Source organism: Onychostruthus taczanowskii, unplaced genomic scaffold, assembly GCF_017590055.1.
Source record: "Onychostruthus taczanowskii isolate IOZ18803 unplaced genomic scaffold, ASM1759005v1 scaffold302, whole genome shotgun sequence".
Lineage (NCBI taxonomy): Eukaryota > Metazoa > Chordata > Aves > Passeriformes > Passeridae > Onychostruthus > Onychostruthus taczanowskii.
The window spans coordinates 1-122,824 of NW_024500373.1; the positions used below are offsets into that span (position 1 = coordinate 1).

At 41.6% G+C, this 122,824-nt stretch overlaps 2 protein-coding genes across 3 annotated transcripts; both read right to left on the reverse strand.

Annotated features, from left to right (window-relative positions):
• Nucleotides 1-51,616: 51,616 nt before the first annotated feature.
• Nucleotides 51,617-53,895, reverse strand: LOC121338543 (acrosin-like). The gene is made up of 5 exons (XM_041409635.1): nucleotides 53,834-53,895; nucleotides 53,341-53,553; nucleotides 52,759-53,024; nucleotides 52,343-52,479; nucleotides 51,617-51,949 (listed from the first exon to the last, which is right to left on the reverse strand). Exons 1-5 carry the CDS (start codon nucleotides 53,893-53,895, stop codon nucleotides 51,617-51,619), a joined length of 1,011 nt encoding a protein of 336 aa, XP_041265569.1.
• A 6,217-nt stretch (nucleotides 53,896-60,112) lies between these two features.
• On the reverse strand, nucleotides 60,113-112,774 carry LOC121338542 (leucyl and cystinyl aminopeptidase). Of its 2 annotated transcripts, XM_041409634.1 has the most exons (19): nucleotides 112,432-112,583; nucleotides 91,608-91,714; nucleotides 88,697-89,537; nucleotides 86,184-86,322; nucleotides 83,396-83,527; nucleotides 81,989-82,109; nucleotides 81,153-81,307; nucleotides 80,732-80,845; nucleotides 75,336-75,467; nucleotides 71,800-71,931; nucleotides 70,515-70,675; nucleotides 67,924-68,012; nucleotides 67,042-67,222; nucleotides 66,201-66,357; nucleotides 64,608-64,792; nucleotides 63,778-63,939; nucleotides 62,829-62,969; nucleotides 61,759-61,840; nucleotides 60,113-60,766 (listed from the first exon to the last, which is right to left on the reverse strand). In XM_041409634.1, exons 3-19 carry the CDS (start codon nucleotides 89,512-89,514, stop codon nucleotides 60,635-60,637), a joined length of 3,033 nt encoding a protein of 1,010 aa, XP_041265568.1. In that variant the 5' UTR covers nucleotides 89,515-89,537; nucleotides 91,608-91,714; nucleotides 112,432-112,583; the 3' UTR covers nucleotides 60,113-60,634. The 2 variants fall into 2 exon arrangements, with proteins under 2 accessions (XP_041265568.1, XP_041265566.1); XM_041409632.1 differs by lacking the exon at nucleotides 91,608-91,714 and having other exon boundaries at nucleotides 112,432-112,774.
• Nucleotides 112,775-122,824: the final 10,050 nt, after the last annotated feature.

The window sequence follows — 122,824 nt, forward strand, 5'->3', positions numbered from 1 at the left end:
CATGGACAGTGTGAGAAGGGCAACTCTACAGAACAGAGCGGGATTCAGGGCGTGGTCCTGTGTTCCTCTTTCTTCTTCATGTCTTCCATTTTGTGTGGTAATGTTGGCACTTGGAGATTGGTTCGTAGTGAAAGTGCACTTGTCTATAAGGATGAATAGTATTGGGAAATAAAGGTAAATATGTCACACGTAATTTTTACTATAAAAGACACAACCGCCCTGTGGGCGGGGGAGAGTGCACTCGACTGTCCTGCTGAGCGGACCTCGGCTGGGCAAAAAGAAAACTTTGTAGATAAGAGATAATAAACAGAACTGAAGACCGAAAATCTAAGAGTCCAGGCTCATCCTTCGCAATCGCGGCCGCCCAGAACCACCTTTCCCCGTGTCGGGGCAGAGACACATAACAGCGGACCCCGACATTACCAAGTACATGTTACACATGATGGAGTCCTGCTTTCCCGGGAATGGCTGGACACCTGCCTGCCCATAGGAAGCAGTAAGTAAATTCCTTGCTTTGTTTTCCTTCTGTGTCCAGCTTTTGCTTTACCTATTACTGTCTTTACATCAGCCCAGGAGTTTTGTAACTTTTACTCTTCCAGTTCTTTCTCCCTTGCCCCTGGTAGTGGAGTGAGTGCATGAGTTGGGTTAAACCACAATACCTTTCCATCCACTCGCATGTGCCCACAATGCCAGGTCCCTCTCTGCTTACCATGCCTGCCATGCTTCTGGAAGCTGGTGCTCCTGGCCAGCTGTTGTACTGGTGCTCCTCAAAAACACTGGCAATGGAACCTGCTCCCATAGACACAGGAAGGAGCTATAGTTGTCTCTCCAGAAGAAGGTAAAAGGCACAACCTTCTTTCTACTCCAGGAAGACCAAGATCCTGGCCTTAGTGGGATGTGCTGTCCCGTCAGTTGTTCTCTTCAGTGAGACAGAGGTGCAGAAGAGAGACAGGGAAGAGAAAGTGGAAAAGAGAGAGGGAGGGAGGGAGAGAGGAAGGGAGGAAGGAGAGAGAGGAAGGAAGGAAGGAAGGAAGGAAGGAAGGAAGGAAGGAAGGAAGGAAGGAAGGAAGGAAGGAAGGAAGGAAGGAGAGGAGAGAGGAGATAGGGAGGGAGAGAGGAAGTAAGGAAGGCAGGAAGAATCACTCCATCAGCCTGACACTTCCTGACTTTGAGGTTCAGCCAAGGGGCCAGCTAAGGAGTGTCTTCCTTGAAGCCCATTTCTTCATGCAAGTGTAGCTTTACAAGCAGCATCAAGGCCACTGTTTTCTTTTGACAGAGCCAATCTGTTCTGAGTGCGGCGATCAGTCACAGAACTCTGGTTATCCCTACAAAATGTTGTTTGGATTCAGAGAAGCTGCTCTGAAGCCCCAGTGCCCTGTATACCCTGGGAGGAACACCATCCTTTCAGTCACATAGCCTGTCATGAGCCATCCTGCCAGCCTGTTTGCCCAGAAGCCCCTCTGACCAAGGGACCACAGAGTCGTTCCTGTCCCCTTGGCCATAGAGAAAGGCGGTGCATGGAGCAGCATGTGGATTCCATCTGTGCAAAGGCACCATCGGCCTTTATTCGGCTCATTCTCCTACATAAATGCACTGCTCCCTTTTCACTCAGAACCTCTTCCACTGTCATGGCTGTAGCAGTATTTCCTGCAGGAGGAGGTACCACCAACAGGGCCCTGGAGCTTCATGGATCTTTGAACTATGGAGGGTCATGGGATCTGGGACAGGCCCCAGGTGAAGAGAGATAAAGCAGCACCCAGTGACTGTGTCAGGGAAATAACAATTTATTTCCTGTTTTTTGAATAAATATTTGCTGGAGCTTTGATTGTGCCACTGCTGGAGCAGCCTCTTGCAGGGCTGGGAGAGTTCTGGGGGCTGGGGGCCCTCCTCTTCCGGGGATGCCGGGACCCACCATGTGAGAAGCTCCTGCCTTGGATGGAAGAAGAGGGTCTGCATTTGCTGCCCTGGGCAGAAGCTCCCTCTTCCACCCTCAGCTCCTCCTGGGCCTGCACCTGCTCTGTGGACAAGGACATGGATGAGGGACAGTCAGTATCCCTGCAGAAGGCAGTTTGTGAGGTGCTGGCTTGGTCCTCCATATCAGAACCTTCAGGGCTGCTTGTAGGGTAGGCAGGATTTTGCTCCCAGGAGCTAGTGGAGCTGGCTGCAGGGTTGTAATCCTTCTCCCCAGCACTGTGGGCTTGCAGTAGCCTCTGGACCTCTGTGCTGCATCCATGCACAATGACATTAATAAGGCCATAGACCAGCGGTGCTGTATATCCCTCAAGATCAGGCTGCAGCATCTGGAACAATAACTTCCCATCCAGACCACAGAGGCATAGGGCCTGCAGGATGTGTCCCTCTGCATTCTTTGCCAGCCACCACTGGGACCCATATATTGCTTCCAGTCTTTGACACAGCCAGGGCAGCATGGGGTCTAGGAGATGCTTTTGACCTTGGAAAAGTTCTGCCCACGCCTCAGGCAGGAGGCCCCCCACAGCCCCTGACCTCATAGGCCCCTGCTCAGCTGAGGACAATGTTCCCTGTGGAGAAGATGGCAGGGATGGCACAGGGCAGTGGGGGCTGTTTTCAGCCAAGTGGCTGGGAGCTCTTCCTGCCTGGCTACGGATCTCTGACAACTCTCCAGAGGGTGTGACAAGACACTGTAGATAGTCATCTTCTTCACGCACAGAAAACTTGACAATCAAAATTGTTCTGCTGCAGACTGGGCACACTGGTTTCCTGTCTGTCCAATGCATGATGCATCCCAGGCAGAACTGGTGGCCACAGGGCATCGCATAAGCAGCATCCTCATGAGCATCATGGCAAATGGGGCAGTTCCACTCTCTCTCTGTGGACCTATCTGTACTCCATGGAGAGTCCTGGCATCTGGGGGCCCCCCTTTCTGTGGGGTGCCGGGGTGCCCTATGTGAGTGTTCCCAGCCCTGACAAGGCGCAATGGGACTGTGGCTGCTGCCCTGGGCAGAGAAACTCGTCACGACCACCTCCCCCTGCTGTTTCTGGGGCTGCACCTGCTCTGTACCAATCTGCACAGATGGCTGGAGCATGTGGAGGGCACAGAGGGCAGCTTCTGACGTGCTGGGTTGGTCCTCCATGTCAGAGCCTGCAGGGCTGCTGGCAGGGCTTGGATGCCAGGTAGGAGTCCCTCCCTGGGAGCTGGTGGAGCAGGAACTGGCCTCAGAGCTGTTGTCCTCCTTGCCAGCAGCATGGGAGCGCAGCAGCCTCTGGGCCTCCTCACTGCATTGGCCCACAATGAAATTGACAGTGGCAGCAACCAGCTGTTCTGTGTATTCCTCCAGGAGAGGCTGCAGCATCTGGACCATGACCTCTTCATCTGGACCACAGAGGCACAGGGCGTACAGGATGCTGTTCTCTGCTCTCACTGCCAGCCACCACTGGGACCCATATATTGCCTCCAGCCTCTGGCGCAGCCAGGGCAGCATAGGGTCAAGAACATGTTCTTCTTTCTGGAAAAGTTCTGCCCAGACCTTAGGCAGCAGGCTACCCACAGCCTCTGTCCCTGCAGACCCCTGCTGAGCTGGGGAGGGTGTTCCTCGCACAGGAACTGCTCCAGGACGCTGACAGCTGTTTCCATCCAGGAGGCCAAGAGATCTTTCTGCCTGGCTGCTGGTCTCTGGTGATTCTCCCTGGGGTGTGATGACACACTCTAGGTATTTTTGTTCCTGCAGAGAAAACCTGACAGACTCTATCAATCTTCTGCAGAGTGGGCACTCTGGTTTCTTCTCTGCCCAACGCAGGATGCAGCCCATGCAGAACTCATGGCCACAGGGTATCACATAAGCAACACCCTCTTGCTCATCATGGCAAATGGGGCAGCTCCACTCTGTCCCCATGCCTCTGTCTCTTCTCCATGGCAATTCAGGGAGTCCTGAGAAGCTGCTCCCCATTGCTGGCACTACCAAAGAATCTCACACACTGCAACAAAATGGAGAAACCTTGTCGCTTGCTGTACCTGTGCTCAATCCTCCAGACCTTGTGGACACACATGGCAGGAAATCAGACCTGAGTCAGCCTGAGTCAGGTCTCCCTCTGCCTGAATGAAAGTCCAAAGGGATGTGAGGTCACAGTCTTACCCTAGAGACATCACAGTTCACTGCCAGGTGACTATATGCGACATAACAATGGGATGTCCAGCTCATTGGGATGGGACACTAGAACCAACACAGCACATTGAAGGCCAACTTCTGTGTGTGTCCTGATTGGTACCTCAGCATGCTCCAAAACCAAGTGATACCAATCTATGTTTCACTCATTTTTACAATAACACATAGGTATTTTATCGCCACCCTGATTAAAGGAAGTGTAATTTGTCTTCTAATATCTCTAAGGTTGCATATTTCTTTTGGTTCCACATGAGCAAACAAACAAAACTGCTTTAAAATGTACGGCATTCCCTTCAGAAGGTGATTATTTTGATATATCTTCCAGCTGACAGGTGATCCTGATAGCAGTAGAGTGTATGCACGCAACTACTTAGACATGTAATTAATCCATTTAAAATACAAAGATTCTTGAAACTTTTTCAATTAAGTCTTTGCACAGTAGTAGGAGAATTCAGTGAAGTACCACAAATCTCTTTGGAGAGTTTTTCAAGCAATGGTCAACTATGTTTTCAAACAGGATTCAAAATGCATTTTGTGATACCCAGAAAAAAACTTCTACAACAAACTTGATATCACTGTCTACATTTTGAAAACAAGCTAATGAAAGACTTATAGTTGATTGTGTGCCCTGTGTGACAACACTGTCAAAAAGGCTGCCTGGCCCCATCAGGGCAGAGGGAAAACAGGTGATGGCTTTGGGATGGGCACCCAAAGCTGCCGACACTATCCCCCAATGCACCATCCAGCACCAGGAGAAGCCCTGCTTAATTGTTTCAGTATTTTATCCAATTAATCTTCATTTTTCTCCTTGCTACTTGCAGCTTCTGTACATAGTCCTCTCATTCCTTTGATGTTTCTACCTCTTCCTTTCTCTGCACTATTACCTCCCTGATTGCCAGCTCAGCTATTTACAGATGTCTTTTTTCACCCACCTGGTACCTGATGTGCCAACACCAAAATAATTCTCATTATTTTGCCCCTAACCACCTTCTCTTTGGGGCACTGTCACAGCTGGCAAAGCTTCGGTCTTTCACATGTGTTTTTTGGGCAGGAGGTGGGTAAGGGCTGACAAAGTGACTTCCTAAGGCCTACAGAGCAATGCCCTGCAAGCCAGACCTGTTCTCTTTCAGGCAAAGCTTCTTTGAAAGGACTTCAGAATTCCATTGTGGAAATGAAGCACTGTTGACAGGGCACTAGACTGTGAAAGGATTTGAAAGGGGATAGGAAGCTCAGCTTGCACATGACACACAAGAAGCTTTCTCCCCACCAGAATTTTGGCATCACAACAGCAGTGCTCCATGCTGCCCATCTCTTCCCAGGGTATCCCATTCCCCAGGTGGACGCCCCTCCTGCTGGCACTGGGCTCGCTTTGGCTGTCATGATGGGCAGAGAAGGGAACAGGCACCCAGAGCGGGATCATTTCACAGTGTTTCAGAAAATGACAGCAGAGCAACCTTCCTCAGCAAAGTCATCTGAAATTACTTAAGAGTCATAATAGTCTGGAATGTCTCAGGGATGGGGGGGTCAAAGATATAACAAAACTCAAGAGGCTCCAACCTCCTCAGCATATCATTTCAGTCAATGTACTGGGTTCAGGCCAAATACCATTTTTAACCTTTCCCAGCCCTTCAGTGGTTCTCAACCCCAAAATCTTTCTTCTTGTCTTTTGTCAGCTCAACCAGTTATGGCTCTTTCTCTACAGCTGGAGAGAGCTTTCCAGCTGTCATCTCTGCTCTTCTGTCAGCGCATTTTCTTCCTGCTTCCAGGGGCCACCAACAGTTCCACATGCCTTTCTTCTGCACAATCATGCTCTACACATCACCTACCATTACTACACATGCTTGCCTTGGGGGAGTGATATTGTGCTTTGCTCTGAGGAGATGGGAGGAGGTCTAAAAATTTGCCTAAGATCAATTTAGTGAGGAATCTTCCCAACCCACTGTGGTAACCAGAGACAAAATACAAACATTTTAAAATATTGCTTGCAACAAACTTACATAAAACATATCAACATGAATGTCTTAAAACTTAGCACAATAAAAACATGTAAACACGGGCTGCAGTGAGGAACAGCAATTCTGCAGTCGTGTCACCACTTCATCTTTCCTTGGAACACCTCTCAAAGAAGAAAACTGAGTCCCACTTGGACCTACTTGTTCTGGTTTGAAAGCAAAACCAGTGAGAGATTCCAAGTCAGAAATACAATTTATTAGGAAAAGGGAAAAGGGAAACCAAAACCACATGCCATAATACGAAAGAAAAACCATGGACAAAGTCAGAATGCAACCTGACGCCCTGTTGGTCAGGGTGTTGGTAGCCGTCCAGTTGGACTGGTTGCTGCAGTCCTCCAGGACTGGGAAATGTGGTTCTGTTGGAACAGTGATCCTCTAGAAAGGGTGTAGTCTTCCTCTAAAGATCCAGTGGAAAAGACGGCCAGTCTTCTGGGAATCCAGTGGAAAGATTGCTCGTTGTGTCCCATATCCCCGATTATATCCAGGTGGGTTTGCTCAGCTCCTCCCTCCTGGGTGGAGCATCTCACAATGGGCTGTTCTCCTTCTGTGAGTCATGTGCTGGGTCCATTAAACAGAAATGGCTCCTGGAGGGAGTTTCCTCTGAGTCATGGGGAAAGGCATTGATGGGCCCATTAACAGGAGGTACGGAAAAAACAATGCCCCTCCTGGTTTCAACAGCTCTTGAGGATGGGAGTAGAATATATCTTTATATTGTAACCTAGGACACTACTTCATACAGAGGAACTATCTACTTGGTATTTTCTGTGTTCTCTGCCATAGAAAGTTTGGTGATTCTTTAATCAAGCCAACAGTAAAAGTCTGTAACAAGAAATTTAGAAGACATCAAGAAAGCAACAATCATTAATAAACCGCATTTGGCAAAAGTTATCTTATTTCAATTATCCACTGCTGTGACAATACTGATGAGGATTCTTAGCACCATGTAGGCAAACTTAAGTTAGAGTAGCCAACCATCCTTTTGAGACCTTTTCACTTTTAGGTAACATGGGTTTTTTGTCAGATCTACACATTGACTAACAATCTATTGTGCAAATTTGGACTGAAGTCCAGAAACCAACATTTCTTTTCCAAGCGTGAGGTAGCATTTGTTCTATGTGTGTGATGTTAGCGTGGTCCTCAGGGAAAGGGACATGGCTCTCTTTTCTTTCTTGGTCTCTTACCCCTCTGGCACTCAAAGCCATATTTGCTATTGTAGTCATTAGGTACAAGGTCCTGCTAGGATGGTTGACTAATTCAGGAACAAACAGCCATGCTGCCATACCAGGGACATTGCTCTGGAAATGGGCAGAAGGAGAAACCATTTAATGTTTTTCACTTGAGAAATGTTCCATTGCAGCTTTATCTGCAGTGGAGTTATATTTACTGTAGGGTCCAAAACAACTCTATGTGTCAAGAGCTAATTTTAATCACATAATTTAGGAGTGTCCAGCTGTAAATCTCACAGCCATGGGATCAAAAGTCCTTTCCACTTCTGATTAGGTGGCTCTCCATTCCAGGCCTGGACATCCACCTGGTCTCCTGACTGCTGAGGATATACTTGAACATTCCGGCTTATTACGGAGACCAAAACAACAAACTTGTACAAAGACAAAAGCATTTTCTCCTAAGGGTTACAGATGCTCTGGCAGCAGCATTTTGGCCTGCAGCCTCTGGTGGCAGACAAGGCTCACTAGCCAGGGCTGCGTGAAGGAGGCAGGGCAGGAGCAGTTTGCAAAGCTTCTTTAAGAATCCAGGGAAGCTGAGTCTCCATTTATTCCCCATTTATTTCCCAGAGAGCAACTTGTGATATTTGTATTCAGCACCGTCTATCAACAACCATAACTTTTTGGAGGTGGTGCCAAGAAATTGTTTTCTCAGTCTTGATCCTTAAATGTTGAAATAACTTTCAATAACACAGAAGAAGGTCAACGGGCATCAGCTGTTTCTCAAGCATTGCTTGGGGGTTCTCCCCCCTGCAAGGGCTCCAAACTTTTCACACTACTAGTTGTTCCCTGGGCACAAGACCAGGGCTTTTCACCTTTTCACCAGTTGCATCATTCTCCAGTAGACTTATTTAATTCCCCCAAATCCAAATTCACAAAACATTCTCCACTTCACTTTCTTCGGCATCATTGCTAATTTTCGCATGTAGTTCAACCCCTTCTGTTGCAGAATGAGGTGTCACTGCCGGACACTGACTCCTGATAAGCTAATTCCTTCTTTATCAGTGGGCAGGGCTTGGGATGAGAAGGAGGGAAGAAGATTGGCTTTGCAGAGTCGAACCGCTCCTCCAGGGAGCAGAGGGAGGTGACATCATCTTTCGGGTGTCCTGCCTCTGTATTTTATAGGGGCGGGAAGAGTTTAGGGTGAGGGGCAGGCTTGGACTTTGAGGTATTAAATCCTCCCAAGGGCTGACCTTCCAGTCAGGGAGGCCTGGCTGTTCCTGGAGTCTGGAAAACGCTGCTTCCCGGCCTTCCCCAGCAGTGTTGAATTGCAGCTCTAAAGCTCTTTGGCTCAGGAGGAGCATGTTTCAATTGGTTTCTCATGTTTTGGGGGCTGGCTTCACCCCGGCATGCAATTCCTGCTCTGGCCTGAGGCCGGCTATTGTTTCAGGCTCTGAGGCAATTGGCAGCTGATGCAGCTCCTTTTCCAGCTGATGGGCACCATACAGCTCTGAGTCAAACCTCATGCATATGGATACCAGGCATGGTCCTCTCCTGGGACTTTAAAATTTTCTTCTACCAAAGTTCATGTTTTCTTCACAAGTAACTGTGGATGGTGTGAGTTTCTCTCTGTCCCGATTTCTCTTTAGCGATTGACAAGATTTTATATGAGCTTTTAGCAGGTGTGTCAGTGGAGAGCAGTCTAGATCAGTTTCTGCATGGTATTGGAGTATACCTATATTACAGACGGGACTGCCTTGGTCTGTCTGGCCTCGGCTGCTGACCAAATAGCAGCACCTGTGGTATTTTCGTCCCAGAGACGCTATTCAGTACCTGTGCTTGCAGCTGAGCACGTGGAGGCAAGTCCAGGCATGCCCCGAGCTCCAGTGCTTGCGGGTTGGAGCTTGCTTTGAGGGGGTCACTCCTCAGGCCTTCCTGAGCTGGAGGTTCCTTTAATGTGAGGTGAAGAAAGGAGTGGGTCCTGATGGAGAGTTTTTGATCCAGAGTTTTTATTAGGTGGTACAGTCTCTGAATCTTGCAATAACTCCAATGGACTCTCTAACAGAACTCTTCCACCAGAACCCCAACTACGTGGTCTCCTCGTCCTTTTACCTGGGCAGAGGGGCAGGGGAGGGGACCCAGGGAGCACCAACCAGGTACAGGGGGAGGGGGTCTCAGGTGAGAGTGGCACGTGGGTGAGCCATTGGCCCCCCAGGGGGTGGAGAGCATCCTTTGAACCTGCCAATTGCCCGATGCTCTCCTTGGAATTTCTGGGTTGATAGACAGTGCCCAGCAGTGGTCAAGGGTGGGGAAAGGAAGGGTGATTGACAACCCACCTGGGGAAGGAAATTTCAGAGAGAACCCAGGGGAAATTGAGGCAAATCATGACATCACACTGCAACAGCGTGGGATTCCATTAATTTCCTGCAGAAAATAGCAGCTTTGACTGATAATTTATTTCTCCTTTACGATGTCACGAGCATTTTCTGCTGTATAAAATGCCCAGGTCACCTCAAGAGTACCCTGCTTGTTGTGCCAATCAAAATGTAAGCCTTAAAAAACGTTGCTCTATGAGACACTTAAAATGGATTTATACTTGTTCATGTACTCTGAGTTAGAAAGTGGGAGAAATACTGACGATATGTTCTCTAGAGGTTGGAACAAGAAAAAAAACATTCACTGGCAACTTTTGAAAATCAGATAATTTTAAAGGCAAAAAATATTACACATAACATAAAATATTCTATAAAGCATTAACTTAGCCCTATCAACTTAAGAAAATGTGTTAATTTAGATAGATTTAGATTACTAAACCTGTTAGATTTTAAGTTATTCAAAAATCTGAGAGGAGGGAAAAGGGAGAATAAAGAGAAAGAGAGAATGACAGAAAAGAAGTAACATAGGTATCACTCCTGGTTCCAGTGGTGTTCAGAGGTGATAGAAATTCCAAAAGGAGGTTGGGTCAAGACACATGGTGGCCACATATCCCGAGGTAAATAGCCTTTGGCTTTCCTGGGGACTTCCCTCACAGGGGGCTCCCACTCACCTGGCCATTTAGAAGCTGGGTTAGGGGCTCCAGACACAGCTGTGGAGCTCTGCCTATGGTGTGCCAGGGATCATCAGCCACTGCTGGGCGGGGATACAGGCCTGGGGCTGTGGGGCGTGCAGATTGGGGAATTGCCCCACCAGAGCAAGGCTTGATCTGCCCCTTTGCCCACACATAAGCCCCTGAAATGTGTTGAGCCAGCAATCTCCTCTAGTCTCTCACAGCAAGGTACCCAGGTTCCTGTGCTTCTTGGATGACAAGACTCCAAAGATTTGTGACTGGATATTAAGAAATATGGACATTTATTCCTTCCAAAAGAAGCAGCATGAGGGTTGCGTAAGACCTTCCCTCCATTCTATATCCTCTTCTTGAGGCAGTCCTTGTAAAGCCTCTCCTCTCTCCCCTTCTCCATCACAGTGGAGGGGGACAATGGAAAAAACAATTGATGAGAGGCTAAAAATATTAGAGCTACAATGTAGCGCGGAAAAGAAAAATCAGTGCGCAACAACAAGAAGAAAATTGTGCAAAAGGGGTCATGGCTTAACCAACAAAGGTGAAGTGCCACATGGGGCCCCTGGAACAAAGACAGGATGGTGAGGGCTTACAGAATGGTTCTGATGGAAGATGGGGGCTGCTGGTGCTGCCTGGAGCAGCTCTGCACCTGCAGTGGCAGTTTCCTGATCCCTCTCTGCAGCAGTGATGGTGGCAGTGGCGATGGTCATGGGTGTCTCTCTGTGCCTGCTGAGCTCTTGTTGGCACTGTGACTGCCATCAGTCTGCCACGCTGGGCATGTGTGTGGGAATGGGATCTGCTGCTTCACTCCCTCTTCCTACTACCCTGCTGGGCTCCACTTGGCTTGGCTGGACTCCCTTTTGGCTTGGCTGAACTCACTTGGGATCAGTATCAACACTCTGGGTTGCCTTGTTCTGCTGGAGGAGAAAAACAGTCCCACAGGCCACCCTGGCCCTGATGGTTCCAGCTGTGTGTCAGAGCTGCCACTTTGTGCCACCCATCTCAGCCACATGTCCAAACAAATACTGTGGAAGGACAAAAGTGGGGGAAAAATCGGGGGAGGAGCTTTGGTCCCAAGGCCTCTCTGCTAGAGTGAGTCAGATAGAACAATCGTCCTGGCATTTTCTTTCATGGCGTTTCCCTGCTGAAATCACAGTCATGACTATGATGTAAAATATTTTGAAGAAATAGTGCTGAATGATCCATGACTTTGTCTCTGTACCTAGGAGAAACCTGTAAATGTAATTAAAGCAGTGCTTCTCCATGTTTCCTGCTTTCTAGAACAAAGGAAGATACAGCTGGAACAAGCCTTCTGGTTTTTGCTCAGCAGCAACAGTGGCCAAAGATCACTAATGTGGTTCCTCAAATCCTGCTCTCTTCACTGTGCTCAGCCTCTCCGTGTGGGCTCTAGGGGCTCAGTGTGTTTCTACTCTTAGATGCCTTGAGCAACAGGTTATGGACTAGGAGGACTTTTTGTGTTGATTTGTAACAGAACAGAACTTTGCAGGCTTTTTTTGGCATTAGGTGTAGAGAAAGTCAGGTTCTATGCATGAATTCACAATCCAGCCTAGGGTGGCCGCTATTGTGATGTCAGCGGCTGCATCCCGGTGTTGTCAAGGCAAAGTTGCTGTGCCGAGGCCCGGAGGGCTCAGTGTGCAGAGCAGCTCTGTGGCACGCTCACTGCGGCAGAACCTGCTGATCGACGAGGTCTCTGCCAGCAGGACTCGGAGTATTTTTGTTTATCCCCACAGGCGTTGTCTGTTGCAGACTTGAGCAGCGCTGCTCAAGCCATGGAGAGAGTGTGTGCTGCAGTTTGCGCGGCTTTTTCCGTGGCTTATTCTGGGTACTTTCTCACCCACCTGGCACGTAAGTAGACGTTTTGGTTCAGTGCAGCATATGGAAACCAAAATGCCACAAAGAGGCCTTTAGTTGGGTAAAGCCCCTGTCAACAGCTCCAGCTAAGAAGGGGGTGTCTCTGGCCAGAGGGGAGTGGGCAGCGTTTTTAATGTGGCCTGCACGGGTTCAGCTCCTCCCATGGCACAGCCTGTGGCAATGGAGTCTGGAGTCTCTTTAGTATACTTGCTCAAGCAAGACAACTTCCAAGATAAGAAGAGTGGGAGAGCTTGTCAGGAGTCCTTGTAAAAGCTGTGCGCTGCTCTCCAGGACTGAGGGAAAGTCCCTCCGTTCAAGTCTTCTTGTCTGCATGCCCTCATCCCAGCATGTGCCTGTGGAACTTGACACTTCCTCCACAGTAAAAGAGCCATTTGTTCTGTGATGAAATCACAGAATCACCTTGGAAAAGAAAGGCCTCTGAGACAGACATTTCAGAGGAGTTCTTGTATGCTCCCGAACCCAGGAGCTGTTCCCATGCTGTGTCACGATAAAACTGCCACCATGGCTAAGGGGCACTTGGGTGAAGCTTTTCTGGGGAAAGGTTTTCAGTAAGCTCATGGCAATTGCAGCATGCAACCTCTTGAGAAAATTCCAAAAGAGACAGCATAAGGGTTGTTTGTTCCTTCAAAGGCCTTCCCTTCTTTCTATGTCCTCTTCCTGAGGCAGTCCTTGTAAAGCCTCTCCTCTCTCCCCTTCTCCATCACAGTGGAGGGGGACAATGGAAAAAACAATTGATGAGAGGCTAAAAATATTAGAGCTACAATGTAGCGCGGAAAAGAAAAATCAGTGCGCAACAACAAGAAGAAAATTGTGCAAAAGGGGTCATGGCTTAACCAACAAAGGTGAAGTGCCACATGGGGCCCCTGGAACAAAGACAGGATGGTGAGGGCTTACAGAATGGTTCTGATGGAAGATGGGGGCTGCTGGTGCTGCCTGGAGCAGCTCTGCACCTGCAGTGGCAGTTTCCTGATCCCTCTCTGCAGCAGTGATGGTGGCAGTGGCGATGGTCATGGGTGTCTCTCTGTGCCTGCCATCAGAGCTCTTGTTGGCACTGTGACTGCCATCAGTCTGCCACGCTGGGATGATTCCCATGCGTGTGGGAATGGGATCTGCCGCTTCACTCCCTCTTCCTACCACCCTGCTGGGCTCCACTTGGCTTGGCTGGACTCACTTTTGGCTTGGCCGAACTCACTTGGGATCAGTGTCGCCATTCTGGGTTGCCTTGTTCTGCTGGAGGAGAAAAACAGTCCCACATGCCACCCTGGCCCTGATGGTTTCAGCTGTGTGTCAGAGCTGCCACTTTGTGCCACCCATCTCAGCCACGTGTCCAAACAAATACTGTGGAAGGACAAAAGTGGGGGAGAAAATGGTGGTGGTGCTTTGGTCCCAAGGCCTCTCTGCTAGAGTGAGTCAGATAGAACAAATCCTCCTTGCATTTTCTGTCATGGCATTTCCCTGCTGAAATCACAGTCATGACTATGATGTGAAATGTTTTGAATAAATAGTACTGAAAGATCCATGACCTTGACACTGTATGTTGGGTGAAAGCTCTAAATGTATTTAAAGTAGTGCTTCTCCTTGTTTGCTGCTTTCAAGAACAAAGGGAGGTCCAGCTGGAACAAGCCTTCTGGTTTTTGCTCAGCAGCAACAGTGGCCAAAGATCACTAATGTGGTTCCTCACATCCTGGTCCCTTCTCAGTGCTCAGCTTCTCCGTGTGGGCTCTAGGGGTTCAGTGTGTCTCTACTCTTAGATGCCCTGAGCTACAGGTTACGGATTAGGAGAGCTTTTTGTAGCAGAAGAGAACTTTGCAGGCCTTTTTTGTTATTAGGTGTAGGGAAGGTCTGGTTCTGTGCATGAATTCACAATCCAGCCTAGGGTGGCCGCTATTGTGATGTCAGCGGCTGCATCCCGGTGTTGTCAAGGCAAAGTTGCTGTGCCGAGGCCCGGAGGGCTCAGTGTGCAGAGCAGCTCTGTGGCACGCTCACTGCGGCAGAACCTGCTGATCGACGAGGTCTCTGCCAGCAGGACTCGGAGTATTTTTGTTTATCCCCACAGGCGTTGTCTGTTGCAGACTTGAGCAGCGCTGCTCAAGCCATGGAGAGAGTGTGTGCTGCAGTTTGCGCGGCTTTTTCTGTGGCTTATTCTGGGTACTTTCTCACCCACCTGGCACGTAAGTAGACGTTTTTGTTCCGTGCAGCATATGGAAACCAAAATGCCACAAAGAGGCCTTTAGTTGGGTAAAGCCCCTGTCAACAGCTCCAGCTAAGAAGGGGGTGTCTCTGGCCAGAGGGGAGTGGGCAGCGTTTTTAATGTGGCCTGCACGGGTTCAGCTCCTCCCATGGCACAGCCTGTGGCAATGGAGTCTGGAGTCTCTTTAGTATACTTGCTCAAGCAAGACAACTTCCAAGATAAGAAGAGTGGGAGAGCTTGTCAGGAGTCCTTGTAAAAGCTGTGCGCTGCTCTCCAGGACTGAGGGAAAGTCCCTCCGTTCAAGTCTTCTTGTCTGCATGCCCTCATCCCAGCATGTGCCTGTGGAACTTGACACTTCCTCCACAGTAAAAGAGCCATTTGTTCTGTGATGAAATCACAGAATCACCTTGGAAAAGAAAGGCCTCTGAGACAGACATTTCAGAGGAGTTCTTGTATGCTCCCGAACCCAGGAGCTGTTCCCATGCTGTGTCACGATAAAACTGCCACCATGGCTAAGGGGCACTTGGGTGAAGCTTTTCTGGGGAAAGGTTTTCAGTAAGCTCATGGCAATTGCAGCATGCAACCTCTTGAGAAAACTGAAGCACAGGAAAGGGAGGAGCTGTACTCCTGCTGGCTGGGGTGGGGCAGAAGCAATGACAGTTTCAGAACCACGGGGACTTTCTCAGTCTCAAGTTTCTATGAAAGGTTTTCAGTAAGCTCATGGCAATTGCAGCAGGAAATCTCTTAAGAAATCTGAAGCACAGGAAAGGGAGGAGCTGTAGCTCCTGCTGGGTGGCGTGAGGCAGAAGCAATGACTGTTTCAGAACCACGGGGACGTTCTCAGTCTAAACTTTCTATGGGTTGAGTGGCCAAAGAGGACAAAAGGTAGACACCAGGCAGTATTTTGTGCTGTTGACTTGCTTGCTGTGTGACACAGGGGTTGCAGCTGCAGTGATGTAGTGAAAGCAGAATGCTCTGTCTTTGGGTTGACTTTTTGGTGGGCTTGCCCAGCACAGGCAGTTTTCCTACAACATCTGGTTGTTTTTCCCTTGTGTGTTGCAGGTCACATCACCCATGCCTGGAGAGAATCCGGTCTTTGGGTGAGTGGGAAAGGAGCCTCTGGCCTTGGTAGCATTGACAATTGTGGAGCAAGCTGTGAGCTGGGCCTGTAGCAGTCTAGAGCCAGCCTGGATGGATGAATGAAACTACAGTCCAGGCTCTTTGCAGCACCAGCAGCAGCTGCAGAAGGAGCCCAGGTTGTTTTCTCCAGTTCCTTTTCAGAGCATTTAAACAGATGGAAGTGGAGTTGCTTGGTGCTTTAAGCCATGATGGAATTTCTCCTGCACAAGAGAGTGCAGTCCCATCTACCTGGCCCATTTTACTTGAGTTGGAAGAACGTAGAACCCCTTTTCTCTGCAGATGTTTTCTCCTTAGTGCATCTGGGTCTAGACCTGAATATAAAGAAGGTCTCGTGTCCCTCACGCTGCTGTCTGTCTGCAGAGCCTAAAACCAACCTCGGAGGATTCTCTGGCTGCGTGTCTTCCTGCAGATGAGGTCAGAGAGGAAGAAGATGCTCCCCAAACTGCACCGGCTGCCACTGCAGGGCCTGAGTATCCAGCATCAGTAAGTGGCAGCTCTGGGTAGTCAGGTGGCTGGGGCAAAACATAGCTGCAAGTTTCTGATCAGACATCACCTCCCATGCCTGACTGAAGATGCTGGGGGCTGGAAAGATTCCAGCCCTTCCCCCAGTCAGTGAGGCCTGGAAAAGGGGAGCGGAACTTGGATTGTTTAGGCATCACCTTCCAACATTTCTGAAAGGGGCTGTGAATTTGTCTTAGCAAGAGACAAGAGGTAGCATTAGGATGTCTTTGGATGCTCCTGGGGTACAAGTGAGGCCCTTGGTGGCCAGTGGCTGTGCAGGCTCCCTGTCCCCCATGAGGAGAGCAGTACAAAGATGCAGCTCCCAAGCCTGCAGGATATGAGGAGGCACTGTCCCCAGGAGGGACCTGGCCCTCCCCACAAAGCAGCTGTCAGAAAAGGGCCCAGTGTCCTGGAGAGTGGGGCTGCCTTTGTGATCTGCTGCAGGGTGGGATCTCTTTTGAAGTGAGCATCTTTCCTTGGGATTTTTACAGAGATGCTGGTGAGCGAGGGAGATCCTGAGGCTAAATACACAGAACTGGAAACTATTGGCAAAGGGTGAGTGCAGCCACAGTTCCTCCTTCAAAGGGAGGGGCTGTGCGATTTGCTGGCGTCACATCTCCCCAGAGTGACATCAAGCAAGCTCCCAAGCTGTTCAGACACTGCGTTAAGATGATGCCTGTCGATGTCTCAGTGCTGGTCAGCATTTATGGCTGTGGTCCAAAGGCACACCAGAGACTCCTGGATGCTGGCAATGTCTTTGGCTGTGGCAAAGAGCAGCACCTGGCAGATCTCCTGTCCCTCAAGTGTGTTTGCACCTGTTTGCTGCTTTTCGTAGGAGAAATAATTTTTGAATGTCTCAAAAGTCTACATAATACGTGGGAATGAAAGGAGGAAAAACTTCATTGCCTCAAAGGTCCAGTTAACAGCTGACAGCTGTCAGGGAACAGCTCTCAGTAATATTTCTTTCCAGTATTTTGCTGCAAACAAGATTCAGTGGTCAGGATGACCACCACCTAGTCTAGAAGCCAAAAGCAAAAGTGAAAGAACAGTTCTCTTTTGTAGCTGTGGTGGCAAAAGACAAAGCTACAGGGGAATGCCCAGTGCCAATGCACTCTAGAGGAAAAGGCATCGTCTGCCTGATGGCAGAGCCCTCGTGGATCCTGTGGGGTTTAGGCCTTTGCTGCAAAGAATCCACCAAGCTGTTCCCTTTGAAAGCCAGCTCTGCTGACTGTAGCTGGGATTGATTTGCAACATTTTATCTGTGTAAGGTGTCCTGGTTTAGGGCGAATTTGGGAGGAAACCTCCAGAAAGGACCTCTCCCTAAAGCTAACCCACATGGCCTGTGCCCCCAGACGGCTTGGGAACAATTTCCTCAGACAGAAGTGGAAAGAAATTGTTTACTTAACAGGGAAATCACTCCCCAGCAGACAAAATGAACAATACTGGATGACAAAACTCATTTGCTGCTCTGAAGAGTTGACAAGTTCAGAAAGTCTCTCCTGGGAGTTGTACTCTGTTATCTATCTCTCCAGTGCTGGGAAAGACTGCACAGTAGGCCCTGGTGGGCTACAAAGTGTGAGCTCTTGGCATTTTGTTTTGTCCCAGTCTGGAACAGGTTTGAATGGTTCCAAGAAAAGGGAAAGAAAAACAGTAAATGGAAAACTCAGACTGCCTTAGCTAGCTAAACACCTAACTAACTAAAAAGCAAAAGGAGTGAGGTGTTCTGCCCCATCTGTGCCCAGACAACAACACCGGAGTTCCGTGTTCCAGCAGATTGCGGGGGAGAGTACAGCTGACAATGAAACTCTGTGCTCCCTCTTCTCCCGGCCCCTACTTTCTGATCCAGTCTTGGAGGCACAGAATACAACATCCAGCAAAAACAGAACAGGTGACTGGGGACACAAGCATCATAACGTCACCCTAGAACAGAAGCCAAATGTACAAGAAGTCACCAGAACAGTAGAGTCCTTCTTGTGTCTGGTGCACCAAAGAGAAGCAGCTGCCAATGGCTCTGGACCCAGAACACAGCTGTCTAAGGATCCTGTGTTTTGAGGACTTCTCCATTTGTGTGTGCAGCAAGGGAATCCTTTGCCAGCTCTGGCTGTGGCTGGGACAGTATTTTCCTTGCAAGTTGGAGAAGGGATCTGTGTCTAGAGGCTTTCCTCCAATGGCTGTTACTTGGCATCAAGGCTTCTCAGAAGGCCTGAGTGGTGGTACTTGAGTTAGGCAGACAGACTCCAAGGAGAGGTGTGAGAAGGCCCAGCCAGCAAGTTCCTGGAAAAATCCCACACATGCACAGCTAGAGAAAGAGAAAGGGGAGAAAAGACCCAGACAAGAATCTGTCATGTTCCATTTAGTGTTTTCCCCAGGACTTTTTTCCTGTTGGGCTGCAGTGTTTTGCACTTGCAGGGACTAAAGGACTTCTTCTTTCTCTACTGCTGTTTTGTTTCTAGGGGTTTCGGCACTGTGTGCATGGCAGTGGAGACTGCCACAGGAGAAGAGGTAAGCGTCAAGCAGCGCCACAGCTTCTGCAGCTCTCAAGTGCCCTCCCCTCTGCTGTGAGCTGTGGCTGAGCTTTGGGCCACCACTAGAGCTTTGCTGCAAAGGCAAATGGAGTGCAGAGCAGTGTCTGCCTGCCAAGTACAGTGGGGACAGATTTTGTCCTTGTCAGCTGCCCCAGGGGATGCAAGGAGGCCAAGCGGTGTCTTTCAGAGGAGGACACGCTGCCTGGGTCTAAGTGCCCAGGTGGTGTCTCAGAGCATGGCACTGCTCTTTGGGGCTGCAGGGTTCCTGAATTCTCATTTCTGGCTGTTAGCCAATACACTGGAATGGTGCTGGCACTTCTGTAGCCACCTGCAGTGCTGCCCTTGGGATATGTGCTTAGAGAGAGAGAGGTCTGCAAGGAGTCTCTCAAGGGCCTAAGCCCTACTCAGAGCCCGGTGTATATCCCTAGAGGATCAAGGCATGGGTTATTTCTTTTTACAGTCTGGCCGTAATTGCAAATGTCAGTGGTGTGAAGTAAAGTATTTCAGTGGAGCAAAATGAAAATTCCTGAAGTGAGGAAGTGCTAGAATCCTGTCGATGTCTCAGTGCTGGTCAGCATTTATGGCTGTGGTCCAAAGGCACAGCAGAGACACCTGGATGCTGGCAATGTCTTTTCTCTGGCAAAGAGCAGCAACTGTTTGCCACTTTTCATAAGAGAAATAATTTTTGCATGTCTCGGAAGAATACAGAATACGTGGGAATAAAAGGAGGAGAAACTTCATTGCCTCAAAGATCATCTTAGCAGCTGACAGCTGTCAGGGGACAGCTCTCAGTAACATTTCTTTCCAGTATTTTGCTGAAAGCAAGATTCAGTGGTCAGGATGACCACCACCTAGTCTAGAAGCCAAAAGTGGACATGAAAGAACAGTTCTCTTTTGTGATTGAGGTGGCAAAAGACAAAGCTACAGGGGAATTCCCAGTGCCAATGCACTCTAGAGGAAAAGGCATCGTCTGCCTGATGGCAGAGGCCTCGTGGATCCTGTGGGGTTTAGGTCTTTGCTGCAAAGGATCCACCAAGCTGTTCCCTTTTGAAAGCCAGCTCTGCTGACTGTAGATGGGATTGATTTGCAACATTTTCTCTGTGAGAAGCCAAATGTTGAGGAAGTCACCGGAATAGCAGGGTCCTTCCAGTGTCTGGTGCACGGAAGAGAAGCAGTGGCCAATGGCTCTGGACCCAGAACATAGCTGTCTAAGGATCCTGTGTTTTGAGGACTTCTCCATTTTTTGAGGACTTCTCTATTTGGACATTCCAAAAGGAAGCCTTTGCCTGCTCTGGCTGTGGCTGGACTCTACCTTCCTTGCAAGGTGGAGAAGGGATCTGTGTCTAGAGGCATTCCTCCAATGGCTGCTACATGGCATCAGGCTTCTCAGAAGGCTTGAGTGGTGGTGCTTGAGTTTGGCAGACAGACTCCAAGGAGAGGTGTGAGAAGGCCCAGCCAGCAAGTTCCTGGAAAAATCCCACACATGCACAGCTAGAGAAAGAGAAAAGGGAGAAAAGACCCAGACCAGAATCTGTCATGTTCCGTTTAGTGTTTTCCCCAGGGCTTTTTTCCTGTTGGGCTGCAGTGTTTTGCACTTGCAGGGACTAAAGGACTTCTTCTTTCTCTACTGCTGTTTTGTTTCTAGGGGTTTCGGCACTGTGTGCATGGCAGTGGAGACTGCCACAGGAGAAGAGGTAAGCGTCAAGCAGCGCCACAGCTTCTGCAGCTCTCAAGTGCCCTCCCCTCTGCTGTGAGCTGTGGCTGAGCTTTGGGCCACCACTAGAGCTTTGCTGCAAAGGCAAATGGAGTGCAGAGCAGTGTCTGCCTGCCAAGTACAGTGGGGACAGATTTTGTCCCTCTCAGCTGCCCCAGGGGATGCAAGGAGGCCAAGCGGTGTCTTTCAGAGGAGGACACGCTGCCTGGGTCTAAGTGCCCAGGTGGTGTCTCAGAGCATGGCACTGCTCTTTGGGGCTGCAGGGTTCCTGAATTCTGATTTCTGGCTGTTAGCCAATACATGGGAATGGTGCTGGCAGTTCTGTAGCCACCTGCAGTGCTGCCCTTGGCATCTGTGCTTAGAGACAGAGAGGTCTGCAAGGAGTCTCTCAAGGGCCTAAGCCCTGCTCAGAGCCTGGTGTACATCCCTATAAGATCAAGGCATGGGTTATTTCTTTTTACAGTCAGGCCGTAATTGCAAATGTCAGTGGTGTGAAGTACAGTACTGTAGTGGAGGTAAATGAGGTTTTCATCATCACAGCATTTTTTCCATGAAATATGTAGGGTTGTATTTCTTATGGGGAATAACCCTCAGGATGTTTTTAGGACAGCATTTTATCTGTCATGTCTGTAAGAGTTTGCTTTGTTGTTGTGCAATGGAGAATGCCAGTGGTTGCTGGAGTAATGATCAAGCCCCCTAGAAGTGCCCAAGGTTTCCCAGCAGTTTTGCTCCATTTTTACTGGCACAAAATGGCTTCCTGCTTGCAAGAGGTGTGTCCATGACAATGGGGATGATAAAGTAAGGCCCTGGGGGAAGACTGTGGGCACAGTGAGTGTTGTTGGAGCTTTGAGGTGGAGAGCACAGCCACTGCAGCAGGGCTCCTTCAGTCTGTGTTTGCAGGGCACTGGCCAGAGGAACAATTGCCCTTTTTCTTTCAGAAGCAAACACAGCCTCACTTAGAAAGGCACTGCTGTCCTCGTGGTGGAGCAGCAGGCTCTTGCCCTTGCCAGCAGCCTGTCCTGCCATGGCTCACCATCTCCCAGGAAGCCAGTGTCGCAGATGTGCCACTTCCCTGCCTGTGGGATGAAATCCACTTAGGCTCGTGTTTCTTTTTCCTCTCTCAGTGCCTGCAAGGCCTGGATTTCCTTCACTCCAAGCAAGTGATCCACCGAGATATCAAAAGCCACAACATTCTCCTGGGCTTGGATGGATCTGTCAAGTTGGGTGGGTGTTGCTGGCCAGGCTCAGCCGTGGTGGGCTGCGGTGTGGGGCTGCCTTTGGGTGGCTGCCGGTTCCCTGCAGTGGTGCCTGTGGCAGTGCAGGCTGCCCTGCTGCAAGCACAGAGCACAGCCACAGGGTGCAGGGAGGCGTTGCTGGGAAGAACGGGTGAGGAGTGGTTTTGCGTTGCGTGTGTCTCTTCCCAAGGAAGGCAGTTACAGTGTAATAACTTCAGGGGACTAAAAGCCACTGCCTGAAACCGGGGGCTTTTGCTAAGTGGCCAATTCCATATTTCCTCGGCTGCAGGCCCAAGGAATGGCAGCATGGCCCCTTTACAGCTGGGTTCCACACTGCCTTCTTGGACATTGGTACAGTGGGGATTTCTTTTGTTTGCTTTCCTAATTCATGCTGGTGTGATCAGAGTGGTTTTTTCTCCTCAGCTGATTTTGGTCTTGCTGCTCAGCTCACGGCTGAGCAGAGCAAACGGAGATCAGCTGTTGGGACTACTTACTGGATGGCGCCAGAAATTTTCAGCAGGAAGCCCTATGGCCCCAAAGTGGACATCTGGTCCTTTGGCATTGTGGGGATCGAGATGGTGGAAGGAGCGCCTCCGTACCTGATGAAAACCTCCTGCACGGTACGCTGCCACTGCTCTCAGACACTGCTGTCACCCTAACAACATCTGCTCCCATTCTTCTGCCTGGGAAGCTTGCTAACAGCTGAAAATGATGGGTTCCAGGCTGCACAGTCTCTCGTGCTTCTTGGCCAGGTCATCCCCTTGCCATTTTCATGCATGGACATCACCAAAAAATAAGAATGCCTTTTGCTTGATGGAAGCTTTGCCTAAGGAAGCAGTGAGCAGTGCTGAGCTGTATTTTATGGAATAACCCTTGGACATAGTATTGTTAGATGCAATTTTCCAAAACGCCTGTAGAGCTGGTGTCAGTGCCCAGAGAAGCAAAGTGTGCTTTTGCTGATGGAGCTGCTGCTACTTCCATCAGCCAGTGAAATCAGGGGTCAAGGCAAGAGCCTTTGCATACTGGACTGGCTATGGCTGCCTCTGGCTTTGGGTTGTTAACCAGGCTGCTCCAGGTTGTGGATATAGTGCTTCATCCTCCTCTTCCTCTGCACTGACTACACATGGGGCTGGCCAACATATCCCCTAAACAGCCCCAGGCATACTGCTCTCCACCCATGTATTCCTCTTTCTCTTCCCAAGTTCTTCTCCATTACCATCATAATCTTGTCTCTAATATATACCTCACACCTTCCTCCTGAACCCAAATTTTGATGATTTTATTTCCTTGTTTATATTTATGGTTTAGCAATGATAATTCCTAACTTGTGAACCATCCCATTAGGCCAATATTCCCCTCTGATTATACACCTGAAATTTCTAATTCCTGCAATTTTCACATCATCATCTTGTTGGTGGAGCCACAGGTCTTACTCAAATGACTGCAAACACATTACTCCCCTCTTACTCTATGCAACACCTTATTATTCCTGATGTTACAAGAGAAAATAACTCTATACATTATATAATCCCATATAAGCAGGCACAGAATTGCTTCCAGAACTTGGAAAACACAGTTCTTTACAGTAGGTTTTCGAAAAATTAAGTGAAACCATCAGTTTTGAATTGGAACAGTATCAAAGAAACATGACGATACTCCTTGAAACTTTATGGGAAGTGGTATGTTTGTGAACTGGTCTGTTCCATGATATGTGAAACACAAATGAAGAGATGAGACCTGGTTTAGATAATTTAGACCAAGAAAATAATTTAGACCTTTAAGGCGGTTTGATCAGAGCACACTGTGTAAGATCAAACAGCCAACCAGTGGGAGAATTAGGAACAGATCACGGGACAACCAAATTTCTACAGAATTGTGTTTATCTAAACCATAACATCAATTTCTTTGCAGGATTAGGAATGTCAGTATCAAAATGCAAAGACCAGGAGTCAGCAGTTAACCACGTACCTTTGATATCATCCAGGACACTCCGTCTCTTTTGTGCTGTGTTTTCCGTGTTGTTCAGGGAATCATTTGCTTTAAGATCCAGGTCAGGTTCCTGGTTTCTCTGGTTTGCTGAAGGAGGTCCACCAAAAGGACCTGACATCTGGCCATAACTCAGTGGACCTTGACCAAACCCACCTGAACTACTTCCGTCAACAGATCTGTCATGGGATTTACTCCCTGCCTCTCCAAAGGCATAATTTGTGTCATAAAGGGAGTCCAACTGTCTGAAATCTCTGCCCTCTCCCCTGGCTCCTCCTGGACCTGACAGGGACCCTCTGTCACCAGCTGAACCTTTGTTCCCTGGCCCTCTGACATCACTGGCAGTGCCCTTTCCAGTTTCACCTCTCAAAGATCTGCCAAGATGTGCATCCAGCCCATATTCACCACCTGGTCCACCAGCAGTTTCCACACCTCCTTTACCACGGACTGAATCCCATTCGTCCCCTCCCAACCTCCCAACTCCACCTGCACCAGCTGTGGCTACAGCTGACCCTCTGTTCTCACCACAGGGAGACCCTGCACCCCACAGTGCAGAGCCTTCCCTGGAAAAACCCTCTCCTCCTGCTCCGCCTGCATATCCCGGAGTTCTGCTCAGTGTGGCATCTGTGCCACAGCCAGATCCCATTGCTTTCTCACCTCCAAGAGGAAAATGAGCAGCTCCTGCCACAGCCCCAGCTAGGAGACCATCCTTTCCATAGGGACCCCCAACTCCCCCTGCACCACTAACACCAGCACCTGCTCCAGCTGGGAGACCATCCTTCCCATAGGGAGCTCCAGGTCCCCCTGTATTAATACCACCAAAACCAGTTCCAACTGGCAGACCATCCTTTCCATAGGGACCCCCAATACCCCCTGCACCACTAACACCAGCTCCAGCTAGGAGACCATCCTTTCCATAGGGACTCTCAGCTCCCCCTGAACCCACTTCCCTGAACGCACTATCCCTGAGAAGGACAGGACAGGAGATGGAACCTGCTCAAGAGCACAGGCGAGCCAACAGCCACCTGCCATCTCCCCTCCTTTTCTGTCCCCTTGCCAGGACGGCACTGGCCATGCCACCCTGGAGTCTATCCTAAGCCACTTTCCGACAGCCCTCAACCCTGCACATACTTTCTCATTTCATTAGCCGTCCTCCATTTTTGTTGTAATTCATGTTTTAGAGATCAAACCTATAATAAAATTCATAACATAACAGCCAGAGGATCAACTCTGTTGCCCCCACAAGGAACAGGGCTGTTCCCAGCCCTGCCAGAATGTTCCCCACAGGCTAGTCCCCCATGAAATCTTTATTTTTAACTTGTGTGTTTCGAGTTTGTAACATCAGCCAAGCCGACTTCCACCCTGATGCCTCTGATCATGGCCACGCAGCAGTTCATGGCCGACAGGAGATTCTAGCCCTGGAAGAGGCCTTTGTTGTTGTTTGTAGTTTGTAGTTTGTAGTTTCTAGTTCGTAGTTTCTAGTTTGTTTAGAGTGATAGCCAGAATAAATACATTAATAAATAAACCCTTCACTGTGTTGGAAGCTTCCCTTTGTTCTCACCCTGTGAATGAGTTCTAAATTTGCTTCTGCATGGTCAGGTGTTTCTTCTATGTGGGAAGACCCATGGATGGGGTTTGTGGCATGGTTTGGAAGTGAGCAAAGGTCTTCTTCCTTCATCACCTCCAGGCCACAACCTCTTGTGGAGATAGAGGCTGGCAGCTGTGGCTAGAGGACAGAGCAGGGCAGAATGGAGCAGAGCAGTGGTGTCACTGCTGGGGATGCTGCTGTGCCTGTGGTTGTGTTGCAGCTCTTGGCAAAGGTTGGGAGTGTCTGTGTTGCTGTGGGCAGAGGGGGAGGGAGCTGGGTTTCTCCACAGGCTCAGGCACAGGTGAGTGTGCAGTGGGAAGGCAAGTTCTGCCACGGGAACTGAGGCCAACATGAGGGAGTGAAAACTTGTGCAGTTTGGATCTGTGTGAGCCAATGTGGAGGCCTGTGAAGACTGCTAGGGGACTTCCTGGGGCTATGCCCTGGAATAATGTGCCCTAGACTTTAACCTCTCCCATGGAGTCCCTTTTTTCATTTCAATATACATTTGATACTGTTATTCTTATAAATCATTTACTTTGCGATGTTTGGTGGTAACTGACAGTATATTTGATGACCATTTAAATTTATATTTAGTTGCACAATATTTAACAGACTTCCTTTCCCTGTTTTCCTGTTCCACCCCCCACTTCCCTGAACGCACTATCCCTGAGAAGGACAGGACAGGAGATGGAACCTGCTCAAGAGCACAGGTGAGCCAACAGCCACCTGCCATCTCCCCTCCTTTTCTGTCTCCTTGTCAGGACGGCACTGGCCATGCCACCCTGGAGTGTATCCTAACCCACTTTCCGACAGCCCTCAACCCTGCCCCCACTTTCCTATTTTATTAGCCATTTTCCATTTTTGTTGTAATTCATATTTCAGAGATTACTCATGTAGGCGACCCTCGGAAACCAGTCGACCTATTTATTTTATTTGTTTAGACAGAAGAGTCGGCACTCTCCATACAGCCAGAGGAACAACTCTGTTGCCTCCACAGGAGAGCTCTTCCTGGCCCTGCCAGAAGGTCCCCCACAGGCTAGTCCTCCATGAAAGCTTTTCTTTTGACTTATGTGCTAGGTGAAGGGCACTGGGGAAGGTGCCACCACATGTCCTTTTGATTTTGTTCTCTTTTGTTTTGTGAGTAAGTGAGGGGGAATGAAGTCGCAGGGAGCCACCCAGGACTCAGGCCCTCAGAAATGAGGGAGAATGAAAGTCATATTTTCTTATTGTTTAGTTGTGCTCTGCAATATGAACCCGTCTGTTAATTTAAGTTTTCTAGTTCAGTTAAAGTCTATTAAGTATTGCATTGTTTTTAGTTAATACAAGTTTATTATTTTAAGTATCATTGTTATACCTTTCATTTTAAATAAAACAAAAAAGGGGGAGTAATGGGAACTTGTCCTGGAGGGAATGCAGCACGACCTGGCCACACATCAGGCAATCAACGACCAATACCAAGCACCTGACGTGTCGTCTCTGTCTCACAACGTCCAGTGTTGCTGGGAGCGGCCCATTTGGGCCCACTGCTTCCTCATACCAGCACTTTGTGAGTTTTCCCAGTGTGTTGGAAGTTTCTTTTCTTTCTTTCTTTACATCCATAGGAGGCAGCTCCCTTTGATCCATGGATGTGCCCAGGGAAACTCCAAGAGGTACATTTCAGATGGGCAAGGCTCCTTGGAAATGCCACAGCAGTGCAGCAGCAGGATGATGTGTATGCAGTAGGTATGTTACTTGGCTTTCCATGCTTTCATTCATCCTACCCTTTCACCCTACCACATTCATCCTACCCTAGGCCTCTGTCCCACCTTGTTCTGTGGTGAACATTTGAGGAGCTCTATGAATGGGTTTCCTGAGACTGGGGATGCAGCAAGGTTGAGGTGGTGTTTTCAGTCCTAAGCTATATCACTTGCTTGCTGATGTTAGCTCTGAAGTAAATGGAGAAAATTACAGGCTTTCAAATCTAGGCAATAACACTGGATATTGAAGACAATTATTCTTCAATAGGATTTCAATATAGCACTGCAGATTCTCAGTGTTTGGATCAATTTTCCAATGCTACTCTCACTCATAGTGCATGCAAGAGTTCATCCAAGGCTTTAGCACTCCCACCCTCTTTTCCTGGTCTGTTATGTCACAACTGACCCAATAACGTGTGTGATGTTCATTATAAATTATTTTCAGGCTGAACAAAGACACCAGACCACATGTCAGGGAACTATTACTTGGAAATGGGGTGAACAAAGAGTGCAAGAGACAAAGAGAGAGGGGGGCGGGGGGTGGGACTGATCCACTTCCTTTTATAGGTTTTCTGATGCACACCTCTTATGTAAAACAGATTTTTGCCACTGTTTTGGGCATGTGCAGTCAGCCCTTTGGTGCTTTCCAGGAAGGGAGTCCGGAGTGGGAGTTCACACAGCAGCACTAAGCACAAGTCTCAAGGCAGAAAAATAAGTTGGCTCAGCTCAGTGCTTTCCCATCTCCACAACACCCTCTCTTCCAGTCACAGCTTTTCTGTTGCAACAGCCAGATTTTTTGAGATAAAACCTTCTTATGCCTCATACTCCACAACAGGTGACCATGTAAATAATTATCTTGTTATGCACAACAACTAATGGTTTACTATTCTAGTAAAAAAAAAGCTTGAAAGCATGGAGCTTTATAATGTCTCAGGAGATTTTGGAAGAGGAATGTAGCTGTCATGTTTCTTGAAGAACTGCTGGCTTGGAGGGTGAAACATGCAGTAAAATAGCATGAGTCACCAATATGAGGAAAGCTACTTGGTTTACCTGAAATAATGGAATCATAGAATGCTTTAAGATTTCAGGGATACTAAAGACCATCTAGTTGCAACCCCTGTGCCATGGACAGGGCCACCTTCCACTGGACCTGGTTGTCCAAGTCCTGTCCAACCTGGCCTTGAACACTCCTAGGGAGGGGACAGATGCAGCTTCTTTAGGCAGGCCATGCCAGTGCTTCAGCACCCCCACAATCAAGAATTTCTTCCTAACATCTTATCTAACCCTGTCTTCTCTCAGTTTGAAGCCATTTCCCCTTCTCCTATCACTACATGTCTTTGTAGTGTCCCTGTCCAGCTCTCTTATAGCCCCTTTAGGTACTGGAAAGGGCTGTAAGGTCTCCCAGAGCCTTATCTTCTCCAGTCTGAACAAACCCAGTTCTCTCATCTGTTCCTCACAGCATAGGTGTTCCATCCCTATGATCATCTTGGTGGCCTTCTTGGCACTTGCTCTAACAGGTGCATGTCCTTCCTGTGCTGGGGGACAAAGAGCTGGACATAGTGTTCTAGGTGGTGTCTCACCAGAGCAGAGTGAAGACACATCCCCACTGACCTGCTGCCCACATTGCTGGTGATGCAGCCCAGGACACAGTCAGCTTTCTGGGCTGTAATCCCAGCTTTGTTGAAGCTGATGAGGTTCCCATGGGCCTCTTGTTGAGCTTGTCCACGTCCCTCTGGATGGCATCTCACTCCTCAAGCATGTCACCTGCTCAGCATAGTGTCACCCCCAAATTTGCTGAGGGTACACTAGATCCCTATCTTATGTCTTTGGTGAAGATGGCACTAGTTCCCATATATGGGCCCCTGAGAAACACCACATTTCACTGATGCCCATAGGGACACTAAGCTGTTGACCACCACCATCTGGATATGCCAGTCCAACCAATTCCACTTCCACTGAATAGTCCCATCAAGCCCACCTCTCTCACTTTTATAGCAAAGGATGTTGTGGGGAATAGTGCCACAGTCCTTAGAGAACTCCAGAAGATGACGTCTGTAGCCTTTCCCTTATCCACGAGTGTAATCGCTCCATCATTGAAGACTTCCCCCGGATGAATGTCTGCTGGTTGGCCAGCTGGACACCCCTCCCTCCTCCTGAGAGAATGTTTTTGCCACCCAGGTTCTTGTGGGCTGAGTCATGCTCAGAAGGCATCTCATAAGATGTTTGTGAGGTACACAGCACACACTTGGTCTGGGAGCCAGCACAGGCTCCTGCCAGGAACATGCAGCAGGACAGCAACTGAGATTGCTGCTTGCTGCAAGGAAGTGGCAAATCTGCAACTTTCCCACTGTGTTCCATCAGCCAGCCTTTTCTGTGGTCAGAATGAACTGTCCTAGACACTGTATAAACATGAGAAACAAAAAGGCAATGTGCTAAGTGTTACTACTTCTCCTTCCTCCTTCAACTGTCTGTAGTAACTTCTTTCTGCTCTCCAACAAACAGATCACCCAAAATACAAACTTAATATGTCCAAAAAAAAGGTTTTAAAGAACAACACTTCTATTTTTTTGCTGGGTTTTGGGGTTTTTTTGGTTGATTGGTTCGTTTTGGTTTGTTGTTTAGTTTTCTGAAACATACCTGCAAAATGTGTAATTAACATCCTTATGAACAGTTGCAGCAGGATTTCCTGTGTGTGAGAGGAGGCACTGCTGAAATGGTCCTGGAGTCCTGGGGGCTCTTGGCTGATTGTGGAGTATGGGGTGCAGACAAAGGAGGGAGAAACAGAACAGGGAGAAAGCAGCACTCAGAGACTTTGTCAGGGAAAGGACAATTTATTTTTTTTCTTGACTGAAGAGTTCCTGGACATGTGCTAGTGCTGCTGGTGAGGTGGCCTCTTCTTGCGTCTGGGAGAATCCTGGAGGCCAGGAGTTCTCATCTTCCGGGCATGCCGGGGCTCTCCAGAAGAGTGGTCCCTGCCCTGGTCAGGAGCAGAGGGGCTGCAGCCCTGACCAGATGGACCTGCTGCTGCCACCATCTGCTCCTGCTCTTCCTGGGGCTGGTCCTGCTCTGAGCAGGTTGTCATAGATGGGGGGTGGCTGGGACTCTGTTGGAGACCAGTTTCTTGTGTACCAGCTTCCTCCTCTACCTCAGAGCCTGTGGGTCCACTGGCAAGGATCACCTCCTGGGAGCTAGTATAGCTGGAGCTACTGGAGTTGGTGCTGGCATGATGGAAGCACAGCAGCCTCTGGGCTTCGTCCCTGCACTGGCCTGCAATGACATTGATGATGCCATAGACCAGTGATGCTGTGTGCCCATTGAGGAGAGGCTCCAGCAGCTCGACCAAGGTCTCTGCATTCAGACCACAGACACAGAGGCCATGCAGGATAGAGCCCTCTGCAGCCTCTGCTCGCCACCACTGGTCCTGATAGACTGCTGCCAACCTCCACCGTAGCCAGGGAAGCACAGGGTCCAGCAGTTGCTGTTGCCTTTGGAAAAGTTCTGCCCAGACCTCAGGTGGGAGGCCACCCATGAACTCTGTCTCTGCAGCCCCCTGCTCATCTGGAGGTAGCATCCTTTGTGGAGAAGGTGGAGGGGATACCCCAGGGTGATGGAAGCTATTTTGGGTCATGTGGAACAGAGCACTCCCTGCCTGGCTTCTGTCCTCTGCCAACTCTTCTGAGGCTGTGATGGCAAACTGTAGATAGTCCCGTTCGCTCCGCTCAGAAAACCTGACAATCTCCATAGGTCTGCTGCAGAGTGGGCACGTTGGATTTGTCTTTGCCCACCTCAGGATGCAGCCCAGGCAGAACTGGTCATTACAGGGCAGAGCAGAAGCCACATCACTCCGAGTGTTGTGGCAGATGGGGCAGCTCCAGTCTGTCCCCGTAGCCATGTCTTCTTGCTTCAGCAGGCTAGGGAGAACTGAGGGCCAGAAGGAGCTCCCACTTGCAGGCACACTCAGTAGAAGTCCAGGCTTGAGGTAAACTGGTTCAGCCAGGCTCTGCAGGCACACATATAACCAGTGAGGGATGTGATATCATAGTCCATCTCCTGGTGATGTTGTTCTGCACCACCCAGTGATGTCACAGTCAAAGGATGTCTGGCCCCTAAATATAAGCAGTGGGGGATGTTAGGTAATAATCCATCTCCTGGTGATGCCATCCTCCCACCCAGTGATGTTACAACAGGACATCCATCCCTGCATTTCCTTGTGTCTCTACACATACATCCAGGGCTACTGCAGCTCCATGTTACCCTCTCTCTTCTCACCCGTGTCTTTGGCTCACCATCACAGTTAAATGCCAGTCACCAAGGCCTTGGCTATGTCTCCAGTTTTTAGTATCAGTTCATCACGGCATTTCTATGGACATTCCTGTGAATTTTTTTGGTGAAGTTTGATTCCTTATTTTGAGTAGAATTTATTCTTGTGGATCTGATCCACACTCAGTTTCATTTTTCCCTTTTCCTATCAAGAATTTCAGCACTCTTACAAGGCCACATTAGTTTCTGGAATGAAGTAGTTAAAAGATGTACAAGGTAGAAGCAATAGAGTCCTTTTGAGAGGAGAGACCAGGTAAAACCCCACAAAAATAATGACGTGAAAGAACAGATATTCAACTGGACAGTCAGATCCACAACCTGGCTCCATTCACAGAGGTCTTTGACAAACCATTCTAAACTAATTTCCAGATTATAAAGATGGGTCTTTGGATGTATCTCTTCCTTTGTTCTCCACTTTCATTTGAAGCAGAGAAATAGAACACGAAGAACAAATTTAAAATTTACCTTTTCTGATACAGGAAACCCCACAACAAATAGGTCTCTTGCTCTGCTTCAGTGTTCTCCCTTTTTAGGCCGCAGATATTTTTTTTCAGCTCACAATTCAGCTGGACCAGGTGGATAGTATAAATTAGTGCTCAACAGGTGTTTTTCAGTAAATGCATGCTTGGGTTTATATCTGAAAATTAGTGCAAAGGGAGATGATTACTACAAAAGCTGTTCTCAAACTTAGATAGAGTTGGGTGGAAAGGCAGGTGACTAGGTGGATAAGTAGGTAGCTAGATAGTTGGACAGATGGATGGACAGACATAAAAGGTGCTTTTTGTTAAGTTTCAAATTATGTTACATATAAATTTAATACAATTTTATATTAACCCTAGGATGCCTGGCCATTAGAAATGTAAAGAAAGAAATACATATGTTAGTTGTATATGCAATTGACAGGATCCAGTGGCTAGATCTAAAAGGAAAGAGCAAAAAATTGGACAATAACATCTCAGTTGCCCTTCATCATGAAGGAAAATCAGCAGTATTTAATCACACAAGCACTATTTCAGGAAGGGCCCAAAACCTTTCATATGGAACACCAAGAAAGAGAATTAATGTGCTATGCAGCTAAGAGTGCCAACTGAAGTAATGATAAATTGACTCCCTGTCAGAGACTCTGAAATGGATTTTTGTCTTCCCAGACTTGTGAAACAAGATTCGTCACTTGAAAGAACAGCAATGGTAGCACTAAAGTCAATAGCATGTGACAGAGGTGTATTGAAGCAATGATTTAGCAAGTTCAGTGTATAAAATGGATTATTAGGCTCAAAATGGGGTCAAAAATTCTTGCATTTCATGTCTCTGTAGGAATGTAAGAGGAATGGGAAAAAAAATCCTTGTTTCAAGTAAGTGATAGGGGATTGTTTTCTTGGAGTTTTTGTGCACGCACCCCCACATGCACAGGGATATTGTCCAAGCTGAAAATAACTGCAAATGATTCTGTGAAGGCAGAACTTTCTTAGCAGTCTTGCTAAGACCGCTTTCATGGTTTTTTGAATTGCAATAACCAAAACAGAAGTATAAAAATTTTTCATCTGACCTTTGGTGACTGTAAACAATCGGTCTCTGATAAAATAAGGCAGTCACTGGTCATGCTAACAAAGCATCAGCAGTTTGGCTTTGAGCCTTGTAGTATCTGTTTCTTCACACAATTGGACTTGCTGCTGTTGGCAATCAACATGTTAGAAGCAGTTAACACAAATAGATTGAGATACCACTCACCACCTGCCCCACCAGACTAGCAGGAGATACATAATCTATCCTCCAGGCTTTCATATCCTCAGTGTATATATCTGTATTTTGCCAAAAATTGCTGGAAGATCAAATTTAAACCCCATTTTCTTGTTTATTTAGTAGTGTAAGGAAGGAAAAGAAAGTCACAAAATATTAGGGAGAAAGTATCTGTAAGCCATTAAAAAAAAAAAATCTGACACAGCTCTGTCTAGGATTGCTAGATTTGCTTTCCTTGTTCACTAGAAGCAAACTGTAATCCAACATCATGCTCTGCAGAATGTCAGTAGGATGTTCCCTGAGAAAACTGATTGCAACTAGTTCATCTGTAGTAAGAAGTTAAAACGAACATTTTTCTCTATTACTAGTTTTACTTGCTGGTAGTATCCTTCTCTCTTATATATATATATAAGTGGTACAGAGTATTACAGAACAAAAAATTAAAATGAATATGTCTTGTGTCTTCTCCAGCGCTATTCTAGGCATGTCTAGAGAAATATTACTTTGCTTTTTTTAATTAGTGACTCCTAATTTTCTGTGTCAAGTGCAATTTCACATGTAACACAAGCTCTCTCAGCATGCCCTTTTTCTTACATATGAATATACCAACAGACATCAACTCAGTGTTGCCAGGTGTGGATATTCATCATAGTACAAACACAAGAAAGTCAGTTAAATCCAATGCCTATCTGCTAAGACATTTAGATACAAAGAGAGCTACCAAGCTGCAGCCTACAGCAGAAAAGTCAATGGAGCAAGCATTCAAATGTTTGCTGTCAAACAAATGCTAAAGCAATGTGCAGAACTGTGATTGCATTCAGTAGACTGACAAGGACTTGTGCATGCATGCTTTATAACATGGTACAAAGGCAAGAGCTGCTCATCACACTGAATGAAGCACTTGATATTCCTCACTCCAGGATATGGCAGTACTGAATTATTTGCATTGGGGAAGACCCTTACGATTAAGTCCAACTGTAAACCAGATACCTTGTTATAAGTCCAAATCCAGTTATTTAAACTTTAGAGTTTCCAGGGTGAGGAAAGGTATTGCTATCCCAGGTGCAGCAGAAATGCATACGCTAAGAATGATTCCTGACCACAAAACAATGAAGGAAATATCTAGCAACAAGTGCAATCCAGCAGGGGGTCTAATCTGGGATGTTTCCTGTTTAACTTGGGGGCAATGGGCAAAGCAAAAGAGAGCCATCCTGGCACTGGCAGATAATGATAAACTAGGGAAGAAGAGGAGGAGGAGGCTGTCAATATGTACAAGAGCAGGGCTACCATCCACAGGTATCAGAACTGGGGGGAGAAATGAGCTAAAAGGAATCCTATCAAATTTATCAAGAACAAAAGAGATTATCACTTCTGCTTGGCACATGTCAGACCACAAATGGATCCTGCATCCAGGTCCTGATCCACAAGTCAAGATGGAAATTGGCAAAATAGGACAAATTCAGGGAAGGCCACCATGAGAGCGGGGCTGAGGCGTTGACTGTGATAGACAGGTGAGGCCATGGGTCCAGGACTGGTTCACTCTGGAGCAGGGACAGCTGTAAGGCATCTGAAAGCACCTTGAGGCTATAGGATGGATCAAGGGGCTGAGGCCACACTCTTCACAGAGGTGCCTGGCAGGAGAAAAGAGAAAGTGGCATCAGTTGAAGCTACAGAGCCTTGGGCTGGAGAGAAGGAAAAACTTAGCACAGTGTGGTGGAGTGAGGGCCCAGAGATGTTTTGCATCCTTTAACTGATAAAGCCCCAGGCAGCCAGGTCTGACCCGATGAATTACTGTGCTCTGAGCAGGAGGCTGAAGGGGAGATCTTGTGAGGTGATTTGCAGCCTGAACGATTCAGTTCTGAATTTGTGTTCATTTTCAAGGGAAAAATGTACATTGTAGATTCATTCATGTGGAAGCTTTTTAGGTTATGTCTTTGATGCTAAAGAGTATTTTGAGAATTGCCATAGAAGAGAAACATTTTTTGTTGAAAACTCTGGGAAATGGTTAGATGGAGTTGCTAATTTTATGTCTTCTGTGGAAAATAAAATTTATAAACATTTGGTTGGTACAAAGCATGTCCACACTTTATGACACCTGACAAGTTGTGAGTGTCCTTTGCTCTACCTGTGTCTGGTCCTTCTTTTATAGAAAACTCTTAAGTCTCATGTGCAGAGAGGGGCATGGGAGAGGTCATTCTATTACAGCACCAAATGCAGTTTCTCCTTTTGGTTTTGAACACAAAGGATAAGAAGGTTGGCTGCATCTCTTGCTGCTGCACAAGACCTACCTAGTGTGTAGGCACTTGAAATGCCATGTTTGTGTGTTTGTGTATGTGTTGAAGTTACTATTTTTTTATTTTGTCCTCTCAGTATCCTGATGCCTTCAATTAAGTTTCTACCTGGGAAATCCTCAGCTGGTGCAAACTTGCCACTAGTGCTCTCTGTGTTGCAACAGTTATTCATCTTCCTCTTGGGTGTCTTTCAGAAAGATGTATATTCTGATGAATCCCTTACAAAGCTCCAGCCTGGACTGCTCTGTTCCGTGCTGGGTAGAGAGGAGCATGTCCTTGTGCCAGTGCACACAGAGGTGACAGGACTTCTTCTTTAGTGCCCACTAAGTGAATTGCCTTGCCTGCACTTTAAACTTTTTCACTTTTGACAGCTTTTGAACAGTGTTTTGAGAAGTGTATATTCTCCATTATTGAAGGCTTTGGCAATTAGGGCCCAGATTTCATCCTTAGGAATAAAGGGATTAAGTGTGTGAGTCAAGTGTGGGGAACAGGTGTTTTGGTTTTGAGTCCTCATGAGTTATGTATGTGATGAGAAGGTTATTGTTGATCCTGGATGTGAAGTGATTAAAGATCTGCGGCTTATTCTGTGTTGAGTAGTTCAGGGACTACAAGGCCTTTGGTTCGACAGCTTCCTTCTTTTGATTAAAAATCTCCTTTCTTTAACTCTTGGCTCTTCCCAGACTTCCCTGGGTGTTTAGTTCCTGTATTGACCCAGCCTTTTTGCATATTTTTAATGGCTTCATCAGAAAATGTCTATTTCTATTAATGTACACAGGCATTGTCCTTTAAATATCTGAGTAAGAGCACACTAAAGGTGGGGAGTGTGATCTTTTGGAACTATCCATATCCTGTTACTGAGTGTGATGCCCTTTTGTCTTCTGTAAACTCACACATGCCAGTTTTCAAAAGCCTCCTTTTCCTTAATAGAAGGAAATGTTGCAGGCTCTAGACAAGCATTCATCTTCAAGGTACTGATGGCTAACCAGTTTGCAGAAGAGACTTATATTCTTTAACAGGTGATAATGAGAACATCTTTCTGTCTACAGATAAATTCCAGGTACTTAACTTCAGGCCTTTACTTTCTCAGTGGAACAGAAACCTTACTAGGTTGTCTAGCTTTGTGAGGTTTTTTAACCCTATCGATTTTTGCCGCATAATAATAGAAACATACCCATGCAGCAAATGGTTGTCTAAAAAATACATATGGAGCGGGAGAGAAGAGCTCCAAAAAGCAAGCAACATGTTTTAATTTAATAATTATTAAATGTAATTATTAATTGGTAATTAGTAATTGGATGAGATGGGGTGAGATTCACAGTCAGAAATGTGTGGCTCATTAAAGTAGTTTTGCACCACACAGACCCATGCAGTGGTTTGAGCGAAATCGCCCAAAAGTAATAACACATGTGTAAGTCTAGTGGTAACTAGGAAGGCACCTTGATTTCTCCTGCTGGGTTTTTTCTCGTTTCCTATAGCTAGTGTTATAAGCAAGGGCAAAGTTCAGACTGTGAGGACATGTCTTCTTACTTGCTGTATTCTGGTGTTTTTTTATTTTGTGTTTTGTTTGTAAGAGTTTGAGTTTCCATTTCCATTTCCATCTAATATCTGAATTCAAAAGGCTTGCCATGTTAACCATGTCAACAGTGTTGACCTTGTGTTACATGTCCTTCCAGGGTAGAGAAGAACAGTTATTATTGTGTCCCAAAAATTATTACAAGAAAGTAGGAAATTATCTTGGGGTTTGCTTCTTTTTTCTTTTTCTTTTTCATTCTTTTAAGAAGAATATTTTGGGTCAGTGCGAGTCTTCAGGACCTCAGCCTGTGAACATTGTGGTGGAAGACAGAGCTTCACTTGACAACACATGAGCTGTGGTAACAGTTCCCTTGAGCCAAAGGACCCTGGTAAGAAGAGAGTCTATTGTTGGAACCCAGGACATCTCTCTGGATGCCCTGGATGGCTCAAAGCCCTAGCAGGGGCTCAGAGACCCTGGTAGGAAGCCAAAGACACCTGGAAATTTGATCTCAACCCATGGAGCAAATTACCACCTTTGTATGAAGAATTACAAGTCACAAAAGTTTAAGTACCGTAGCAGTAGCAATCACAGGGTGAAGGAAAGAATTTTGGAGCACTGTACAGGGGGGTTTTGGACCTTGTACAGGGGGGTTCGGGATTCTGTACATGGGGGACAGGGGTTCCAAGATGGAGGGATTTGGGCATGCCCTGTCCTTCTTCTTTCTTCTCCCTAGCATCCATGTTCAGGATGATGATAGCATTCACAGATTGGTTTAGAGTAGAAAGTCACTGTCTAACATAGATGATAGGTATTGGAAAGTAACTGTAAACATAATATACGTAGTTTTTAGTATAAAAGATAGCACCAGCCCGAGAGGCGAGGAGAGTGCACTCGGCTGTCCTGCTGAACAAACCTCAGCTGGGCAAAGAAAATATATTGTAGATAAGAATTAATAAACAAGATTGAAGACTGAAAAACCTGAGAGTCCAAGCTCGTCCTTCGAATCGCGGCCATCCAGAACCACTTTTCCCATATCGAGGCAGAGAAAAATAACAGCGAACCCCGATAGTCTACATGTTTTTCGAGATGATTGAGGCATCTACTCTGAGCCTGACTTCTACAGAAAGGGGAGATCAGAGTAGTTGATCCAAGAGCTGATGGTAGAGTTAAAGGAGCTGTTTCTCACTTCAAAGGGTAGTTTCTCGATCCCAGGTAACAGTGTTAGTTAATAACTCATCTTACAATGCCCATCAGTTTCTACCATTTAAGTAAGGACTGAGGTCTCTTTGTCAGTACAGACAAGAAACAAGGCTGGAGTTCTTTTCATGAGATGTGAATGTCACTATTCAAAGTTCTTGTGGGTGCCATTTTCAGTGCTAGTGTTGCAGCTTTTATTGGGGTACTTCAAAACTTTAAAGTTTTGGAAACTTGGAAGAATTCCTATTCTTCAAACAGCAGGCCTCAAATTCCCAGGGGAGAACCTGCCTTTTGGGCCATGTTTTATAGTCTCTGATAAAATTGCTAGGTGTACTGCCAAGGGAGACATAAACTAGGCCCAGTGTTGACTCAATGTTCCCTTTGCTTTCTAGATTTCCATCCTGCTATACTTTTCCAGAAGGGCTGCTCTGCATGGGAGGAAGCTACCGAGGGAAAGCCTGTGAAGATGGACTACCTGGGATCCCTCTCTATATAGTTATAATTATAGATGTGTTTTATAGATGTGTTTTGTTGTTGTACTTACACAGTTAGAGGTATATGGATATTTAGATAGATATACTGATATTTGCATGTTTACATATAGGCAGTACAGTTGTAGCAATCTGCAATAAATTAATTTTTTAAACTGAAATTGATATTTGTATATTTATGTGTAGTCAGCAGACTCTCTGCCTATGTCTCTCTCCCGGACAGCGTGTGCATCCTGTCTTGTCCCTCAGAATTCAGATGAGTCTTCCAGGGTGAGGAGGAGAAGTAGAATCACTGCCATCACTCTCTATTGTCTTTGCAGACCCTGAGAGCTGTGGACACCATGCTGGAAGCAATGGTGCTCAGCTCTCCTGCCTCCAGAGTCAATGAGGTGCTGCATTACATCTTTTAGTTCTGGTCTAGGAAAAGAGTGGACGTCACAGGGCTGTTCCTCACCCTAGGCAGAGGAGGGTGAGTGGCCCCCAACTCAGTGTGCTGGGTAGTGTGCTCTCGGGGGGGGGGGGGGGGGGGGGGGTGTGCTTGATTCCCCTTGGGAAGCATCAGGGACTGGCACCAAGCTCTTTTAGAGTACAGTGGCTACAGAAGATGGCATCTGCCTTGCAGGAGGGTTGGCCTGGAGCCTTTGTCCCAGGCCTGTCAGGGACTCTTGGAGAAGGAGCCCACCAAGACTTTGCTCAAGCTCAGGGGAGGCCTTGAGGTACCATGCAAGTCTTTCTCAGGAGTGGAATCACACTGCTCCTGCTAGAGTGGCTGTTTGCTCCCAGGGCTTATCTGCAGCTTCCCTTTTTCGAGGTGCTGCTGGACTTCACCAACTCTGAAATCACTGCTGTGCAGAAGAGGGTCTGAGGGGGGATCAGGAATCTGAGTCATGGGCTGGCTGACATTTCCAAATGGGAGGTAAGGTGTGAGAATCCTTAAAATCAGAGGGTTTGGGGAAAGCTGCAAAAGGCAGGCCTCAGAGACAGCAGAAATGCAATTAGAGTTAAGCAGTAGCCATGAGATTGGTCAGCAGAAAAGTTATATAAGAAAAAAAAAAAAAGTAAGGACAAATGGAACAATGGTCTGTGTATAAACGCTTGTCTAGAATAACTTCTTAAGCTGCAGAAAAGTATATCTAGTGAGATATTAGGAAGCTCTAAGCTTAATAATGGAGCTCTGTGCATTGTACCTTAAGGCTTACAAGCAGGTACTGTATTTGAAATAAGCAAGCATTGTTTTAACCAAAGGGACGTGTGCTTATAGTGGTTGGATGGAACTACTGTCAATATGCTTTTGTTTTGTGTGATTGGTCAAAGAACTGACAAAGTAAGTTGTAACATTAGGATCTTGGTCTGCTGCCTGGGATGTGAGCTGCTGGCATCTTCCCATTGCCATAACCATGTAATGAGACTGATGCTGGAAAATAAACAGTGTGAGATGCGTTCCTCAGCAGTCCCGTCCTTTTCGTGATTTGTACATGAACCACCGGCTGGCAATAAATGGTGCTTCTGAGTGAGGAGGATTTTTAAACTAGAGGAATATAAAAAATAAAAAAGAAGACCATGGACAGTGCTATTGCTGGAGGCCCAGGCTCTTAAAAGGAGGCATGGATCATCTCCTTCATTGTCTGTAGCTGATATCCTTGTAAGTAACAAGTAGCAACTCTAGGGGCTCCTGGACAACGGTATGGGAAACCACCTATCTAAAACTGAATGGGATGTCTTTTATCATCTTGAGACAATTTTACAGGATAAAGGACGTTCACACATCTCAAAACATGAACTAAAAGACTTATTAATGTGGGTAAAAGCAAATACGGAAAATATAGACTTGAAGTCTGCTTTTACCTTTGATTTCTGGGACCAGATAAACTGGAAAATTTACAATCTAGTCTCTCTCAAAAAGGAAGAGACTTTGGTCAAACTAATGCCTGTCTCCAGAGCTTTAATGGAGAGTTTTAAACAGAGTGATCATAATAGAGACTTTCTCAAACACCAAAACAGAACACCTGGTTCTGAGACTTTAATTCCGATTGCTGCTGGATCTTCATTCTCCTCTGGGGGGATCTTGGGTTTTGTTCGGGGTTCCTGCCCTTCTCCTGGCATGTCCAGGGTTTCCCCAGGCAGTGTGAACAGCATCCCGAACCCCGGGAAAGGGGAATCAGATCAGCTTCTAGATTCGGTCGTGTCCTCTGTTTCTTCCGGGATTCCCTGCGTCACTGATGCTGCGACCGGGCGTCCTCCCATTCCTCCGCGAAATCATCCACCTCTGGATTTCCCGTGAAAGCGTTCGGGATTTTCATTGTATTCCGAGAATTTGGGGGGTCAGGGGTCCTGTTCTGGGGAGGTTGGGAGTCGAACAGGTCCGGGAGATGAGAATTTGGGTAAGCTTTGCAAAACAGGGGCTTTTGTGCCCTGCTCCTGTTCCGAACAAGTTGCAGCCGGGTCTTGTTCTGAAGTTCCGCAAGCGGGGTATGCCGAGGGGGACTCTGGCTCTGCTCCGCCTGGCCGAGGGGCTGCGGGGGTCACCCCTGCCACAGTTTCCCCTTCCCGGGAAGTCACCCCCTCGGACCGGGCTCAGGCGGGCAGATTGCTTTGCAGTTCTGAGAATTCTTTTCGTATAGATTGCTCGCCCAAGCCTCTTCCAGGATTTTCGCTGCTTTTAGCACTCCAGGCTCCGGTTACAGCTGGAGGGAGGGCTTTGACTTTGTCTCTGCCTGCAGAGGAGCTGGCAGGGGGGCGGACAGAGGCGGCGGGCGGCAGCCAGGGGCCGAGCGGGGCCGGGATGGCTCTGCCCAGGCAGATGGATGGGGTGGAGGCGGGAGAGCTCAGCAAAGTTTCTGTGCAGACACAGACAGATCGTTTAGAAGCCTTGAAGCCTGTCTCATTCGCTGCTGGGGTGGGGGAAACAGCATTCAGAGATTGCCGCTCGGAGCTGACAGTTTTCCAGCTGAGTCCCCGTGGGCGGGGCCTCGGGAAAGGGCCACAAATTCGGGATGTGCGGCTCGAGAGCAGCGCGATTTTTCAGATTTTTATGAATCTGAAAAAATCCAATTTGATAAATTGAGACGTGATTTAGCAGGCTCTGGCTTTCTTCCTGTAACCAATACAACACATTCCTCGGCCCCTACCTCCAGCAGTGGAGTGGTTGTTAGGAATATGGAGTTCTCCTGCTCCACCCTGCCTGGCGGGGCTCCCGGGAAGGCTTGTTGCTGCGGCAACACTTCTGCCAAGAGCTTGGAGCTTCTTGGCACGGTTCCTGGGACAACTGATTGCTGTAACAACGCTACCTGCTATGTATCAGACACAGGAGTGATGAGAGGGAAAACCAAAACACAGTCTAAATCAGAGGTGAACCTCCCATTTCAGCTACCTAATTGGTCTAATATTACTCAAAATTTAGAAAAAAATTTGGATTCAAATACACAACTCCTTGCCTTACCTGTAAGATATGGTCGTAAGGATGTAAAGCCACGATATGAAACTCTTTCTCACCATGATATAAAGGAACTCCGTCAAGCTTTGAAAGAAAGTGGGTTCTCTTCTCCTTATTTTAATAATGTGTTGAAAAGTGTATTTAATTCTTATGACTTAGTCCCTGCTGATTGTCAAAATGTGGCTTCCTTGATCTTAACCAATTCACAGTGTCTTTTATGGGAATTACAATGGAAAAAACTTCTTAATAAATTGGTTGACAAATATGAAAATTCTCCTTATGAGAATATAGATATTACCCATCTGGCAGGTGATCCGCCTTTCCATAGACAGGCAAATCATGTGGTGGAATTGCCTCGGCTTATACTCAGAGATATTAAAAATGCTGCTAGAAAAGCTTTACTTTCAGTTGAGCCAGCTGGTACCCATGTAAATGCTTACACTACTATCAGACAAGGTGATTTGGAACCCTTTGGTTCCTTCCTAGATAGATTGACCCAAGCAGTTGAAAAACAATGTCCAGATGAACAAGCTCATTCCTATATTATTCAAAACCTTGCTTTTGTAAATGCTAACGAAAAATGTAGAAAAATTATTGTAACTTTACCTGATAAGCCTCCAACTGTAACACAGATGCTAACAGCTTGCAGTAATCTCACATCTCCACAACATACTGCTAATGTACAAGTCAATGCTTTTGGAAAGCAGCTTGCAGAATCTCAAGAAAGGTTTGGAAAAACATTGGGAGATAATTTGGGAAAAGCTTTGCGAGAAAATTTGGAACAACAAATGGAAAAGCTTGAAAAAGCTGTAGAAGCACAAACTAAAATTTTTGAAAAATCTGTTGGTACTGTACAGTTGGACTCTGATAAAAAGGCTTGTTGCTTTGCTTGTGGCAAACCAGGACACATTAAAAAGGATTGTCCTACAAAAACAATCCAACCTAAACAACTTTCTATTTGCCCTCGATGTCAGAAAGGGAGGCATCTTGCTAAGCACTGTCAATCTCAATTTGACATTGATGGCAAACCTTTGTCGTTAAACTCAAAAAAGTGTGCAGATTACCGCCGTGCCTCGACACAAGCTGTACCTCCTTACAATGAATTACCCAGTCAAATGGTACTGGTACCTCAATCATTTATCACTCAGTCAGCCATTCCTCAAATGGTCCCAGCTCAATACCTTCAGGTACAAGGTTCGAATTGGTCTCCACAAAATTGATACACCTTTTAAATAATTTTTGTTATGCAAGCATTCCTACTGGAATTGTCAGCTTTTTTCAACAAAGACAAGATATTTTGATTATAGGCAAGGCCAGCAATAAAACTTTCAGACTTTCAGTCCTTCCAGCTGTTGTTTCACTAAATTGTAATGAAGAGCTAATAATTTCAGCATTTAATGTTCCTATGGTAATTCCACCAAAAACAGCTATAGCTATTGCATTTCTTTTACCTATGGATATACCCAAGAAAAACAACTTTCCAGAGAATTCAGTTATGTCTGTGCCATTTGGAACCTGAGGTCCTGAGGTCTTTTGGGTGCAATGTTTAGACTGCAACCAACCAAAATTGACTTTTAGCCTGACTCATTGTGGTCAAACAATTTACATTGCAGGCATGCTGGATACCGGTGCAGATGTCCCTGTAATTTCTCACATGTTTTGGCCCAGGGATTGGGATTTGGTAACTCCTGCAGGTTCCTTCACAGGGATTGGAGGTGCTACTGTGTGTTTGCAAAGTGCATCCATGATTAACATTACAGGTCCTGAAGGAAAGACAGCAACAGTGCATCCTTTAGTTTTTCAGGAGCCTCTCACCATCTGGGCAAGACATCCTGTCCCAATGGGGAGCAAAACTGGAAGTCGGCCTGTGATGGAAACCACGTCGAAACCTGCCACTTTAAAGCTGAACTGGAAAACTGATCATCTTACATGGATTGATCAATGGCCTTTAACAGAGAAAAAATTAAATATCCTTAAAAGATTGGTAAAGGAGCCATTACAGTAAGGTCACATCACGCCCACAAACAATCCCTGGAATTCACCAGTATTCATCATCCATAAGAAGACATCAGACTCCTGGAGGTTGCTTCATGACCTGAGGAGCGTCAGTGAAGTGACTGAGGACATGGGACCTCTTCAGCCTGGACTTCCTTCTTTATCAATTATCCCAAAACACTGGCCTCTTGTTGTCATTGATTTAAAGGACTGTTTTTTCCACATCCCACTTCATCCCAATGGTGCTCCAAGATTTGCCTTTTCAGTTCCCGCCATCAGTCGAAGAGAACCCATGCCGAGATGCCAGTGGAAATCACTGCCTCAAAGAATGAGAATTTTCCTATAATTTGCCAATATTTTGTTGCGCAGCTTTTATCTCAAAAAAATTTGTTGCTTCAACAGAAGCATCCAAGATCCATGATTCTGCACTACATGGGTGATGTGCTCATTGCAGTTCCAACGCAGCCAGAGATGGAGCAAACTCATGCTAGTGTTGTTACTGAAATCCAGAATGCTGGACTTGAAATTTCTATAACCAAAATTCAAGAAGTTCCACCCTGGAAGTATCTGGAATGGAAGAGGACTGAAAAAACAATTACACCACAGAAGATACAGCTCTGGACCAGTGTCAGCAACCTGACTGATTTACGACAGCTTCAAGGAGAAACCAATTGGGTCAGACCTGTTTTGGGAATTATCAACAATGAACTGGATCCACTTTTTAATTTATTGAGAGGAAGCTGTGATATCAGTTCTCCTAGAAATTAAACACCTGAAGTTCGTGCAGCCGTTCACAAGGTCATGGAAACTCTCCAAAGATGACAAGCTCATCGCTGTATTCCAGAAAAGCCTTTCTTTTTTGCAATTTTAGGAGAAAAAATGCAACTTTTTGGTCTCATTTTAAAATGGGACCCTTCTGAGAGAGATCCTTTGTTGATAATAGAATGGGTTTTTCTTCCCTACAGGTTTTCAAAGACTATTTCTAAGGTTTCCAAAGACTATTTTTACAGTTTTAGAGATGATAGCACCAATTGTAATTAAGGCCAGAACAAGATTATTAAGTTTAGCAGGTCAAGAATTTGCAGTTATCTGTTTACTGTTGAAAAAAAGATAATATTGATTGGGCAATGCAAAATTCTGATGATTTGCAATACGCATTGTTAGACTTCCAAGGTATTTTTTCCTTTCATTACCCAGCTCACAAATTATTGATGCAACTTTTTGGTCTCATTTTAAAATGGGACCCTTCTGAGAGAGATCCTTTGTTGATAATAGAATGGGTTTTTCTTCCCTACAGGTTTTCAAAGACTATTTCTAAGGTTTCCAAAGACTATTTTTACAGTTTTAGAGATGATAGCACCAATTGTAATTAAGGCCAGAACAAGATTATTAAGTTTAGCAGGTCAAGAATTTGCAGTTATCTGTTTACTGTTGAAAAAAAGATAATATTGATTGGGCAATGCAAAATTCTGATGATTTGCAATACGCATTGTTAGACTTCCAAGGTATTTTTTCCTTTCATTACCCAGCTCACAAATTATTGCAAGCAAAATTGAGTTTTAGAGAGAAACCTATGTTAAGTGAAGAGCCTTTAAAGCATTAACTGTCTTCACTGATGGATCTGGCAAAAGTCATAAATCAGTTGTAACTTGGTTGAACCAAATAAATACAACTTGGGAATCAGATATTCAAATAATAGAAGGATCTCCTCAGATTGTTGAGCTTGCTGCTGTGGTTCAGGCTTTTCAGCTTTTTCCACAGCCTTTTAATTTAATTACAGATTCTGCTTATGTTGCTGATGTGCTTAAAAGAATAGAAGGATCAGTTTTAAAGGATGTTAGTAATGACACTCTATATTGTTGGCTTTCATGTCTTTATACAACTTTGCAATATAGAACTAATCCATATTTTGTTTTTCACATCAGGGCTTATTCTTCGCTTCCTGGATTTTTAGTGGAAGGAAACACGAGAGCAGACAAACTGACAATGGTTATTTAAAACACTTTGCCAAATATTTTTGAACAAGCAAAACTGAGTCATGCCTTTTTTCACCAAAATGTGCAAAGCACTTGTGCCAATGTTTCAAATTTCCAAAAGTCAAGCTAAAGCTATTGTCAGTACTTGCCCTGACTGTCAGCTTGTGCAGCCTCCTGTTTCTACAGGAGTGGTCAACCCGTGAGGTTTGCAAAGCCTGCAGTTATGGCAAACAGATATCACTAAATACCCTTCCTTTGGTAAATTTGAAAATATTCATGTCTCAGTGGACACGTTCTCTGGTGCAGTTTTTTCTTCTCTTCCCACAGGTGAAACAGGTAGTCATGCCTGTCAACATTTTTTGCAAGCTTTTACTTCATTGGATGTGCCCCAAGAAGTAAAAACTGACAATGGTCCCGCATACATATCTCAAAAATTGGCCACATTTTTAAAAGAATGGGGTTCTCGTCACATCTTCAGTATTCCTCACTCTCCCACAAGTCAAGCAATTATTGAGAGGGCACATCAGACATTGAAACTCAGTCTTGATCAACAGAAGGGGGAAGTAGAGGTCACACCACAGATGAGATTGAACAAAGTTTTGTATGTTTTAATGTCTTAAACAGCTCTGTTGCAGAACCCAGTCTGCAACAAAATATTTAGGCATTTTTCAAATAACACACAGGCGAAACTGAAAGAAACCCCCCTGTTTTAATTAGGAACCCTGAGATATGACAAATTTAAGGTCCTTTTTGATTAATCACTTGGGGCAAAGGGGATGCTTCTGTCTCTCCAGGTGCAGAAATTAAGTGGGTCCCAACCAAAAACATCAAATCATATCGCACCCCAGAATGTGTTGACGAGTTCAAGATTGTAGAAGTACGCAGACGTGAGCTGAAGAGAGGGATCATGAGTCATGCCTGACATTCCTTTTTCATCGTTGGAACCTGCAAACTCTGATTTTATGCTGTTTTTAAATGTGTCAATTGTTGGTTTCATAGAGCTGATTTTTGGCAAAAGCATGGTTTTTGTTTTGTTATGTTGCAGATCCCCTCTACTGGATTTTCAAATGTGATTTTTTTTTTTAAAGGTCAAAAGCAAAGTTTTCAAATTTATATATATGAGAGGATCTTTTGCCAAAATTAGCTCACAAAAAGGATGGAGTGAAATTGATACGCTAGTGTTTGTTGATTTTAATTGCTTCTTGTAGTGCAGATTTGTCTGTGGAACAACCAAAACCAAATGTTTGGGTGACCTTAGCCAAGGCAGCAGGCCCAGATACCATATGTTTGTCTAATTCAGAACCAGAAAAGCCTTTCTCAACCTGTCTAGCTGATGTGCCAGTAAAGGATTTGCCTTTGATCAAAAAGCAATTTAATAGTAAGCTTGGTGAAATTGACAATGGGAGCAATCCTGTATTGAATTGGGACATTTGGGCCAAAGAACTTCCCAAAGCAGGATCTGAACCCCAAGAATTAGAAATCCTTGTTTCTTTAACAATGGATTTTTGCCTTAATGTTTACAGCTAATGATTGGTGAGAAGGTGATGCTCCAAAGTACAATGTTACTCCCCATTATTTTGCATATAGAAATTTAATTTTTTGGTGTAATTATTCAAACAGTTGGGGTGTGCTTTCCAAGGCTGACCAATATCCACGACAATTACCAAAAGAATATTGGTTCATTTGTGGAGATAAGGCTTGGCAGGGCATTCCATCACGCCTTGAAGGTGGCCCATGTAGCATTGGAATGCTCACTGTGATAGCACCTACTGCTAAAGCAGTCATTAAGAAGAAACATAGGGCAACGAGATCTGCTCATCATTATGATGAGAATTGTAAGAGTGATTTCATACCTTGGAATGCTGCGAAAAAGGTTTCAGCAGGTTTGTTTTTACCCCAGCTGGCTTCAGCAATGGCATTGAAGCAATTAGATCAGGGTGGATGTTGGCTGAGTAAACAAACTAATGCTACATCCACTGCAATCAGTGATATGCTGACTGATGTTAACAGTGTTAGACCTGCTACCCTTCAAAATAGAGCAGCAATTGATTCTCTTTTACTGGCACATGGACATGGTTGTGAGGAATTTGAAGGATTGTGTTGTATGAACCTGTCTGATCATTCTGAATCCATCCACAAAAGCATACAAAAGCTGAAAGATTTGACAGCTCAAATTAAAGAAGATGGTGGGTCCTGGTTAGATTATTTGTTCCAAGAATGGAGCTTTGCACCTTGACTAAGGGAACTTTATAAAATAGGTCTATAGGTGTTGGGTGTTTTAGTGGTGATACTAGTAGTGATACCTTGCTTACTTCGGTATGTGCGACAAATGACGGACAAGACTATCAAAGAAGTTTTTATCATATGAGAGAGAGAAGTAGGAAATGGATTCACAGAGAGTTCTTGAAATCTTACAGAGATGATGGATGAAGGTATAGACATGGAGGAAGGTTTTGAATTAAGACATTGGAACAGGCAAGACTCTTTTGAACAATGAATCATAGTTGTTATCAGACATGACTTTTGCCCTTTGAACTGACTGGACTTTCACAGCATTAAAATTGCTGTGTTGTAATATAGCAATGCTTAATGTGATCAAAAAAGATGCTTTAAGAAAATAATTATAGTAAAGCTACGAAACGCAAGGTAGTTAATAAACGACATGGTTATGAAGGTTTCTTTTTAGTTGAACCAAGAGGGGAAATGGTGGGAATCCTTAAAATCAGAGGGTTTGGGGAAAGCTGCAAAAGGCAGGCCTCAGAGACAGCAGAATTGCAATTAGAGCTAAGCAGTAGCCATGAGATTGGTCAGCAGAAAAATTATATAAGAAGTAGAAAAATAAGGACAAATAGAATAATGATCTGTGTATTAATGCTTGTCTAGAATAACTCCCTAAGCTACAGAAAAGTATATCTAGAGGGATATTAGGAAGTTCTAAGCTTAATAATGAAGGTCTGTGCATTGTATCTTAAGGCTTACAAGCAGGTACTGTATTTGAAATAAGCAAGCATTGTTTTAACCAAAGGGATGTGTGCTTATAGTGGTTGGATGGAACTACTGTCAATATGCTTTTGTTTTGTGTGATTGGTCAAACAACTGACAAAGTTGTTGGTCTGCTGCCTGGGATGTGAGCTGCTGGCATCTTCCCATTGCCATAACCATGTAATGAGACTGATGCTGGAAAATAAACAGTGTGAGATGCGTTCCTCAGCAGTCCCGTCCTTTTCGTGATTTGTACATGGACCCCCGGCTGGCAGTATAAGGCCCAGGCACCTTCTAGCCAGGCCATGCCACGCTCCCTGCTGCTCTCCCCATAAAGCTGCTATCCAGCTGGCTGCAAAGACCAAGAGGGCCTTTCACAGCCTGGTCTCACCTGCATCCAGCCCTGAATCCTGCTGTTAAGAAGCTTCCCTCTCTGACCATGCAGGAGCCACTCTGGCAGTCACATTTGCACCACCTAAGCTGGGACTGAAGCCCCTTCACAGCTACACCCCTCACACTCACATTCGGACCAGGATTCCTTACCAACTCAACCCCAGGTTTCCCATAGCAGAGTCTCAGACATCCAAGTCCTTCAAATAGCTTAATCGTGGTGCAGTAACTAAATAACAACAGCTCCAGTTGGTGCCTCTGAGAAGGGGCCCTGAACAAAGGAACCCCTGGGCTTTCATACCCTAGCAGCACCAAAGTCTGGGGGTCTCAGCTCCTGCTGTGTCTCAGTGTCCAGTGCCCAGGCTGATGCCACAGGTCCCTGTGCCCCTTCCTGTGCCAAGGGTTGGCAGTTCATGGCCTCTTGCCTCGGGCTCCCATCCAGAGCTCAGCCTGCAGCTCTCATGATGATCTCTGGCAGCTGAAAATTTGTAGGTGTTTATCACCTGTCTGTGATAAACAGATATTGGGAATTAAGTGGTTCAATATCTTTGAGGTCCTGGATTTTTAATTAAATCTCAAGGCTGGAGGCTGCATTTTTCCTTTTTTCTGTCTTTTTTTGTTTCAAGTTCACTCTTGAATCAGAAAATGTCATTAATTGAATGCAGTTTTTAAAGGGGGAGGTTCTCTTACAAAGTAAACACCGTGGACAAAAATCCAGTATCAGGCACTGTGCACATCAGCTGGGTATGCTGGTCAAGTATCACCTGTGCAGGTGGTCTCTAGTGAAGTCTAGATACAGGTTTTGCTCCCTGCTGACAGCTCTCAGGGGCTCTGAGAACCTGTACACCCTTGATGACCAGAGCTGTATAAAATATTGTAAGAGATTTAAAGAGCACAGTTGCCTTAAACACCAATCACAGAATCACAGAATTATTTCGGTTGAAAAAAACTCTGAGATCATTGAGTCCAACCTGTGACCAAACACCACCTTGTCAACCAGATCACAGCACTAAGAGCCAGGTCCAGTCTTTTCTTAAACACCTCCAGGGACAGTGACTCTACCATCTCCCTGGAAAGCCTATTCCAATGCCCAAAATCACCTTTTCTCTGAAGAATGTTTCCTAATGTCCAGCCTAAACCTCCCTGGTACAGCTTAAGGCTTTGTCCTCTTCTGTTGCTGGTTGCTGGGAGAAGCCCAGCTGGCCCCCATGTGGCTGTACCCGCCTTTCAGGGAGTTACAGAGGTTGATAAGGTCACCCCTGAGCCAGTCTAAACAACCCCAGTTCCCTCAGCTGCTCCTCACAGCACCTGTGTCCCAGACCATTCACCAGCCTTGTTGCCCTCCTCTGGACATGTGTGAGTGTCCCAATGTCCTTCCTAAACTGAGGGGCCCAGAACGACACAGCACTCAAGGTGTGGCCTCCCCAGTGCTCACCAGGGGAAGGATAACCTCCCTGGGCCTGCTGGCCACACTATTCCTGATCCAGGCCAGGATGCCATTGGCCTTCTTCGCCCCCTGGGCACACTGCTGGCTCATGTTCAATCACCTGTTGACCAGCACCCCCAGGTCCCTTTCTGCCTGGGCACTGTCCAGCCACTCTGCCCCAGCCTGAGGTGCTGCAGGGGGTTGTTGTGACTCAAGTCTAGGACCTGGGACTTGGACTTATTAAACCTCATATTGTTGGACTTGGGCCATCTATCCAGCCTATGCAGGTCCCTCTGCACAGCCCTCCTACCCTCTAAGAGATCAATACTTGCAGCCAATTTGGTGTCATTTCAAATTAGCTAATGGGGGACTCAATCCCCTCATCCAGACTATTAATGAAGGTATTCAGCAGGACTGGCCCCAGAAGTGATCCCTGGGGGGGCTCCACTAGTGATCAGCCCCCATCTGGATGCAGCACCATTCACCTCCATTCTCTGGGCCTGACCATCCAGCCAGTTCTGAACCCAGCAAAGAGTGCTCCTGTCCAAGTTGTGGGCTGCCAGCTTTTCCAGGAAAATGCTGCGGGAAATGGCGTCAAAGGGTTTGCTGAAGTCCAGGTAGACAAAGGCACTTGTTTTTGTTGCAGACTTAAGGCACCAGATGCTACTTTTCCACTGTAGATATATTAATATCTGTAGGGAAGGCATTGATCTGTACAGGTAAGGGAGTGTGAAGCCAAATTCTTCCTAGATGAGGATGAAGGGTTCCCTGAGTTAAGGGCTGCTTGGGCAGTGGTCAAGCCAGTAGGATTTTATAAAATTTGGATAGAGAGTATTCTCAGAGCAGAAAATGCAGGTCTCTCTCTCTCTTTTTTTTTCCCTTACAATTTAAAATTTAATTCAGTTTAATGAAATTCAAATTAATATAACTCTGAAGGAAAGGGTCACTATAGCCTGAACTGCAGGTGGTCCATTCTGCAGTTCAGAACAGTTTTCCCTTTAGGTACCGCAAGATATCCTTCAGCATATTAAAGAATTGCAGCAGCTTTTCACGTGGAAATGGACAGGGTTGTGTTGGTCTTGGAGTTATTGTCACTGCGGGGGCTGCCGTTAAGGTTGGTGCTGGTGCTGGAGTAGTTGCTGGTGCTGGCTTCCTTCCCATCTTGCTCCAGATCCAGTTGTAGTAGTACTGAGTGGAACTGGAGACTGCAGGCCGTTTAGGTCTGGCACAGCCTACTCCCCAGCTGGTCACACCAATTTGCCAGAAGAAGCCAGCATTCTTATCTTGGCAGACAAGAGGTCCCCCACTGTCACCCTGAAGAAAAGCAGAGAGGATTAAGGTGCTTTTGGGTGCCCCTGTAAGCAGTTAGAGCTGGCTCCTTTACTCTCCCAGCCCTGCCAGAACTGGATTCCTGGCAGAGCAAGGCTCTACTCAAGTGCTGGGACCTGCAGAACCTTGACACCCTTGGAAGTAGGATGGGGGCCTGTAAAGTGGGGCTCTCTGTCTCGCCTGTGCTTGGATGTTTCAGGGTTGGCATCTGGACCTCATTGAGCAAGGACCCATGGGTGGGAAAGGGGGCGGAAGCTCCAGCAGTGGTGCAGAGCTGTGGCTGGGAGAGCAACTGGCCAGGCAAAGCAGGCACTGGGCTGTGCTTGGTGGTGTGATGGGGCTACCCACACTGCTGGGGGACTCATAGCACGCTCCTACCTGGCAGGTGCCAACACCGCCCTGCCCAGCACACACTTGGAAGTCATGGATGTAGCCTTGCAGCCACTCGCTACTGTTGCAGAGCTGGTTATCCACGACTTGGACCTTGGCCTGCTGCAGGATATCTTTACCTGATGCTGTGAACAGAGAAAGGAATGAGTTCTCAGCAGCTCCTTGCCCATTCTCCTGGCCTGTGTGTTGAAGTCCTTCCCTAGGGCTTGGCTCTGCCTCTAGAGAGCTGTTGCAGTGCTCTGTCACTGCTGTCTGGCGTTGGGCAGCAGGTCAGGCCCATCCCTCCAGGGGCATACGTCCCACAGCCCAACTCTCATTTTGGCTCTGCTGTCAGGAAGCCCCAGCCATCCCTCCCTGGTGTGCCAGCCTTGCCCTCAGGGCACAGGTCCTTTATGGGAACTCACCTTTTACAATTCTGTCACCCCAGCCAGCAACGTAGCAGTTTTTCAGCTCTGACACTTTCACCGAAGGACCAGGCAGGCAGGCGAGCTGAATGGAGGACCTGCACCGGACTGGCCGGTCCAATTCCACCATGGCAACGTCGTGATGCTCAAGATTAGGACGATATTTTTCGTGCAAGACCAGCCGCTTAATCCGGCGCACTTCCACATCAGGGCCTGACTGAGCCTGTGACGTGGCCCCAAGCACAATGGCCCACTCGCTGAGGGGACTGGAAGGCAAATGGAGAAGGGGTGAGGGGGAGTAGTATCATGTGCTGTGACGGCCCAGCACTTCCCTGCCTTCCGCTTCCTGAGGCAGAGAGGAAAACAGGACTACAGAGGGCGAAAGTAGACTCAAGATATGTTAAGCTGGAGGCTGCTAGGGAGCAGTGGCATGAGCCCACTCTTCTGCCTGAGCAGTCTCTTAGCTGGGCCCTGCAGTTGGGCCTGGGCCCTGGCCTCCTGGCACTAGGCACACTGCAAGGAAATGGGATGGGAATAGCATGCACTGGTGTAGGGATATCCCCATACCCTCATCCTCCTTACTTGGTGATGTTGATAAAGCAGTGGGCAGCTGTGAGGAGCCACTGTGGGCTGACGAGGGTGCCTCCACAGATATGCACAGATACCGGTGGGTTCCAGTAGCAACGGACACTGGCAATTCCTGCCCAGGCCCCAATCCCTGGCATGACATCTGTGCCACCCACAACACGTGTTGAGCTGACGGTAGTACCCATGGGCCGGAGCCCACAGGTCTGTCTGTAAGCAGAAGTCATTACTGTCCTGTGAGAAGGTTTCCACAGGGCTTTGGTTGCAAAGCCAGCAGGGCCAGGGAACTGCCTGGGGCATGCATATGTTGGCCCATTTCTGCTTGAGCCCTGTGGACAAGTGGTGCCAGCAGCCTGGGTGCTGGTGATAAACTGAGGCTTGTGCCCAGGGTTTTGGAAACTGGCATAGCCACAGGTAGCAAGTGGGCATCCTCAGGGAACCCCCTAAGCCTTTGTCTGGGTCCCCTCAGGTCAAGCCTGAGGCTACTTACCCACAGGTGCCATGTGCAGGCCCGCACAGAGCCAGTAGGATGAGGATGGACAGCAAAATCATTGTGGTCAGAGACACAAGTCAGCTGCAAGGAGAGAGGGCTTGTCACCTCCAGTGCAGCTGCCAACGTACTGCCCACAGAATTTGCAGTGCTGCAGTGCCCTTGACCCTGGAGCTGATGTCACAGACGGACTGGTTCTATGTTCTGGGCATGGTGCTGGCCTCTGGAGGCAGGGGGGAAGGGCAACGTAGAGCCATAGAACCACAGAAGGGTCTGGATTGGAAAGTACCTTAAGGATCGACTAGTTTCAAACCACAGCCATGCACATGGATGCTTTCCACTACACTAGGTTGCTCAGAGTCCCATCCAAGCTGGCCTCAAAGGGTAACAGGAACGGGGCATCCACAGCTTCTCTGGGCAGGCAACCTGTGCCAGTACTGTGACAATGATACAAGATTTTACTTGGCATCCAAAATTCCTACAGAATTTGCAGCTACAATTAAAAGCAACACACATTCTGATTCTTAAAATCAGTTTGTGAAATTGTTTTCATTTGCTTTGCGACAGAAAAATCAACTAAACAAATATAACTCGGGGGCCTCAAGAAAAAAAAAAGTCTCGAGGCCTAAGCTCTTTTGGTGTTGTTTAGAAAGTAACTATGAAGAATTCTAATTAAAAGTCATTTTCCTTCAATAAGCCAGAGCCCCTTTACAGTTGAGCTTGTTTATTTAGTTGTTTCCATTGGACTGCTGAACAGCTTACCCCTATTTCGAGAGGTACAGCAGAGGCTGTGCATTGGACTGCCATTTCAGTTACTACCATCAAGTTCCTCTCTTCAATTACCAAATTCCAGTTTTCTTAGCTTTCCTTTGATGAAGTTCAGGGAGGACCAAGGTGATGGAAGGTTCCTGCCCAGATATCCAGAGTCCAGTTTCAAGTTTCCTGGTGTGCTGTACAGCACGCACACAGAAGGATCAGATGTCAGCAGCCTAAGACACTGCATTTCCAGCTGCTGTCCCCAAGACCTGGAAGCCCCAAGGACCTGCATTCCCTTATTACACTGCACTTACCATCCTCTCTGCATGGGCAGTTCCAGCCCTTTGGAGGGACCCTTTTCCTTTGGGCCTGACTTGCCTGCCTCCAGCTGCATTTTACAAATCCCAGCTCAGGGAGGCCTTGGCTCCCACAGGAGAATGAGTGGGACTGTGCACATAGCTATCTGTGAAAATAGGCCACTTTATTTCTGTAGCAACTAAGTCACCATCAGCCACTGAGCACATGTGGAGGAGGAGTGTGGGCAGGACAGAGTGCGCCTGTGGCAGTGAGGCTACCTTTGAATCAGCAGGCACTGCCCCAGAAGGAGAGGGCTGTGGTCCACTGCAGCCTGAACTGCAGCCAATCAATCCCTCCCTAGCCTGCCTTAGGCTCCAGGCTGCCCGCCTTTGGGCTGCAGTTTGACTTGAGTGTGAGATGAGGCTGGGGTTTTGTTTCTTTGAACTCAGTAAATCTGGTAATCCCCTTCCCCTGCCCTGGTTACAGGGGAAAAGAGAAACAAAAATATTTACTTCAGTTTGTTGCTGTAGTTATTTGGCTTTTAAGGCAGAAATGCTCTTCATGCTGTGCCAGCAGTGGTATTTCAGGTGAAGTGGGCATGAGCTCTAGGCCTTTGGCTTTTGCAAAAGGAAAAGAAGAAAAAGAGGGAAAAAAGAGAGGAAAAGAGAAAAAAAGGAGAAAAAGAGGAAAAAAAGAGAGGAAAAGAGAAAAAAGGAGAAAAAGAGAAAAGAGAGAAAAAATAGAAGGGAAAAAAAAGGAGAAAAAAAGACAAAAGAAGACAAAAGGAGAATAAAAAAGAGGATAAAGGTTTTCCCTGGAAAGAGTGTTTGCACCAAGGGAAGCCTGAACCTCGTGTGGCACAACTTCACAAGTTTCACCCTTGCAGGTTTTTAAGGGCCTTTGTTGCTGATGGCCGCATCCCATGGCCAAGTGTGATCTAAGGAGACCCGAAGGTGCCACCTTTGCACTCTGAAAGTTGCTGTGGTCAACACTGCAGGTTTTTGATTTGTTTTGATATTTCCCCCAGTTTGGAAATTCTCCCTCCCCCCCTACTCCTCCTTTTTTTCCCCCTTAGGAAGAGGGCAGGAAATTTCTTTTTGGTCTCTCAGCCTCTCCCTCTGTAATAAATACTTTCGTATTCCCACTGCATACAACATAGGTGATACTATAGGGTGTTTCATGTGGGTATGGGAAAAACTACAAGCCTGAGTTTTTAGAACTGTGCCTGGAGGAGAAGCCATGCCGAGGTGTGATGGTTATGAACTTGCTTGGATGTGGGAGTGGATGATGCCTGGGAGGGGATAAGAGAGATGTATACACCCAGCCCCAGCTTGCACCTTCCTACTGCTATACAGATGAAGAGGCAGCAGCTAACTGGGGAATGATGAGCAATGCTGTCAATACTCAGTATGAGAAGTCGGAAGGGGGTGTCTGTTGACATCCTGGCAGAAGTTCCACCACTATTGTGGGTTTGTCCATTGCATGAAGTCCCTACACCTGCTGTACATTGTTAACAGCACATGATACTGCATGAATAAACATAGCTATTTCCACAGGCTTTAAAAAATATTACAGCTTTTAAACCAAGGGGGAAAGCCTCCCCAGAAGCTCTGGTGTGAGCCTTCACCAACAGGGCTTGATAATTCATAGCTGGATTTCTCACAGAGGCTGCTCCTAACTTGGAGAGGTCAGAAGAATGATGTGATGGCTGCAGACATTTTGTGATTTATGTGATTTTTCATTTTTCATTTTGTGATTTTATGTGATTTTTGTGGTCTGTGATTTTCTTTTTTTATTCTTGAGTTCATTATCATGGGGCTGATTTGATCTCGTCACCTTGTGCCATGCAGATTTAAACAAAACCTGAGTTGTTTTTTTTTAATGAGTCATGAACAAATGTGAGTTGTTCAACCAAAGCTGAAATTTGAAAAGAGATTTTGTAATTTCAGGAACACTTGCTGCCAGCACTTGTTCAAAAGCTGGAGCAAAATGGACTTTGAAAAAGGACAGGACTGCACCATTAAGGGATACAGTGAAAATGAAATCAAGAGAAGTTGGTATTTCATCCTTGGATGGATGCACTGATTTAACAGTGGTTTCTGCACCAGCTGCTCCCCAATATCAAGAGGAAATGCTACTTTTTTGCAGACCTCTGAATCCTGTGCAAGGACATGCAGATACCCCTGGTCAGGCACAACCACTGGCATAATGACCCCCATAGCTGGAAGCTTCAGAAAGAGGATGCCTTTGCTCCCACAGAGCAGGACTACTACTGCAACAATCCACATTCCTCACTAATCTATGTGAGGCACTAGTGAGGTCTTCTGCAGGCTAGTTATTCTTGTTGGAGAAAGTGGCATTGTTCAGCAACATGACCTTTTTCCAGACTTTTTTTCTAATTTAGGGCAGTGTAAAGTGTGTAAATTAGCTAAATACAGCTTCCTTAGAGGGATCCTGCCTTTAAAAATGGAAGTGTCAGGGAAGAAAGCAGTCTATCCTTATGCCAAGATGAAATAGATGTTTCTCCTCCACGGCTCTAGGCAAGCCTGCACAGACCTAGGGGTAAGGGCCTAGCCCAATAATAATGGCTGAACTGGTGCGCATCTGATGCCCATTTTGAATGTGAGCACAATAGCCACAGTACCAGGATGGACCTTTGTCTTCTATCCCCAGACACCCCATTCCAGTGGGTACAGTTCATCCTCAGGACCAACTAGGATGAGCAGCACATCCCTCATTACTTGTTCTCTGAGCTGGATGAAAACTGTAGCAGAGAGGCTGAAGGTGCTGAGTGGAAAGAAATGGCAGGGTAAATCCCTGCTGCTGCTGTGATGGGAGAGAGGTGCCACACCGGCAGTACCCTCTGGCTCTACCTTCTGCTCTCTGAACACTTTCTGCAGCTGCAGGTGCTGATGTGAGCAGCCTTCTCCTCTTACCACCACAGAAGTTTAGCAATGGAGTTGGAGATCTGGAGCTGAGGAGAGGCAAAAGGCAGTATCAAGTGCAGGATCAAGCCCTGCGTGGCCACTCTTACACAGCCTCTGAGCTGAGGAGCTGCACCACCCATGAAAGGATGCTGCTGGACAATTGTGCCAATAGCATCAGACACTGAAGGTAACGTGGGAGCCACATCTCTCTGGCTGCATGTTTGCTGCATGACAAACCTCTTGGTTTGTCACATGGCCCTTCCCTCCAAAATCAACCCTGCCCCAATGACGCATCCTTTTTCAGAAGTCCTGGTGTTATCTTTAAATTCTGTAGTCATCCGTCTAGCATTGCCAGCTCATTAAGTCAATTCCTAAGGCATCTAAAGAAACATTTTCTTACTACACCTCAGCCTATTAGTCTGCATTTTGTACAGCCCCTAATACTTGGTGTCCTACATATGGTAGTCTCACTTACTAAGTACTACTAAGTTATACTACGAATTCCATAATCCTACATTACCTGGGTTAGCTTGAACAGTTCAAGTTTTTGTCCTGCACCTATGGCTAAACTTAACTAGCCATACTCACACTAGCTCTAACCAGAATCCAGCTAACAGGACATCCAACTCTCTCTTGCTCTCAGGGTTGGAGTGGCAGTCCTCACCTTCCCTTGGAGGTTTTTTCACAGCCCTCCTAACACTGGAGGGCTGCTCTCTGTCTTGCACTGACACCTCATCCTTTTCCTGACCCTCACCCTGCCCTAAGTCCATGTCCAACATGAGCTCTGCCAGCAAAGGCAGTCTGCCTTGCACTGGGTCTTAGACATTTCAGTCTTCATCAATTCCCAATACACTCAAAAAAGGAGAATTATATTTAAGCATTTCTCATGGAAGGAGGAATTGAGTTCAGTACAACTTATTAATAGGGCTGGAGACTCCTTAAAACAAAAACAATTTTAAAACCTCTGCAACAGACATAACAAAAGTATGCATATGCAACAAATGGTAAAATGAAAAAAACCTCCCCAACTTTCCAGATTTTCTTGGTACACTTTCCTGTCTAAAACTCAGCTCCATGTTATTGCTTCATAGTTGTCACTAAAGTGTTTTAATAGAACAGTGACAATTTTCAAAACTCCAGAGCAGAAATCAGGAGGAAGATGGGATCCTCTTCCACAGTTTTGATTTTAAATTTTTTAAAACTCAATACTGTGGCCAGGAATGAAATAAAACACATGTGAGGGGACAGCAGAGATAGAAAAATGGAAGTTTACATTTGACTTCTAATTTAATTTAAGAAGTGACTAGGAAGAAAAAGATGGCATGTTTATATATGTATATATACATACACACACACACATATATACACACATATTCAAAGATGGAAATAATATTTCTGTAGAATTTGAAAGATTTAAAATGTAAGAGGAATCAAAGTAATAGTACATGACAGTATAAAAACTCCAAGAATATACTTAATTGCAATTCTCATTCCATAATTTAACAGTTCTAAATCTGCTTGCATGAATCCACAAAAGATACACTGGTAGTGAAATGAAAAGATTAAAAAGTATGTTTACTGTTGCATGTATTGTGTAGATATATATATATAGAGTAATTCCAAAATGGCTTTTTTCACCACTTCTGAAAGACACAGATTTCACTGCAGGTATTGCATCTTTGTAGTGCTGCACATGAGGGTTTTAGCTCCTGTTCTTTAAAAGATTTTGAGGATTTTTTCTCACAAGATTTTTTACAATAGTAGAAAAACAAATCATTAAAATCTAAATTAGAAGCTTTCCTAAAACTAGTGCCATGAAGAGAGAACAATGATAACAAATTACACTGTGATTTGCAAGTTATCAGGCAATGAAAGACCAGAAGCTTACAAAAATGAAGTGACTGACTAATCTATCAACTGCAAAGCTCTGCAAGAAGTGGTGAAATTGAAAGTCAGTAGTCAAAAGGGCACAAATCAGTATCAGTCTAACAGATGAGCTAACCTGAAAAAATACAAATTTGTGCAGCTGGTCAGAGACCAATACCGCAAAATCAGTTGAAGTTCGACAATTAATGATGAGATTCTCAAAACTATCTGATAAATTCAAGAGTACAAGTTCCAAAGTCACACGACTGTTTCTGAAATCCCATCTCTAAAATGCTTGGTTTTGCTATGTTTCTTCTTTTCCATATTACCATCCAACCACTTTTATATATCTAATTGTATACTATTAGCATAAGGTTTTTTTAAATGTGTAATTCCTAAAGACCACCATGAAAATAAAAAATCCAAACTTGAATTGAATTGTAATTGTATTTATTTCACCTCTTGAACTTTATAACATTCACTACCACTTACATATCTGAAATATAATTCTGTTTCACAACAGCTTCTGTATCTACAAATGTGGAAACCACAAACAGTTTTGCATTAAGAGAAAATCTACTGCTCAATGAGCAGTCTGCAAAGAAGTAACAGTTCACGGTAACTCTTTCTTTCTTACCTGACTCTCAATATCAACCCTCTGCCAAGAAACTTAACTCCAAAGGAACGGGCCTAAGTTTCACATATAAAATTATATTTAATAATTTGTGCAGATGCTTGGTCTATAGATGAAAACAGTTTCAGGGTAAATACTTACATATTGCTCAAAATGCTTCAAGAAAAATAAAAATTTATCTGAGACATGCCCTGAGCTATCTAGATTCCTTAATAGTGCAATGTTGCAGTGATGCCTGGTTTCACCCTGGCTTTTGCAAATGAAACACAATAACTGCTCACAGAGCTCCTAAATGGCTGACACAGCACAGTATTATATGCACTACAGCAAGTCTTGTAGCTTTGCCAAGTTTCTCTCCATCCACTGGATATTGAGCTGAATTGTGTCAATTGCCTCTTTTACACAATGCAGTTGAGAACTCTCTTCTGATTTTGACTCAAAAAATGACTTGACCTACATAGCAAGAATAAAGAAAGAAAAAGAAAATCTTAATTAAAATCAACATTAGCCAAATAGGTTCAGCAGCAAAGGCTATACACACATGTTGCAGGAAATCTATCTTTGAGAAATGTTTGTATCTATGCAGTAAGCAAACCTCTCAAAGGAGTTCCCAAAATGCAAGGAAAGCATTTTTCACAGATACAGCAGCAATAACTCATTTGGTTTCAGTATGTCATTTCACCAATAAACCTACATTTACCATATCACAAAGCCAACAGAGAGTATGCAGAGTTCTGGAAAAGGAGTGCTATTCTGTGACAAAGAACTGGTTGCTGCAAGCAACCCTCTTCAGCATTCTGGAACACCTCCACACCCAATCATCATTGTAATAACTGCCAATGCTAACACTTAAAATATTATAGATCAAACCATTAACACCAATCTCTACCAAATTATCTGAATGAAAACATCAGACTAAACTGTAAACCATTCTTGATACATTAACTTCAAGGCCTTGTTAGGGAAGACAACAGAGCTTTCTGAAAGCTATTAAACAACTCTTGACTGATACTCAACTTCCACAGTAACTCTTTGGGAGTGATGACGGGAAAAAACAGCAAAAAGCAATTTTTATGGCTCAGTATCACATTTCAGAGATACAGAAAGTATATCTTGTTTACAAAATCTAGACCAAAATTACATATAGATCAAGTCATTATTTTGTGAGAGAGTGTGTTCCAGTGTACAGGAAAACACAACAGCATAAACCAATAACTGGGTTCAACTCTGTAATGCAACTCTGTCACAGTCTCGGTATATAATCTCCCAGTGTCTATGCATACATTTACCATGTGTGAAATAGGGAAAGCAACTGATATACATACTCTCCACAGGATTTCAAGGATATAAAGAACATGTGAACATGTGTTTTCCTCATCCTTCAACTAAATGAAAACAGCAGTGGCTCTTAAAAATACCCCTTTCTGGTAGATTGTGCCACCAACCTCAAGCAGATGAGCCTTTGTTGCAAACTGAGAAGTTGACCATGTAATAATATTCTGGATAGTGTGTGAGCCTAGGTGAAACCTGTAAGACAAACAAACATTTTCAGCTAGGAGACACTTTAAGATGCAGTTTTGCTATACATATGCATTCTTTTCTACTATTTCTGCTTTTTTGTTTAGTAGTTCGCAAACATTAAAAGCACGTAAATGCAATACCTTACATTACAATTACATATCCTCTTTTTCCAAATAAATATATGTTCTTAGAAATCCAAGCCTCTAGCTCCCTATACCCTCTAAAATGTAAAATCAGAGCAAAAGCCATGGAAAATTTTTAAACTTCTATCGCAGATCAAATAGTAAAGAACTATTTGAGGACACTACACAGTGAATATCAAAATCTGTATTTGTGGTACATATGTGTACTAGAGCTCCACCAGAACTGAACTTGCAACTAGGTTTTCTTTCAAGCGAGGTAATTCTGTAATACTGGTTATAAAGAGCTTGCTAGAGCAGATGTTTTCATAGAGGAGAAACTTTTCAAGTAGCATGAAACTTTAAAATCAAAGCTGGGATTTAGAAACAGAGGTTTCTAGTACTGTTGGCTTTTTGAAGACTTGGGGGCCAGCTTTCCTGCTGGGTACCCTTCAAGTACAGTGAAAGACAACATATTTCTGAAGCAAGTGGGAAATTTATGTTACTTGGTTTTGGGAGTGCTGTGATAATTCAGAAAATATAAATGCTGAATTATTTCCCTGGATGTCCTTTTGAATCCATTTGATTCACATAAATATCTTTAAACTGAACCAGTCATCTTACAGACAGCAACCTTTCAAGAGAAATTAAAATTAAGATTGTTCAGAATTACTGTAAAGCTCTAGAATGACTGTTGAGAGTTCAAATTTTATGTAGCAAGTTATATTTCTAAACTCTGATTTTAAAACATGATCTAGAATTTAAATACGAATCTTCTTATATGAACCCTCATATTTATTGCCTTGTTTGAAACAAAGAAACAGGTGGTTTTGCTATTGTGAGTTTAAAAGTTTCAGCTGCATCAAAAGCCTTACTTTCGTGTAAGCTTTTCCCAGTTCTCTTTGACGAAGTCCCAGGCCAGCAAATATCCAGGCAAATTCTGGCTAATGGTTGCTATGATATGTGAAAGTTCCTGTGACCTGATGATTTCTCCTTCAAGACTGTTCTGCATTAGCCTAGGAGACAAAGCATATGCACAGAGACAGGAAGAAAACATCATTCATATGCTCACATGGGTTTCCTGGAAGTCCTCAAGTAAATGGAAAGATGATATAATACATCAAGCAAGCAAATTCTGCCACCTGGAAGAAATCAATGTTACATTTTATTGCAACAACTGTATTTACTTAGCTTTAATTTCCAGAAGTCAGAATGACCTTAGCTCTAATCCGAGTACCTGAATTTTCACTGGTGTTGGAAAAGATGAAGTAACTTCTAATAACTTGTAAAAGAAAAACAATACAATTAAAGACATAAGAGAGGGAAGCTGAAGACTAAATTAGCAGGACATATTTGTGTTCTCCGTGCAGTATTAAGATTTACTCTATAGAGAGGAACATAATGTAAAGTCAAAGTTTCACCCAAAGAAAGAAATGGAAAAAAGCAGAGGAAAAAAACCCAAACAAAAAATATACTTCAACTAGTTATTATTTTGATTATAAAGGTAGATCAATCTTTTAAGGTTCCATAGAAAAGCCTGCAATTTTGCTACCTGCACTGCAAAGCCTGAAATTTCCTGTTACCAGTAGTGCAAAGCCGGTAAGTTCAATTCTTTTCTCTTTATGCATATTCAGAATTTGTTTTTTTGTGCTGCTCTGTTACGTAAGTTATTTTTAAGTAAAAAATATCTGGTTCTTTGTGTGTATGGAATCCTGTGAAAAACATCTGGATGGATTTTCTTTAGCAATCACAAATGTTTTCAACAATAGAAACAAGGAAATGCACTTTTCCAAAAAGATTTTATCACTTTTTGGCTCTTCATACCAGATCAGCTTTCTGGCATCTTCTGTGCTGGCCAAGGCTTCAATCACTTTGCTTTTCTCTGTTTCAGAAACTGAAGAGAAGTACATCTTCAGGAGGAATTCCCAGCCATCATCAGACTTGGCTCCAACTGCAAATATGGCTTTCATAACATCACTAGGCAGACTACAGAGAAAAATAAAAGCAACAAAAGAAATAAACATGGGGGTACAAAAATGCTCACCTGAGGATAGAAGAAAGTCGTCGTAAAATTAAAATATTAACTTGAAGGAGATGCCTCTCTTTGGAGCAATTTGATTCTGCAGCAATGAATGCACTAATGCCAAGATTTGGCATTAGTGAATTCACACCAATCTAATACTTTCAGTCACTAGGAAAAAGCAAATAATTTTGTCATGTGAAAACAAAGTAAATTGTACACAAAATTGAGAATTTTCTACAGCTCAAAATACACATGAATTCACAGCAGAAGGAATTCTGCATGATAAAAATGTGTGCTTTGGCTTTGCTACTATCTTCTTTCAACATGCAACTCAGGAAATGCAGATAAAAAAAAAATTTATGGCTGGTTTTGCAGTTAAACTAAATGAAACTGGAGATAAAGCCTAGCACAGTCACCCTCTCATTGTGAAACAGCAATTACTTCTACACATGGAACAGTTAAAGACAGAATCACATTCTTTATCAATACTAAGTCGGTGGTGGTGGTGTGGTGGGTTTTTTTTTTTGACGGTTCTGTTTGTTGTTGGGGTGTTTTCTCAAGTACAATGGTGGTGGCAACGTAACAGGAAAGCAGATGGGTCGAAGAAGTAGAAGCTCAGTTTTTGTGGTACCTTTTTGTTCCATCAGACTTCATCCATGTCTCAAACATCTCAGTAGCAGTTTTTCTACAGTTTCTTATATCATGGGTGCAGGCAAAAGCCAGCAGTGTTGACCGGAGCTCTCGTTCAGACAGGGTCCCATCATCTGTCCAGTGCTGTTGATCCATTTTATCTCCAAGCAAGTGCTCTATCCTATGCTAAAGGAGGAAAAAGTTACTAGCAACAGCCAAACTCTTCCAAGAGGATTTTCTGTATAGAAAATTAGTTCAAAGTAAGGAAAAAAATAAAAAAGGTTGAGCTTTCGAACTGTGGAAGCTAAACATACTAGTTTTTCATCTGTTTATTCCAACTTACACATGCTATTTCTTAAATGTAAGAATAAGTATCAGATATCACATAAATGTGACAGATGGGCCAGGTTACATCTTAAACTGCACATGGAAACTGAAGACTCATCTTTGAGCCTTGGCTCAGACTTGATTGTAATCAGCTTACAATCACAAAGCACTACATCTTCTGTATGTTTAACTGTTTTTAACTTCACCAAGTCACAGTAAATATACCTTCATTTTGCACAAAGAAACAACTTTTCTATGTCTGTAGTCTGAACACCCTTCAGTTTTGTAGTTCTGTAGCTTGCCAAAACCACAGCTGGATGCCTGATCAGCTACCACATCTCAGCTGAAAATTTTGAGCTTAAATAAAACTACATAGACATTGCATTGCAAAGCAGAGCTTGGGCTGTTTATAGCAGATATGAAACAACTTTGGGTAAATTAAAATACTGCTTTTTTCCCCTTATGTTTCCTTAAGCACTCACTAATTATCCCTTCCTACCATAAAGAAAAAACATCTGCTATTTTATCTAATCATTTAATGATTTTCTTACAGACTAAATTCCTGTTACTATTGTTTTACACCGCAAAGCAGCAAAGGTCATTTTAAACCAGCAGATGAATGTGGAGAAGAAGATCCATAATAAGAAGGTAAACCGAGAAATGAAAGACATATGCTTACCAAGAACTGAACCTACAATATTTATTTCACTGTGAAATCTGTAGATTTAGACTAGAAACATTGTATTACTCTTTTACACAACTGGAACAGGACAATGACAACCATCCTTGTGTTTCTATTTCTACAGAAAACAATTCTGGTTTTTTTCTGTTGTCTCTCTACAAAGCAATTACATCTATGATCTCTAGCCACTCTAACTTTTGAAAAAAGAAAAAAAAAAAAAAACAACAAACCTTTTCTGTACAAGAAAAATACATGGAATCTTTTTCATTACATATTTGTACTAAACTGACCTGTATGGGCACTTTAAGATAGCCCCAGACACTACTGCACCACACTCCCTATAAAACATTTTGGGGCATATGGGGAACACGGGAAGGAGAGGGGAAGAAGCTGTCCAAAAAATGTAGCATTTTGGTAAGAGACCATTAGAAAAAACTGGCAAGACTAGCAACTCTCAAGAATCCACATCCATTACTAAAATTAATGAATATATTCAGCAGTAAACATGTAAAAAAGAGAGTGTAACTATAAAGAACATTATAGCTAATTATTTAGAATTATCATTTATGAAAAACTAAGACATACCATGACTCGTGCTGCCAGTGGTTGTTCACCTTTTTTGTCTAAAAGGCTGTATATAAGACTCAGCTGAAACAAAGCTTGAGTAAGTGGTGCAGTGCTGTTCTCTTTGTTGACATAATCAATCAACTCAAAGGCCTTTTCCAGAGACTCTCTTCCTAGACTATGGGTCAATGAACACAAACATTAAAATAGATTACAATCCCTGAAACAAATCAGAAGTGATGTTTCAATTACACGAACAGAGAGATAAGTGAATAGAGGGAGTGACATAAGAAACAATTTACATGTAGAAATTTTCATATTTTAACTTACAGCAAGATTACAACAAAGCAACAATGGCCACTAACATACCTCCAATTAACAAAAATTGCAAACGGGTAAGGAAGTCAGAAAATATTTATCATAAATAAGGGTACTCAGATAGAATAGCAGTTTCCGAAGAGACGATCCAATATGTTCCGCCTTGCCTGCTTCCGATAGTGGTGGTGTAACACATGAGAGGGCACCAGTAAAAATTTAAGAGGGAAATAGCTTGCTTTTCTAAAGTGGAGTACTAGAGTACACGAAAACAGTTAGCAGGTAGATTATTGGACACTAAAGAAAACAGTGTCTTCCAGAAATGGAAATTACCACATGGCTCTCTGTGATCCAAATAACTAGATGATGCTACAAAGAAGACAGAGATAACATCTAGAGCATCAGTGAACAGCTCCAAAAAGGCTATTAAAGACTGAATTAAACTTCCTCTAAAGCAGCTGTCTCTAGAAACTAAATCTGATCTTCTCTAACTTGGAAAAAACCTTGAAACACACATTAAATACCTTTTCCAATATAGAAGTCTTACCGTTCAAGATTGAAGATACTGTTGATCAAATTCACTCTGTCTTTAGGGCTCAGAGCAGTGTGGTTTTTTTTCATGAGATCAATCAGTGTTTTCCAGTCTTCAGCATAGTCAACTATGTAATAGCCATTCATATCTACATTAAATTTTATCCATTCCACCTCTTCTGGAAGTTCAATGACAGCTAGTGGACAGACAGTATGTTATCAGCTGAAACAAACATTTAACAACTGTTTGTTCAAATCAAAGTCCATGAAGTAGACTTTGAGAGAGACAGTAAATTCTTTCCCGCTATTTCCCCCTACAATGACAAAGGAAAAGCCAGTACGAAGGTTTTGAAAGACAGTTCAAAAATACCAGGTTGTACTTCCTCATCCTTCTTCCTACGTCTGATTGAATGAACACTATCACAGTCCACCCCAAGTTGCATCAGTTTTTCTCCTGTTGTCCAGTTGTTATTTCAAACAGCCCCACCTACTGTTCCAAATAAAATATTTTCCTACACAATTAAATAAAATAAACATTTCAGTGGAAAGTTACTTGCTAATATTTCAGCAAACTGGCAGATCAACTTTCACATAACTTGCTCTCCAAAGAACATGCAGTTTGAGAGATTATGTGTATGCACTGTAATGAAAAGCATAGGCTTTTACAAATTTCAAACCTGTGATTCTGTTCCAGTTGCTGTCATGTATTTATACACATAGTGCTACAGGGAACCAGCTCTCTGATGATGACAACATCAGCACTGCTCTGTTCCAGATCTATGAAATTATTTTGTACCCCGTTTGTCTTCAGCTTCACCTCTTTCTCAAGGGTGCTCTCAGAAAAATAATGTATGGGTAACACTAAAGTAACTTGCTACCAAAGCTTTTACTCACATACCTGACTTCTGGTCCAGTAAAAATGCATTAGTGCAATGGGTGAAGTTGCATCTATTTGTTATGTAAGTGAGAGGAATATGCCACAGGTAACTGCAAAGGAAAACAAATGTTTACTGACATGTTATATACATATTATCTCCCTTGAATGGCTTGTTTTAATTTAAGCACTTTTGTACACTAATAATACTAGAATCACTGAATGCGGTGTAGAATAATAAAGTATAAATCTCTACTTATATCACCAGAATATGATGAAAGAATAAATGTACAGCATGTACAGAAATTATTTTTAAAAATCCCACCATGTTGAGAAATGGGTAAATTTTATAGACTGGATTAAAAAAGGCCTTTTAAGGTCATGTAGTTCATGTCCCCTGCAATGAGCAGCTTCTTCAACTAGATCAGGTTCCTCTGAGTCCCATTCAACCTGGCCCTGAAATTTCCAGGGGTGGGGCATTGACCATCTCTCTGGGCCACCAGTGCCACTGTTTTATCACTCTTATCGTAAAAATACTATTCCTTGTATCTAGTCTAAATCTACCCTTTTTTAATTTAAAATCATTATTCTTTGTCCTACAGTGACAGGACCTGATAAAAAGTCTGTCCCCATCTTTCCTTTAAGTACTTGAAAGAATGCAGTGAGGTCTCCCCATAGCCTTTTGTTCTCCAGGGTGAAACAGCCCAAACTGTCTGTCCTTGTACAGGAGAGGTGTCATGTCCATCTGATTGTTTTGTGAACCTACTCTGGACTCACGCCAACATGTCCATATCCTTCCTGTGCTGGGACCCCAGAGCTGGGTGCAGGATTCCAGGTGGGCTCTCAGCAGAGCAGAGCAGAGGGGCAGAATCCCCTCCCTCCCCTGCTGCCCACGCTGCTTTGGATGCAGCCCAAGATACAACTGGAATTCTGGGCTGTGAAGGCACACTGCTGGCCCACGTCCAGTACAACGACTCCCCCAGATACTCCTTTGCAAGGCTGCTCTTGACTTGTTCATCCCCCAGCCTGTGCTGATAGCAGAGGTTGGCCTGACCCACTGCTTGAGCTTGTCCAGATTCCCCCGGATGGCATCCCTTCCCCCAGGCACACCAACTGCACCACTCAGCTTGGTGTCATTTACAAATTGAGCACTTAAGCCCACTGTGTACATCACTGAAGAAGATCTTAAATGGCACTACTCCCTGATGGACTCTACTATTTCTAGTACATCTTTCCTAGTTCCAGCATGCTAGCTAGCTAGCCCGAAATCATACAGACAGTAAATTTCTGGCTGCATCAGAAATTCATCCAGTATGATTTTTACCTGAGTCCAACATTGTTTTCCTGGATCTTTTGCAAGTTTGAACTAAAATTTAAAAATTATCCAAGTACAAGACTCAAATTCCAAATCATGGTATAGAAACCATAATTCAGTGCATACCACAAAGAATTTCTTAAGTGAGCTCCAAGTTGGAAGAACAAATGCTAAAGAGGCTCGTAATGATGATAAGGACTTGGCTATTTAGAGAAAAACATATATCTGAGTGGGATGAAAGAAGCTGTACATATTAATCAGATCTTGACAGGGATCCCCTCTATGTATGACTCACATAGAGTACTCTTTTTCTAAACCTTGCCATACATGCCCCAAATTTACATCAACTAGAAATAGAAATTACTTAGCTTAAAAATCCTTCCCTTCTTCCCTTACCTTTCAACCCCACATTGCTTTTCTTTTCCCGCATAACAAAAATAAAACAGAGCCCTCTAAATTCCTACATTTCAAGAGACAAATTTCTTTCAAAGACCTATTTTTCTGCAAGGTGATGCAATGAACTTAGCTCCTGTTAAAACTTCAAACAACTGAATAAAACCAGCAAAATATCCAAAGAATTCACACTTACGTATTTTTGTTAGAAGACACTGTTGAGGGTCATAAGGTAAGTTACATTTGCAGTAAACAAAATTTTAAAACTACCAACTGCCACATCTTTGCTTCTTCAGTATTTGCATATGTACTTCCTTTTAGGTTTTGGTACAGTGGATATTGCCTCTGTTGTACATTCTTCCTAACAAGCCATTTGTTGTCATGTAGTAGTGTCATCTTAAAATTTCAAAGCCAAGAAAGAATTGATTCTAGCTTCTCTACCTTCTTGTAGCAAAGCCCAAGGTATACAGCTTTGGAAGTTAAAAGCAGAGACTCGAAAGTAGGATACATGCATCTGTAACTTCTGTGAAGCTTCTGCAGCCTGCCATTCTCCAGAGTCTTGTTAAACATACCAAACTTTCTCAAATGTAAAGAAACCTTTACTTATGAGATCTGCCTTTTGGTATTGAAAACCAATTTATGATGTCAAGCTTAAAAGCTTCAGGAAAAGGATGCATGTAAGAAATTCAGATTACAAAGGGTGTCAACAATTTTTACCAGTTGCTTCAGTGGAAATAGACATGGACCTTCAGGCAGATACTAGATGTGCAAAGTTTTGTGCTGAATTCTCTGTTACTACCTGCCTTCAAAGGAAACACTAAAAGGCCTGAATACAAGTTAGAAAGATGTACAAGCTTAAGACAGCAGCTTGCTTTTAATGTATAAAAGGTATTAAGGGGATAATAACCTTGCATCTGATGTCCAATTTTCTGGTTCCACACGATACAAAAATTTCTCTTGTTGTACTGAAATAATCTTTCCCTTTCGGACAACAGTGACTAAAGGAAATCCTTTATGCATAATCCAAGTCTTCATCATTTTTTTTACATCTAGTGTTCCATTAGTAATCTGTAAAACAATCATAACATAAAAAGCAAATGGAGAATACTTAACTTTCTTCTTAAGTTACCAAATAAGCAGTTGCACGATTTTGCATCTGGAAACAGTGAACCTGTAAATTTCCCTCCACTCTCTGGACCCTGGATATCCAGCCAGTTCTTAATCCAACAAAGAGTGCACTTGCCCAGACCATGAGATGCCCACTTTTCCAGGAAAATGCTGTGGGAGACAGTATCAAAGGCTTTGCTGAATGTCAGGCTGACAACATCCACAGCCTGATGGCTTTCCCTCATCCACCAGGTGGGTCACCTGTTCATAAAAGGAGACCAGGTTGGTCAGGTAGGACCTGTCCCTCCTAAATCCATGCTGGCTGGGCCTGATTCTCTGGTTGTCCTGTATGTGCCCTCTAATGGTACTAAAGATGATCTGCTCCATTACCTTCCTTGGCACCCAGTTCAGGCTGATAGGCCTGTAGTTCCCTAAACCTTCAGTCCTTCCCCTGTCCTTCCTGCCCTCTCTCCACCCTCCTTTCCCTGGCCTCTCTGATTCTCACAGCATTGCTGACTCTAGTCCTCGCTCTCTTCTACCCAAGCCCTTGCTTTATTGAGCCCTTCACACTAGTTTTAAAATTAGACACAGCCTTATGCCTGGCTTATAATTTGAGAGCTGCCTGTACAGTCTGCTTATCTAAAATTTCATCACACTTATTAAAACAGAAGCTATCACAAAGTTACATTAGTAGCAAGTAACCTAAGACCTCTGTGAGGCTGGATATAGCTATTCCTTGAAAGTAAATTTTATCCTGAATTTTGTTACTTTCACTCTGGTCTTAACACACTACCCATGTAATTGTAGAGAGGATATGTCCATTCTGGATAGACATGCAGGGCAGTACATACTCACTCACAGTGCTTTTTTGGGATGGTATGCAATGTAGCCCTAGAAGCTTCAGTAATCTCCCTATCTATATGAAAGAACTTTGGAATAAGATGAGCAAAAAATTTAGAGTATTTACCTGCAGTCCATTATCCTATTTTTTTAATCAACAAGGAAATAAATAAAACCTGTGATACTCTTAGAGAAGTGGAGGGGGAAAAAAAAGAAAAGAAGAACACTGTGTCCAAGATGGATACCTCATTCATGCTGTCCCACAGGTCATCACTCTGGGCAGTTCCATAGTTGTGATTATGCAAGTATACCTCAATGCCAGCTTGGAAAACATCCTTAGTGAGATAATGCTTCAGCATCAAAAGAAGTGAAGCCCCCTTTAGGGAGAAAAGAAAAAGAAAATGAATCAGTAAATTGAAGTTACAGAACTTTTTTAAGCATATGCATATTATAGCTCTTTCAGAGTACAGGAGTAAGAAGCTAGCAGATTTTGTTCCAAATAATATCCTTCAAATAATTACCTTTACACTCAGTTTCCTTGGAAAAATATTCTTTTACTATTTCATGAACTCCAAATACAGTTACAGAAAAGGCTAATGTAGTTTGAAAATTTTTCCCAGCTGCTTTGGAAAAAAATATTTTAAAGCCTCCAACTACAATTACAAAATAGACTAGGAGAATTTGACATTTTTTCCAATCAATAAAATCTGAAAAATATTGCCTTCTTACTGATATGTCTCTGCTGGCTGCCATTTTTCATTACCAGTACTCATCCGTATGGTACAGAACTGCACTTGTGAGTCAGTGTTTAACAGTTATATGATGTGCACTTATACCAAAAACCTAAAATACAGGAAAAAGATAAGATACACTTGGTAGGCTGGAACTGACTGCAGATGAACAAGTACATTTTGCTGTGTTTAAATACAGCCATGTCTTGCAAAGAAAAAAAATGAAAGTATACTTTTAGTATCAAAAGGGCTGTGAATGTTCCTATGTAAAGCCACCAATAAGTAAATTGCCTGAGGGCTTTCATACTGCAGAACTGAACACAGGAGCAGCCATAGATCAAGAGTAGTTTAAAGGTACAATTTATATTTTTGGTACTATTTCTAGGAAAGAAACAAGAAGTAAAGGAGAAGATTTTAGAGACATAATGCATTATTCTCACACATTCCAGTTTCAAGTTCTGGAATTTCATCTTATCTGAAGGCTGCCTAGTTATTCACTACTCATCAAATGTCAGGAATAGCCCTTACTACAGCTTTTAATAATATGGCCACAATTTCCTCTCCTGTATGCATCTATACTTGAGTTACAGCTCTACTCCTTTGTTCTCCATACTGTCATATCCTTCCAAGTGGATCTAATACCCATGGGTGTTAGGTTTACTGACAGTCTGCAAAACAGTTGAACTAAAAATAATATTATACAATTATTTCTGTTCAAGACAGTACAATGCAGAGGTCACCTACTAATCTGTGTCAGTTTGTAGTCCAGTAAAACAAATTACGTTGTACAATTCAGTAACAGAGAACCCTTTGCCTATCAGGGACTACACTGCAAGTGTCTTCTCACACGAATCACCAAGAACTCTACCTAAGCTACAAGGACAAGAATAGTGAATACAAGAACTTCATGCGTGAATGAAAAGCTATGCGATGAAATCCTCTGAAACATAGAAAGCAGCTCCAAAAACACTACTTCTGACAATGTGCAAAACCTCTTTTGGTCAGCTCTTAAAGGTGTAGGTTAGGACAATTCTACTCAAAATGTGCACATACTTATTAGTACCAATGAAATAATAAAATAATTCTCCAAATATAATGTTATACTAATTGACTAAAACTCCCATCCAATCACTTAGAAATTCTGACAGTCTCTGACTGATTGAAACTTCCATAATTTTAATGAATAAGTTTCCTATCTACAAAGTTAGCTGGCTATAGACATAATTGTACCAAATGCATAGCTTCCAGAAGCTCACCAAAAAGGGAATTACTTGAGACAGCACCTCTGAAGAATGAAACTACAGCCATGCCTTTTGATAAAAGGAGAGAATCCAAATTCATTTGGCAACCAAGGCAACCTGAAAATCACACACATCTGTTCTTGCAACTGAGAAATCAGAGTCCAAAATAAACGGAAGCACATCACTACGTACGTGTATTTGGCATCCCAGACTATTCAAGGATGCCAGACAGGATGTGTTGATCAGCTGAGACTTGCAAAAGGAAGTCAGAGGAAACAAACCAAGACTGTCATGGGAACTGCATTCCACTGAGCAGAGGAAGATGTAGTATTTGACTATTTTATAGCAGAAAATAGCTGTCCCCATGATTTCTAATTAGATGAAAGTACAGGACAGTGATGAAAAAAAAAGCCAGCTAATCCAAAATAAACAAACAAAAGGTTTTCCTCCAACACTACCAAAATCTGGTATCTAAAACCTGAAACAATGTGAATAAAAATTTTGCAAATACAGGTATTTTTTCTCTCATGCATTTTTAAGCAAGGCACTGAGATGCTTTAATAACATAAGCCTCACACACAGCTCTCACTAGACATTAGAAATAATCACGTTGCAGACAACCAGGATATGCAGTAAAATAATTTGCATTCAGAGGCAAGCTTCCAGTTCAGGATATCTCTAAAATACTGGAGGTTTTTTAAACCAGAGAGAGTAAAAGATGGAATGATTACTTTGTTTTTTTGTTTTCACTCTTTTTTTAATCACTTGTTACAGCCTGCTACCAAATATATGCCTAACTGGTTATGTTGCTTCATCTATTGGTTTCCCCTCTTCCATCTTTCATGAGTGTCCTGGGTTGACTATATGATGCTTTTATCCCCAATCGTCTTGTTCTGTTTATACTGAATAATAAGTTTTACACCTTTAAGACTCTCTTCCAGAGAGTGAAGAGGGGAGGGAAGAAGCGCGCAGTTTGCTTTTCAGACTGCACTCACTCCTCCACATTCCTGCTCCTGGACTGTGTTGTCTGCGGATGTACAGACAGCAGGACAGAGCTCCTCTTTTCCCCTTTTTTTGCTTTTAGTTAGTTTTAGCTAGCTGAGGCAAAGAAGTTCCCTGGACTGTGATTTTTCCTTTTTCTTGGATCTGTTCAAGCCTGCTCTGGACTGAACACCCAGAAGAGCACCGGCAGCTCCACCTGAGGCCCCTTGGCCGGGCCTGGGCCGCGGCGTTTCCAGCACCAGAGAGACTGATCAGAAACTGAGTGAGATGAGCTGCAACCCGGGGAGGGGACTGTTCTGAGTTTGGTTTTTTTTTGGAGCAGTGAGAAGTTTTACTGTTTAATATTGTTTGGGTTCTATTGTTTAATAAACAGGTTTCTTTCCACTTTTTCTCCAAGGAGATATTTTCTCCCGAACTTGTTGGGGGGGAGGGGGCAATTGAATCTGCTTTCGTAGAGAAGCCCCTTTGGAGGTTATCTCCCAAACTTGCCCTAAACCAGGACAATGAGAAATCTCCCTATCTATATGAAAGAACTTTGGAATAAGATGAGCAAAAAATTCAGAGCATTTACCTGCAGTCCACTTTGTGCTCAAGCATTGAACAAGATAGCAAGTAAGGCAACAAATACATACACATAATATTTTCCTAATCAAATGCTACATAGATGCTCAAAAACATTATTGAGAAATCCTGCATTGTTTGAATTGGGTGTAAATAACCTCCAAAGGTCTGTCAATACAGGCCTATTCATATTTTCAATAGCCACTGTATCACTTTCCTAATATTTTGGAATATTTTTACAGTTACCTTGATGTAAGAAAGAGCATCAAACATTTCTTCAATCTGCTCTGAAGACTGAACAGAGGAAGAGACTGGATGTGAAGAATTCAAGGCATCCTTCATCATAGCCTTGAAAACTAAAGTAAGGAAATCTTCATCCTGGAAGAGAAACATTTTTAACTGTTTAGGAAGCTGAAATGTACATGTTAAACAGAAAAGTAAAAGTTGTCTCTGCTTTGCTCCTCCATTGCTCTAAGCAGCAAAACAATTGTCAGGATATCATTAATAAAAGCTACTATTTCCCTGCCACTTTTTAGCAATGGAATCTCACTTTTGAGTTTGCATCATTATACAGCCCTGTCTCAGGCAAGTGTGTCAAAGACACTAGACAAAAAAGCACCTTCTAAATAAGTGTATGTCAAATTTAATATTCCATTTCACCGCTGTTTTCAGTTCATTTACAGGAGATAGGGAATACAAAAATATGACTTTCATGTCGTGAAGTCTAGAGAAATTATTCATTATAGTAATGTTTGGGAAAATGTAAACAGCAGCTTATCTAGTGATTACCAAAATCTCTTTACTTCTTTTCTTCTAGAATGAGGACATAAGAATTTAATACATTAGTATCAGAACAAGAAAACCCTAAACACTGAAAAGAAGCTGATCATATCGGTATTTGTCCATTTCATTTCATCAAGGCAAGCAAACAATTCTCTATACAGCAGAGAGTTAAAAAAAACCCAAAAAACCAGCAATAATAATAACAACAAGAAAACAAATCCATAAAAACCCTCTGTGAAATACAATAAAAATAACTGTTAAAGTTTAAAATGTTAAGGCTATTCATCTTGAATGGAGAAGTTCTGGGTGATGTCTTTTATTTTCACCAAAACACATTCTGTATCACCAAACAATGAAATGAGATATTTATCAAGGCAGCTCATCAGACAGCTTTTGGAATGAAGTACACAGACGTTAGATGTGTTCTTTAAAAAAATGACACTATTTTGTGTCTCACCCTCAGCACATACGCAACCAACAAGCAGAATGGTGACAATCCAAGTGAGCAACCAAGCTAGGCCAAATGAAGAAGTTTTGAAACATCCAGTGCTGTAGAAGAATTCTACCGGACCAGGTTAGCAACTCAAGTTGCTTAATACTAATAAGAGTGATTTAAAAACTCAAACTCTCACTTCTCCAGAATGCTGAGAAGAATGCTATCTAATAGGCAGGAAACAGTAGTACAAATCAGGTGTTTAATCCCATGACTAACGCAAATCACATAAACACTCCTAGAAGTTGATTTCAGGGCTCAGGTATGTCTTCTCCTTGGAGATATCTCTATCCAGAATGAAAAATTAGTCTCCCCACTACCCTCTACATTTAATTCCACTAACCTTTGTTTATCTGTCTGTCATTCTCAGTGACAAGAAAGTTTTATAGTAGTAGCTCATCTCCTTTCATTGGAAAAGAGAGACCAAATTTGAATCCATCATGTTTTTCAGTGTCTGAAAAGCTAGGTCACTTAGTACCTGAGTGAGTTAGTCAATCACAACATTATTATATCAGAAAGATTCTATCCTTAGCCATACATGTAAACAGAAGTGCCTGTGGGGTAGTGCTTTGTCTTAAGTGTAACTCAATGCTATCAAAATCCTTTGTTATTTTTATGCCAGGTCTGCTCATTTGTGAAATTCAAACGGATTCAGACAGAAGCACGTACCACAATGATGGGAAGACAGGAGTTACTTCATGTAGGGAAAGAAAACAAAGGGAACTTACAACAAAGAGCATTTAGGAAGAAAAGACCATTCAATCAAGGCAGAAGAGATACAACAAAGTTTTAAAAAATGTAACAAGTAGCAGGAGCACAGAAAGAACTATTGTTTGCAGAAAGAACTATTATATAATCATTTATCTTTGAGAGAAAAGTCTGATGCTACTATTAGGGAACTGATCACGAATATTATTGCTTAGCAAGCCTATTAACAAACTACACTATATAATGATAGTATTATACTATCAGCTTTCCAGGCTCACACTATTCTAACCCAATGGTGAAAATATTATAGAAGCTATGTACACTTTTAATAGATGTCTGTGGTTATACCACAACTGGGGACTGTGTTTCTTTCATGTGCTTGCAAATGGCTCCTTGAACATACATACAATCTCATAAGGCAATCCTGGACCTGCAGTGCATCCCAACTGTACCGACAGTGAGCTTCAGGATCACTGAGGATGTCCCTTCATCTCAGGCTAATAAACAGGTTAGCAATGCAGTCGGGTAATTCTTTCATAAAACAGGCAACCATATCTCTAAACTAGAAGCCTTCCATAAAGACTACTTATTATGCATAGCAAAGGAGCAAAACTTTCACACTCAGGAAAAAAAACAAATACAACTCCTTGCATGGGTGAAAACTGTCACTGGTACCCCTTCTAAAGGCTCCTATGACCTCGATCACTAGAAGTGAGTGAGCATGTCAAACACATACACCTGAGATTGCCTCAGATGAATTTATAACATGGAAAATTATATATTCTGCATTGCAAGCTTTTCATAATTCCGAAGACATAGTACTCCCAGCTGTAAATTCTCCTGCAGATGCTTCCCCTGCACACACAGCAATGCTTTCATGGTCTAATTCGCTTGCTTTGCACTTGGAGGGGACCACTGGGGAGGAAAAAGAAACCAAACTTTTGGAAAAACATGTTCTAAAATACCATTGCAAGAGCTGAAAATTATGGCTGCAGCGCCGTCTAATGACAAAAAGATGCTAGAACAGCCCTTTGTGACTGAATTTCTGCTGCTCCCTGAGGCAAAATACTTTTTAGATACTTGCACAAAAACAGCTTTGCTTTAAGAAGATGTTGAATTGCTTCATCCTTTTCCTGTGGTTTACCAAGGCAATCACCCTCGATGTGAGCAACTTTTCTATGAAATGACTAAAGAATTAAGAAAATCTATGAAAGAGAATGGTTTGCAATCTTCCTATACCTTGAGACTTACAGAAGCTACTGCAGAGAGCTACCTGCTGACTGGAAAGCTTTATTTAAATATTTCCAGATTTTATAATAAAACAGCAAGTGAAAAAAGGTTTTCCCACGATGCTTTAACAGATTCTCAATTAATTCTTTATTATAAAGATTTGCAGCGTGGACAATGGCTAGGCCCTGTGCTTTTGCAGACATGAGGGTGTGGTTACAGTTGTGTTTCTCTATCCACAGGAGCTCACTGGCTACCTGCGAAGAACATCGAAGGGATGAAGACTTGAAGGCATTATAGGTTAAAGGTTTGGTAATCAGTTGCAATGGGTTTGGGCACAACATATGTAACGCTTTTTATCATTCTCAGTGTCTTCTCAATTAATGTGAATGAAGCATGGGTCCCACAACCAAAGACCAATGTTAGGCTCACATCAGCCAAAGCAATTAACCAATCTACCCTTTGTATACCCATGACCAGCCCTAGTGATCCACTTCAAACATGTCTGGTTGCCATCACTTTGTCAGAGGACAGACAGAACAAATTATACAATCAAAAAATTCCACATGATTGTACAACTCCAGGTAAGCATAGATCCTTCATGGTGTTTGGGATCACACCAGTCTAATGCTGGTCAGTCTGTGGGATGGTACCTGGGTATTGCTAATGGAGGCATGAGAGAAGTAACTAACTTCCCTGTTGCCACCCTGCAGCCTCAAGAACTGGATGTACTAGGCTCTATAAATGCTCCTGTGTAATTTTAACTTAATTATGCTAATGATCCAAAAGACAACACAGGGGCTGACATAAGTGGCGATGGCATTTACTGCAATGCTTCTGCCTGGTGCAATTTTACTACTCCCCCACAAATCACAACAGACACCCGTGCAATAATATTCCTGGTAACATATTTTCAATATGTGGCAACAGAGCATGGAAAGGCATTCCAAGTAACGAAGTGGGAGGTCCATGTACTTTTGGTTGTTTGACTGTGTTTCATCCCAGTCTGGAAACTCTTAACTAAATGGACACTATGACATAGGCAAAATAAACATGATGCTGAGTCAGTTGACCCTGACTGTAACTCAGGTTGAATTCTGGAATAGTGCAAAGAGATTTTTCAGTTCCTTAGTTGCATCTATTGATACTGCACATGTCACAAACACAATTAATAAACCAGGTTGTTGGCTTGCAAAAGAAACTAACACTACTAGTAATGCTTTAACAGGATTGTTAACTGATGTCTATTCAGAACATAACACAACACTGCAAAACAGAGCAGCAATAGACTTTTTAATGTTAGCCCAAGACTCCCAAGATAATGTCCTGCTGTATGACCACTCCAAATGCAGTCAGAAAAACATCCAGGAATTGAAGGAGCTATCTGGAGAGCTGTGGCAAAACCAGGGATGGGATCCTTTGGCCTATTCTCCTCATTGGAAAAATTTGATTTTGGACCTTGGGTCAAACATGTAATTCGTTTCGCTGTAGTAGGACTCATAGCGCTTTGGATGATTATGTTATGTTTACCATGTATTTTCTTGTGTTCAATGGCTTATCCATCAGAATATAAAGGATATAATGGTTATGCAGACACATACTGTATTTTGCAATACTTAGTAAAACAGAAAGGGGGAGACATAGGGAAAGACAACAACAGGAATCTGGAATTGAGAGAACAAAGAGCATTTGGTTAAAAAGAAAAGACTATTCAGTCACCAGAGATGTAACAAAGATTTTAAAAATGTAACAAGTAGCAGGTACACAGTAGTTTGCAGAAAGAACTATTATATAAGCATTTATCTTTAAGAGAAAAGTCTGATGTTGCTGTTAGGGAACTGATCATAAATATTATTGGTTAGCAAGTTTATTAGCAATTATATACTATTGGCTTTCCAGGGTCACACTATTCCAACCCAGTGGTGAAAATATTATAAAAGCTATGTACACTTTTAATAAATGTGGTTACACCACAACTGGGGACTCTGTTTCTTTCATGCACTTGCACTCTCAGGCATATTTAATAACCTAAAGCTTCATAGGTCTATGAGGAAAAGCAGAAGTAGACCAACTTGTTCAACAACACATCTGCACTTCTAGAAAGATTTTAATTTATAATTTGATATATAGACTTCTACATGTTTTAACACCTGCTGTTTTGCACAGAATACTTTAACCTTCACAAAACACAGCAGACTGCCTGTAGATTACTACCAAAAAAAGGCAAAAAAAATTTTAAACCCACAGGAACAATGTACCCTTCTCAAAGCCACTTCCAATGTAATAAAATGCCAAAGCAGAGATGTAGCATCATCTCAGTGGGGCACAAAATTAATTTTAATATCAGTTTATATGTATCAATCATTTATAGGCAACAATAAAACCAGATAATAGTGAAGGTACTGTAAATGTAACTACAGAAATTACTTACTGAACGTAATTCTGGAAATACCTCCTCCATGGCAAAGTATTCCATGAACGTGGCAAATCCCTCATTCAGCCAAAGATCATTCCACCATTCCATAGTTACTAGGTTGCCAAACCACTAAGAAAGACCAAAAACATCATTATTTTCTTAGAATTAAAATCAAATGAGAAGTACTCCATCCATCCTCTGCCTTGTCTAAAATGAAGGTCAGTCAAAACCAGAGTAAAGCCTTTGCAGCAACAACTCCTTAAGCATGGCATGAGAGTTGAACTCTGCCTGTTGTGCTGTAGAAAATATACCTGCAGCTTTTCTAAACAGATACAATGCACAGTCACAGTGAGGACCGGGGTGAATTTAAGGACAGAACTGCACTTAAAAAACAAACAAATGAAAAAAGAAAAAAATAATCTTCCCAGACTAGTACCTGATGGGCAAGCTCATGTGCTATCACTGCAGTTATTAGCTTTTTATCCCTCACTGAAGAAGTATTTTTGTCAAATAAGAGTGTTGTTTCTCGGAAGGTGATCAAGCCCCAGTTTTCCATTGCACCAGACTGAAAATCAGGAATTGCTACCAGATCTGGAAAAGATTTGAAAGAAGATTTTGAAAATTGCTAATTAAACCAATCTTATATTTCAAGCCTACCTATTATATGATATAATCATTAAAAAATTCATTATTTAAACCATGCAGTGTGGACATACACTCAAATCTGAAGTACAGAAGCCCCACAGATTTATAATTATGTTTCTCTAGCAGTACTCTGACTCAAACAACTTAACAAGACCCTGCCTATGGATTCTGCATGAGCAAAAGTAGCATGGCAATGAGATGACCTGGAAAGTACATACTGAAAAGTAGTGTCTTAGAAGACTGCATTTCACTATCTTTCCAGTCAAACTAATGCATGTAGAGGAGTCAGGCTGCAGATCTTGCAGTTGTGAACATGGTTCACAGACTGAGAATTTCCTCACAACTAAGCTGAGTAACACCAAAGAAATTCTCCTGTGTAAATTTATGTAAAAATATAAGCAATCTGTTTTCAAATGCTCACAAAAGCTTTCCAACTTGGGACTCAATACTTGCAGTCAGACAAACATATATTTAGTTTTTTGATGTATTTAATAATTGTAATACTTTGCTAAAAAAATGAAAATTCCCATGCAATTTTCAGATCAGAGCTTCTTCTGGTTTTTGGTTTTTTTTTTTTTGGTTTGGTTTTTTTTTAGTTTAAAAAAAAAAAAGTCCTAAGGAACTTACCTAATTTTTCAAGAGGGTATTTCATAAAAAAGTACTTTTGGTAAAATTCCAGAAGCTTCACTGCTGTGTCTAGCGCATACCCAACTTGGTTTAGACGCTGCGGTATGGCATAAACAGATACCTAGTCCAAAGAGAGAAGAGAAAATATTTTCAAACTTATAGCTACAAATATTTAGAATTGAAGGAGGAGCTGGCAGGAGTTCCTGAAACAGATAAGACACATTTTTGCAAGTACATACACAAATTACATATAGTAGTTATGAAGCCGCTCATAAAAAGCTGATTTTTCTTACTAGAGCTTATTAACAGGTCAAAATACAGGGACATTGTCCTCTGTGTATGCAAGAACAATTCAAGAATGACAACTTTAAGTCTTAAAAAATGAATAAATTAAAAATAATAAATTAAAGGTAAGTAAAAAGTATTCTGACTAAGTTTAAAAGTTATCTCTGCCTCAAAGAACTGAGAATACAGTTTTACCAGTGTACAGTTCAAATACAGACCTAAATAAAAGCCACAAGGCAAAAAAAAAAACAAAAGCCTGTGCATCTTTACTTGTGTTTATTTACTGGATTAAAGAGAGGGCTTCTTCTTCTCCAATACTACTAGCACTATTCCCTCTGGCTTTTTCTAGGTACATAGGCACTTCTGACATTTCACCACAAAGGGGCAGTTTCTGCTAACAAGTCTTGAAAGTCGTTGCTTATTATGAAACTTCTGCACTTTCTAAAATAAGATTAAGGAGCATCTACTAATATTACCACGATTATTCTTTAGTTTCTCTAACTGCACACATTATAGAAATAGGCCATACCCTTGTAAAGGACAAAGCTCAAGCAGGACCCACTCTTTGATGTTCGGAACTTGGGAAAAACAAAACGAAATAATTGTATTTAAGGGACTAAATGCCGATTTAAAGTCAACCTAAATTTGCTTTACTGTAGGGCATGAGCTTTTTAGATATGTTATCTTGGCAGGTACAGAAGGTTTTTGTGGCACTGCTTGAAACCATGTGTAGGTGTTCCTAGAAACTTGTCACATTTCTTTACATCCTCAGAACAACTCCTGGTTTGTGTGACATTACTGTTCACAGAAGAAGCACTGAAAAGAAGAGTTTAAAGCTGCCAGCTTTGAAAGCTCTCAGGAATTTTACATTTTGTAAATTTCCACTTTTAACAAGACCTGATGCAGAGTCCCTTGTTGTAAAAGTGTATTCAGTCTGATATCACTTCAGTCCACTTTATAGCATATGTCCCCTACCTATGATGAGCATAATGAAACCAAGAAGATAAATAAATTTAAAAGAGACAGAATTTGCTTTTTGGTTTGGGGATACTTTTGTTTTGTTTAGTAGCCTGGTCAGCTTGGGAAGAGTGAAGCAGAACTTAAAGTGAAACGAACACATACCAGAGTCCCATTAGTTTCCCTGCTGATGTTTTTCAAGTCTGCAACAACAAAAGCTACTAGATAGGTGCTCATCTTCAAACTCACAAAAAACTCATCCTGAACAATTCCATTTGTCACAGGTGTAGAGGCTTTCTGCAGGGGAAATGAAGTATTATTAATGCAGACAAAAGAACACTACGACATAAAATAAATCAATATTAAATAATTTCATGCTACAAACAGTTTATAGGCATGCTTACATAATACCTTTATTTTTTTGTTATATTTCAGAGGGACTGATGATACTTACAGTAATGTAACAAGCTTAAGAAGACATGAAACATTTACACTTACATGTACAAAAGTTTTATTATGTAGTATTACCAAACAACTACTCTGTTGGAGAAACTAATCTAATTTGGATTGCATTTAAAGTCCCAGTACAATCCAAAGTCAACATACAGATCAGCATTGATTCAAGGGAGCGTTAGGCTAGACCAGGGACACAGTTCAGCATAGCCTACTAAAAATACTGGTGTTACATCAGCTAAGTATTTGTCTCTTTCCGTAAGTCTCAGCAGAACTAGGTAACCAGACATACTTACTATTTTAAAATTGAACAAAATATTTGTAAGATGCACTTTTACAAATCAAAACAGAATGCATTTTAAAAACTGAAGAAAACCTAAGACTTCAGTTACTTCAAAGCAAAAAGATGCCCAGCTTAACCATACACTGACAAAACTGTCTGCCCAGTTTTCTGACCACACAGGAAGGTACCACATAGAAGTAAGATACTGTACTGTGCCTCAACTTACTTTCTGTGTAGTTTTCTTTAATACTAGTCCTAGAAAAGCAGGCTATATATCTTTAAGTACTTTTCTATGTATTCCTTCACAAACATGAAATACAAAAAGAACAAAGCAAAATTTTTAAAACCACTATAGTGCATAATACTAAAGGTCTGGAAAGATGACGGTTTATAAATTCTGAAACTTCATATTATTTTGTTTTCAGAACCCAAAAACATTTAAAAAACAACAATAAACTTAGTTTTAAACAAGACCATTTGAAACCAAACAATGTTTGGTTTGTCACTGCAAATTTAACTGTCAGCCTTAAAGAAAAATGAATTTTTAAACCTGAAGATATAACCACTATAATAATTTAATCTGAACATTATGTATGAGCAGAATGCCATATTTGAATTTCTCTAGTGAATTCATAAATTTCTGCCTTTATTACAGCATTTGTTTCATAAGGAGATGACAGTCTATTTAAGAAAATCTGCCGCAGCTTCAGATAAACTGGTTTGAAAATTAGTTATGCTCATTAAAAAAAAAAAAAAACAACACACCCAAACCAAAAACAAGAGAAACAAAACCACAAAAGGTAGCTCCACAGGCCCAAAATACACAGTTTATTTCTAGCCTTAATCCATGTCAGACACTATAGCTGGCAAGTTAGTGATGCACACACTAGCTGACAAGGCCTACTTCTGAGATCTCTTGGTCATGTAGGTATAGGTGATTATTTCAGCAATGTCTGCTGCACACACCACAAAATATTCTGAGTTGGAAGGGATCTCCAAGGACCACGGAATCCAAGTCTAACTGAATGGCCCATACGGGGCTCTAACCCACAACCTTGGCATTATTAGCACTTTGCTCTGACCAACGGAACTAATTGTGGGTGTGTGCAGCAGGGCTAAACCATCATTTCTGTACCTGAAGAATTTGGGAGGCTGCTGAAAGATGCCTTAGCCACTTGCCCAGCTCCTAGCAGAGGGAAGTGAGTGAGCACCCTTTCTTTTTTACATAAAACAGAGGAGTGGTCCACCAGAGTTAATTTCTTCTTGTATTGCTAAGAATCATTACAAATCCAAATAAATGTTCGTACACTGTGAAAAGATACTATTCCATAAGGCTGCAGTTATTAGCTTGGTTTTCAAAAACAACACATCTGCATCAGCACCTGAGCTTTAGACAGCTTCCTGGAACCCAAGCTGCACAGTGTACATATATGTACCAGAAACACCAAAGGTGTAATTTTCTCACTTATGAATTAGCCAATGTCAATATTGAGTTTCTGCTGGGTGATTAATAGTGTTAATGTTTTGATGAGACAATACCTAGTTCAGACACAGACTAGGTAATGTTAGTCCTTCTCATCTGTCTAAATTAAATTAGGCTTCTATAAAGGTTTGTCAAAGCCATAAGAGCATAAAACATCACCATAAAATTCAGATAAGCACTTACAAGATTTTGTCTCAAAAATTCTAGCTGAAGTAATGTCAGATTCCTTATTCACATTCTGGAGCTGACTCTGTCTGTGTTCATACCACACCTCCCCTCATTTAGCCACAGAAGAACATCCTTCAAGATCAGGTGTAATCTTTCACATAGACTGGTGCTAATTACACAAACTACTGCTGAAGGTACTCCAGTACTCTGCACATGTGCAGCAGCAGCAAACACAGAAAACTTGAAAGCAAACCTTAAGGGCTGTTGAGACCAATGCCACCAACAACACAACCTCTGCAAAATAAAAGTTAATTTAATTTCAACAGAAATCCTTCAGTCATTCAGCTGTCTGTCAGCAACATCCTACACTGTGCAATGCATTGAACAGGTGTTTTCTCTACAAAGTTCAAGTCTTTGAGAACAAAACAGTTGATAAAGTCACAGTTTATAGCTTACCTACTCAGGTAAATCCCCCGGACATTAATGCAATAAAAACACAATCACAAACACTGAAATGGATTACCTAGGCAGCAGTTCCACTAAAATTCCCCTAAAAAAGCAGGTACCTTTGGCATATTTGACAAAGTGGAAAGTTTCTCATCCCTTTTGACCTTGATTAAAAAAGTAGCTTTAAGTGCTGGTTCATCAAAGCATGGAAAAGCAGATCTTGCTGCTAGAGGTTCAAACTGAGTTGCTGCAAACCACCTAATGGGAAGAGTGGAGAAGAGCAAAGTAAGAATTATTAAAAGCATAAATGTCAGTTTAATTAGGATAGAACAGTCATTTCCCTCCCAAACATTCTAAGAGCTTTTTATGGGAATAACTTTTTGAAGACTGGCTGGGCCAGCCAAAATAAATGTTTCATTCACAATTTTTTCTTTAAAACCCAGTAACATACTTATTTGAGGAGAAATTTTCTTGGCTGTTTTCTGCTTTCTGAACAAATTAGAATACACCTGGAATAACTCCCTTACAAAACAATTGCCAAAATATAAGCCAGCCAGTTTCCAGAGAAAGGAAACAAAAATAAGATTGAAAAATTAAATTAGCAACCATGCATACTAAATAAGAATTTGGAAACCTCTGCAATAGATAGGACTGCAAGGAAGCTTTTCATCTAATTGCCCGGCCATTTCCTGCAGATGTTCCCACAGTTCATCTAACTGTATGCCTGCTCCCTGTGCTGGCTAGTAGATGGATTCTGTCCAAGTTCATGTACTGTCTTGTCTCTAATCCAACAGCTATTAACATCACAAGAAGACTTCTCAGGAGTCTACCTTCCTTCTCCACTGTTTTTATACTAACTAGCCATGGAAATTACAGCTTTTGATGGGGAGCATCTCTGACTTCGGCACCTGCAAGACAACACACAGTTCAGCAAGTCTACTAATTGAAGTATTTACTGGTGCTACATGGAGAAGATGGTACACATTGTGGTTTTTTTAACTTCCTTGGTTTTTTTTTTAACCTACTGCCAAGCTATCCACAAGTGTTTGGGCTGTTTATTTGTTCTGCACCACGATTCGAACATTTCTGGACGTACAGCTTTTCTGAGAAGGCACAGCGCTGACAAGTCACAAGATTAAACTACATGTCTGCTTTCAATTTCTTACTCTTTGTTTCCTCTGACAAATTAATGTAGTTTCACACAAGATTGTGCAGAAGAAAAGCAAAGAATAAAGAACCATTCTGCATAAAAATATAAATAAGGCCAAATTTCTTCACTTTTTATTTTGCTTTTGGCAACAAGTTGAGTAATTTTGCCACTTTGTAATTTTGTATTTTCGTGATGATATTAAAAAAATATTCAAAAGAAAGTAGAACTAAACTAAAGAAAATATATTTTCTTCCAAAATCAATTGACAGTTTGAGTCTTATATAGAAAGTGCAGTAACAACAGAGGTTATCAGAGTAGTCTGCATTTATAAAACTACAGACAACAGACAGACAGAGACAATGCCCCTGCAAAAAGAAAAGGCAGACAAGGCAATGGAAATTATGAAATCACTAAAGAGTTATCTGGAAAGGATTTACTGAAAAACATACAGGTTAAAACATGTTCAACACACAGGTTATAACACCCTGTTCCTGAACAAAAGCAGGCAGCACTAGACTGAAGGGGGACAAAACCTCAAAAAATTACTCACAGGTCGTATTCTTCCTCTGTGAACAATTAAGCATTCTCTTTCTACTACGTTAAATACAAACAGAAAAGAAAGCTGCAGCTACATTGGAATAGGAAAAAATATCCACCGAATTTCAACCATCTGGGTAATTTTTGCCTTCTACACTTGCCACTGCACTTTTATGTCCGCTTACTTCATGGGAATATGTGTTTTTAATGCTTGTAATAAGTTGCTTAGCTGACCCACACTGCCCTTCCTCTTTTTCATTGCACCACACTGTTTCTAGACACCCTGCATAGATAGTTACTTGCCCACAAAGGCATGAACGCTCTTAAATAGATGACCAACCTAAGGCCCATCTGAAGTGGGGAGGAAGGGCCAATTTTTAATAATTTTCTTGATAAAAAGCACTAATTTACTCTTTGCAAAAATAATCGCAATGTTTCCCTCTTCTCTAGTCACCTGAGACTTTGCCTGACTGCCATGACTTTTTCATATATGATTGAGAGTGTCTTGGCAATGACATCTCAGTTCCCTTATGAATATGTGATGTATCCCTTTGGGCCCCACTGGGTTCTTCTGGTGGTCTTGAACCTGGCCTCCTTCTATGAGGACAGGACTTTGTTTCCTCAGTCCCTGCCTTGACACTCAACAGCTCAAGAAATGTGGGAAGAATTTCCAAAGAGAGAAACTAAAAAATTAACAAACCAAAAAAGCCACACTACAACCCTGAAACTGAAGTACATTTCACTGTAGGAGAGGCTGCCCTTACTTAAGGAACTGATCCATGAAAGACATTTTTCAGGTAGATTAATCAAGAGATAAAAAGACTGATTTTTCTTAACAGGAATAAGTTGCATAAAATGTCCAATAAAAAAAGCAACCTTCTTACTTCTGTTATCAAAGCACAATCTAGAAGTGACAGAACAGAGAAGCTGTATTAGTGGGTATACCTTTGCTTTGAGTTCTCATCTTTGTAAGAAATTTTGTAGAAGCCATAGTAGGTGTCTGATAAATTAGATGAATATTCCATGTCAACAGTATAATTCTGTCCTGCAAGGAGAGCCTCCGGAGCCATGAGTGCAATCTGGTCATGCAATGGATATTCCAGGAATTCAACTGGCTTTGCTTGCTGTCCTTGTGCTGAAGTAATTGTTGCCTTGGTGATATTAAGTCCTGAGCTGTGAAGTACAATCTTCCGAGTTACATGACGGATGTTGACCACTATTTTCACAGAGCCTGCAAACTTCAGAGTAGTTAAATTTGGCTGCAAGACAAGATCATAATGCAGTGGTACAACATCAGGAGGAAGTCTAATTTTTGCCCATGGAAATAGTTTTCCATTGGTTGCCAAAGGATATATTAGTTCCATTGTATGATTTTTTTTATGGCAGCCTTCTTTGGTAAATGTACACTTGGGAAGAAGATAAATCACTATTATTAATGAAAATGCAATCACAAAAACAACTGTGCAAACCACCATGGTCCTCGTAGAGGGCACTGAGCATGATCCATTTGGATTTTGTCTATATGCAGACATGTTATTCTGCAGACCCGAGCTTCTGTTCATGAAGGACATCCCCAACAATTTTGCTGATGACTCATAATCCTCTTCATCATCATCCATTTCATGCTCTCCAAGGCCACGCACCAGGAGACGAGAGCTTCTTGGCTCATATTCCACTTCATCAGGCTCCAGTGGATGTAAACAAGGCTCTTTTGCCAGGTCAACCACATCGGGCTCCTCTTCAAACATACTGTTTTCAATCATATTCCTGGGTAACTGGATTCGATCTGAAACAAAAATGACCATGTATTACATCACAAACAACAGGCTTGATTTTAACATCTCAAAGATATTTCACTGAATTACAGAACGGGAAATGTCTTTACAGTATATACCATCAAGATTTCTTCCACTTTCTCTGCTAAGTTTGTTTCCTGGAAATATTTCTACGCTTTTCTGCCTACCCTAATTTTGCTTTCAGTATCTTCTAAAGGATGCTTTTCTTGGGCATAATCAAAAGCATCTTACACCATAATTGGAGGCCAGCTAGACCACTGCACTGCTCTCCCAGTCCACTGATGTCACTGGCTTGGCTGCATTTCCTCTACTCCAGTAAACAATATTTGTACTCAACTAAATTCTTCAAGCTGGATTATTTCTTGTGTTGCACAGTAAAGCACAGCAGTCAATACAGGTCTAGAAGTGTTTCAAAAATGCTATTTTTTGAGTTCTTTAGCAGCAGAGAAAATCTGCCAACGCGATGGCAGCCACACAAATAAAACATCCATTAGACATTTTTAAACTCAATTTTCACAAACATTGCAAAAAATATGAAAATATTTCTCATACAAAAATAGCAGTATAAAAATCATTGTTCCAATTGACATCTTCATTTAAGATCTAGCTCATACAATCCTTGAAACAATCCACACATCTAAGAAGTCAAATCAGTGCCAATCAGAATGTTTGCCTCCTTAGAATTTGTCCTTAATAGATAATGGACCAGTGAATATAAATGAGGAATTGAAATTCATACCAAATTTTAAAATCACATTTTTATGACATGCAATTACATTTTGATCAAGCTTCTGATAATATCTTCCACTGTTTATGCAAAGGTTATCTTTTAGCTAATTAGTCTCCAGTCACAGGTTCTATCCAAGAGACTAGACAATACTTTTGCCCAACTGCAAGGGTTCAGAAATTAACCTAATGTCTTCCGGACATGCCTGTCTACAGTCAACTGAACAATATTCACATCGCATCTCTATCTTCCACATTATTTGTTTCCAGAAGAAGAAAGCTGATTTTTGCTCCGGATGTAAACTTACTATGAAGTAGGCTTTTATTAATTTCTGGCAAAAATGTACATTTTGCCAATCTATAAACAGCCTAGAATATAACTGTTCCTCCAATATATTATTTATTTTATTTTAAATTTTATTAAAGTCAAGTCTCTATATGGTTGAAAATCTTAAAAGTGAAAATAAAACACTTTAAAGGAAAGATGGCAAGAATATTTTCAACCTAGATATACAAAAGTTCCTCAACATTCACTCTAAATATATCAAGACTTCCTGTTCCAAGGCCACAAACTCAGAAAAACTGGAGTGTCAGTAGCTGTAGCAATGAAAAGGCTTTAAAATAAGGTAAAAAGGAAATAAAAAATCCTTGCCCAGAAAATTCAGTAAGAGAAAGGTTCTAGTCAAACTGAACAGGAGATAACAGTAATGTATGAAAGCAGGGAGTTTGGTGAAACTTGGATCTACCTGCTCTAAGAAGGAACAGGATCAGAGGGACACAAGATATCTGAGGCTGGAAGGGACTTCAGGAAGTCACTTGCTCCAACCTCTAGGCAAAAGCAGCTTCCAGAATTTTCTATTCTCATGGCATCTCCCAGTAGAGTGCTCACATGCCAGCCTTCAGGCTGCAGCTACATTCAGTGGTCTAGCACCATGACCGCTACACTGGAGCACATGCACCTGCATGTCAGACTGGGGGCCACACAGAATTGAGGACAGAAAGCTAAGCTAAATTAGAAGTGAAAACACATAGGGAAACTAGTGAAGGAAAAAAATGTGGAAAGAAAGTATTGTGCAGCAGAAACTCTTTTACAATTTCTATCCCCAAGAACAGTTTATAAAGAATTCACTACAACTTTTAACAAAATTTCTTGATTACTCCCCTCTGCCGGTTGCTTTTGAAATCTGCTGACTAGCTTTAATCATATTTGAAACCAGACTCAAGACCAAATTTCTTCAAGTCCCAATGTAATCCCACCCCAAAACAACCAGCTGCTGGTAGAAGACACCCAAATCTGTATCTGCTATGTAGAAAAGGCAGGTATTAAGACTCACATCTTAACCACTCCAAAAGGTAGCAGTCAATCAGTACACAGCTCCAACCCCAGCCATGGCATGTGCAGCTGCATGGCCAGCAAAAGAGGTAGAAGACAGGGGAGGCACTGCAGAGGGAAGGAGGAGAAAGATAAAGTGCATAAATCTAGCAGAAAGTAAGTTTCATCAGCTCTGAGGCTTAGAGAACAGTTTGCTTTTTGAGGAACTTATTCTCTAATAAGCTACTTCTAAAGACAGTATTTTCAAAGTCACATGCACGTACTAACAACTTTTTCAGTCAAAAAGAATTATACTAAAAAATCTCAAACTGAAACTAAGATAGAAAAGTTAAACTAGACGTTAGCTTCAAGACAATCCACAGTTTTAATACCTAGAGACATTAATTTCTAGGAAACAACAGTTACAGGTAATTTCTACAGAAATATTTGCACAAATTGGAAGTAATCAAAATCTGTAAGATCAAAACTTTACTGCATATCAAAAGCATCACCAGACTGCTACTCTCCACTGGAAAGAACATAGACCAAGTATCAAAAGGTTACTAGAGCTATTTATGCTGACATAAAAGTCTTTTAATCATTGCCTTTATTCACAGAACACATTTTTAGGAGACAAACCATGGAAAATTTGTTTAAAACTTTAACACTCAGATAAACTGTGAACTCTGCTTCTTGCTGGTTCACTGGCATTGATAACATGATAGTGTGAGTGAATTGAACTTTTACGACATTTCAATTTTAACCCATGATCTGTTACCATATGAACTAAACAGCCATATAAAGGGAAAAAACAGAGTATTCTTAAACTGAAACACGCCACAAGGAATAAGGAGCAGCTTGACAAGATGATTACAAACATCACATTTCACTGTCGTCTCTCATACCATGTATGGCCAAGCAGCAAACCACTCCCATTTTAAAACACATACACAGCAGATTAATTCATATTCCAAACATAACAGAGGATAAATTATTACAAATTGAGGAGTAGCAAAATTAACCTGGAAAGAACTTGCATGGCTCCAGTGAACTACCACTGTCATGCCAGAGGCTGCAGGTGCACTAGAGGCATTTGTGGTCATAGCAGGCCACAGTAACTGAAGTACTGATCTGAGCTGCCAAAATGCATTACAAAAGCCATCTGCCATCAAGCATGGCAACTTGAATCTAAATCTTTACTAAACACAAATCTAGTGCGAGAATAAACATGGAGGTAAAAGAAAAAAATCTAGGAAGTGAATCTCGGAGCTCTCTAAATAGCCTTAATGAAATGCTAAGAGCCTAAAGGTGAAAGCTTAAGCTTTTAGCTACATTAGCCAGAAGATTAAACCTACCCAAACAAAAGTGATTTTACACAATTCTTCTACAAATTTTTATTCTGAAAGCAAGAGATTTTAAACATCTTCCCTAATACATGATCTACTATCACATTTAATGGTGAATAATATGAATACTCACAGTTAGGAACAATTCTGAGAAAAGATGTGAGCTTAACTCATGATCGACAAATCCAGAAAGCTAATCTTCCTTATACTGAAAAAATGAAGGAATGCAGACATTTTCTCAAAAATGATGGTTCTGAAAATTCTTTAGAGCTGCCTCCTGCAGCACAGATTCCCAAAAATCTATTGCAAGATATCTCCTCATTACAATATTCAGGGATGGTAACAAGCTGGGTCTATTATTTCCTGTGAAGAGGACAGAATGCTTAGATGTGAACTTCAGATGCAGTTTGCGCCAAGACAACAGTACAATGAGCTTGCTGTATGTACTGCAGTCTTCGACAATGTAATCCCCATAGGCTTGGATAATGTGTCCTAGGTGGTATAGAGCAGTGTGATTTAAGGACACAAAGGCAAGCCACACAGCTTGTTCTTACAAAACATACACTCTTCACTTCTATACCTCTCACAAATTAGTCTTTAAACTTATGAGGCAACTTCACCACAATACTCATGTTCAGTATGAAACATGATCCTACAGGAACAATCAGGTGTTGAAGTGAAAGAGTAGTCTAGCATTTGCTGCCAGTATTTATTTTGTATGAAGAGGTCCAATCTCATTAAGGAGAAGAAAGTAAGCTTTTTCCTGAAGTTTAACAGACAACACAATATTTTGAATTTTAGTGTGTGCAACAACAAAATATCTCATGATGCTTGGTTTTTGGAATCCATTATAAATATTCTCTAGAATACAGAAATAAATTATTCCTTTCTATTTCAGAGACAGTATCTTCCTGTAATGCTACTGATACCTCTCTTTAGTTCTAGAAGTATGTACTTTTCCCTTGCAAAACAAAATCAGTAGTCTTTTGTCTATGTCTATCATGTGCAGAAATCCCAATACTCAAAAGTCTTATATGGATCTAAGTGACCTATTAATTGAGTTCATTCCTTTTCAAAAGATATGCAGAAAATGCTCAAGGCATTTTATTTTTCAATTTCCAGTTCCGATTAAGTGGCTAAAACAAAAAACAAAAACAAAAAACACAAAAAAAAAAAAAAAAAAAATCACCAAAAAACTAAAAATCCTATCCAATCCTATTCAGTTCAGACAGACTGTTACTGCTTTCTGCTGCTTTCTGAGACTGAAATTCACAATACAATCTCTAAATAAGTTATATCATAAAATATTTTAACTGAAAAAAAATGTTACAGGAATTACAGTAACACCTGACACATTGTAGCAATCAAACTCCCACTGAAATAAGTGGGAACCTTCCTTTCTGTAATTCTGGAATAAACTAGGAGCAAAACAACTACTGGGTAGCATGTACCAGCAGAAGTAGCAAAACCCAAGGCCAGACCAAATTTGTAAAGGGGTAAAGTGTGGCAACCAACTGGAATAAAAACTGATTCCCACTGAATGTAAATTAATTCAGCTGCATATAAATAATAGGAGAGAAGGTGCAGAGCTAAGACTGCCCAAAACAAGACATTCATGCCTTGTGGATCAGGAAAGAACACAGAAACCATGAGCCAAGTACTTGTTTTGCTAACAAGCAACTCACTGATATTATGTCAAAGAACAATTTTGCCCAGTGATTTCAGTAATAGACGTTTAACAGTACCATTAGCTATTAAGAGCTACAATACTGTTTTGCATATGTAACTTTTATGTCCAAATTTAAAAGCACTGGCCTTTTTTTTTTTTTTTCTTGCAGAAGCACAAGCTGACAAAACAGCAAATTCTATAGACAAACCACATAAATTTGCTCCTATTAAAAGCCAGGTTGCTTTGGCTAAGGCCATCCAGCAGGCAAAAAGCAACTCCAAGACAGATTTTTTTCCTTTAAAGGTACCTTTTATCTTCATGTACCTGTCTAAATGCCACCTCAGCTACAAGTAGCAGCGAAACACTTGCAAGATTTCAGCACAGGTACTAAGATCAGAGTATGTTATTCCTAATACATGAATGAACTTGACACCTGGACGGTAAAGTGAGTTGGAGGAGAAGATGCTAATGGGCACAAACATAGTGTCCCACTGTCTAAAACTAAAAGAACCAAGGCTCCTCTAATACTTAAGAATTGGAGAATTAGTCCTACACTCTTAAGGTTTAGCAAACAGCATAAAATTCCTTTATGTTTCCAGGACTCTGAGGAACTATCTGAAGCACTTATAAGCACTTGCAAATACTTTGTGTATGGCATGTAAGCACACTCCAAGCACAGAAATGCATGCTTGTATGTATGTTTAAGTCATCAGTAAAAATAGTAAGACTGGTTAGAGTACATGGGATCTGACCTTCTCTCCTCTACTTGGTCTTTGGCACAAGCAGAAAGGAATGCGGTAGTTATGACCAAAGCAGGTCACTCACACATAGCCGTGGATACAAAACTGTACAAATGCTACCTCTCTTTAAGTTGTTTAGTCCTTGTCAGTACTAACAGTATGTCGCTTGGAAAAGCCAATGAAGGAATTCTGCAGAAATAATGACACATATAGAGTCATTGCCCTCTCTCACATCAAAAGCAGTAAATTTAGTATAACTATTTCCCAGAAAAAGAAGGGCAAGGATGAAAATTAGATATCAAAATATGTTTTCACTGTAACTTAAAATTTTCATTTTTCATAGAGAAATAATAATTTCTCATGGTATCTGTAAAAAAACCAAATAAAAACAGCACAAATAAAAAGAACCTATTAGCCATGACAAATGCATTGAAGTTTTTTGCTACAACTCCACTGTCTTTAAGAGGTAATATGATTTGTGCAGACATGGCTCTACAAAGTTTGCATATAACAGGTGTACCTGCTACAGAATCTGTTATTTTAGGGAAAAGATTAAGACATTATTCACAGTACAGTACTCATCTATATTTATGAGAGAGGAAACCAAAACTATACCTACTTAGTGAAATTTCTCACACATATCTTATGTCTCCAGTCATGTCAAGCTAGTGAACAGAACAAGATGAAGTATGAGACTCAATTAAAACCAGATGTACTTGCATTGTACAGTTTGCATGCAAGAAGGAACAAAACAAGCTATAGGAGACGAGTACAACAAATATTCAACAAGCTTTCAGAAATGTTACATGTTTCTATTATTAGTTTCTATTTAAATTTAAAATAACTCAATATTTTAAATGCACAAGCCACTAAGGCTGTCACTAAAAAAAAAAAAAAAAAAAAAACGTGATTCTCCTTTCTTTCCTAGAAAGACTAAACTTGACTGTAGAAACAAAACTGTGATTTTTCACTTTTTCACATTAAAGGGTCATCTAAAATGTGTTTAATGACATCTGAGGCACTAATGATTTGTAAACACTATTAAAGGTTTACACTTTTCTTCCTGAACATTCTGATGCAAATCTGTATCTTCAACCTCAAACTGGAGGAGGCTAGAGACAGAGAAATGTTTAATACACCAAATCTCTCAGAAATGTCCTATCTAAAAATTCAGAAGTGCTACTATGGAAAAGCAACATATCATATAGTATTCAGTCACCTCTTTTAAGTTTGGGGAATTTTTAAATTAAATTCAGCATAGACCCAACATCCACACATAACTTAAATCTATTTATCTATGCCAAGTTTATATATTTTTACTTAATAAAAATATAACTTTAACAGAATTGTAGAAATTAAAACTATATACTTGGGTTCTGCTCTTACTAATGGCAGTTCACCAATTCTACTTTACAGGAAGCAGCAGATCAATCACTCCAGTTCCAAACTACCAAATATTAATGTTTTTATAGAACACAGAAGGGAACATGCACTGTTATTTGTGCACCTCATGCTGGACTCAATGCTTGAGACTTGCTCCAAATCTTACATCCTATTCTCACCCAAAACTATTGTCCTGGTTATTGTTTTTAAGTTGTCTGAGAGGAGAGAAGAGAGATGTGCAGCCCAAAGGGGAGTGCCAAAACAGATTCATTGTCACAGATACTCAAACTGGCATACAAAGGCATTTTGAAGAAAATTTGGTTCCAAATACTACACTGGAAATCCAAAAGGTGAGAAATATTTCAGAAAGTGCAATCACTTCCTCCATGGAGACCAAAAAAAAATCACTAGTTCCAAACATCACTAGTTAAGGCTTTTTATTACAGCAGATAAGCATTAGAGTTCAAGTAAACAGAAATAAGAACAGTCAGGGGTATAGATAAAGATTCATTGTCTATCAGATTTTTTTTTTCAACAGATGAGGAATAAAATGGTCAGCAAACAAAAAGTTTAATTAACAGCTAAACATCTGAATTTATAAGACTTTGAAAATGCACATTTAAAACATTAATTGCTAACATTTTCTTATATATAAACTTCATCTTTCTAAACCTAAAGATGAAATAAGGCTGGAAACTCCAGCTAATGCTGTTTATGAATCGTATAACCTAATATGACAAAAATGAGTTTCAAAAATCCAACAGAAAAGGAAGGCACATTCTACCCTACTTAACTACTTCAGCAAATGAAATGAGAAAAACAACAAAGATGAAGAAACAGAAGTGACAACTTAGTAAACTAAAAGTATTTTGTATAAATACTTTTGTGGAAGATAACTATTTTAAGAATAAAACCCTCAAAAGATTACTGAGGCAATTCAGTTTTTTGGTTTTCACAGTCCCACTTCCCTATTTATTTAGGCACCATTCAAATCCATATATATCTATCATGTCCTATCTATATGCTGTATTGTAAGATATTTGCCACAGAATTTCAACACATAGATGACATTATCTCATCACTAGGTGACATCTAATTTTTTACCACAACATTCTCACAGAATACAAACAATTGCCATTGATTGATCTCTGGCAGTATATGCCAGCAAATGCTCAGTCAACAAGTAAGTGCTTACAACGAAAAAACCTCCTGCTATCAAAAGCCTTCTGTTATGTTTGGAATGCAGATTCAGAGCTGCTTTCTATGCTACTGTAATTTCAAAACCTATTGGTCAAATCAGAAATAACCTCAGCTCTGCAATAAGGTTTATGACAGGTTGCTTGCTCAGGCAAGCACTTCAAAATCTGAACAACAATTATACAAGAAACATTTAAATCAACTGGCCAAAATCAACGACACTGGTATTTAACCTTTAAACTGTAATTCACTGTTGAAGCATCAGCAGCTAGGAAAGGAAAGCCAGGCTTTCTCACCACTGAGTAAAAATATGAAGCCTGAGTTTTTAAAGACAATTAAGCAAACAGATAAACAAACAGATGTACTCATATTCAGAAGTGACTGTCATCTGAATGTCCACGGCCAGTCCAGAACAACGGGTTGAAGCCTCTCAATCCACCTGAACACTGACTATTAGTACACAGAAGCTGCATTATCTTTTGACATCTGAAAGGAGACCACCTCCAAAGTTACTTCTAAAGCAGAAATGCCTCCCATCTCTGCTGAATCAGAAAATTTAGTAATAGGAGTACAGTACTGACTGGACCCAGACTGGAGCTATGCAATACAGCTGTTGTCACAGACATGCAAATCAACTGATGATCAACCAGAGAGACTTTACATGCAATTCCATTCCCCTCAAAAGACAAGAACTATGAATCTGAAGCCATATCTCACAACCCTTGCATACAAAAATAAAGGTGCACTGAAAAATAAATACTCAGTAGTATCAGTAATGCTACAGACAGTCTTGGAAAGTTTCTGTAGTTTATTTGCTAGCAATATTCCATGCTCAGCATGCAATTATTCCCAATACTGCAGGCTCCCTGCTACTACCTAGCAACCATTGTCTAAGGATTAAATTTGCCTTTTGTATGAACTGCTAATTGCTATGATCTAGTGTCTTATTTTTCCTTGATGAATTATGTACATTAGCACAATCAAAATCAGCACACAGTGGTTGCTGTATATAGATTAAAAAAAAAAATGAACAAAAGTACTGAAATCGAGCCAAAAAAAAAAAAGGCAGACATTTTATACATTTAGCAGAAAACGGTAGTAACAGTTGATCACACCTGTGCTTATAAAAAGTTAGGAGCATTGCTATATGATTTTGTCTGATAGGTATTTACTTTTGAAAGAACTTGGTTTTGAATTTTTCATTCACTGCTTGCTGATAAGCTCTTCTGGACAGTCTGAGCAAGCAGCATTTTATAAAAAAGAAAATCTAATGTTTAAAATTGCTTTCTCTAGTTTACAAACTCTCTAATCTATTTCAGGATTGAGGTAATTCCTCTAAAGATATTTGTTCTTATTTTAGCTGCATTTAAAGTAAGCTGCTCCAAGGCAACCCTTGGCCTAAAGGTTTAGTATGTAGGCCTGTAGGTTAGGCTGCAGTGAGAGTTGATACCTTCAGTGAGAGCTGTTAAGTCAGAAGCAGCACTTAGAGGTTTGAGCAAAAGTTAACCGAACACAAAAGGCTTCTAGTAGCTCGACAGGTCTTGAAGTTGTAGAATAAGTACCACAAAATTGTCTTCACACAGGTGTCGACAGTCTGATTTCTGATATCACTGATGCAGACAACAGAAAAATAAAATCAAAGGCTGTGCTTAACAATAGCTGTCTAATGATACCGGGTCTTAAAGACATAGGCCTCTCCCCTCTTTTATAAAACAGAGGTTTAAAAAACTGTTACTTGATAGTTCAGCAATGATCTTTTCTGTGAGGAATTTATTTGAATCTCAGCAGTTCAAGTGGAAACAGCATCTCATCTGCACTCTCCTCTATGCAGCAGATATTTTGATGTCCCCAAATTTCTCCCAAAACACTCATGCAGTGTCTTGTGTTTGTGGATTCTTCTTTCCTGGCCCATAGAGCCATTTTTCCCATTTCATTATATGTAAACTCCAGCAAAGACCAACAAAAATACTCAGAAAATTATTTGTTACTGACATTTCCACTTTTCAGCTGTTCTGCCTTTGTAGCAGTTCAATTTAAAACTTGTGTGAAAATACCCAGGCTGTGTTTGTAAACATTTCTGCAGTTCAAATACATCAAATACAGGTAAAGAGTAGGTTATTTAAAAGAAAAAAGAAACAAGCAAACGGAAGTCTAAAATTAATTTCTTGTTGAAAGACAAAAGCCACAATTTGGAGGCAACTTTCCCATTTGCATTTCTATAACCAGTTCTCAGAGAGTCTGAGTTACTGTATGACCTTGTGGTCAAAACATCTAAAGAAGTGTAACTTAAATATTCAGTTGCAGTTACTTCTGGGAAAAAAATGATGATCACTAAGCAGTTTCTCTTCATAGGGATAAAAACAAAGCAGAACTTTGGTTACAGTTATTACCACATCAACTCTCAGAGCCACTGCTGAATGTTCATGATGAAGGAACTAAGGTCAGTATAGAGATTTAATGTCTTCTGTCAAGAAATTTAATTCTTATTTGGTTAAATCTGGTTCAGGATATTTCTTTTTTGTTTACTCTATCCATGCGTAAATTACTCTACTTCTAAGTGACTTGAAATAACAAGGAAAAATTTAGAGCCAAAATGCTGAGTTAAGTTACCTAACTTTAATGCCAGCTCCCACACAATATAGAGAATTCCCATTTTTACACCAGATTTCAACTACAAATTCTGGAGAAAAACAAAAACCACATCAAAACACAAACCACAGTTAAGCAGGACAGGAACTTTCCAAGTTACTTAGTTACTAGAAAGGTGGTTAATCAGGTGGGTGTTGGTCTTTTCTCTCAGGTAGTAAATGACAGACACAAGAGGAAATGGCCTCAAATTCACCAAGCGTGGTTTAGATTGGATATTAGGAAAAATTTCTTCACCAAAAGGGTTATCAAGCTTTGGAACAGGCTAGCCAGGGAAGTGATGGAGTTATCGTCCTTGGACGTATGTAAGGACACATGGATGTGGCGATAAGGAACATGGTTTAGTGGTGGACTTGCCAGTGTTAGGTTAGCGGTTGTAATCCTAAAGGTCTTTTCCAAATGAAATGATTCTATGATTCAATAAATAATTGCTTAGCAAGGGGAATTCTAATATTACGTATAAATTCTATAAATCTGATCCAATTAAGTAAATTGTACAATTTGCAGACCATCACAATTTACTTGCTGATGCCATACTGTATTTCTAGCTGCTAAAACTGATAGAACATCCCTCTGAACATTACTGGGCCTACTCCCCCACCCAACTCACCACTTCCTCTAACAGAAGGTACATCACCCCTCAGCACACCCCACCATCCTTTCCCAGACACCACTGTTCAGGATAATGCAGACACTGTTTTGTTTTCCATCCTCCTCTTTGCTCTTTTTCTCCTTTAATAATAAGAGGTTTGGACACCCAGCTGCTGCTACCGAGCAGAAGATTACATAATTTAAAATATGAGCAAGCTCTTCCTACTTCTCCCCTGAGCACTACATTCACTGATTCACTGTAGGACTGTACGCCTATTTCCAGGAGCAGTTAACACAGGAATTAGTGTAGTTCCTTATTCTGAAACCTTGCGACAGTCAGAAACTCTCAACTACCTGCTTCCTTACCTTGGTTTCCATGAAAAGATATAAGACTCACTTAGCTCTTCTAATTGCCAGCTCTCCCTGCTCTGTCACTGTATATGTCTTGTCTGATCATAGCTTGAAAAGAAATGCCTCAAAATTTTGGAGGAAGCAATAAAATAAATAAAAAAAACTGCAAAGTGGAAAAAATACTTAACTAACAAATATTAGTTTCTAAAATTGCTTTTCTGTTCTTCTAAAATCTCACCCCACAGAAGTTATATCAGCTTTGTTGAATTTTTCTTACAGACAGCTGTTTTACAGCATAATCAGTAAATAACCCCTGTTGCCACCTGCTTGCTCTTTGAGACAAAGAATTTCACTTACAGAAAGCGTATAAGTGTACTGGCACAGGCTGTTGATGATCACATGCCAAATGCCTGAGTATATCAGGAAGCCTATCCAAAATCCTAACTAAAACCTCAAGCTTTCAGGGGTCAGGCAAGCAGTGATGTTTCTAGTCCTATCCTCCCTCCCACAGAGAAAAGGAAGTGTGAGGAGGAACATCAAGCAAAAAGTTATATTTATTCAAAGTCTTCATGAAAGCAAATTACTCATAGCATTTCTGGAGCCAGAACTCAACATAAAAACTCTGAAGATTGGCTGCATGGATCTCATAGGAGACAAGCAAAACTCCTTAAACTGAAGACATGCTCAAATTTGAGTTCACACATTTACAGGCAAAAAAAACCCGAAAAACCTGAAGATTTACTTAGGAAATCTAATTTTTGAAAGATACCGTACTTCATGTACTGTTAGTGGAACAGTTTGTAAGTAAAACATAAGAGCAAAACAAGTAAAAATCTTCATATTTTCAAAACTTTCTGCAAAATTGTGTCTTGTAGAAGCACTGATTAACGTCACTGTATTAACACTTAAATATTGCATTACACTATTTCTTCTTGTGGGTAAGTATCAACAGATACATCACATCAGACATTAAAAGTTACTGAAATGAAGAAAGCAGTGATTTTTCACAAGGCTGCCTTTTAATTTTATAATCTTTTCAGCATGCTTCAAGAACTTGTTTGTTTATGATTATTATTCCTTGTCATATCAATTTAGCTCTTCCTTCTATAACGCGAATTACTTCCTGCACTGTTACGCCCTGGGCTGTCTCCAACTTATCCATTTAAAATTCTTGTTTGGAGGGAATGAAGAAAAGCTTATCTCTTCCAACAAGCTTGTTCAGCAAACAAAGCCTATGTCCACAAACATATTAGTTATGCTAAGATTCTTACTAAAGATTTCCTTCTTCTCTACCATGTCTCCCTAATCATTCCATACATTGTCAGTTCCTTCTGAGCAAGAAAATAATTCAATTCTACACAGAAAAATTATTTACTCTTACTAAAGCAGGACAGTTCACAATGCCATTCATGTAATTTCAAACCTGCATCTATCTGCAGTAAGAAAAAGATTATAACCTTTACTCAGCTAACAAAGACAAAGCAAGCCACTGGAATGTCACAGAAATCACAAGTCCTACTGGAAAGACCTTTGCCTTCATTTCACCATGGTTTCAACTACAGCTTTGGAGCTGGGGCTTCTCTTTGCTTGTGTGTACGTAGATTTTGCTTTCCCTATCAAAATATTTTCATTTCCTTTTTTTACCCTTGTGATTCTTTCCCCCACCCTGCTGCATGGAATTAAGCATGTGGCTACTTGGGAATTAGCTACCTATCAGGGTTTACCTACAACAAGAACATTTAAGCAGATTTTTTACTTATTGGTACAGTCAGTGTAAAGGGTTAATATACAGCCACTTACAAGAAAGCACAAGTCTTTGCATTTAGGAACAAAAGCATTCATGCCTGCAGTAATTTCAAACGTGTTAAATCTTACTTTAAGAACCTTTACAACAGGAGAACAACATCTCTGGGGAAAAAGAAAGGTTAGGCTGCTACAAGATAGATGTCACCATTTTTGTCTCTCAAATTACTGAGTTCAAAAAAAAAAAAAAGGAAATAATCCAATTAAAAAACAAAAAAAGAAACAAACAATGAAGAAGTATTAGGCAATATGAAGCATGGCTATGAGAATCTGAATCATCCATGGGATTTGCCTGCTTTTTAGAGACAGAAAACAAGCAACAGCTAAGCAAAGAGCAAGCTCTTGATTCCCACTATGCAGCAAGATTACATATGCATTGCATGTTTTTAATAGACAAAAATGGACATATACACACATATATACTTTTATATGCTGAATGCAACTAAAAAAAATTAAAAAAGAAATAAAAAAAGGCACATAGACTGCAGTAAAACAAAAGAGGGTCTGTTTTTTGTAATGTCAATATCTACATGCAAACAGATATGATCACTCTTGTATGATTTCAATAAATACTCTTATACTCTTTAATAAATACTTTTTTAATAAATACTCTTAAAAGGCAGACAGTACCTAACATCAGCTCATGACCTAAAGCTCATATGCCACTCTGCAAGGGTTTGATTTCAATATACAAATAATTGGTAGAGGTTTAGAAGAATCTGTATAGTTAAACATATATAATGACTTCTACTGGACAGACAAAAGGTCTTCAAAACAGATGCTGGTTTTGGGGAAAAAAAAAAACCAACAAAACAAAACAAAAAACAAAACCCCCTTCTTTTTCAAAAAAAACCCCTAACTTGAAAATGAATAGATTTTCCTCTATTGCAAAGAAGGACAAATTTTGCTTTCCACTCCAAACTACACAAGGGAATTCAAGTTCAAAGCCTTACAAGGTCACTTGCCCTGCAAGCTATACTACAAGGTCCACTTCTGCTGTTTAGTTGTTTATGTGGGTTTTTAAAATGAATGTGAGATAAATAATGCAATGACAAACTTCTACACATAGATCGGAACAAAACCCTGCCAATTCACTGTATAATGAAAATTAAAACAATGCATGATTATGTATTTTAAGACCCTCTCTTATCTGAAGTTGCCATAAGAAACATGAGTGAGGAGTGTAATTTCAAGGAAGTCAGTGTTTATTAGTCTTGGGTGCTTGTAAAAGGTCCTCTGAAAGTCTCTTCCTGATTTTTAAGCAAAGTACCATTCCATTTTGTTTGTCAGAATGTCAGACTGAAGAACTACATGGATCAATTATATTTCACCATTTACCAGTTAGATTTAAATGCAAATAACCAGGCTACTATGGAGCCTTTTTTTCAAATCTTCACTTCCATGTTATCAACAAAAAGAAAATATCATAGAATGTGAAAAAGTGAGTAGATCACTTACTGAATACTTCATGTATACAACTGGCAAAAATTTGTAACTTATTTTTGTCTTAATTATTTATCAGACATCAAATTAATGGACAGGTGTTATCCACTAGCTATAAGGAGCTGTGAGGAATCAAGAGGAGAACTTAAGGCTAACCAAAGCAGGGTTAGTCTGGATTTTGATATCCAACAGATATATATTAAATTTACATATATTTAACATATATTTTCAAGTTTAAATCTGGTACCAGTTAGGTTTCCTATGAGAAAATGCAGGGGAAGTGGAGGGAAGGAAAGAGGACGTAGTTTTAAATTACATTTTCCTCTTTGGATACTACTGAGAATGAAAACCTATCATAAGGTTGAGGCAGTGTTCAATCATCAGCCACCAGTTGAACAAAAAATGGGATAGGAAAGAAGCTTCTGGCTTTAATTAAAGAATATGGTTGTTTTAGTTTCCTGCTTCCAGTCTTACCAAAGGAGTAATTGCAAAAGGAGTGTTTTGCAATTAAAATCACATAAAGCGTTTAACCACAGGGATGTAATGAAAAGGTCCTGAATCTTAAGAGGCACACAGAAAGTTGTGTCTCAGATTTCTTGAGCTACTCAACTCCCATATTCAGAACTAGTGACTGTCTTCTTCACAACATTAATTAATTTCTGTCCATTAATTTCGTGTCTGATAAATACCTCGTTCATTACCACTGAGAATACAAAACATCTCTCTGCTGGTACCAGTTGTTCTGAAGAAAAAAAAAAAAAAAAAATTGAGAGTTTTCTGAAACATCTAACAGCTAGGTATAGCACCTGACAGACTATATACAAACTGACGCTTGCCTAATCTTTTCATTCTCTTGTGTGCTTTTAGCAATAAATTAACAGAATCATATCCTCTTGTCTTGAACACTCTCTACAGGGGTAATCCAATATGCCTTCTGGATTACAGCTGTTACATAATACCCACTTGACAACTCCAACCATACCAAACCATCTGCAGAGCATACATTATGTGTGCACTGCTCCGTAACTGGTGAGCTTCCTAGAATTAGTCCAGTTCACAGAAAGCAAATGGCTAGAAGTTATGGCCTATGACTCCCAACACAGTAAGTTTTGTATCCTCTTAACGGAGCAAAAATACATCTATCTATGTTTTTCTCTGCCTCATCATGCAATGAGACAAAGGGTATTGACAAAGAAAGAAGTGGCAGAGTGTCTGCCTGGTATTTTAAGACACACTGAAATTAAAATGAAATTTAAATTAAATTAAAATCACCTAAAACGTTTAACCACAGGGATCTAATGAAAAGGTCCTGAATCCCAAATTTAAGACATACTGATTGCTCCAAAACCCCACCCAGGTATCATATATCAGCTTTGAAACTATCATTGTAACAACCATCACCATGGGGGAGTGTGGGCAGTTCATATACCAGACACTTTTCAGAAGGTCCTTTGCAAACTAAATCATTCAATGATTCACAATTATGATTATACCTTTGTTTCAAAAGAGACACAAAAGCCTCATTAATATCTCCATCAATTATAAAAAACAGGTTTTGACAGCAACTGAGTTTATACATGTTGTATTCATAGCTCCATTTTCTAAAAACCACTCTTTGTTGTTCTCTTCTAATGGTTTACAGGTCAGAAGTATGAGGCCTCTAAAGCACATCAAAGCATTTTGGTCTTCCACTAACACAAGTCTTGCTGAAGTCCACAACTTCTGTTTTTCATGTAGGAAAAATAGTACAAGTGGTTCTACTAATGTGCTACCAGCTCACTATTACTGAAGAAACTGTCAGTTTCTATACAAAAGAAAGGCTTAAATAAAAATCACTATTAGGCCCTAGAACAGTAGGAGAATTAGGCATATTCTTAGTTTTGAACACAATCAATTCTCCATAAAAGTCAATGGCACTGTGGTAGAAATATTGTTACACAAGAACTCCAGTTAACAGAATATATTCCTTCAATGTCAGAGATTACATCTGACGAAGGAAAGCTCTCTACACACAATTATGCTCAGTAAAGCACACTGAAACACTCCTCCAAACATCTTCGTGGGAGTTTTGATTGGAATAAAAAACAGATCTCAAAATCAAAACTCACTTTATTTCCACACCAACAAAAGCGCTGACTGAAAGCATCTCGTGTTTCAGTGGAATCAGAATTCCACTTCTTCACTTTCCACCTGATGCAGCAAAGACCCCTGCTTCAACAGACTACTGCATGCCCTGAATAATCCAGAAGAAAGGCTGGGCTCTGAGGTCTTCCTTGAACATCTATTTTGAGACAACACTCATGAAGCAATAAAGGATCAGCTGTGCCCTAGGGATACAAATTGCGCAGAATCCAACACACCGTATTACCCTGAAATTTCTATCTCTTTGATCAACCGGATGAGTTTTCCAGACAGGTTCCCTCCCCTCCTTACTCCAAATTTCCTTCAGGAATATCCATCTTTTGTGTGCAAGAAGGTACACAATCTTTTTGTGATTATTACCATTTAACCTTAATATACTTCCACTATTTAAAGCAGTATCATAAGTAGTCAAAACACAACTTCAAAAGGTTGTGTTTTAAAATACATTGAGGCAATTAAAACCCAGATCACACGAGATCCTGGTTTATTTTAAAAGTTAATATGATCTTATTTTAAGGCACTGTTGGACAGAAGTCTAAGCAACAGCTGCCATATATATGATAGACAAAGGAATAATACTGCTCCCAATCATAAAGAAATCTTAATGTTTTTGCTCTTCTACACAATCTTTGCTTTTGTACTTAATGGAAAAAAATACTGTGCAGGAGAACTGGAAATTCACTAAACTTTCTTAAATCCCTGAGTAAAGGATGGAAAACTTGAATTCTCTGAATTCATCACTACTTTAATCAGAGGATGCATTAAATAAATAAAATTCAGCTTCTTTGTATGTAATGGTTACACCAGTGCCTGTCTAATATGAAAAAGTATTCTGACTAGTGGAACAGAGGTAGTTTTATCCTTGCTTTTATTTGTTTCTACTATTTTTATGGCAGTCGTTTCAGGGCTTAATGCACCACACCTTCACATAGCCCCAACAATGTTTTGTTGGCAGAACTTGTTTTCACTTTTGCTTGGCAAAAGAGACATCTTTTAAATGTTAATCCACATGAGAGGGAGAAAGAGAGAGACTTTTTTCTAAACATGGTTGCTCAACTTTACATCATCTTTCCAAAAAAGATGACAAGACGGTCCTGAAATACTTTTACAGGTAGATACTGAGGTCAGCATAAGCTTTCATTGTCTTTTACTTATGAATTAAACACACAGATACTCCATGGTTTCATTCTGCAAGTGGAAGACCAACAGCTTAGTGGAAAAATACTAAGAAATTATCAATAGTGAGCACCTATACTCTCATCTTCAGACATTCTTTAAGTTACTGAATTCCCCTTCTGAACACCTATTGCTTGGCAAGGAGTTCACAGCAAAGCAGTAAAAGCAAACACATACCCAATACTTTGAAAGAACAGGTTCCTGTTCAGCTGAGCTGACACAGGAACACAAAGCACAGATATTACAGCATGGCTTTGTGGAAAACAACGACCCAGCACAATGCACTTGGACAACGTAAAACTCACACTCAGGAACAGATTAAATCAGTATTTTTTTCCAGTAATAATTGATGGGATAGGCAAAACACAAGACAGAAAAAAAGACCTAAAGAACAGACCTCTTTGATGTTTTCTATCTACCACTGTACCAAAAAAAAATTACTCAATCTGTTGTTTAGGACCTAGTAACAGTTTAAGACAAACAGGAACCCTTCTGCTCCATGACTCAACATTGTAAAACATTGGCAGTCAAGGCTACGCCTGCTGTCCCCAATAGAATTAAAGCTATGCACACAGGTACATGCTCCTGCAACCTCCAATATACTTCTGTACTGAACAGAATTAATACAAAGAACAAAAATATTTTAGAATTGACAGGAACTACCTGAAATAACTAGACATTGCAAATAACATTTTCATTTTGTAAAGAACATTACCTAATTTGTTTTATTTCTCCTTTCCAAAAACCCTCCACTTCTTCCCAAGATAGTATTTTTATTTTGTTCATCAATTTAGTCACGTAATTAATATAAAAAATTGCATCTGTTGTGTATGAGGAGGATAAAAATAATTCAGGAATGTCAGTGAAAGTGCATGTTATTTGCACTTCAGGTCCTCACAAGTTATCCCATCTGCAGTTGCAAGTTCATGCATGTCACCTGTCTTAAATGAGAAACTCTGTAATAGCTCACTTCTACCTCTTTTCTGCGCCAAGTAGAGAAGTGACATATTTAATGTATTAAACAGGAAATGACGAAATGACCTTTCAGAAACACATACAATCTAAAAAAAAGCAAAAGACTTGCAAAATAATTTGTATTGATGTCCAAGATAAAGGGGTCCAAAATTACCTTACATATTCCCTTTAATTTGTATTTCACTTCTTTCACTTGTATTTTTGTTTCTTTAAATTTTAGTGAAACTGTTTAGTTAACAAATGACTAGTCAACATAAATAAATTTGCCTCATTGATTCAGAGCAGAATTCAAAGGAATGGGAGACCATACATCTTTGGGGGAAAAAATTCTGAGCAACAAATAAGGAAGACTTCCATGAACTTTTAATTAAAATTTGATTATTCATTCTTGGGGAAAATCTCAAAATAAGAACAGTCATGCAAAACAGAGAAATCCATCTTAAAAAAAATCCTATCAGTAACCATTTCTAGAACATTTACTACTTTATAGCATTCATGCTTTCAAGGAGCAGTGAAGATGGGACATCAGGAAAATGTTCTTCACTGAGAGAGTGGTTGGTCACTGGAACAGGGATGGCGTTATGGCATTAAGCCTGCCAGAGATCACAGAATGTCTAGATGCCACTCTTAGTTATATGGTTTAGTTTTAGGTAGTCCTGAGAGGATCAGGGAGTTGCACTTAATCATCATTATAGTTCCCTTCCAGCTTGAGATATTCTATGATTAACTCAGCTATTCCAGGCACTAAAAATAAATATGCAATTAACTGTTCTTCCAGAGCTACAGACCTCATACATCATCTCCACCCAAATTCCTAGGCAGGGAGGAAGACACAGCCTAGATATCTCCAGAGAGGTCCAAAACTAAGTTTCCAGTGCAGAGATGAGGGAAGAAGTAAAAAAAAAAAAATTAAAAAAAAATTTAAATATTAAGTTTATTTAGTTTATCTGAGCACTTCCACTGGAGAAGCTATTCAAACAGTAAGGAGTTCAGGATACCCACTAGGATAAGGGTTTCTTTGACTTTTGAAAGGCATTATGGCTGTGTTTTTTCTTTAATTTAAGAAAAGAAAAATCCAACCCAATACTGAACTAGAAAAGCTGGAATTTATATCCACTTTAGTACACTTGCTGCCTTAAAGTCTATTTTAAGACACATATTCATTCTGACACAGCTCTACTTCCATAAAGAAAAACAAGAAATTTTCTCATTGCTAGTTTGCCCAATGGGTATCAAAGTTCTGAATCCAACTAAAATGCTTTTGCAAAATCTTAGGATCCAGTCTGTTCCCTCTTCCCCATATTTTACAAGGGTAAAAACCTAAAGAACTGAAAGATCTAAAAGTATAATATTGTAAGCTTCCTGTGATAGGCATGGTTTCTTCTCAATTTAAACAGCACTTTGCACAGGAAGTCAACACAGACTCACAAACAGAACTCGTAAGTATTGTATAAGACAAAACAAAAATCCAGTTTATTTGAAAAATATGATACACACAAAAGGTTCCAGATCACCAGGCATGAAAATGAAAATTCTATTCAAAAAGCCAATAATGTAAGCACCCTCTTCAGATTTTTGAAGGTGCTATTGAGCACCAAACATGCCTCAAGATCACCAGAAACAAGGAGTAACATTTTTGCTCTAGTATTTGTATATTCTCTGTGGTGTCCATTACAGCAGAGCTAGCTTTCAGAAAAAAACTTATTGACCAACTTCTGCTCCAAATTTTCTTCCAGTCTTACACTATCTGCAGGATTTTCATTTCAGGGAACAAAATTAGGAAGCTCAGTGCATGAATACTACTTCTCAGTACCTTAAGCTACGTGCTAAAGCCCACACGTCCATTTCTTCCAGTTGCATGGAGCAGAATTTTTAAAACATTTTGTTGCACAGTGCAGCAATAGCATTATGTCAAACGGACCTTTAAAACAACACTTCATCTCTTTCAAAAGGAATGGCCTTAGCAAGATTACTTAGAAATAAAATTCTCCCCCAAACTGCATTACTCTTAAAGACAAGCTCTTTTTATGATGCATACAAGAATGCAGAATACAATCCTGTAACTGAAATAGGCTGTAGTTGAAAGACCTTATACTAAGGCCAGGATTAACTAGAGAACCTGAACATCAACTGCTTGTACAAACTGTAATTTCAGCATGACAATACAAAGAGGAAAAAGAAAAAAAAAAGAAAAAAAAAAAAAGAGGGAAAAGACCTCTCTTGCTAGTAATGCCACCAAAATATGCCCAGAGCTCATGACCTTCAGCTTCTTTCACATTCTAAACAGCAGCATCAAAGGATAGGGGATATTTCATGTGTTTGAAAACAGGGAAATGCAAGGCAATGAAGATATAGATTCACAACATGGTTCATAGAACCATAGAATGGAATAGAAGGAACCTTAGAGATCATTTAGTGCCAAACCCCTTGCCATGAGACAGAAAATTTATTTTTTGGTGCATAGGGTTTTTTTTTAAATACAATGCATGGTACTTTAGCGATGGCTATCCAACGTGCTTATCATTTAACAGACCAAATCCCACCTGTAACAAAAGTGCTGCGTTTTCAGCAGGAAGGCTGTTGTTTTACCCATGAATTCCATATTTGGCCATGGTTGTGAATCTAACCAAACACACTTCAGTTTCAGTTTGATCTGAGAGCTTCATTTCCTCCTCTGCCCTGGACGGGTAGAATATGTTACTATTAGTAGAGGCAGAAGCAACACGGACTTTTCATGGCTTCATTTCAGACACAAGCACAGCATGCACACACACTGCCGTATCACGATGCCAGCAAACGCTCCCGAATGCTTATCTCTGAGCATATGCAACCACGTCGGAATTTCAAGCACTTCTGCCAATGCATGGGCAGCTCTGAAAGCTTTCTGGGTTTCAGGAACACCCTGAAACACTATTTCGTACACCACTTATACTTCTGTATTTTATTTCTCCTTCTGCTCGGGGGGTGGACGTTCTGGTGCGAATGCCCCGATCAGGAAAACGCCATGAACAGCGGGTCTGCTTCCTACTTCCCATCAGAATCATGATGGCTTGGGAACTCCAGACACCTATAAGGTTCCTTCGCTGGTGCCACACACGGCGAGTGTACATCTGGTGCGCAAGTGGCCCCGGCTTCCCGGTGTCAGTGAGACCGGGCAGTGAGAAGCGCAACAGCGCCGAAAAAGCGAGGGAGCGCCTCTCACCTCTGTCGTTCAAGACACCTATTCCTAATTAACCTGAGACAATTTTCAAGCCGCGGACCACGAGAGCAGCAACACTACGAAGCCTCTCGTTTTCCTCCGGGCAAGCAGCTCCCGCAGGACGCGGCTCCGCCGGGAGGCCCCGCGGCCCCGTCCCGGGTTCCGACGGCCGCCCGGGTACTCACCGCTGGGAAAGGGCTCCATCTTCCTCCCGGAGTCCGCTCTCAGCGGAGGCGCTGCCACGGCTCTTTACTCCTCCTCCTCCCGCCGCCGCATGCTCCCAGGACGGGCTCAGTCCGTGCCCCCCTGCCAGCACCACCCCGCCGGGGCCGCAGCGGTATCAGCCCGCGGCTCCCTCCCCGCTCGGCAGCTCTTTCAGGCGAGGCAGCTCCGGCCAACCACCACCCGCTGCTGCCACAGCGTTCGCTTCCTCCTCGCCCCTGGCTGGGCCCCGCGGCACCGCCTCCTCCCCGCATGGGCCCGCCTCACGCCGGGGATGCCGGGGCGGGCTCCGGACCCCGAGGGAGCGAGTGTGGGATCGCGGGGTCCCGTGGGCCGCGCGGCAGAGTGAGGTGACCCGGCCGCGGCCGCGCCGGGCCTGCTGCGCAGCGGCCGCGCAGGCCGTGGCGGTGCTGCCGGGCCGGCTTTGCCTGCATCTCCCTGCCGTGCGCCTTCCGTCGCAATTTAACCTTTTTATTTAAACAAATAATTCCCTTATCATCCGGTAGTGTTGTGCTGTGGAAGGCAAAGGAATCAAAAGGCACAGGCGATTGTGTGAAATGTGATCAAATGATGCTACAAAGAAAGACTGGAGAGTGTTCCAGGAACCAAACACAAAAGAGCAAAACAATTAGTTATACAAACTGGCCCGGGTATTTGTAAAAGAGAACCAGGCATCCACCAGAAATACAGAAGTATTGAAACATCATTACAAGTGGCTGCTGTGGGAGAAGTAGAGAAGTATAAACATCTTCAAGAACAAATTCAAGAACAAAAAATGCTACAAATACTATATTTATGGGTTTTCTGCTTTGCACATGTGGGAAGTGGCATTGTGGCAGCTGTGAACTTTTGAAGGCCCTGGGTCTCTCCAGCTTGATAGAGGACTGCCCATGCTTTGGTTTTTTCAGGGCACTTTTTACTTTTGTGGACATTGTGTACATGTTTGCTGGTAAAACATGTAGCATTGTATCATCTTAATCTATGTAATTTTAATATCTACATAACATGTACTACTGTGTTTATGTAATATGTATTAATACTATAATGAAGTATTGATAGGTGGCAGTAACACCTGCTGCCATCCCCTGTACCTCCAGAGTTGGGACACAGAGACAAATCTTGTGATTATGGCTGAACATCAACAAAGAGCCATGAGATTGAAGGCGAACACCATGAACCTAAAACCACTGAGATTCTCTTGGCATTAGGGAGGGATTGTATGTAGAGATGACAAAGGAATCATGGTGTCATATGTCACATACCATCAATTTGGGACAAAATTTTCCTGCTGTTGATCAAAGTGGCCAGGCCATCTATACTTAACCTGGTAAAGGAACTTATATGTGTTCAGTGTCTATCCTGCTTATTGACTTGCCTGCCCCCTGTTCCCTTACAGCTACACTTCTGCTATCATCTGACTGGTTAAGTTTTTTTCTTAACAAAAGAGATTTTTAAACACTGATTTTTGGGAAAGGAGAAAATGATTGCTCCCAAGGAATAGAAATGTAATGTCCCATATTTATTTTTAAAAAAATAAAATTGAGGTTAATGGTCCAGGGGTCCACAAGAGCCAGGGGTCCACAAGAGCCCAGGCACGAGTGCAGCCCTGTACCTCTTCTCTGTGTTTCATAAACCTAGAAGTGCCCTTTTTCACACATGATCATGTTTCAGAGACTTAGTTATGGTGACAACCTTGTTGCACAATCTAGGTCAAAGTCATGTTTCACACTAAATCCTTGGAGTTTAACACTGGCCTTAATGTCGGCACAGAGCTAAGTGAGTTTTAATAACCATTTATATATTCTCAGACACCTATTAACATATCACAACAGCCCATTGTCAAAAGAAAAACTTCTTTAGATTATTAAATCACCACATAATTTCTTTTAATAGGATGATAGGTCTCTAGAGCTTTTTTTTTTTTTTTCCCAAAATACTAACTCTGTCTGGCCTATATTTAAATATATTAGAGAAACAATACCTATGCAACTAACTTTGCTGGGATTCTACACAGTGTCATGCTGCAGAGACGCCTGAATGGTGTTTTTTGAGCACCTCCTCACATGCTTTCACCATTCTTCATTTCTGGCAATCAAAAATCCTTATTTAGTATAATACATCTTTGGGAAGCTAAAATGCTAAGATAATATCATGTTCCATTACATGTGCAGAGATTTCCATATCCAGATTTTCCTATTAACATCAAGTTTGAAGATAATTAGTCATACAGAATAAGTCAGGTATAGAGCTCATTTCACAGTAGCACCATTTGTACTATAGTAGAAGAATAAGGGGTTTGCTGTAGTTTTGTATAACATCATTTAGAAAAAAAAAATTAATGGATTTGAAGGTCCATCTTTGCTTGTGTTGGTAAAAAAGCTAGCATTTCTACAAAAGATTTTCTTAAAAGTGCCTAAAAGTTACAGGTCATTTCCACTATAAAATATGTACAGTTTTTAGTTATAGCTGTGAGTGATTTGTAGAAGTGAAGAACTTTAAATTGTTTCTTTTTTCAGATTTTAAGTCAACTATTACCACAATTTCTCTCTCTTTTTTTTTTTTTTTTTTAAGATGCAGAATAAAACATTTCTGTGATTGCTCAAAACTCTAAATATATCCTTAGAGCATTTGCAGTAACCTGTATTGTGCCTTAGTTTGGTAGCTTCCGTTCAACATTATCTTAATTGAGACCTTTCCATGGGTTAAAATATGTTTGCCAGCAACCTTGCACCTTTTTAAACTTTGAAGACAAGCCATCTCTAAAGAACGCTTTAGATCTTCCAGTTTTTAGACACCTGGAAATATGACTCAGGCTGTCTTCTTGCAGTTTATTTTTCTCGTGAAAGGCACAGAGATTTCGTGAACGGTACAAGTGTCAGTAGACACGTCGGTGCTTTTCACCCAGTGGAAAGTCTTCAATTGTTTTCAACCGGATCTGCACATAATACGCAACTACACACAGTAAAGCTTTGTAGCTGAGAAGTTGCCAGGCCTCCAGGGGCTGGAAGACGAGGAGGGTCCGTCAGTCTTGCTAAAACATGTCAGAAGTAGCTCAGACTTGGGCGTGGAACTAGTGAATCCTTTGTCTGACAACCTTAAAATAAGATGAAAGAATTGTCCCGACAAATATTTGTGCCTAAAGCTTGAGCTGAGAGATAAGGAACAGGGAGGTTCTTTTTATTCATTAACTGAAATGGTTAATACTACTGATTAATATGTTAACTTCTTCCTGAATGTGAGGTTTTTTATTTAAAGCCAAAATTTTTTCTTTGGTGTGCGCACCATTCTGAACAAATCTGACACCCTCATCCCCTGTCAGCAGGAACTACAGCCACTTGTAACCACTTTTTGCACAGAGTACTGTCCCAAGCAATCCATAGCACCGAGTTTGCAAAATAAATATCCTTATCTATGTGTCTATCTATTTCTACAGGTGTAACCAGTTAAATAATTAAAGTAAATAATTTTGTGAATGGTGGAGCTAAATGAGGCATGGTTGCTTTCGCATATCTTAACTCACTGCAGATTCTTGCTAGGAGAAGCAGCTGCTTCCACAGAAGTGTCATAGTGTCATTGCTGTCTGCTTTGTGTTGTCTTACAACCTACCTTTCAGCAATACTTCCTAGATATACATGCCTCTTTTTAATAGATTGTGGTTAAGTTCACACAGTTACCTTAACTCTTGCCATGTCTCTTTCAGAAACATTAAGACTACTGTGTATTTTCTTAGAATCCAGAAAGCTTTTTGTTCTAGTGGCCTAGAACAAGGATTTGACATAGTGCCCAGCCCAAGGTGCAGTCCCATTCTCAATAGTCATGTGGAAATAAACACCTGTGGCACATGAGCCTTTGGGTAGATTACAATGCTGCATTACAGATAAAAACCCACAAGCTAATATAAGGAGGAGTCATAACAGGGTTAGAACACTGGAACGTTTTATTGTAGTATAGTCACTTTGCCATGAATGCTTCTCTTGCTTTGCTGATCTTGTTTAAGTCATAAAAATAAATAAGCTACTGTAAGAACTTTCAGGTCCTAAAATTAAGCCAGTGTGTTTTTCCTCTTTCTCTTGGAATATTGCTAGCATGTTTATATCTCTGTTCTAAAGACCTACATCTAGTGTTTCATTTCATTAAAAGAGCATGTACAAGCTAGAAACTATGAGTACTATAAATATATCCACCAGGTAGAAGTAATTTGCCAGTTTTTGTGGAATGCTATGGGGCATGATTCAAAAGTTGGTTTTTTCCACAGGAGAAATTAGGATATAGTTAAGTGTGATGATTTAGTCAGATCTAACAGCTTGCCGCTTTCCAAAATGGCAGTGTCCTTTTCCCTGCTCTTTTGTCCCCTGAGTTCTTGCCTCATGTTTCACTGCTTACCTTACACCAACTCTAATGCTTGTTATATTCCTCTACAGGCTGATTTCAACTTTTCAGCTGCCTAATCTGGCAGAAAACTAGTTCACCGAAATAGTGATAATTTAATTTCAGGTTACAAAGTTTAATCAGCATCTGCAAAGTGTATGGATAACAATAGCAATAGGAGGGCTCATAAGTATGCAGCTAAACAACCTCAGCTCAGAATTCTCCTCTACTTCCATTAATAAACTGTCTATACCAGTCTGCCCCTTAGGGAGGGTTCTGTTCTTCAGCTGATCCATAGATCATCCTTAGATTTGTCTCTCTTTCCAGTTCCATTTTCAACTCAGCTCAAGAAGCAGTCACTTCCTCTTAACGACCATAAATTGAAGCTGTATAGCACTGAAAATAACCATTCTTAAATACTGAGGAAAAAATGGTAGTAAATTGATTCATTAAGACAGAAGTTTTATAAAGTAGGAAGTCTGCCCAGAATAAATCCACACTGAGCATTTTAAAAGCCCTTAGTATTGACAAGACTTATTTCTTCTTGAAATAAACACTAAATTACATCAACAGTAGTACAGCAACAATAGTTATGGATTTTTGAGAGCTTCAATTATTCTCCCTAATGAATAAGATATAAACAGGATGATTAATAAATAAGATACAAGCGTAAGTATCCCTTTTTTTATAGAACAACACTGGAATTTAAGAAGTCATCTGTGCTCATGGCTCATATCTGAAGTACCCCATTAAGCAATTGAATAGTATTACTTTCTCCTTTTCAAACTGGAGAGCTGCTGAAGAGCTGCAATCTAAAATTATCAGCCACTTACCAGATGCAGTCAAAAACTAGCACTATTTATTTCACGTATTTTTATTAATGTATTTGTAATCTTTGTCTGGTACTACAAAGTGATGTGAATCAGGCAAGTATTCAATATGAGAAATATGAGACTGATGAACTGTCCAAAGTAACTTTGCTCCTGATGCGCTGAGTTCGAAGAACATGCCTACCATAAGGTGCTAAGCTGGCTGGTGTGTTCTCAGTCTTCCATAAAGCAGAAGTAAGCACAAGGTGTAGTGGAATTGTTAGTGTAAAACATCCATATTATTACATGTACCTCTCTGAAGTGTTCAGTATTGACACCCCTAGTTTGATTCTGTTTGCATTCTGGACAATGAGGGAAAAACCCCTTGCAGCCATGAAAATGATTATAAAAGGAAATTGTGCAAAAACAGCATGAGTTCTGTAGCAAAATAGTGTAGTGATGCTCTCTCATAATCTTAAATTATTTAGTAAAATGTAGAGCTTTTACTTGCAACAAAAACGTAGCCTTCAGTCAGATAGCGTATGTTAAAGGATAGAGAACATACCATACGCAAACAAGGTGCACATGCCAGTGGCATCTATTAAGCCATGGTACTCTAATTTACAGCATCTCAAGACAACAAGAAAGCAAAAGTCTGGCCAATGTGTTTGAGCTCTAATTCAAGTATATATTCAGAAACTAGAGTTCTTTCTGTTTGCCTGTGGTGAATTTTTCAGTGGTGTATTTATTTCACTGAAAGTTTGGCAGTGTTCCTTTAAGAACAAATCTTTGAGAATGGCAGGTAGCAAATGACTTGATAGCACTGTGTTGAAGAGACATATCCTTGCTTCTGATCAGACATTGTAATTACTCTACTAGCTTTTTAAATAAAAATTAAAAACAATTCCAGGTATTAATACAATAATTTTATTTTCTTTCTTTTAAAGAATAATGCTTAAATGGTAATGCTTTAATGCTAAATGCTAATACTAATGCTTAAATCTTAATGCTTTTAGCCTCTTTTTATTCCTGTTATCCATTCTAAGCAGTGGATTGAACTTAATGGGGCTTTTGTGCTCCTGCTTGATGGTAGTTACATGCTATTGTGAGAAACTAGTTATAGAATTGTTGTTGATATTAAAATTATAGTCTCCATCTGTCCTTTGAAAAGTCTCTGCTCATACATTTTATTCACAACTACATTAAGAAATAATGATTTTTTGTTATTCTTCTTATTAGAGTAGCAGTATGTTTACAAGATTTCTGCAGCGAAAGTAAATGCAGTCTGAGTCTCAAAATAATGGTGTGAATCCTCATGGGTAAGAAATATGATCTCACACACAGGTATGTGAAATTTGCAGCTGATGGCAGATGGGAAAGATAGTTCTGAGTGGTGTACAAAAACATTAATTTAAAATCAAGTAGCCATTTGGTCAGGCTAACTTTGACCCAGTAGATGATATAAATGTGCTCTGATAGACAATCCAAATAGCCAAAAAGCAATATCATTTACTGGACAGGTACCACTATCAGTTAGCAAAACCTGATATGGTTTAGAAACTTGTAATCCTCCCACTTCTGGCTTCAAATGCAGGGAATAATTACCAGTAATGAAAGTACCATTAATGTACAAAACTGTTTCTGGGCATAAGACATAATACTGAATAATGACATTTTTTCTGGAATACTTTTCAAGTATTGACAAGCCCTTGAAATAAAAAAAACTAGAGTAATTTTTTAGTTCAGCTTTCCTGAGGGGATTTATCTGAAATTCTCATGCTCCTATAAAGTGGTTGGTTCTTCCTTTATTTTCTTTACACCTTTCACTGTGGTAATTCCTTTAAGACTGAGTCATACAATAAAACAAGATACTGTTTCAGAAAAAAAAAAAGCCACAAGAAAGAAATAGGGCATGACTTGTTTAAGAATCAAATAATATTAAATGTCAGCCTAAGGAGTCAGAGTTGACTACTCCTGTCTACTTTTATTCCTTTATTCCTGTCTACTTTAAATACATCAATTTTTGAAAACTTATTAGATAGACCCCAGTTCTCAAGACTGTGTTTATGCTATAGTGTAAACGGGCCACACTGCTGATATGAATGGGTAGACTCACATAGCTCTATTGGCCCTCAGTAGTTTTACAATTAATTATGAAAGCTAATGATTAACTCCATAATTTCCAGACTGATGACTAGCTTTCCCATTGACTAGTATGAGAGAGTGAAAAAATTGCTATCTTTCCTGAAAATGAACCCATGGGAATAAAACATAATACCTGCACACTTGTTGAAAGAGTATGCTCAGTTCTCACTCAGATAATTTCTATGCAAGTGTAGAATCATCACCACTATGATGCAATAACATGTCTCCAGCATAGCTGCCAGCCAGGGAGAGGAGAAACAGAGCTCTGCATTTCACAGTAGTTTTAATTGTCATGATTTTGTGATAAATAGGTGTGATTCGTGCTGATAAAATTGAAACAGTAATTAATGTGGATATAGTAATCAATATTTGGAGAAAACAAAATGGTTAAATGGTAAAAAGCTAGGAAAGCAGAGGGGAAAGGTCCGCCCCCCCCATTATCTTTTGCAGATGTTCAAGGCAGGAAAAGGAGTCAGATAAAGCTTGCTAAAATTAACTGAAAGAGGGAAGACTTTGGTAGAAATCAGAAATATGTTAATTTACAAGATTTATTATATTGGCTTATATAACTTTGGTTTAGCATATATGATATTAGCTTGGTGCGCATGTGTAACCCAAAAGGTGAAATAAAGGACACCTGATGAAGAGGAGCGGCCTTCATCTGGACGACCCCCAAAGAGTGGTGCGACCCCCAAAAAAAGATGGTGGTGCATGCGCGGTGAAGATGAAGATGAAGGTGGAGACACCAGTGTGATGAATTGAAAATAGGAGGAGATGCTGATAATAGACAGTATAAAGGGAGGAATTTTGGGCTTGGCAAGCTTGTACGTGAGGTGGCAGGGGTCCCAAGGCCCTCGCACTCCGTACCCCGCGGTAATTTTGCTTATACGTCATTACCCGAACCAAAATATATTTTATTATAACCAAATTATACTGCCAATTTATTGAATGTAACTATTTCATTTAAATTTTATTAAAATTATTGTTATATTTAATTTTGTTTGGCCTTTTATTTGTGATTGGATAATTGGGCAAACATAACAATTTGGTGAACTAGGATAGTCCATTGCACCAACTCAGTATATTTCCAACTCAGGAGGCAAGGCAAGGCAAGGCAAGGCAATCATTCTCTAGAACAATTAACTGCTAGTATGCTTATGCAATTACTAACCCGATGTTGTAATATTCTAGCTTGTTTTCCAAAATACCCACAGCATGTCTGCACTTATCAGTCCCTACCATAATTAAAATGCCATTCTTTCTATCCTACTCTCTTCACCCACTTCAGTAACATCCAAGAGTCTTGCAGTCCTGTTTCTGAGGAATTCACATGTCTTGGATTGTATGTGCACCAGCCTGTTTGTGCTCACTGTTCTGAGAAGTTTAGCACTCATCAGTGGTAACTTGGAAAAATATCAGTGTCTTGAAGGAAGAGAACTGTGTGAAGGCTATAAGAAGTCTTGTAAGACTATGTTGTAGTTGAAACTTTCAAAGTACTTTTCATGTCTGGAGGGAATCTTACAAAACCCTAATGAATACCAGGAGATGCACACAGTATTAGAACAGGATGATGCTTGATGGGATGTCTGTCTGGAATGCAGCATGCATTTTGAAACATCAGTGTTCTGTGAAGAGATATAATACTAGGAATATCCAATATAATCAGCACATAACAATGTCAAGGGTAGTCAACTGAACATCCAACAACTGCCTTGAATCATTAAGTTCTGATTCACAGCAGTATGTTTCAAGCATACATAATGCTTTACAACTGCCAAATGTGAAGACAAACAGCAAACAAAACCAGTCACATTAATATGAGAAGGCCACTAAGGAGAAAAAAAATCTCCATAGGCAGCAGACAAGATGTCACTTCCATATTTAACAAAAAATTCTGTGAGATGAGTGTGTGCCTGAAGGACGCTGGTATCTAAAAATAGCATTGCCTCACACGATCTCTTTCTATGGCAAAGGTTTCTGGGCACACCCACATGAGGAGAAATCTGATCTGGTCATAAACAAGCGAGGCTGGGGCAGAGAAGCAGCAGGGGCATACTGCCTCCCCAAGACTGTCAGCTTTATGGCACTAATGTGGCACCTAAGCTGAATTAAAGCACTTGGACTAAATTCCTCAGAAGACACTGCAGTCTTCTTTAAAGGAATTTTCTTTCATCCAGATTCCCCTTCAAAAGAGTCTTGCAAGCACAGGTGTTTAGCTTCTTACAAATCCAAGAGAAAAAGAAATCAGGTAGAAAGACAAAAAGTTCTTAGACACGTGAAAGGTCTAAACTCTCAATGTATGATGAGGTGGTTTTACACACACTCTTTATATGTGATGTTATTTGGTTTTACAGTGTGTATTTGTTTGAGATTTGAATATACTTAGTTTTATTTAATTTTGCTTCAATTCCAAAAAATTCCATCCAGAAAATAACATCCTACCAAAAAACAGGTGCCAAGCTAAGGAACAGAGCTTTTTCTTGATTCAGTTGTGATGACACCAGAAAGAAGTTAGATTGAAAAAAACTAAAAAAAAAAAACCGTTGAGGTTATGCCAGCAAGATGAGGTGATGTCACGTCAGGAGTTTTTTTTATATCCCCCTTTCAAATGCTGACTGATGTATAACAGGTCAGAAGTACAATATTATTCAAACAAATTTAAGGTGTCATGTGCCTGATAAAACTGAAATATTCCTACTTGCCTAACTACTTTTGAGATCCAGTTATTTGGTATATTTCATCTTACGGACAATGTATTTAAGCTACAGAAATTGTAGGCTTCAGCTGTTAAAACGTTGGAGGTACATGGACATGTGTCTGGTACATTTATGCTTGGAAATACTGAGAGTGATAAATAGGAAAATATTAGAGGAAAACTCAGGCACTTCCCGGAACCAGTTGAGAGCTTTTAGAGTACAGTATACAGTTGGGAAAAGTATTGCTTGCTGAACTGCAGCTTTCCCCCAGAATGTGCTGTTAGCAATAAAATTTTAGTTGGCAAAGCGTTTTTGAAATAGGAAAAAAGGGCAAGGAG

Coding starts and splice junctions, on each gene's coding strand:
- LOC121338543 (XM_041409635.1), bottom strand. CDS start 53,895: ATGATTTTGCTGTCCATCCTCATCCTACTGGCTCTGTGCGGGCCTGCA. Junction 52,480..52,758: donor GGGTGACAGAATTGTAAAAG/GTGAGTTCCCAT, acceptor CTCTGTTCACAG/CATCAGGTAAAGATATCCTG. Junction 51,950..52,342: donor GCGGTGTTGGCACCTGCCAG/GTAGGAGCGTGC, acceptor GCTTTTCTTCAG/GGTGACAGTGGGGGACCTCT.
- LOC121338542 (XM_041409632.1), bottom strand. Junction 70,676..71,799: donor TGTGGGACAGCATGAATGAG/GTATCCATCTTG, acceptor ATTGTTTTACAG/ATTACTAATGGAACACTAGA. Junction 67,223..67,923: donor TTTACTGGACCAGAAGTCAG/GTATGTGAGTAA, acceptor TCTGTCCACTAG/CTGTCATTGAACTTCCAGAA.